Genomic DNA, 144,179 nt, shown 5'->3' on the forward strand with positions numbered 1-144,179 from the left:
CACTTACACAGGCGACGTACAATTAGAGGGGGGGGGGTAACAGGGGGAGGGAGGGATGGGAGGACGGGGTGGAGTTGATGGAGACGGAGGCACTTTGAACATATGAAATTGTCAAGGTTTTTCGATCCAATTAGAAATGTTCAATTCCACGGTAAATTTACCCTCATACAAATTCAAATTGGTTAAGAACCCCCCCCACCACACACACACACACACACACACACACACACACACACACACGCACACGCACACGCACACGCACACGCACACGCACACACACACACACACACACACACACACACACAGTCATGTCCTGTCATGTTACACAACTCCCAACATTTATTCACAGGGCATCCCTAGAGAGCCAGTTTAGTCTTCATAACCAGCAAAGGAAAGATGACAGCCCATCCCACCAGGGATCTGGGTAAGATGTACACTTCTCAGAGATGACACGCTCCGTAGAGGAGATTAAGGCCTTCGATCTCGTTGACCACTACCTCCTTTTAGATAAATTATATTCTGTTGGTTTGTCAAGGAATTCTTTATTATGGTTTAATTCCTATCTTCATAATAGAAAGCAATGTGTAGCAATTCAAGGTAGAAAATCTGATTTATTAGTTCAACAAAGAGGTGTGCCGCAGGGCTCAACTCTTGGTCCACTTCTTTTTTCTATTTTTATAAACGACCTCCCTTCAATTATTTCTGAATGTTTTATTCTATGCTGATGACACAGTAATTTACACCTCCAAATCCACTCTATCACACATTGAATTAGCTCTGCAATCTGATTTTAATTCCTTGCAACATTGGCTAGCTGCTAACTAATTAATACTTAACAAAAGCAAATCATATACAATGATCTATGGTACTCACCAGTGCATCAAATCTAAAGCCAAATCTTGTTTATGTGCTATTTATAGTTTAGATGGTACACCTTTGCAAAGAGTCGAACACACAAAATACTTGGGTGTTTGGCTTGACTCTGAACTATCATTTAAGTGTCACATTGATCATATTGTAAGATCCTGATCAAACTGGCCAGTATCACGTCTTCGTCTGTTTGGCTCTCCATCCAATTCCTCTGCGTTGTGTACTTTTAATGGTCCTGACGTCTCCGATACCGGTTGATAAGATCCTTATCTCCCCCGTTAGTGCAATCCATAAACCATCCTAATTCTCCACCTCCGTAAGAATTCGACACTTCGACACCGTGAGATACCTTATGAGGAAAAGCGTTGTTTTATTGCTATAAACAGAACCTCATAATCAGATGTTATCAGATGTTATCAAATTGTATCGTCCTTGAAGAGTCTATTCTAATGATCTTTCGGTGTGTTCGTCTATCGTCCTTTTGTGATTCAGTCCAATAGTGGTCAGGCCGGTTCGTTAGCCAAGACCATCCTCGTGGTAGCCGAAGCTACTGGTGATGTGGCATTCTCCCCCCCCCCCCCTCTCTCTCAATGAGAGGAGAGAGTGTCTGTGTGATCTCAGTCCTACTCGCTCTTGGTCAGTTTCTAGTCTGCCTTACACCCGGAAACACCGTTCGACTCATAGATCTTCGTCGTAGGAAAAGATAGCCCCGCCCCTCTTCTGGTTGTCAGGGCGACGCGCTGTCATGACAACCGCGTTTAACCTTTACACACACTTCAAAACGTTTCTCTACTGTTGCATTAAAGAGGTCACCCCTCTCCCTCGCTCTGGGCCTACAGTACACTCGCTCTTATCTGTGTTCTTCCAAGGAATGCAAAACAAAACACCCTCGCTGGCAGTGTATTCAATCCATGAAAGACCCTCACCACCCCAATAACAGCCTGTTTCAGCTGCTGAGGTCAGGCAGACGCCTGCGAACCCCAGCTACTAGGACAGAGTGGCTTAGGCTCAGCTTCTTCCCCCAGGCCATCAGAGCCATGAACAATGAACATTGAGTGCTCAGAACATTGAACTGTCCACACACAAGCACACATGAACACACACACGACACGCACACTGTGCACGCTCACACACGAGCAGCCACTTAACACTTTAACATGAGCGGGCACACACTCATGTCGCACACACGCACACTTATGGCCAAAGGAAAGGACACTTTAAATTAGAATAACAGGAACAGTGTATTGCACTACCAAAGCTAACTAGCATGTCCCATATGCTCTGTAAATAACTATGTACAGATACCGAGATGTCACTCCATGTTACCTGCTACCTGTTACTGCACAATGTTGTTTCTTCTTTTGATTCTATTATATGTACCACTGTATTGCACATCGTTGCGGGCAAGACCACCCGCATTTCATTGTATACCTGTATGCCGTGACAATTAAAACTCTTGACTTGACTTGACTTGACCGTTCTATCACCGTCTTCCATGCACATTTCGATCACCGTTTTAGCTGTGATCCTCTCCCCCCAATCTATACATCACATACATTGAAAAAGCACCCCAAATCTCTCATTCCCCCCTTTGATTCTTAATCAACCTTCAGAATCATAAGACTACTTGGTTTTTTCAATTAATTATACACAAAAATAGACTCATAACAATTAGGGCCCCGCCGTCTGCTGTTTTCCTTTTGTTTTCCATTACCCGCATCACACCTAAACCAGGAAGGATAAACAACGGTCATGGAGGAGAGAGAGAGAGAGAGACAGAGAAAAACACAGATTGCAACTTTTCAAACGACACACCTAAACCCTTCGGCCCCCCTATTAGGTACCCCACGTCCAAATCAGAGCGCTCCCTTCCCTCTTACAGTACACCTCCCATCTTGGGCCGGTCCCGTCTTCTAGGGCAAGGGCCCCTTTCAGTGACGGCTCCTTTCCTGAGCTGGTCCCCCCTCCAGGGCGCGTTCCCCTAGGCAAAAATGTCCCCCCTGGTCTGCTACTGCTCAGTGTCTCTGGCTGTCCTCTCCACATCTGCTCCTCCACCGCCGCCATCTCCTCTCTCTCGGATGATCTGTGTACCAGGCTGCGGTGCCTGGCCCCTGCGGCTTCCTCCTCCTCCAGTCTGTCCTCCTGGTCATCTCCATCGCTGTCGGTGTCATTCCCCCCTTGAAAGCATAAACACAACACCGGCAGTCGTCTGTACATTCGACTTCCCTTGTTTTGCTATTAGTCTACCACCTTCTCCACACCTATTATCCATCTTACAGGGCGGTTCCCTGTTTGTTGTCTTCCGGCGTGACACTTGCAGTTTCCGATACCCACTCCGATACCCACTCCGCGCAAGGACAAGGAGGACTAGAAGGACTGGACAGGGAGGACTAGGAGGACTAGAAGTACTGGACAGGGAGGACAAGGAGGACTGGACAGGGACTGAACAGGGAGGACTAGGAGGACTAGAGTGGGGAAACAGGGACAGAGGCCCGCGTAGGCGGGCTGGGGACAGGGAGGACTAGGAGGACAGGACAGGGATAACTAGGAGGACTAGGAGGAACTGGACAGGGACAGAGAGAAACAGAGTCAAGGCCTTTGACAGGGCGAGGGCTGGAGCTGCTTACAGGGAGGAGTAGGAGGGCGCAGGCTCGGAGAGCGCATCTGCTTGGAGTACGCGCCGGTACGGAGGGCGCGTACTGGACAGGGATAACTAGGAGGACTAGGAGGAACTGGACAGGGACAGAGAGAAACAGAGTCAAGGCCTTTGACAGGGCGAGGGCTGGAGCTGCTTACAGGGAGGAGTAGGAGGGCGCAGGCTCGGAGAGCGCATCTGCTTGGAGTATGCGCCGGTACGGAGGGCGCATCTGGCGCGGAGGTCTGAGTGGTGCGCGTCTGCTTGGACCCCAGTTTGACCCCCAGCGCGCGCCAGTTCTTCTGGTGACGTGTCTTCTGAAGACCCTGCCTATCTATTAGGTGTGAGAAGGCCCCACTGGAATTCAAACTCCCTCTTTAATTCCATAATTAACCCATTCAAATAACTGCACCATCTTTCTGTGCAATTCTCATTTAATCCATTGTATAATTAAACTCTATATCTAATATTATTATTATAATAGATCCACTCTCTGTGCTCATTAGATTCACTATTGAATCACTCCCCCACTCCGCCACTAGATGGTAGTACAGACTTATATCTAAATATTCCCCTATGGGTAATGAAAACTCCCCAGCACTACCCCCCCTCCGCCACTAGGTGGCGACCTACTCCTCCTCGATGGTGTTTTAGTTGACGTGTCACTTCCTGGTTCTTTATCTGTTGTTATCTCCTCGTGGCTCCTTTTTGCGGCCATCTTGTCTCGCTCATAATGGCTACTCTCTCAAACAAACAAACGCTGCCCTTCCTTCCAAGGCCTAAAAACACTGCTGTTTTCCTCCATATCAGGGGACGCTTCTCCCGGACTAAACTCTTGCTTATCGGACATAATACACAGTTTAAGGTAAACACCCGATCGACTTTCCTCCCGCTACGACAAATTCCGGCCGTCTTGAGACCACAGCGACCAGTTTAAGGTGGGCCGTCTCAGGCGACAGTCTTGTCATAACAATCCCGCCATAACAGATTTCAGTCTGGTTCAAGCGTCCCGTCCCCCCTTTCTCCTCCTGCATTTACACTCCCAACACCAGAAACCGTGCAGCCTGCCCCGTTTGTTTTTCATTCTATCCTGTTGATAACACCCTCGATTTCCAAAACACCATGGCTCTCTGTTCATATTATTACAGCTGGCTTCTCTGTCGCTCCTTATTTACTGTTATGGTTTGTAACCGACCCCAATCGCACAACACAAGACAGGTATGAGAGTAAGCCAAGAACTGGGCATTTATTGTATACAACAGAAAACGGCACTGTCCCTTTAAGGGAGAACACAAATCACAGGAAAACATGAACTTGGGAAAATAGGCACAGTGCCTTTAAGAGGCGAGCTGGCTAAGGGGAAGGCTAAGGGAACAGGGCCAGGGCAAGGGACAGGGGCAGGAACAGGGAGGACTGGACAGGGAGGACTAGGAGGACTGGACAAGGAGGACTAGGAGGACTAGAAGGACTGGACAGGGAGGACTAGGAGGACTAGAGAGGGGAAACAGGGACAGAGGCCCGCGGAGGCGGGCTGGGGACAGGGAGGACAAGGAGGACTAGAAGGACTGGACAGGGAGGACTAGGAGGACTAGAAGGACTGGACAGGGAGGACAAGGAGGACTGGACAGGGACTGAACAGGGAGGACTAGGAGGACTAGAGTGGGGAAACAGGGACAGAGGCCCGCGGAGGCGGGCTGGGGACAGGGAGGACTAGGAGGACAGGACAGGGATGACTAGGAGGACTAGGAGGAACTGGACAGGGACAGAGAGAAACAGAGTCAAGGCCTTGGACAGGGCGAGGGCTGGAGCTGCTTACAGGGAGGAGTAGGAGGGCGCAGGCTCGGAGAGCGCATCTGGCGCGGAGGTCTGAGTGGTGCGCGTCTGCTTGGAGTACGCGCCGGTACGGAGGGCGCATCTGGCGCGGAGGTCTGAGTGGTGCGTGTCTGCTTGGAGTACGCGCCGGTACGGAGAGCGCATCTGGCGCGGAGTCTGGATGCGCGTCTGGAGTGCGTCTGGATGCGCGTCTGGGGTGAAGAGCGCGTCTGGCTCAGAGGTCTGGATGCGCGTCTGGAGTGCGTCTGGATGCGCGTCTGGATGCACGTCTGGATGCGCGTCTGGAGTGAAGAGCGCGTCTGGCTCGGAGGTCTGGAGTGGAACACTGGAATACCTCCCGTAGAGGTTTAGAGAGCGCAGTTCAGTGTCTCCCTCCAGGCAAACGGCGACAGGAGGCGAAGGCTTGAGCGCAACTCACGCCGGAGATAAAACAGCATAAAGACAGAAACTCCCGTAGGAGCCTACAGACAGAGAACCTCCCGAAGGAGTTTGGTGATAGCGATATGATACGGAACAACCCGACAAGGACAGAGGGGAAGAGCGAGGTACTTAAAGCCCAACAGGGGCGCTAATTAGAATACACATCAGGTGCGTGATGGTAATTGATACTCGAACTAGAAGTGTGTGTTCGGCACCAGACCAATCAAACACATAATGACAGGTAGTCCAAGGGTGTGGCTGCTGAAGAGCAAACGAGAGTAAACGAACGCGAGGGTGGGGGCTAGTGAGGTGAGGAGACAGGGAATTAAAGGTCAAGGGAAAGGCGAACCTCACAGTACTCCCCCCTCCACGGGAGCCACCGGGCGACCCAAAAACACAGACAGAGGGGCAGGGGACAAAACAAGGCAACAAACAAAAAGTACTGGGCCATGCTAGCAGGGGAAGCTACAACAAAAGTGGGGCTAGCAAAGGAACAGGGTAGCTGAGGGGTAACCAGGGTAGCTGAGGGGTAAGTAGGGTAGCTGAGGGGTAACTAGAGGAGCTGAGGGGTAACTAGAGGAGCTGAGGGGTAACCAGAGGAGCTGAGGGGTAACTAGGGTAGCCAAGGGGTAAGTAGGGTAGCTGAGGGGTAACTAGAGGAGCTAGGCTAGCAGACAGGGCTGGAACAGGGGCACCGGAGAGGGGAAAAGGGAAGGGGCTAGCAGAGGGAAGGGGTAGCTGCCAGGGCACTGATAGCTACAGGGCCTATGCTAGCTGAACTGCCACATTAACATAGAGGCTGCGCTAGCTGCCGGAGCTAGGCTGGCAGACAGGGCTGGACCAGCATGAGAGAACAAGCTAGCTGGAAGGACAGTCCTAGCTGTGGGGAAAACTGACCTTGCTAGCTGAAGGGGCAGTCCTAGCAGTGGGAGAAAACTGACCTTGCTAGCTGAAGGGGCAGTCCTAGCAGTGGGAGCAAACTGACCTTGCTAGCTGAAGGGCCAGTCCTAGCAGTGGGAGAAAACTGACCTTGCTAGCTGAAGGGGCAGTCCTAGCAGTGGGAGAAAACTGACCTTGCTAGCTGAAGGGGCAGTCCTAGCAGTGGGGCAAACTGACCTTGCTAGCTGAAGGGGCAGTCCTAGCAGTGGGAAAACTGACCTTGCTAGCTGAAAGGGCAGTCCTAGCAGTGGGAGAAAACTGACCCTGCTAGCTGAAGGGGCAGTCCTAGCAGTGGGGCAAACTGACCTTGCTAGCTGAAGGGGCAGTCCTAGCAGTGGGGGAAAACTGACCTTGCTAGCTGAAAGGGCAGTCCTAGCAGTGGGAAAACTACACAAAAAGTGGAGGCCATGCAGAGGGACTGGGTTAGCTGCCTGGGCATGGCTAGCTACAGGGCCTATGCCAGCAGCAAGGCTGCATTAACATAGAGGCTGTGCTAGCAGCCGGGGCTAAGCTAGCAGACTGGGGCCATGCTGGTAGTAGAGGCCTAACAAGCTGCAGGGGAGCTAACGAGGCTAACAGGAAAGCAAACAGGGGAGTCAACAGGCTAACAGGGGAGCTAACAGGGGAGACTAACAAGCTAACAGGGGAGCTAACAGGGGAATCAACAGGGGAACTAACAAGGCTAACAGGGAACAAAAAAAAAGGCAAACTCAACATACACCGTCTGTGCTGGCTTGGGTCGTCGACTGGTCGGGTCGTACTGTTATGGTTTGTAACCGACCCCAATCGCACAACACATGACAGGTATGAGAGTAAGCCAAGAACTGGGCATTTATTGTATACAACAGAAAACGGCACTGTCCCTTTAAGGGAGAACACAAATCACAGGAAAACATGAATTGGGAAAATAGGCACAGTGCCTTTAAGAGGCGAGCTGGCTAAGGGGAAGGCTAAGGGAACAGGGCCAGGGCAAGGGACAGGGGCAGGAACAGGGAGGACTAGGAGGACTGGACAGGGAGGACTAGGAGGACTGGACAAGGAGGACTAGGAGGACTAGAAGGACTGGACAGGGAGGACTAGGAGGACTAGAGAGGGGAAACAGGGACAGAGGCCCGCGGAGGCGGGCTGGGGACAGGGAGGACAAGGAGGACTAGAAGGACTGGACAGGGAGGACTAGGAGGACTAGAAGTACTGGACAGGGAGGACAAGGAGGACTGGACAGGGACTGAACAGGGAGGACTAGGAGGACTAGAGTGGGGAAACAGGGACAGAGGCCCGCGTAGGCGGGCTGGGGACAGGGAGGACTAGGAGGACAGGACAGGGATAACTAGGAGGACTAGGAGGAACTGGACAGGGACAGAGAGAAACAGAGTCAAGGCCTTTGACAGGGCGAGGGCTGGAGCTGCTTACAGGGAGGAGTAGGAGGGCGCAGGCTCGGAGAGCGCATCTGCTTGGAGTACGCGCCGGTACGGAGGGCGCATCTGGCGCGGAGGTCTGAGTGGTGCGCGTCTGCTTGGAGTACGCGCCGGTACGGAGAGCGCATCTGGCGCGGAGTCTGGATGCGCGTCTGGAGTGCGTCTGGATGCGCGTCTGGGGTGAAGAGCGCGTCTGGCTCGGAGGTCTGGATGCGCGTCTGGAGTGCGTCTGGATGCGCGTCTGGAGTGAAGAGCGCATCAGGCTCGGAGGTCTGGATGCGCGTCTGGAGTGCGTCTGGATGCGCATCTGGGGTGAAGAGCGCGTCTGGCTCGGAGGTCTGGATGCGCGTCTGGAGTGCGTCTGGATGCGCGTCTGGATGCGCGTCTGGAGTGAAGAGCGCATCAGGCTCGGAGGTCTGGATGCGCGTCTGGAGTGCGTCTGGATGCGCGTCTGGGGTGAAGAGCGCGTCTGGCTCGGAGGTCTGGATGCACGTCTGGATGCGCGTCTGGAGTGAAGAGCGCGTCTGGCTCGGAGGTCTGGAGTGGAACACTGGAATACCTCCCGTAGAGGTTTAGAGAGCGCAGTTCAGTGTCTCCCTCCAGGCAAACGGCGACAGGAGGCGAAGGCTTGAGTGCAACTCACGCCGGAGATAAAACAGCATAAAGACAGAAACTCCCGTAGGAGCCTACAGACAGAGAACCTCCCGAAGGAGTTTGGTGATAGCGATATGATACGGAACGACCCGACAAGGACAGAGGGGAAGAGCGAGGTACTTAAAGCCCAACAGGGGTGCTAATTAGAATACACATCAGGTGCGTGATGGTAATTGATACTCGAACTAGAAGTGTGTGTTCGGCACCAGACCAATCAAACACATAATGACAGGTAGTCCAAGGGTGTGGCTGCTGAAGAGCAAACGAGAGTAAACGAACGCGAGGGTGGGGGCTAGTGAGGTGAGGAGACAGGGAATTAAAGGTCAAGGGAAAGGCGAACCTCACATTTACGGATGCACTAATCTGTTCATTTTTATTTGGCTTAAAAGATCAAAACAACCATGTGTGCACAGTGAACTCACATCTTTCTCCGGAGCGCTGTTTCTCCTACAGCGCTGGTCCGCCTCATGACCGCTCGACTCGACGCTCTCTCCCAGGGCTGGCCGGCCTTGCTTCGATCATGATTCTCCCACACATTGATGACTGTTGTCCACTGTCGTCCCATTATTGAAAAAGTCTTTTTCCGTTGTTCTTATCTCTCGGCAACCAACTGCTCCCGTTGTTTTAATCTCTTGCAAATCCGGCTGTCATCGGCACCAACTGTAAGATCCTGATCAAACTGGCCAGTATCACGTCTTCGTCTGTTTGGCTCTCCATCCAATTCCTCTGCGTTGTGTACTTTTAATGGTCCTGACATCTCCGATACCGGTTGATAAGATCCTTATCTCCCCCGTTAGTGCAATCCATAAACCATCCTAATTCTCCACCTCCGTAAGAATTCGACACTTCGACACCGTGAGATACCTTATGAGGAAAAGCGTTGTTTTATTGCTATAAACAGAACCTCATAATCAGATGTTATCAGATGTTATCAAATTGTATCGTCCTTGAAGAGTCTATTCTAATGATCTTTCGGTGTGTTCGTCTATCGTCCTTTTGTGATTCAGTCCAATAGTGGTCAGGCCGGTTCGTTAGCCAAGACCATCCTCGTGGTAGCCGAAGCTACTGGTGATGTGGCATTCTCCCCCCCCCCCCTCTCTCTCAATGAGAGGAGAGAGTGTCTGTGTGATCTCAGTCCTACTCGCTCTTGGTCAGTTTCTAGTCTGCCTTACACCCGGAAACACCGTTCGACTCATAGATCTTCGTCGTAGAAACGATAGCCCCGCCCCTCTTCTGGTTGTCAGGGCGACACGCTGTCATGACAACCGCGTTTAACCTTTACACACACTTCAAAACGTTTCTCTACTGTTGCTTTAAAGAGGTCACCCCTCTCCCTCGCTCTGGGCCTACAGTACACTCGCTCTTATCTGTGTTCTTCCATGGAATGCAAAACAAAACACCCTCGCTGGCAGTGTATTCAATCCACTGGTCACCGTTCTATCACCGTCTTCCATGCACATTTCGATCACCGTTTTAGCTGTGATCCTCTCCCCCCAATCTATACATCACATACATTGAAAAAGCACCCCAAATCTCTCAATATCGTAAGAAAAATGTATCTTAGTGTGGGTATTCTCTACCGCTCCAGAAACTGCTTAACTTTTTCTGTTAGAAAGAAGCTTGTAATTCAACTTATTTTGCCATTTATGGATTATGCAGATATTGTCTACCAGGTTGCATCCAAAACAAATCTAATTCCTCTCAATACATCTTACAATAAATTATGCAGATTTGCTCTTGGATGCCCTTTTACAACTCATCGCTGTCTAATGTATGAAACACTGAATTTGCCCTCTCCCACTGTAAGAAGACAGCGCCACTGGTTACAATTTATTTTCAAATGTATTCATCTTAATTATCCGCAATATCCAAAACAATACTTGACTCCATATTCTTCCAATTATTATTTAAGGCATTCTAGCCAACTCTATTTTTCCATACCTACACTTTCAACACTCTCAAAAGCAACAGCTAAGAAAGCCTTTTTGTTCAAAGCCCCTTCTGATTGGAATAACTTACCTGCAAATACTCGTTCCATCTCATCTTTTTATTTATTAAAAAATGCGCTGTCTTCTTACTTTCATAGTACATGTACATGTTTTTAGTTGATCATTTCTAGTTTCTCATTTATATACTGCATACTATCATGACTTTCACTACTTATCTCGTACGAAGTAACGATCCATTCCTATCCTTGCTTGATTTGTGTTTTGTTTTGTTTGTCCTGTTTATTTTGTGATCTTGTATGTTGGTTTACTTATTTTGTAATGTCATTTCCCATTTGATTTTGTTGTGTTTTGATGTCTAATGTTTTTTGTGTTTTTATTTTTTTTGTGAAAATGTACATACGCTGTATTGTGTTAGGAGCCCTCGAAAACGAGATGCTACATCTCAAGGGGTTATTCCGAATAAAGAATTTCAATATATTAAAAGAATCACAATTACAACCCTGGGTTTCAACTCACCTGGTTCTTTATATATCCGACGTAGGCAAATGATTTGAAACAGATCTTATAGGCAAAGGTCGTCGGATTTATGAATGGGATTAGCTCGCTAAATTCTTGATTTATCTATCTGGGGCTAAAACAATATTAGTTTTCTCACAACCCAAACTGATTTTACGGGCCATTGCGAAACATAATTTGCCCTATATTTAGTATTTTATTCAGCCTACTTGGGGATATCCATTTGACATAATTAGACATGATTTAGCATCATTATTTACTTGGAGACGCTAGTGGCAAACAAAGAGGCATCCGTGAAGGGGACAACAGATATTCTCTCTCTCTCTCTAGGGAGGGATAGGGAATGTATTTGAGTGTACTCACGATTTCAGACTTCCTGCTTCTGTTGATGTAGCCGATGTTCAGACCGTCTATGACCACGTCAAACGCAGGCCGTTTTTTTCACAAACACCATGAACCTCTCCAACTCCTAGATAAGAGGGAGAGAGAGACTGTAACTGAGGGGTACAATTCCCTGACTGTATTGAATAAGTATGGTATCATTAAACCACTACTGCGTTATGTACATTACTACTGGCCATACAGTACACAGGTATATGTGATGAACACCCCCACAATAACACGGCTTCACAAGAAATACTGTTTATAATAATATTTATTAGAAGAGCACCAAGATTATCTTACATTATTTATTAAGATTGAGAGTTGCGCTTGTAAGGCGAAGAATGTGCATGAATAGGTCAAGAGCGTAAGTCCATGAGCATATTACGCAGGGGATAATTAATACCACCCGTAGCATACGAATTATATATGGTACACTAGTAGGTCAGCTGGAGATACTAAGGGGGTTCCCTCCGGTTGTAAGCCAGCAGGGGGGAGGAATGTTTAAATGCAAAAGTCTGGATCAACGGGGAATCAATAAGCTCCAGCTACGGGAGGCGGTACATTACTCCCTTGATCGGCAGACGAAAGCAGCAGCTATAATCCAAGTATGCGCGACAGCATAGGTGAAAGCCAGCCAGCCTATCCTAGAGACGGGCTCGAGTGATGCTCCTCACGGGTAAATCCCACACAGCAGCGGGGTAGACGGTTCTCTGCTCCAGCAGCCACAGTACCAAAGCAATAATCCAGCCGGAAAAGGCTCTGCATTCACCGGTGTAGATTCTCCTGTGCACGGTACTTCACATTAACTAGGTCGAACTTGACGTTATTTCACTAAGCTCTGACACTTTTACTATCCTATTCGCACGCGGTTATAAGTGCTCTATTTAGACGCAAGGTTGCTCACTTCACTTGGTCGTTGACTCGTGATGAAGGCTTCAACTTGTTGGGTTAACTCGTTTGAGGGTAACTTGACTTTAGGCTAAGTTCTGCTGTATCCACCTGCGCCGTATTTATACGTACGGTGAATAATCTAGTACCAGCCTTATTTCTGTCTCGTATTACTGCGCAAAACCGGGCATGTTCAGGCATGTCTTAGCGGTGACTTTGAACTAGACATTGGGGGTATGGCCGTGGCGCCTAGGGGATCGCTTCCAATAGGAGAACGAATATTATGGTCTGTCCTGTACCAGGTAAAGGGATATTCCGTGTATATGTACAAAGAATATACAAGGGATATCAAACGATGTACAAATATTATACATGGGATCTCAGGCAATAAATATATATATTCGGTTTAATCTGACCCTTTGTAACAGAGACCATAACATGTTTTGACATGAGGGCGGCTGGGTGGCGCAGCGGAGATTGCGCTCGTCACCAATGCAAGAGACTCCAGTCTCGAATCCGGGTGTCAGCATTGCCTCCGGCTTGGGCCGGCCGTCATACTCAGGCACGTGCACACATAGAGCCCAAGGGGTGCTTGAGCACCTGCCTTTTTGAGCCTCATAAAAAAGTGCCATTAAAAAAATTAAAATCGTTATGCATATAGACTGCCCTTCCAACTGAAAATGTCAGGATAGAATAAAAATATTAGGTAAAGAGAGAGAGAGATGCCCCGTATTCCATTGCTGTTTGCACGGCCTCCTCAGCGTGCCTCTCCGCGGACCTATATATTTTATGCATAGCGTGGGTGGTGATGATGATGATGATGATGATAGAAACCGCTGTGGCGCATACAGTTGAATGCTGGTATTACACTCACTGAGGGACACGAAGAAGTCAAGTCCGATGGGATTTGGGAATCTCAAATACAAATCGGGATTGGAATAAAAAATGCATTTATATGAAACAATACAGAATATACAGCACTTCTTGGGGTCTGTAGGGTAAGCACTTATTCCCTCCCCCCTGAACATTTATGGAGATGTGTGGGCCTTTTAAGTCAGTGATAAAAGTATCTTTCAAGGATAAGTGAGCTCCTGCACTGATTATTATAGTTCAATATTCAACATTTGATCACCAAAACCCCCCAAAGAGCATAACAAGGGGGCCCCCCGCCCGAAAATGGCCCTTAAAAACCAGGCTTGTGCGCTACGCACGATCGGTTAAAACACACACAGGTATAGTGCCCTTTTCAGCCTTTGAGCACCTGCCCCTCTATGTGTGTGCGTTTGAAAAGATATGATGAAGTCAGACTACTATATTATATTGATAGTAAATGTACTGAGGGTGGACAGACAGATTATGTTGATATTTAAACATAAAAAATACAATACATAATAAATGTATCCATGATCATCATGCAACATAAAACAATTGCAGGAACGGTTTGGGAGAGGAAGGTGTTTTAGGTTGCGTGTTCCAAAAAATGTACTTAAAGTTTAAAGCTCAATATATCAAAACGTGGCACTTTATAGTGAACAGGCACTTTATAGTGAATCCAAATTATTTTTTGGATTACAGAAAATGATCCCTAAAGTGCTATCTGATGCAGCTGCACTGTTTTCCATGAAAATAACATATTTGGATAAGTTTGACCATTTCTAAAAATCTGAAAATCATTAAGTCACTCTGGATAAAAAAAGACTTTACAGACAACATTGAGACAAAGCTTCCTGACACATCTCCATCCAAACTCTTGGAAGAACTCATTGAAATCTCATCTGATACCACCTGGAGAGCTAGTTTCAGAGTGTGGTGCTGAGTACCAAGTATCTCATGATGCTGCAGTTCTGTATCGTTAGTGGCTTAGCTTGGCATCACTACTGCACTATCTCGCGTACGTGCACGCGTACTGAATAAACCACAAATGTACCTCTAATACCAGTATTAGTCTGACCACACCCCTCATCAGCTTACCTTCATAAGCAGGTGTGTGGTCACCTGCTCTCCTCCTTCTCGCTTTCACCACAAGGAAGAAGTGCCTCGGTAGATCCCCACACTTGACACCATGATGGAAGAAATTGGATTAGGAACAGCTTGGGAAACAAGGATACGTTGACATCATATCTTTATTTTCTCTCTCACTATTTTCGAGAAAATACGGCGATATTGTCTTCGTACTGGAGTGTCTAGAAGATGATGATCATTCTAAAAACCCTCCACCGGTTTTCGTATTGGGAGCACGCCGCTGCATGCTTCTCAACTGCAGTTCCTTGCTGTGTTTGTTGGGGTGAAACCTGTCAGGCCACAGCTGAACTGTCGGACATGCCGCTGTTGTGAGGAGCGGTGCGTTCCAGGTTGGGTGAGTAGTGTTTGCTGGCGGGCTCCACTTGTCTGTTAGTGCTATGGGGGCTACTTGACAAAGTTTATGGAAACCGGCCCCAGGCTAGGGTCCTTTGTTTAGCCGCCTAGGCGACAGGAGGCCTTGGTCTGGAGACCATTATAGTTTTAACTAGTGGGCCGCGACCATTGACACTGGTGATCCCTGTGTGTTCTGGACGAGTGGATTCTCTCTGTCACCGTGTTAAGGCCCCATCTTTCATATCCAAATGAGAGTATTCCTTCACGAGGGGATATGTGCATGTAATGTGCGATAGCGGCAGATTCATGTTCAAAGTCAGCTATACAGGCCAGTTGGTACTGTGCTGATTCCGCCGGACGTGGTAATGTCACCGTTGTGAAGCGGTGTTGACGTCTTGTTTTCTCTTTTCTCTTAAAAAGTGAGGAGAGGTTCAGAACGGCGGCCTGTCTGGGTGAGTGTTATGTCATTGTTTACATGTTCATAGCTTACGGTTAGCCGGTCAGTGGCCTGGCGCGGGGTAGCTTAGCTTCTCGCGCGCCGCCGGGAGCTCGCTTCTGATCGCGTGCGTCGTTAGATCGGCGTCTCGCGAGCGGAAGCAATAGCACCCGAACGGTTGGAGCAGCCGTTAGCTTGATGCTATTCTGTTGAACGTGCTTTGATTTTAACATGTTTTACACTCTTGACCACGACGTCATCCTTGACAGGGGATGTTCGTCGACCCTGCCCTGAGCATAGACGGGGATTGCGTCAACAAAGAGGACTGTAGCGACTGGTTGGAGCGGCGACGCTGCCCGGATCGAACAACACAGGACGGCTGTGTTCTACGGTGTCTTGTGACTGCACTTCGCTGATCTGCGTTCCGGGTAGGTACGGGGTTGGCCAGACCTCATAACACGTCTTCTGGTTTTACTTTGCTAAATGTATTGTGAATAACGGTGTTTTTTCCCAAAACGTGTGTTGTTGCAATGCATTTGGGATACGTTGCGGGTTATGTGTGAGCTGTTTTTGTCACTGGCAGTTAGCTTCTCCGTGCAGATCGTGATGTATTGATCTGGTTGTTGTGTGAGAAACATCATGGGGTTTATATGTACCGTGTACTCACTACTAAGGCAACTAACCTATGAAGCTATGCTTGGTGACAAGTGAGTAAAAGAATGTTCTTTCTCAGACTGTAATGACAATGAACAGTGAGTTCACACATTAACAGGTTTTCCTGTTTTAACTGGCCGTATTGAGGGTAAAATAGGAGGATTGTGTTTTTTTCCCCCCCCCGGTTCCCTGGGGACTTTATCACCTCCTATCAGACATGTTGTGCATTAATTGTGTCTTTTGTGTGGTAGGGATACGATGTAACTCTTAGCTTGATTGCTGAGGTTGTGCTAAATCTGCTGGAGAAACTTATTTCCTAAAGGGAAATTGGTTTGGTTGCTGTCATGTGTGCTTAGCAAGGCCTGTGGTCGATACTAATCAAGAATGATGTATTCTCTCATTGTGGAAAAAACGGCGTTCCTCTGTTGAGTGTTTTTGCCATTTTTTGTAGGTGATGATGGGTTGTGTGTGTCATGTGACCTACAACTGGGTTGTACTGGCCACAGAAGCACATGTGTATGTTGGACCGGGGTTCTTAGAGCCCTCTCTATTCTGTGTTTTTCCTTAGTAAAAATCAGATAGCAGGTTAGCTCATGCGCTGTGTGGAGCTGTGAAACGCTTCATAGAGCTGACTATGACTGTGTCATATTCTCTTTTTGTCGTTACGTCGTATCATGGGTGTGGGGTCGTAAAGGGGTGAACTGGTAACCTTTCCTCTCCCCATTGTTCTGTCGGTCAGGGGTACACCCCCTGTCCTTCAAGGTTCCCGTCACGTGGCGGTTCGGCACGTTACGGGGGGGGGGGGGGGGGGGGGGAGGGAGTTCCTGGTCCCACGGCCTGGTATATTGGGCGTGTGCACCGCAGGAATTCCCCCGCCATAGAGTACGTCACCGTGCGCGTCTCTGTTGGTAGGACTTCCGTGTGCTGTTCAGGTCCATGTGATGGATCTGTTTTCAGGGGGGGTGGTCAGGGCTCCTCCTCACCAAGCGCCTATTCAGGCCTTCTGTGAGTTCGGACTCCTTCTTCCATGTGAGGAAGCCTCCATCAGAGTACAGAGCCTTCCTCCTCAGATTGTCAAAGTGAGTGGACCCTCTAGAAGGGTCCTTTTCTATTGTATGTATATTCGATTCAATTCGTTTATTGAGTGTGTATGGGTTCGGTGCCTCTTCCCCGGAGGCCCTAAAACCAGTTTTTTACATGGCTCAAGGTGCAATATATTCTTTTCAATCTGTACAGCTCGCGTGGGAAGTCTCTCTGGGGATCCCCGTCTCTTTCCTATGGGAGGGTGGTGGGATGTAAAAATGTGAACATTTTTTACCCCGGCTGTGTAGACTGGGATACATACTGTTGATGCTTCCTTCTTTCTATTCCAGAAGTGTTGGAGTTAGGGAGTGTCACACCCCTCTTGTCGTTCCCCTGGGCGCCTTGGGGATTCAATGACAGGTCTAAATAGCCTGTTCATTGATGGGGGTGTGTCCCGACGCACGTATAGTGCTAGCTCGCTGTAAACAGGCGATTGACTGGCACGCCTTGGTTGCTTGTGGTTGAAACAGCGTTTTTATAAAGCAACTGAGATGGGGGTTTTTCCTCTTCCGACGACCACATCCCATGACCTGGGTGGGTTGTCGACGGATTCTCGTTCATGTCTGGGGGATGATGACGGGATGGATCTGAACATATGTAGTGGGGTCTCACGCCCTTGGGGTGGGCCACCAGGCGCGGTTCGTCCGAACGTCTGGGTGGCGCCTTCTTTTCATGTTAAGATCAACACGCATATCTGCCCTTCTCCTGGAGTAGGCATGTCGGCGTGGTTAGGGCACGGGACTGGTTCTGGTCACGCTGGTCCATATCAGTTGAACCCGTTGTCCGCCGGGGATGCAGATCTGCTGTTCTGGTACCCTGAGGGACTTGGGCTTTTTTCAGGGGGAAAAATGCCAGGTCGGTCTGGGTGTCACAGGGTTAAGCGCTATGGAGACCCTGGTTGGGTATGTTTTTACTCAGCACTGTTGTCATGGCTTACAGCCATGCCATTCTGTATGCGCTCGATCTTGTCGGATCTCGGCCGCTACACAGGTTGGTCCTGGTTAGTACTTGGTTGGGAGACCGCCGGGGAATACCAGGTACGGTGTGCTTAGGGGCTGGTTCTCCATTATTTTTCGCTCCTCTCTCACGCATGGCGAAGAGGGGCCTGTGGGGGTGGTTTTTTGACCTCCTCTGGTGACCCTGTGCTTCCCGTACCGCCAGGCCCGGTCCGAAGTGATGTTTGCGACCCGTAGGCCTGGGTTAACCCTTTTTGGAGACTGAAACACTTGTACTGCGGTATAGCCGGTGTATACCCGCAGGTGTGTTTTGGAGTTTTTTCTTGAGGGGTTATAGGAACAACCACCGCATTGGGTAACACCGAGGTGGTTGATTCCCTGGTGTGTTGGAGCAGTGTCAACTCCCGGGTTCACCGTTTGAGGGTGCCCCTGCACGTTCATGACGTCTGCCAATCGTGTCAGCCTTCTCTGCCTCGACCCCTCTGGGTGGGGGTTGTTAAATGGAGGCTTGGTCATGCAACACCGCCAGCTTACGCTCCTTCCGCCGGGGCGGCTGTGTTCAGCTGTCCCCTCTGGCGCCTGTCTCGTCCGCAGTCTCCAGGCTAGGGTTAACAGCCTGTTGCCTGGTTTTTCCCCGGTGCGCTGCCTGCTTCCGTTGGTTAACCTTTTTTGTGTGCTTACGGCCATGCTGACTGCCTGTTCTGCAGGGTCAGTGTGCCAGGCGGTGTACTATTGGGGGGACGGGGCCCGCTCGGCTTACGGCCATACCGACCTGAACACGCCCGATCTCGTCCGATCTCGGAAGCTGGGCAGGTTCTGGCCTGGTTGGTTCCGCCTGGGAATACCAGGTGCAGTAACTGAGGGGCGTTTGTCCGAATACGCTGGCGATGTGGGGGGCGGGGCACTACGTGCCCACCTGGTGGGGTCTTGATGCTGGCATCATGGACTTCTCCGGGCCCCCATTCTAGGGAGTCCAGTCCTTTTGGTGGGTCTGGGTCTTCCTTCGTGCTCCGCTGCTACGGCCTTGCCACGGGGTTGGGTTTGCCCTTGACCCCGTGATTCTGGGGGCAGTAACGAGGTTGTTCCTCCGTTCGTTCCCGGGTGGCATGCGGGTTGTGCGTGTGTGTAGTCGTGGGGTCAAGCCACGGTCTGCTCACCCTGTGCGTTGAGTTGCTTGAGTGCCTCTTCGCACGGTCGGGTCCGTCGCCCTCCCGTGACGTCCCTAATAGGGGGGCTACCCTCCATTAGGGGGGGTCGGGGGGGCTCGGCCCTCCCTGTTCTGATGGTTTTGGGGGGCTGTCAGCGGGGTGTATTTGTCAGCCAAGTGGCTCCGCTTGGCCTCCCTTGTGCAGTAGTGATGCCAAGCTAAGCCACTAACGATACAGAACGTTAGGTTATGACTATAACCAAGTTCTGTTAGTTAGGGGCGATGCTTGGCATCAGACGGCCGCTGCAGCCCTTGTCCTCACCTTGTGGTGAAAGCTTGGGAAGGAGGAGAGCAGGTGACCACACACCTGCTTATGAAGGTAAGCTGATGAGGGGTGTGGTCAGACTAATACTGGTATTAGAGGTACATTTGTGGTTTATTCAGTACGCGTGCACGTACGCGAGATAGTGCAGTAGTGATGCCAAGCATCGCCCCTAACTAACAGAACTTGGTTATAGTCATAACCTAACGTTAAGGTGTTGATACCATTCAGCCCCACATATCTGTGTGAAGCTGGCTTTTCATCCATGACAGCTCTGAAAACAAAATATAGGGCCAAGTTGAGCCTTGATGATGACATGCGTGTTGCCTTGTCAAAGATCTCCCCACGTATTGACTGTATTATTAGCCAGCAGCAGCGGACCTCGCATTGAGCTAGAAATGTCCACTGAGTGAACGAGTGCTTATTTTCTGTATTTATTTATATTTTTTGAGAAATGGTAACTTGGTGATCCTTTTCTGTATTTAAAAAAAATACATGATTTTCTGTTTTTGAGAAATTGTCAAACTTATCCAAATATGCTATTTTTATGGAGAACAGTGCAGCTGCAACAGATAGCACTTTAGTGATCCTTTTCTGTATTAAAAAAAAATACATGATTTTCAGTTTTTTCTTAAATAAACATTATTTTGAAAGCAAGCACTTTTGTCATCAGATTCAGACAACTTTATTGATCCCGCGTGGGGCAATTCATATTTGCAGATTCACCAACAAGCAACAAAGACAAACAAACAACAAAACATCTCAACGACAGCACGGCAAATAAAGAATCATTGTATCATCATTGTAGCAAAAAAGACAGGACCGAAAAAGTCTTTATCGTATGTAGGGGTGCCCTGGAATATTTTATTGAACACAGGGGTGCCTTGGCAGCAGAAAGGTTGAGAACCCCTGTATTATAGGACACGAGTGTCAGCTTCCTCATGGTTGCATTGATCCATTAGTGGACTGTTTCCAACATGGTGGACTTGATCACCTGCAGTGATGTAGACATCCTTGTCATCTGGGAACTGTCCATCTGTTAACAACTTATTTGACAGGAATGAGAAAATGTCTTGTTACACCTGGCGCAACTAACTCCTCGTCAACATAAATATCTCTACTTGACGTGTATTGTGTCTAGCACAATAAAAGCTTTCCCATAGAGCTCTGCATGATGTTTGAAGTGCTGCATTCTCAGCTTATTTGCTGTCTTCTTCTGTGTTTTCTTCTCATGGAACAACAGTATGTAATTTCGCTTGATCTGTGCTGTCAGAAGTCTGTCATTTGATTCAAGCACTCTTCCTGAAATTGTTGTACTGCTCTTGTCCCGTAGACTCGAGTTGATGGACAGATACGGCAGCAGCCGCAGACTCACACACCTTATGATCTAATGTAACCAGGTCTTTACTGCCCTCCTCAAAGGGATTCCCATTGCTCAGCAATACCTCCATCAGGTCTTTGGCATGGCGTTGACATTGGTGCTGAGATGCAGATCCTTTCTTGTGATGAGGACGTTCTTCACAATCATCGTTTGTTCTTCACAATCAACTGTTGTTTACAGTTCTCATATCTAACTCTAGTTCTCCACATATTTATTGTCTCATTGTGTGAAATATCATATAAGATATGCTCCAATCATGTTTATTTTATTTTTATTCAATTACTCATTCATGAAAACCTAGGTACAGGCACCAACATCACCATTCTAGGTTCAATAGAATAAAAGTCATGAAGCGTAATTCGAAATAAATACATCAATTGCAGCCATCTTTGATTTTTGCCATACCAGAATATTCAAAACATTAATATTTGAACTCCAGTTGATTCCTCACACAGTATTAACTTAAAATAGCAATACTACATTTTATTACACAGCAATTGTGTGAACATTAAGACGTTTTTAAAGAATTCATGATTTCGATTGTGGCCATTTTGGATAAATTTTTATTAAATTCAACTGGTTTCTTGATACTCAAGAGTGTCCAGGCACCCCAGTGACCCAACTATCAGAAAAGTGTGTGGTTTTCTGGTCAGCAGGAGATGTGCATCTCTGGCAGCTTATGGTCAGTGGCATTGTTCGTCAAATAGTGTTGAACTTGAGTGTTACTGTTATGGTTTGACACCGACCCCAAATGCTAACGACACAAAGAGAGTTGTTTCAGAGTTGCCAAAAACTAGGGCTTGTTTTATTTCACAAAATAGCAGCAATAACTTGGTTGAGAACAAACAAAGACTGGGATAAAAGCATAGACGAATGTTGCTGCTCTGCAGCTTCTCCCGGGATGGTTCGTCCGAGGATTAGACTGTGACGTCAGAGCCGCTCTGCAGATTCCTCTCGGCAGCTCCCCGAGGTGGTGACAGAGAGGGAGAGAGAGAGCGGGTTAGCTCAGAGTACAGTTGGGAACAGAGCAGGTGACAGGAGAAGTGACTTGTCCCAAAACAGATAATCCAGTGACAGAATCTTCGGTGTAAATACACACTGTGAGCAACGTCCCAACAACAATCCACGTGATAGAATCTTCGGTGCTAATACACACAGTGAGCGAAGTCCCAATAATAATCCAAGTGATAATATCTTCGGTGTGAATACACACAGTGAGCGAAGTCCCAATAATAATCCAAGTGATAATATCTTCGGTGTGAATACACACAGTGAGCGATGTTCAAGCAAATATTATCCAAAATGAACCATCCAAAATACAGGCACAGGGTGAGTGACAGTCTGACAAAAAGCAGGATCTCTTCAGTGTTTAACACACACGAAAAACGATAGGGTCAAAAACAGTCTTGCAAAACTCACCCAGGCGCTGTGCGTAAAGAGAGCAGGATCAAACAGGGCGAGTGCGTCGCCACGGGGAACGGGTTGTCCAAGCGGAATACTTCTTGAATATCCTGGGAGGCAAAGCACAGGGAAAAACAGCAGGCAAGGAAGGAACAGCAAATGCTGATAATATATCAAAACGATCCAACAACACTTGATGGGGAATCGGGGTATATATAATCAGAGGAATGCTTAATGACAAGCTGTGACAGCTGCGGGATGAGATTGACAAGCGTGTGGTTGGGGAAGCACCAATCAAACGGCGTCTACGGGAAGAAGCGTGTGAATAGGAGAATGCAATTGATTAACAGAAAACTAAAGGAACAGAGCGAGTAGGCTTAAAGGAACAGAGCGAGTAGGTGAGCAGCGGACAAAACCTCACAGTACCCCCCCCTCCACGGGAGCCACCCGGCGACCAGGCCGACCCGGCTCGTCAGGATGGGCACGATGGAAGTCAGTGATCAAGCCGGGATCCACGATGAGCTGTCGGGAGACCCAGCTCCGCTCTTCCGGGCCGTAACCCTCCCAGTCCACCAGGTACTGGAACCCCCGACCCCGCCGTCGAACGCCCATCAACCGGCGGACCTGCCACTGGGGGTGACCATCCACCATCTCGGGAGGCGGAGGATCAGGAGCTGGAGGCATCAGGGGACTGAGGGAGACGGGCTTAACCCGGGAGACATGGAAAACGGGGTGAATGTGCATGGACGCAGGAAGTTTAAGACGCAGGGCCGCCGGACTGAGTACCTTCAGAACCTCGAAAGGTCCGACGAAACGGGGGTTAAGCTTCTTGGCCGAGGACCGAAGCGGGAGGTCCTTCGCGGAAAGCCACACCCTCTGCCCAGGGTGGTAAGTCGGCGCGGGAACCCGGCGCCGGTCGGCCCCACGACAGGCACGCTCAGATGTCCGGAGCAGCGCGGTCCTGGTGATCTCCCAGACCCGTCGGCAGCGGTCGAGGTGGACCTGCACGGAGGGAACTGCCACCTCCGTCTCCTGTGCGGGGAAAAGAGGCGGTTGGTAGCCCAGGGAAACCTCAAATGGTGAGAGGCCGGTGGCGGAACTGACCATGGAATTGATGGAGTACTCGACCCAGGGAAGGAAACGGCTCCAGGAAGCTGGTCTCTCGGCTGCCACACACCGAAGAGCAGACTCCACGCTCTGGTTCATCCTCTCCGTTTGTCCGTTAGTCTGGGGATGATAACCAGAGGAAAGACTGACCGTCGCCCCCAATCCCTTGCAAAAAGCCCGCCATACCTGGGAGGTGAACTGGGGCCCCCGGTCAGAAACGATGTCCTGGGGAATACCATGAAGGCGGAACACGTGGTGAGTCAGGAGGTCCGCCGTCTCGGCCGCCGAGGGGAGCTTGGAAAGGGCCACGAGGTGAACCCCCTTGCTGAATCGATCCACCACGGTCAGAAGGCAAGTGTTCCCCTGGGAGGAGGGAAGACCTGTGACGAAGTCTAGCGCCACATGTGACCAAGGACGGCTCGGAACGGGAAGTGGCTGTAAAAGCCCGGAGGGTGCCTGGTGCGAGGCCTTGCTGCGGGCACAGACCGCGCAGGCCAATACGAACTCCTTGACGTCGTTCCGCATGGTGGGCCACCAGAAACGACGAGCCAGGAAGGAGAACGTGCGATGAACGCCCGGGTGGCAGGCGAACCGGCTGGTATGGCCCCATAGCAGCACCCGGGACCGGACAGAGTCGGGGACGAAGAGACGATGAATCGGAACGTTGCTTGGAGCACGCTGGAAGCGTAGGGCACGTCTAACCACCCCCTCGATGCCCAAGGTGATGGCTCCAACCACCCTGGCCTCCGGGAGGATGGGAGTCGGATCCTCAGAGGGTGGAGCAAGATCGGGGCGGAAGTGAACTTCTTCTTGAGGGAGCGGAACGCAGCACATGCCGCTGGGGACCAGTCGAACGGCAGAGCGGGAGAGGTCAGTCTGGTAAGTGGCTCCGCCACTTGACTGTAGTTCCGGATGAACCTTCGGTAGAAGTTGGCGAACCCGAGGAAACTCTGTAACTCCTTCCGAGTGGTGGGTTCAGGCCATTCCTCCACAGCTTGGATCTTGCGAGGATCCGCTCGGGTCAAGCCCTTCTCAACGATGAAGCCCAGGTAGTCGACGGAGTCGGAGTGGAAACGGCACTTCTCCGCCTTGACGAAGAGCCGATTGTGGAGGAGGCGCTCTAGCACACGGCGGACATGCTGGATGTGCTCCTCGAGGGTCCTGGAGAAGATGAGGGTGTCGTCCAGGTACACCACCACAAACACCTCCAGCATGTCACGAAGGACGTCGTTCATGAGTGCCTGGAATACCGCCGGGGCGTTGGTGAGGCCGAACGGCATCACCAGGTACTCGTAGTGGCCCCTGGGGGTCTTGAAGGCGGTCTTCCATTCATCGCCCTCACGGATACGGACAAGATGGTAGGCACTCCGGAGGTCCAGCTTGGTAAAGACGGTGGCCTGGGTGAGAGGCTCGAAGGTGGAGTTCATGAGAGGAAGAGGGTACTTGTTCTTGATGGTGATCTCGTTGAGCTGGCGATAGTCGATGCAGGGTCGAAGGTCCCCGTCCTTCTTCCCAACAAAGAAGAAACCGGCCGCCACCGGGGAGGAGGAAGGCCGAATGAGTCCTGCTTCCAAGGACTCAGAGATGTACTGATCCATCGCCTTCTTCTCCGGAACGGTCAGACTGTAGAGGCGGCTGCCGGGAAGGGGAGCCCCTTGGCGGAGGTCGATGGCGCAGTCGTAAGGGCGGTGGGGTGGAAGGGCCTGAGCCCTGGACTTACTGAAAACCTCCAAGAGGTCGTGGTACTCGGGAGGTATGGATGAAGAGTCCGGAGGCGACTCACCAGCGGGCCTCCGGGGCGGGGGACAGGACGCCGCCTGTAGACACTGGGCGTGACAGGAGGAGCTCCAGCCCTTGATGGTACCGGAGGACCAGGCGATGTGGGGCTCGTGCAGCGCGAGCCAGGGCCTACCCAGGACCACCGGGACGAGAGGGGATCGGGTGATAAGGAACTGGATTCTCTCAACGTGGTTCCCAGCGATGGTCAGCACGACTGGGCAGGTGCGTTGAGAGATGTCGGCCAGGCGGTGTTGGTCCAATGCAAAGATCTCCAAAGGCCTCACAAGGTCCTCAAGTGGAATGTTGGCCCGGGTAGCAAACTCGAAGTCGAGGAAACTCTCGTCTGCCCCAGAGTCGATGAGTGCCTCCACCGTGGCCCGTTGGTCCGCCCAGGCCAGGGTGACGCTCATCAGATGGCCAGGTGGTGCGCGGCTCTGGGAATGGGAAAAACGGCTCACCAGGATTTCCCGGGGTCTCGGCGAGCCTAATCTTTTGGCCGGGTGGGGCAGTTGGCGATTCGGTGTCCCTCCCGACCGCAGTAGAGGCAGAGACCGGAACTGAACCTCGCCTCACGTTCAGCCTGGCTCAGATGAGAGCGTCCCAGCTGCATGGGTTCCTCCTCGCGAACCGAACGGGAGGGTACGCTACCACCAGTCGTGTTGAGGGCAGGGCGACCAGTAGAAACGTCATGAGTACGGGGGGTCCGGGGTCCCTCAGGAGGTACCAGTCGGGTCCTCTCACGCCTTCTCTCCTGGAGGCGTCCGTCGATGCGGATGGCGAGGCTGAACAGGTCCTCGAGGGAGTCAGGCTCCTCCCGGGTCGCGAGCTGGTCCCTGACTGCGTCACTGAGCCCCCTCATGAAGGTTAGGCGAAGTGCTGGGTCGTTCCAACCACTCTCCACCGCCGCCAGTCGAAACTCCAGGACGTAGTCTGTTACCCCGCCGCTCCCCTGTCGGAAGGTACCCAACCGGGCTCCAGGATCCAGACCACGGGCTGGGTGGTGGAACACCCTGCGGAGCTCAGCCACGAAGTCTGGATAGGAGAAACAAAAATCTGCATCCATTGCCCAGGAGGAAGTGACCCACTGGGCAGCCCGGCCTGAGAGCAAGTTTGTCATATAGGCCACTTGGGCTCCTCTAGAAGTGAATCGACTGGGTTGATGACGGAAAACCAACTCACATTGCATGATGAATGTGGCACACTCCTCGGGATTGCCGTCGAACAGCCGTGGGACGGAGAGACGGGGTTCCCGAGGTGCGGGATCGGGAAGCGTGGGCCCTGCTGGGGCTGCGGGGGATGCTCCTGAAGGAAGTGGGGGTACAATTAAAGTGTTAACGGTGTCGCTCAGCGTGTGAAGATGAAGGAGTATACTTGACTGTTGTTCTGCCAGAGCGGCCAGGGACCCATGAATAGGCTGGACCTGTTCCCTGAGATCATGCACCGCAGCCGCAGCCCTCTCTAGTTGGTGACTGTGATCCTTGGTCAACTCGATCTGATTAGCTAGTGCTGTTCTGACTCTCTCTGTGTCGGCTGGGGTCGTCATTTTGGTTGGATCGTAATGTTATGGTTTGACACCGACCCCAAATGCTAACGACACAAAGAGAGTTGTTTCAGAGTTGCCAAAAACTAGGGCTTGTTTTATTTCACAAAATAGCAGCAATAACTTGGTTGAGAACAAACAAAGACTGGGATAAAAGCATAGACGAATGTTGCTGCTCTGCAGCTTCTCCCGGGATGGTTCGTCCGAGGATTAGACTGTGACGTCAGAGCCGCTCTGCAGATTCCTCTCGGCAGCTCCCCGAGGTGGTGACAGAGAGGGAGAGAGAGAGCGGGTTAGCTCAGAGTACAGTTGGGAACAGAGCAGGTGACAGGAGAAGTGACTTGTCCCAAAACAGATAATCCAGTGACAGAATCTTCGGTGTAAATACACACTGTGAGCAACGTCCCAACAACAATCCACGTGATAGAATCTTCGGTGCTAATACACACAGTGAGCGAAGTCCCAATAATAATCCAAGTGATAATATCTTCGGTGTGAATACACACAGTGAGCGAAGTCCCAATAATAATCCAAGTGATAATATCTTCGGTGTGAATACACACAGTGAGCGATGTTCAAGCAAATATTATCCAAAATGAACCATCCAAAATACAGGCACAGGGTGAGTGACAGTCTGACAAAAAGCAGGATCTCTTCAGTGTTTAACACACACGAAAAACGATAGGGTCAAAAACAGTCTTGCAAAACTCACCCAGGCGCTGTGCGTAAAGAGAGCAGGATCAAACAGGGCGAGTGCGTCGCCACGGGGAACGGGTTGTCCAAGCGGAATACTTCTTGAATATCCTGGGAGGCAAAGCACAGGGAAAAACAGCAGGCAAGGAAGGAACAGCAAATGCTGATAATATATCAAAACGATCCAACAACACTTGATGGGGAATCGGGGTATATATAATCAGAGGAATGCTTAATGACAAGCTGTGACAGCTGCGGGATGAGATTGACAAGCGTGTGGTTGGGGAAGCACCAATCAAACGGCGTCTACGGGAAGAAGCGTGTGAATAGGAGAATGCAATTGATTAACAGAAAACTAAAGGAACAGAGCGAGTAGGCTTAAAGGAACAGAGCGAGTAGGTGAGCAGCGGACAAAACCTCACAGTTACACCCTGAGTGCATAGTATAATAGACATATTAGCATGGTAGGTAGTAGTATACGGATAGTAACATAGTACATAGTAGTAAGGTACTAGTCAAAGACAGTTATTTATATATATATTATATTGTAGAAATTATCGGAATAGAGAAACGCACAATTTGAGTACAGTTACATTAGATTACATTGAAATGTATTGTCATCATACACAGACCAGGCTGCAGAAACAAATTAGTGGGGGGGCATACAATGTTCTCAGGGGGGCACAATGGTTTTTCAACACAGGTTCCCTTTTATACGTTTCAGCTGGGACAGCGGCACTGTGGCTTGCTTGGCGCTGCTCACGGTGCTGAACTAAACAGCAGAGAGGCAATTGAAAAATCTAATTTCTCTCTATCTTAAGAACTTTCACTTATACAAAAACAGACTGAACGGATATATATAACAGACCTGCTGGGGCAGCGGACTGAGAGCAGGGGACACAAACAGGCTGGATAAGATGGTCAGGAAGGCCAGTAGCGTGGTTGGGGTGGAGCTGGACTCTAGCGAGGGTGGCGGAGAGGAGGAACCTTGCTAAGCTCCAGGCCATCAGGGAAAACCCCTCCCACAGGCTGACAGGAGGAGCATGTTATAGGCTCACACTACCCAAATGCAGCACTGAACGGCACAGCAAGTCCTTCATTCCGACAGCCATCAGACTATACAATGCATCACTGTGCCTCACTGCATCACTGAGCACAGAGTGACAATTACCATCTTCCTGGACTCTTACTTTTTAAACAGCACTGTGCATTATTACACCTACTGTAGACTTCAGTATATTTTTACTGTATCTTGTATTCTATTTTTATTCTATTTCATTTTATTCTATTCTTAGGCCAATTGTTTTGTTATTCTTATTTGTGACTTGTTCTGTCTAAATGTTTAATGTTGAGTGATTTGCAGTGTCAAATTTCCCTCAGGATAATACATTTCTATTCTATTCTATTCTATATCTTTGAAAAATCTCCATTTATGCAACACTTCTGAATTCACTGACAAACTGAACTGAACTGACAAAAATAAGGTGCATAAAAATGCAAACAAAATTCCTCCACAGGCTACTCACCATCATAAGTAGAGAGGCAAGCGGTGTTTGGGGACAGAGTGAAATATTCTTAAAACACTGCCACAGTTGCGTCGATGAAGCATACTAAGGCGATGTTCTGTAAAGACGTTCTTGAGGGTAGAAAAAGAATTCTCACAGAGTGCCGTGCTAGCTTCAGTAGTGTTGTTGTTGACATCAGTGCCCACTAGGGCTGTCCCCGACTAAGGATTTGGATAGTTGACTTTGATTGACAAAAAAAAAAACGTTTTTTTCTTTTTTTTTACCAGGGTGGGCACAGCTGACTCAGTGGGCGGCCCGGCCCCCTAATACCCGGCCATGGCGCCGGGACTGATCATACAGCATAAGTACATTACAATGAAAATAAGTGGGGCATCCAACCCGAGTGCAAATGTAACAGTAAAGTGCAATAGTAATATTAATATAGTGATTAAGCTGGGTATAAGATATATACATTTGTTCTACTGAGTATAATGCTAATCACATGTATGTACAGAGTTGTAATATATTTAAATGTTTCAAAAATGTTCTTATGTACCCCAGTTGCTATTGCATGCACATATTTGTGTTTTATTACACGTATATGTACATACATACCAACTATTCGCCTGTTTTATTCTCCACCCATCCATAGCAACACTATTATCACCGACATCCAAGAAGGGGGATCCCCCTTTGAACGGCCCTTCTAAGGTTTCTCTCCTCCACATCGCCTGTGGTGCTTTTTTCCTATTGTTAGGTTTTTCCTTACCTTCGCTGGGGTATGTCTGGGAGTGTTGCATTTATCACTTTACATTTATTTTGGATTTCATGGTGGTTTTTTTTTTCTTGATTTATTGGGGTGTTTCTTCTTGAATAGTTTAAAGAAGACTTGTCCGGCCCATGGGGACATTAACTTGTGAATTCGGGCTTTACAAATCAAATCAATTTGATTTGATTTAATATGCATTTAGATGTCCAGTGATACAGGTATAAAGACACTATGGTCAGGCACTCTACTACTGGCCCCTGAGCAGCTAACACTGGAGCGGTTAAATCTGAGGTGCCTTGCTCAAGGGCACAGCGAGCAGGCACGTGCACACATAGAGCCCAACGGGTGCACAAGCACCTGCCCTTGTGTGCCTCATAAAAAAGTGCCCTTTTTATGCCAATTATTTTGACCATATTATCTTTTTTACCTCCATATAGAGAGAGTGATCTGCAATCTGCTTGGGTTGGGGGTGCAATTCCTAACAGGCTCAAGTTTCAAGTTTCAAGTTTCTTTAATAGTTGTCATACAGAAGTACAGAATACTTTCATACAAAATGCTTCTTACTGTTACGCTCCAGAGACTGTGCTAGACAAGATAGTATCAAATAACATTGTATAGCATGTAATTTAGAAGTAGAAAATGAGGTCACAGTGTTCAGTATAGACATATGTACAATGTTCGATGCAGAATAGACGTAACTGAGTTACCATATAATATACAATACTATGCAGTGTACTAATGTACAGTAGAAGCCCTCGAGAATCACGTCCCCACTGCCACTCATCTACCACTCCAATGTCACTTTAGAACTCACTCAGGTGTTAATTTTCGGGGGCTGGTACTTAATTTAAGTGCTTCCCCAGGGAGGGGGTCGGGGGCTACTGCCCTCAGACCCCCAAGATAATTTTTATATGGGCAGTCTGACTTGGCGTACTGACCATATATTAGTGTTGCAATGCATGATAAATAAACAGTGAAAAAATCTAAGAAATCGGATGGGGCTGGGACATTTGGGACAAATAAAAATGTAAGATGAAAATCTCCCCAGCCATGGAGGTGTGAAATCTGGCCCGGTCGAGAACAATAGGAGTCACAAAATCAGAGTGGTGAAGTAGTGGCAGAGTAGCAGTAAATGCCTGACTTCTAAGGGCTTCTACTGTACAGTACTATATAGTGCAAAGCAGAAATGGGATGAGGTACAATTTAGGTACAATTTACAGTAAGGTGTACGAGTTGTAGTGCAATCCTTCATCAATAAATATAAAGTGTGGGGAGTGGGTGCTACAGTGTGTTTGTTTAAAGTGGTGTGTGCTATAAAGTGTGTGGAGTGGGTGCTACAGTGTGTTTGTTTAAAGTGAGTGTGTGCGTGTGGATGTGTGTGCTATGTGCGTTTGATGGTTGTTGTTGTGTAGTGTTCATTGTTCGTTTAGCAGCCTGATGGCCTGGGGATAGAAGCTTCTTCTGAGTCTTTCTGTGCTCGCCTTGAGACTCCGGTATCGCTTGCCTGACCGCAGCAGTTCAAAGAGGCAGTTGTTCGGGTGACTGGAGTCTTTAATGATTCTCTTAGCCTTGCCCCTGCAACGCTTGTTGTAAATGTTCTGGAGGGTGGGGAGCCCCCCTCCAATTGTGCGTTCGGCTGAACGTGTCACTCTTTGTAGTCTGCTTCGGTCTTGTGCAGTGCTATTCCCAAACCAGGTGATGTTGCCAGTCAAGATGCTCTCTATTGTACATGAGTAGAAGTTCTTAAGGATCTTCTGACTGACTTGGAACTTCCTTAGGCGCCTGAGGAAGTAGAGGCGTTGTCGTGCCTTCTTCACAACACTGTCAATGTGTGTGGTCCATGTCAAGTCCTCGGATATGTAGGCCCCGAGGTACTTAAAGCTGTTGACTCTCTCAACCGGTGCCCCGTCGATGCTGAGGGGGCTGTAGTCCTTGACCCCCGACCTCCTGAAGTCCACAATCATCTCCTTTGTTTTGCTGACGTTCAGGGAGAGGCTGTTTTCCTGGCACCATCCCGCCAGGACCTTGACCTCTTCCAGGTAGGCCCTCTCGTCGTTGGCAGAGATCAGGCCCACCACCACTGTGTCGTCAGCAAATTTGATGATTGTATTGCTACTCCGCTGAGCCACACAGTCGTGTGTGTACAGGGAGTAGAGGAGGGGACTCAGAACACAGCCCTGGGGGGCCCCTATGTTGAGGGTGATGGATGAGGAGGTGCAGTTGCCTGCTCTCACCACCTGGGGTCTGCCCGTCAGGAAGTCCAAGACCCACTGGCAGAGGTCATAGTTCAAGCCCAGGTCCCTGAGCTTGGCTATGAGTATGGAGGGGACTATGGATATGGATAAAAGTAGGCTAGCCTGATGATGGCGCCGCCCCGATCGGCTGCCTCTCTGTTCGCTCCGTCGAGACTGTGTTTACTTTTGTTAATATTTATAGTTTTTAGAGTTTTGTGCGTACCAACTGTTGGTGCATTTAATGTATATGACCGTCAGTCACTCATAGACATTGGATTACGGGAAACTTACCAACTGGATTACTCGCTGGATCAGCTTTCCGAACCACACCAATGGCCTGAAGAAATTCTCCGGAGACTAGGACCAGACCCTTTGTTCCCAGAGCCCAGGAAAAGACGACGAGGAAAGAGGGCTGGGATCCGAAACAGGCTGAGATCCAGACGCCACCGTACACCACTTCCCAGTATATTGCTAGCCAATGTACAATCAATAGACAATAAACTGGATGACATCCGAGCAAGGATTCAATATCAAAGAGACGTTAGGGACTGCAATATCCTTTGCTTCACCGAAACATGGCTCACACCGGAGGTTCCAGATCACGCAATTCAACCAGCGGATCACTTCTTTATCCATAGAAAGGATCGGACAGCATCAGAGTCCGGTAAACAACGTGGAGGAGGTATTGCCTTCATGTTTAACAAAAATTGGAGTGATCCAACGAACGTGAAGGAATTATCCAACCACTGCTCCCCAGAACTGGAATATATAACCATCAAGTGTCGTCCTTTCTTCCTCCCGAGGGAGTTAACGGCGATCGTCCTGGTCGGAGTGTATATTCCACCGCAAGCCAGCAACAAGGTTGCGCTCTCCAGACTACACGACGAGGTAAATAGAATACAAGTGGCTAACGTTAACGCCGCCATTTTAGTACTGGGAGATTTCAATAGCGCCAATCTGAGAAAGGTATTGCCCGACTTCTATCAGCATGTGACTTGCAACACCAGAGGCGGTAACATCCTAGATCACTGTTACACGCAATTTAAAGGTGGCTACAAGGCTCATTCTGATAGTGGCTTTGGCAAGTCAGATCACGCATCCATTTTCCTTTCACCAAAGTATAGACAGAGAATTAAAAGTACTCCCGTAGTCTCGCGAGAGGTGCAGAAATGGGATCTGACGTCAGAAGAGACGATCCGGTCAGTGTTTCACCACACAGACTGGATTGTGTTCCGCGACACAGATAACATTAATGCCTACACGGAGACAGTGCTGGACTATGTCTGTACTAGGGTGAAAGAAACAATCCCCACTACCAAAATGAAAGTTTACCCAAATCAAAAACCCTGGGTAGACAAATCCGTCCGTGAAGCTCTGAGAGAGCGCACCAAAGCATACAATGACGGCCTAGTGGCAGGCAACATGAATGACCACAAGGTGGCGCGACACAACGTAAGGAGGACAGTGTCAGAGGCCAAACGGCGCTACAGGGATAAAATTGAACTCCAGTTTGAACAAGCTGACTCTAGAGCTATGTGGCAGGGGCTCAAAACGATGACAGACTACAAAGGCGCCTCCCTCAAACTGAACAGTGACATCTCCTTAGCAAACGACCTCAATACCTTCTATGCGAGGTTTGATGCTGGTAATAACAACACCAGCTCACAAGCCTCGGCAATGGGGGGGGGGGGGTCGGCTGCTGATGGAGGCGCAGTGTTCAGGGTAACAGAGCATGAGGTGAGGCGGACCTTTAAAAAAGTGAATATCAGGAAGGCAGCAGGTCCGGACGGCATCCCCGGCCGCGTCCTAAAAGTCTGTGCCGACCAACTGGCCCCAGTATTCACTGACATATTTAACCTGTCCTTAGAACAGGCTGTCATCCCCACCTGCCTGAAGAAGTCCACTATTATCCCTGTACCCAAAAAATCCAAGCCTGCTTGCCTCAACGACTACCGCCCTGTAGCTCTCACCTCCATAGCCATGAAGTGCTTTGAGAAGCTAGTAAAGGGCTACATCTGCTCCTCCCTCCCCATCAACATGGACCCCCTGCAATTTGCATACCGCCCCAACAGGTCCACGGAGGACGCCATATCCCATGTGCTGCACACAGCAGCATCACACCTGGACAAGAGGCAGGGGAACTATGTGAGAATGCTATTCATCGACTACAGCTCGGCATTCAATACCATAGTCCCCTCCATACTCATAGCCAAGCTCAGGGACCTGGGCTTGGGCTATGACCTCTGCCAGTGGGTCTTGGACTTCCTGACTGGCAGACCCCAGGTGGTGAGAGCAGGCAACTGCACCTCCTCATCCATCACCCTCAACATAGGGGCCCCCCAGGGCTGTGTTCTGAGTCCCCTCCTCTACTCCCTGTACACACACGACTGTGTGGCTCAGCGGAGTAGCAATACAATCGTCAAATTTGCTGACGACACAGTGGTGGTGGGCCTGATCTCTGCCAACGACGAGAGGGCCTACCTGGAAGAGGTCAAGGTCCTGGCGGGATGGTGCCAGGAAAACAGCCTCTCCCTGAACGTCAGCAAAACAAAGGAGATGATTGTGGACTTCAGGAGGTCGGGGGTCAAGGACTACAGCCCCCTCAGCATCGATGGGGCACCGGTTGAGAGAGTCAACAGCTTCAAGTACCTCGGAGCCTACATATCCGAGGACTTGACATGGACCACACACATTAACAGTGTGGTGAAGAAGGCACGACAACGCCTCTACTTCCTCAGGCGCCTAAGGAAGTTCCAAGTCAGCCAGAAGATCCTTAAGAACTTCTACTCATGTACAATAGAGAGCATCTTGACCGGCAACATCACCTCCTGGTTTGGGAATAGCACTGCAAAAGACCAAAGCAGACTACAAAGAGTGACACGTTCAGCCGAACGCACAATTGGAGGGGGGCTCCCCACCCTCCAGAACATTTACTACAAGCGTTGCAAGGGCAAGGCTAAGAGAATCATTAAAGACTCCAGTCACCCGAACAACTGCCTCTTCGAACTGCTGCGGTCAGGCAAGCGATACAGGAGTCTCAAGGCGAGCACAGAAAGACTCAGAAGTAGCTTCTATCCCCAGGCCATCAGGCTGCTAAACGAACAATGAATGAACACTACACAACAACAACCACCAAACGCACATAGCACACACATCCACACGCACACACCCACTTTAAACAAACACACTGTAGCACCCACTCCACACACTTTATAGCACACACCCACTTTAAACAAACACACTGTAGCACCCACTCCCCACACTTTATATTTATGGATGAAGGATTGCACTACAACTCGTACACCTTACTGTAAATTGTACCTAAAATTGTACCTCATCCCATTTCTGCTTTGCACTAGATAGTACTGTACATTAGTACACTGCATAGTATTGTGTATTGTATATTATATGGTAACTCAGAACATTGTACATATGTCTATACCGAACACTGTGACCTCATTTTCTTCTTCTAAATTCATGCTATATTATGTTATTATGTTATTTGATACTATCTTGTCTAGCACAGTCTCTGGAGCGTAACAGTAAGAAGCATTTTGTATGAAAGTATTCTGTACTTCTGTATGACAACTATTAAAGAACTTGAACTTGAACTTGAACTAGCCATCAACACTGAAGAAGGAACATTACAGTTCCGAAACATGTTTGTTTCAGGCTGCGATTAAATCTACCAAAATCTGAGAGTGCTGGTCCAAGCGTATTGCTTTCTTTTTCTATTATACTCGACGGGATTTCAGCACCCAGTGTTATAATTTGTGAGCGCAGTCTATCTTGACTTTTATGGATAAAAGTTCCCATAGTATGTGCATTACACAAACTAAAAACAGATATTACATTACATTACACAAACTAACAACAGATATTACATTACATTACACAAACTAAAAACAGATATTACATTACACAAACTAAAAACAGATATTACATCAGGCACGTTGGAACAGGGGTGCGGCGGGTGCGGCAGCACCCCCTAGTGGCAGCTTCAGTTACTGCACAAAAGTAAAACGGTATTTTTATATACTGTAACAATATAAGTTATAAGTTGATCCTGCTCAAAGCACTTGACTTAACCATTACACTGACACACTTGTAAATACGTTAATTCTTGTTAGATTGCCCGACTGTATTATTTTCCTCGCTGTGTGAAATACAGTTGCGTCTGAGGGGAGTGGCCACTGGCTGACAGTGCTTCCTGCTGTCTCGGGTGTCGGAGAGGAGACGCACAGATGAGAGAGGAGATGAGAATGAATGAATGAAAACTTTATTTAACAGATTGCAGAATGGGTACAATACAGTACGGCTCAATACATACAATTAAGGGGATGCAGACCAGAGAAAGACGTTTGTCTTGTTTACATCAGGGTCCCCCATTTTCAATTCATAGTGTGTTCATAGACGCACCAAAATCCAATGCAGGGTGAAAATTTGCCGCAAAACATTAATATCTTTGGAACCGTTTGTGCACCACCTTTGGCTGATAGTAATTTATTAATTTCATAATAATAATAATAATAATAATAGATCAAATTTATATAGCGCCTTTCATAGAACACAAGGTCGCTTCACAATCAGGACAAAAAATAGGGCAAGGAAAATAGGGGGGGGGAAAAAGGGGGGATGAGGGAAGGTAAGGGATAATGGACCTAATCTAATCTAAGGATTTCTTTTGGCTCCTCCTCCTCCTCCTCCTCCACGGGGAGCAGCGTACTGGCTCATGTTAAATGGCAGGCCATGCATTATGCAGCAGCTTAGGTCAAAGCACTGGGTCTTCATGTCCTCGGCTACAGTCCACCTGTCGCTGCTCTGGTCGTAGCACTCCACCTTTTTGGAGATGGAGGTGAAGGAGCCATTGTAGCCTCTGACCACGAAGAGCAGGTCGTCCAGCACCGCAATGCCAAAGTAGCAGCGGGGGGTGAGCATGGCGGGCAGGGCGCTCCAGGAGTCAGTCAAGGGGCTGTAGGCCTCTGCGCTATGCAGGGCGTTTCCACCATCCCGCCCTCCCACCTGAGGACAGGACACATGAGAGGAATGTTTTAGTGTGTGGCTCAGGCAGGCAAAGAAGGAGGTAGGGACCGCACTCGGAATATCGTTGTTTTTATTTTTATGCACAAGTTGTTATAGCGCACAAAACGTTTTCAGCCATCCGGCCTTCATCAGCCGGATGGCTGAAAACGTTCTGTGCGCTATAACAACTTGTGCATAAAAATAAAAACAACGATATTCCGAGTGCGGTCCCTACCTCCTTTTTTGCAACTTAATTAATGTTGGACTACGCACCTGTCTGAGCGCAGTGGTTACCCCCTTTTTCTACTAAAATGGCTCAGGCAGGCAGGCAGGCAGACACTGTATTAATCCACTTAGGGAAATGAGGGCATCACAGAAGCATTGCAAGTCAAATGATACATATCTATAGAAATATCTAGTATAAAGCATTTGTCTCTGTGTGCACCTACCGCATAGACTTGTCCTCCGTACGCAGCGACTCCCACTCCGCAACGTCTGCTGCTCATGGGGGCGATCAGAGTCCACTGGTTAGTGTCTGGGCTGTAGCACTCAGCTGTGAGCAGACACCCCAGCGTGTTGATGCCACCACAGATGTAAACCTGTAATAAGAAAGAATATTCTAATTTAGTTTATATATTCCATTTGATTTCATTCTACTTTAATTGTCTGTTAATGTTGATGCACCAAAGGACCCAGACACATCTTTTGTATGTGCAAGCTTACTTGGCAATAAAGACATTTATGATTTCTGATCTAACGTTCCTTGTGTTCATCTAGCACCCTGTGTCCCTCAGTTCCACCCACCTTGCCCTGGAGGGCTGCTGCCCCTGCGGCGCTCCTGGGCTCCAGCATGGGTGAGATCAGTGTCCACTGGTTGGTTTCAGGCTCATAGCGCTCTGCGGTGTTCAGGTCCACGTGGTCGTCCCACCCTCCCATGGCGTAGATACAGCCGTCCAACGCGACCACACTGAGGTGACTGCGGCGTGAGTGCATGGGAGCCGCCTGCAGCCAGCTGCGAGTGACGGGGTTGAACCTGCGCACACTGTTCAAATACTCTACGGCGGTTCTGCCACCGACGCAGTATACCAGACCGTGGAGATAAGCGGTGCCATGCCAGGCCCGGGGACTCTCCCCCTCAACGCTCACGTCCATCCATCCACCGGCTCGGATATTGTAAGCCTCCATGCGACCCCGGCCTCCGATGGCCAATAGGACTTCCTGGGGCCGGCGTGGGCGGGTCAGGAGGTTTGGGAGCCTGTCGGAGCCAGGGGGGTTCAGGACGCTGAGGATGAGGGGCCTGCAGTCCTGGCTGTCCATCACCACAGGGTTGTTCTGGACGTTGCTCCTGAAGTAGTCAGGCCTCATCAAGCCCATGCGAACCTGGGAAGAGACAAGCAGACAGCGGGTACAACTTAGACATCGGTTGTAGACGGTTACTGTTGCTAGGGAACAGTTTGGACCCAAATGTTTGAGAACCAATGTACTGGGGAACCTAGTGTTGTTTTAATGTAATGCACAGTAATACAATTATTATTATTTTTTTTTATACATGTTTTTCTTTTCTTTTCTTTTCATACATAAAACAGAACATAACAGTACAATAATAATAAGAATAACAATGACAACAGCGACGACAACATAACATTAATCATAATGACCTTGACAAGAGACAGACAAACAAGAAAAAGTAAAATAATACAAATAAAATTAAAAATAAATGTGGCTCAGGCACTAGCAACCATGTTTGTGTATACGTAATACAATTAGTTACCTTGGGCAGCAGCAAAGGGATGTGTGTTTTACGCTCCTCACGGGAGTGGTCGATCCAACGGAGGACGGCCTCGAACACCGTCTCCTCGCTCTTCACGTTCAGATCATCCCTCTCGATGATGTCCACCAGTTGCTGCAGGGACAGCTCCACAAACTCCTGTGAGACGTGCAACATCTCCTCAAAGTGGCACACGATGCAGAGATGGGCCTTGCGCCTCAGGTCGTGGCAGGAGTAGATGTCCGCAAACCTCGAGATGCCGATACAGTTTTCCAGAGACAGCTGGCCTTCTAGGAAGTCAGAGCACGCTCCTACTATGCCAGTGACGCGAAGTTGGTCTGCAGCCACCAGAAGCTCTTTCACGTTCTCTGCTGTCACCAGCACAAAGCGCGTGTAGGCGTACTCTATGATGAGCTGCATCATACCCGGGGACACCCCAGGGATAGTGTAGACGAGTTGCACTGAGTCGCTCCAGCGAGTGAAGAGGGCTCTGTGGGACGCAGAGTATAGAGATATCTGATGAGTAAGCAGTAAGCAACATTCTGTCCCGTGTAGTAATTAGGGCTGACCCCTATTAGTCGAATAGTCGACTAATCGGTCGAAAGGAGCCGTAGTCGACTGCCAACCTCTTAGAAGCGTGGCTAACGCTAATGGCACGCATACCAGAGGCCAACTGCCTAAGAAAACAGGCACAGAGGCACTGAAAGAGGATTTCACCCATCTAATGAACACACTAGACTAGACAAATATCAAGATGAATCCATCAGTGGACCAATTGCATGCTTTTGCAGAGGACAAGAAGCCTTCAGTCGACTCCTTCAGACATTAAGCACCCCACACAGCCCAAATGGAATGATACAAAAAATTATTTTTTTATATAGTCGACTAATAGTCGACTAACGGCAAATTTTGGCCAATCATAGTAGACTATCCAAATCCTTAGTCGGGGACAGCCCTAATAGTAATATATTTTCACTGTAGAAGTATAAGGTCTTAGCACAGTAGAAGTGCAGTATAGTATATTTTTACAGTAGAAGTACAGTATAGTATCTGTTTACAGTATATGTACAGTGTAGTATATGTTTACAGTAGAAGTACAGTATATTATATGTTTACAGTCGAAGTACAGTATATTATCTGTTTACAGTATAAATACAGTATAGTATCTTTTTACAGTATAAGTACAGTATAGTATATTTGTACAGTAGAAGTACAGTATAGTATATGTTTACAGTAGAAGTACAGTATAGTGTATTTTTACATTACATTTACATTTTACATTTAGTCATTTAGCTGACGCTTTTATCCAAAGCGACTTACATGTTCTGTACGACAAGCCATCAGGAAGGGCACAACTCTATCAGCTGAGCAACAATGTTCATCAAAGTGTTGAGTGCTACAGTGTAGGTTCGTTTATTAGGACAAGTGCATGACAGTAAGGTTAGTTTTTTTTTTTTTTTTTTTTTTTTTTTTTTTTAGATAATTGTTGAAGAAGTGCGTCTTTAGTCGACGGCGAAAGATTGGACGTGTTTCGGCTGTCCTAACTGGGGTGGGTAGTTCATTCCACCATTGTGGGGCAAGGACTGAGAATAGGCGACTTCTCTTTGATGACCCTCCCGGAGCTTGGATAGGAGTAGGTCTGAGGCGGCCAGAAGATGCAGAGCGTAGGGGTCTTGAGGGTGTGTAGTTAGAGACCATTGACCGGAGGTAGGCGGGAGCGGTTCGAGGGCCTTGAAGCGGATTCGTGCAGCAATGGGGAGCCAGTGCAGGTCCCTAAGAAGTGGGGTGACATGGGCCGACTTCGGTAGGTTTGAGATCAGGCGGGCCGCTGCGTTCTGAATGAGTTGAAGAGGCTTAGTGGCAGTGGCCGGGAGGCCAGCGAGCAGTGCGTTGCAGTAGTCGAGGCGGGAGATGACTGTTGATTGGACGAGGAGTTGGGTGGCTTCTTTTGTCAGGAAGGGGCGGATCCTTCTGACGTTGCTCAGGAGGAATCGGCAGGTTCTGGTTGTCGCTGCGATGTGAGCAGAGAAGTTCAACTGGTCGTCGAGGACAACACCAAGGTTCTTGGCGGTCGGGGACGCGGTCACAGCTGCATTCTCGACTGTGATGGAAAGGTCGGTCAGGGCGGAGGATTTGGCCGGCAGGTGGAGCAATTCTGTTTTGCTTAGGTTCAGTTTGAGGTGGTTGGTCGTCATCCAGGCGGAGATGTCGGACAGACAGGCCGAGATCCGCTCAGAGACGTGGATATCTGAGGGAGGGAAGGAGAGGAAGAGTTGAGTATCGTCGGCATAACAATGGTAGGAGAAGCCATGAGATGTGATAATGTTACCCAGTGATTTAGTGTAGAGAGAGAAGAGAAGGGGTCCTAAAACCGAGCCCTGGGGGACACCCGTCCGCAGGGGGCGGGTGGCTGACAGGGTCCCTCTCCATGACACTTGGTAGGAGCGGTCATTGAGGTATGATGACAGCCATGTGAGCGCAGAGCCAGCCACTCCCATTCCTGCGAGGGCCGCGAGGAGGATCTGGTGGTTGACTGTGTCGAAGGCTGCAGATAGATCTAGGAGAATCAGGACAGAGGAGAGGCCTTTCGCTTTTGCTAAGTGAAGTGCCTCTGTGACCGCAATGAGGGCTGTCTCTGTGGAGTGACCAGTCCTGAAGCCTGACTGATTAGGGTCTAGGAGGTCATTCTGTAAGAGATAAGCAGTAAGTTGGCTGGATACAGCACGTTCAAGTGTTTTAGAAAGGAAGGAGAGAAAAGAGACAGGACGGTAGTTGCCTATGACGGTAGGGTTCAGGGATGGTTTTTTTATGAGGGGCGTGACTCTGGCTTGTTTTAGGGAGGAGGGGACCACCCCCGAGTTGAGTGAGGAGTTGATGGTTGCAGTTAGGAATGGGAGGATGTCTGGTGCTATGGTCTGGAGGAGTGGGGAGGGTAGCCGGTCCAGCTGTCATGTAGTCGGACGATTCGACGTTACCAGTGTCAGGGTCTCGGCTTCTGTAATGGGAGAGAAAGATGACAGAGTGAAGGATGAGGTTCTCGATTCAGCATTTGTAATGGGTGGGGGTTGGGAGAAGGAGCTGCGGATGTTCTCCACTTTTTCCTCAAAGAAGATCGCAAAGTCTTCGGCAGAGAAAGATGAGGGAGGGGGGGTGGGGGGGAGTGAGGAGGGAGGACATGGTAGCATGCAGTTTGCGTATATTCTTGGCAGAGGCCTCGATCCTATGGTGAAAGAAAGAAGCTTTGGCATTAGTAATGGTTTTGGAGAATGTTAACAAGAGGTTGTGATATGTGTCGATGTCAGCAGTGAGGCGTGACTTTCTAAACTTCCTTTCAGCCGCTCTCAGGACCTGTCTTTGTTCTCTCATTGGATCCGTCAGCCATGGACTGGGTGGGGAACGGCGGGCAGGTTTCTCAACGAGGGGACAGAGCTTGTCGAAGGAGGTTGTAAGGGCTGAGAGGAGGGTGGAGGTTGCCATCTCTGCGGAGAGAGCAGAGAAGGTGTCACTCAAAGGTAGAGCGGATAGTATGTCAGAGGAGAGGGTGGAGGGGGATAGGGAGGCCAGGTTGCGTCTGAGTGAGACGGTTTGAGTTGGGGTGAAGACCTTTCGGTTAAGCATGAGAGTTAGTGAGAAGGATATGAAGGAATGGTCAGATACATGTAGGGGAGTTACCGTGGTGTTAATGATGCTGGAGTTACGGGAAAATATGAGATCCAAGGAGTTGCCTGCTTTGTGGGTGGGAGGCATGGCAGTGGGAGTCAGGTCAAACGATTGTAGGAGGGAGACTACTATGACTGACTGAGATGAGTCAGGCAGGTTGAAGTCGCCCAATAGAAGGGGAGGGGTACCATCTTCCGGTAAGGAGCTTAGAAGCATGTCCAGCTCATCTGTGAAGTGATCGAGCGGACCTGGAGGGCGGTAGAGTGTAACAATGGTGAGATTGAAAGGATTAGAGACAGATACTGCATGATATTCGAAAGAGGAGAGTGACAGTTCTGGGAGTGGTGTTAAGTTTGTAGCCCATGAAGGAGATGTCATGAGGCCAGTGCCTCCACCCCGTCTGGAAGGTCGAGGTGTGTGAGTGAAGTTATAGTTTGTAGATAATGCTGCAGGTGTTGATGAGTTATTGGGGGTTATCCAGGTCTCAGTTAGAGCCAGGAGCTGCAGATTTTGACTATGGGCGTAGGCAGTAATGAAGTCAGCTTTCTTGACTGCTGATTGACAGTTCCATAAGCCTCCCCGTACTGTGACAGGTGTATTAGTGGCTGTAGGAGGGTAGGAGAGATTAGCCGGGTTGCTAGCATTATTGCACATTATAAGTACAGTATATTATCTGTTTACAGTAGAAGTACAGTATAGTATCTGTTTACAGTATAAGTACAGTATATTATCTGTTTATGGTAGAAGTACAGTATAGTATATTTTTACAGTAGAAGTACAGTATAGTATATTTTTACAGTATACATACAGTATAATATATGTTTACAGTGGACGTACATCATATTATCTGTTTACAGTAGAAGTACAGTATATTATTGGTTTACAGTAGAAGTACAGTATATGTTTACAGTAGAAGTACAGCATAGTATATTTTACATTAGAAGTACAGTATATTATATTGTGGGGCGGCTATGGCTCAGGGGTAGAGCAGGGCGTCCAATGATCGAAGGGTTGGTGGTTCGAATCCCGCTCAACCCATGTCCATCCCATTGCCGTTGTGTCCTTGGGCAAGACACTTAACCTACTTGCCTCGTATGAATGTGTATGCATGTGAATGAATGTTGGCGGTGGTCGGAGGGGCCGTAGGTGTTGATTATTCACCACGCTTCCGTGAGTCTGCCTCAGGGCAGCTCTGGCTGCAATTGTAGCTTACCACCACCGGTATGACTGTGTATGAACGAATAATGGACTCTGTGAAGCGCTCTGAGTCAGAGAAGAGCGCTATATAAATCCAATCCATTATTATTATTATTATTATTATTATCTGTTTACAGTAGAAGTACAGTATAGTATATGTTTACAGTAGAAGTACAGTATGGTATCTTTTTACAGTAGAAGTACAGTATAGTATCTTTTTTACAGTAGATGTACAGTATATTATCTGTTTACAGTCAAAGTACAATATGGTATCTGTTTACTAACCAAGCTAACCTGAACCAAGCTAAACTTACCTGAAATAGTCGCTGCAGTCACACAGGAGGGCCTTGTGGGCATTCAACTCAGTGCTGTTGACTTTAATAACCACATCACAGAACCTTCCCTCCAGACGCAGGTCATTACGGATTGTACAGGACTGAATGAATGAAATTAATGAATGAATGAATGAAATGAATGAATGAATGAATGACATTGTTTCCTTTTCCATGTGGGGATTTTAAATTGTATCTACAGAATATATTCAAGCTTACAGACAAGTAGCCGGAACCAACAATTGATATCTTCACTTGGTCTTCTGAGATCTGAGATCTTCTGAGAGAATTGTTGAATATATACACAAATGTTCTAGAATGTTCTATTATGACATCATACTGTGACATCACAAATGTTCTAGAATGTTTCTGACATCATACTGTGACATCACAAATGTTCTAGAATGTTCTATTATGACATCATACTGTGACATCACAAATGTACTAGAATGTACTATTATGACATGATACTGTGACATCACAAATGTTCTAGAATGTTTGATTATACATAATCAAATCAAATCAAATCAAATTTATTTATAGGGCCCGACAACACACGTTAATGTCCCCATGGGCCGTACAGGTCTTCTTTAAACAAGTCAAGAAGACAACATAACAATAAGTCAAGAACAGAACAAGAACACCATAGGGTCCAAAAATTTTTTAGATGAATGCAAATAAATGAAAGAATGCAAGCACTCCCAGACATACCCCACGCGAAGGTAAGGAAAAACTCACTAAAACCTAACAATAGGGAAAAAAGCTCCACAGGCAATGTGGAGGAGAGAAACCTTAGAAGGGCCGTTCAAGGGGGGATCTCCCTTCTTAGATGTCGGTGATAGTAGTGTTGCAGACGGACAGTTGGTAAGCATGCACTCATGTGTGTAGTGAAACACAGATGAGTGCATGCAATAGCAACTGTACATTTTGAAAAATTAAAGATAGAGTTGATAGCGGATCTATTTGAAGCACAGGGGCGGCGCAAGAGGGTCACGTCCTCCCCGTCTTAGTCACGGGACATTCAGCACTCCGGTCGTTGCTCAGGGACAGCCGGAGACAGGGGGAAGGGGGGGTGGCACAGAGAGGGTCGCGAACTCCCCGACATCATCGCGGGACATCCGGCACTCCGGTCACCACTACGAAACCTCCGAAGACAGGGGGGCACGCAGAGGGGGTCGCAATCTCCCGGCCTTCGTCACGGGACGTCCAACACTCCGGTCAACACTCCAGGACAGCAAGTCATAGGAAGACAGGGAGACGGGACAGGCGTTAGACAGCTCATGAGATTGTAGTAGGCGGACATAGCAATAGATACAAGTGGTAGGCATATATGTGAATGGAGTAGATATATGAAGTAAGCGTATTATGTGAATAGAATAGAAGTACTTAACCCAGCAATGAAACCGCGTTGACTGTTAATCTGTTAACAGTCTGTTAATCAGTTGACAGGACCACGGACAGACGGCGGTGAATAACTGATCCAATGCCTCGGAGGTGCATGTAGAGCAGTCACTACAAGCTTGGCCAAGACCCCGAGGCATCCATCACCTTGGTCAGCGCCAGGAGACGGGTACTCAGAGAGAAGGGGAGGGAGAGGGGGGGGGGGGAGAGGGGGGGGGGGGGGAAGAGTTAGAGAGTTCCCATGTTTGTGGTGCTGCAAAGGAGCAGACATGTAGTACCCTGTAGTGCCATGTAGTACCCCGTAGTGCCATGTAGTACCCTATAGTACCCCATAGTGCCATGTAGTACCCCGTAGTATCCTGTAGTACCCTGTAGTGCCATGTAGTACCCTGTGGTGCCATGTAGTACCCTGTAGTGCCATGTAGAGCTGTGTAAGCCATGTAGTACCCTGTAATGCCATGCAGTACCAAGTAGTACTCTGTGGTACCATGTAGTACCCTGTACCCTAACTAAACTACCCTATAGTAAACTACCCAGTGGTACCATGTAGTACCCTGTACCATAACTAAACTACACAGATTAATCTAAAGGTCAGTCCCCGACCAGGTGAGATCAAGGTAGGTTGAAGGAGAGAGAGAAAAGATGAGTCTTAAGCAGGGATTTAAAAGCTTCGACAGAGCAGGCGCCCCTGATGACGGCAGGTAATTTGTTCCACAGGTAGGGAGCGCGGTAGACAAAGGCTCTGTGGCCGGCGGATTTCTTTTTAACCCTAGGGGTCGATAGAAGCCCCGCATTTTGTGAGCGCAGAGCACGAGCGGGCGAGTATCGGGAGATGAGATCAGATAGATAGAGCGGTGCAAGCCCATTTAAAATTTTGTAGGTGAGGAGTAGCACTTTAAAGTCAGAGCGGGCTTGGATAGGAAGCCAATGTAGGGCGGACAAAACTGGTGTGATGTGATCAAATTTTCTAGTTCTAGTTAGTATCCGTGCAGCCGCATTTTGCACGAGTTGAAGATTTTTGATGCTTGAATTAGGTAAGCCTGAAAAAAGTGCATTACAGTAGTCCAGACGTGATGAGACAAAAGCATGAATCAGGGTTTCAGCATCAGCCAGAGTTAAAATGGGGCGTATTTTTGCGATATTACGAAGATGGAAGAATGCAATTTTGGTGACGTTTTTTATATGTGCATTAAATGAGAGGGAGGAATCAAAAATGACTCAGAGGTTTTTTATGGTGGAGCTCTGGGATACATGACAGGTATCAAAGTTGAGGGAGATGTCCTGAAACAGGCCTCTGTGGTTTGGGGGGCCAACAATTAACATCTCAGTTTTATCTGCATTAAGGAGTAGAAAGTTTTGCGACATCCATTTTTTGACGGCAAGCAAGCAGGCCTCAAGGTTTTGTAGTTGGGAGGAATCATTTGGCTTAATAGGTATATATAATTGGGTGTCATCAGCGTAAAAATGAAAGTTTATGCCAAATTTGCGTATGATATCGCCGAGGGGTAGCATGTAAATCGAAAATAGCAAAGGGCCCAGGACAGAGCCTTGTGGGACACCACATTGCACTGGGAGGGTCTCAGATGTTAAATCATTATAGACCACGCAGTGTGTTCTATCAGTTAAATAGGATTTAAACCAAGCTAGTGCGAGACCCCGAATGCCAACATGGTTCTCAAGCCGACCTAGAAGAATCGAGTGATCGATAGTGTCAAAGGCTGCACTGAGATCAAGTAATAAGAGCACAGAGGTGAGGTTTGAGTCAAGAGAGAGCAGTAAGTCATTTGTGACTTTGGTAACCGCCGTTTCGGTGGAGTGTAAGGCTCTAAAGCCAGATTGAAATGATTCATTAAGATTATTGTTTGATAAATGGTCAGTAAGTTGCGTTGCGACGATCCGTTCTAACACTTTGGATAGGAATGGGAGATTGGAGATAGGTCTGTAATTTTTCAAGATTAGAGGGTCGAGGTTCGGTTTTTTAAGTAATGGTTTAATGACGGCTGATTTAAAGGCCAGGGGCACCACACCAGTAGACAAAGAGGTGTTGAAGATATTGAGTAGGGCAGGGCCTAGAGTTGGGAAGAGTTTTTTGATGAGAGTTGCTGGGAGAGGGTCAAACAGACAGGTTGAAGGTTTAGCCGCGCCAACCAGTTTAGAGAGGGCACTAAGTGAGACGTTTTCAAGGCAGCATAGCGTATGACTGGAATCAAAGTCAGGGGGAATGCCCGTCAAAGGTTGGGAGGGACTCTGATTGTTGAGTAAAGCAACAATTTCATCTCTAATGAGGTCAATTTTCTTGGTAAAAAATGTCATGAATTCGTTAGCCGAGAACGCATGGTTTAGGGCACTTGGTTGTTTCTGCGTAAGTTTTGCAACTGTGTCAAACAGAAACTTTGAGTTGTTTTTGTTTTCATTTATGAGCCTGGAAAAATAAGAGGTTTTGGCAAGTGAGAGTGCCTTTTTGTAGTTACGTAAACTATCATTCCAGGCGAGGCGGAATACTTCGAGTTTGGTCGAACGCCATTTATGTTCAAGTTTGCGACAAGCCTTTTTAAAGGAGCGCGTTTCCTCCGTAAACCAGGGAGTTAGTTTTTGCGGAGCACGTTTAATTTTAGGTTTAAGGGGAGCGACAATGTCGAGGGTGCTACGAAGGGCGGCATTAAGTTTGTCTGTAAAGAGATCAAGGGGGCCAGAGTAAGAGAGGAAGGGAGAGAGGGTGTCTGGTAGGCAGTTAACTAGAATTGGGACAGTTGAGGCGTTAATACGACGGCTCATGTAGGATTCTACACTGTCTGGGCGAGAAACCGTCAGATCAATTTGAAATTTGATGAGGTAGTGGTCTGAGAGAGCAGGAACATAGGGGGAGACGGTCAAATTTGACACAGTGAGACCGCGGGCTAGGACTAGGTCAAGGGTGTTCCCACCACTGTGAGTGGGTTGGTCAACGATTTGAATGAGACCGACAGAGTCAATGATGTCGGTAAAAGCCTTATTTAGGGGATCTAGAGTTTTATTGGAATGAATGTTAAAATCACCAACAATTAAAATGTTATCTGAGCGCATAACAAGCTCAGAGATGAAAGTTGAAAATTCATCTAGGAAGAGGGTGTAAGGGCCTGGGGGGCGGTATAGGACAGCCATTACAAAGGATGCAGTGGAGGTAGGAATCAGACCGCCACACTTTCTGTTGGGTGGAGAGGGATGCAACAGGAGCACCTCAAACGAGGAAAACTTACAGTTTGCGTCGGATGTAAAGTTGTGCTTAGAGTCATAAATTAGAGCAACTCCGCCTCCTTTCTTGGAGGTGCGTGCGATGTGGGAGCTACTAAAATTAGGGGGTGAGGCCTCGTTTAAGGGCAGAAAATCATTAGGTTTAAGCCATGTCTCAGTGAGGCCAAATAGGTCGAGACTATGGTCTGTTATCAGTTCATTTACCAAAAGAGCTTTGGTTGGCAGAGAGCGGATGTTGATAAGGCCAACCTTCACACTCTCTGTATACTTAGCAGCGCGGTTTTCAGCCATGCGGGTAGGTTTAATCGCAATTAAGTTGGCATGGTTTATCGCACAAGGACGAGCTGGGTAAAGCGGAGCGTAACGGGATATTCTAGTTTTGATTGGGTATACAGGTTTAGGGGTAGAGATAGAAAGAGAGGAGTGGGGAGCCTGGTGGAGGAGGGACCGAGCAAGAAAGGTATAAGGATTGGCAGGGTCCATCAGTTTAGCATGACTAGCAGGCTCGCTAAGAGCCTGCACCCTGGCATGCTTGTGGGGTGGCTGTCAGCCCGAAGCTATAATCTTGTCTATATTGCGAGATAAGAGAGAGGCGCCTTGCATGTTAGGATGCACGCCGTCCTTTCTCAGCAAGCCAGGGTGCCCCCAGAAAGAGGACCAATTATCCACGAACCCTAAGCCCTGTTCTTTACAGTATTTTTCCAGCCATCGGTGTAGAGAAGCTGTCCTACTCACGAACTCATCATCATGCCGGTTTACAGGCAGGGGGCCAGAGAAGATTACTCGATGCCGACTCATCTTTCTGGCGAGGTCAGAAAGCCTAACTATGTTGATCTTTGTGACCTCAGAGACTTTCATCCTACAGTCATTATTTCCGACGTGTATAACAATATGGTCTAGAATGTTTGATTATGACATCATACTGTGACATCACAAATGTTCTAGAACATAAAAACAATGATACAAATTATAATAAAATATTTAAGTAAAATGTATAGAAATAAAGAAAAATAAGACAATGAAATAAAGATAATAATTAATTTAAAAGCTATTTTAAAAAGGTATGTTTTGAGCAGTGCCAACCGAGTCTGCTGTCCTAACAGACTTGGGGTCTGTAGGGTAAGCACTTATTCCCTCCGCCCTGAACATTTATGGAGATGTATGGGCCTTTTAAGTCAGTGATAAAAGTGTCTTTCAAGGATAAGTGAGCTCCTGCACTGATTATTATAGTTCAATGTTCAATATTTGATCACCAAAACCCAAAAAGCATAAAAAGGCCCCTCCCCGAAAGGGCCCCCAAAAATAGCACAGGCCCAGTGCCCTTTTCAGCCTTTGAGCACCTGCCCCTCTAAAGTCCTGTGCACGTCCCTGCTTTACACTGTGGGCTTGGAAGAACTTTACATTTATTTTTTTATAAAGTTAGCGTTATCCAGTTTTAAACCTTCAGCTACTACAACCACATTCTCCAAAGTAATTTATGGACACATTGTAAAACACCTCATTTTTGGGTCCCAAGCCGGTAGACTAGGAAACACAACTGCTCTAGTTTCAAGGCCATGGGCCAGATATTGGTGTGTGCAGGTGCCTGTATATTTGTGTGTGTGTGTGTGTGTGCGTGCGTGCGTGCGTGCGTGCGTGCGTGCGTGCGTGCGTGCGTGCGTGCGTGCGTGCGTGCGTGCGTGCGTGTGTGCATGCATGTACAGTACACGCTCACGGGACCTGAACGGTTGGTCCATCAGTGACTGGTTCGATGAATCACCCGCACCAACCCCTGCGAGAGAAAAACACCGGAGGGCAGTGAAATATGGGCCAAAAACCGGAGAGCGAGCGGCAGGAGGGAGAACCACAAAGTGTGCCTCAACACCGCTGTTGCCATGGCACCCAGAAACTCTCAACTCAACAACACGCCTTCATTAGGAGCTATCGGTGGAAAGCGCATTTGATTTATTCTGGACTTGAATATTGAATTACGGCGGCGCATGAATATCTTGGTATGCGCGTGCCGCTGCGGCGTGCCTCGCCTCGGCTGAGATATAAAATATGCTCCGTGTATCGAGCGCTGCAGGGGAATCAGCGGTCGGTTGTGAATGGAGATTAAATAATAATAATAAATAAAATAAAAGCCCGGTGGTGGGCAGGCGCAGATAGAGAGGCTACTGTACATGATTGAGGTAACTGTACACATTGGATTATCGACGAAACCTTACTTGGTCCCAAGAAGAAGGTCTTGTGTATTATTGGGTTAGGACAATTTACTGTACGTTGGAGGGGGTTGGGTTAGGACATTTACTGTACGTTGGAGGGGGGTTGGGTTAGGACATTTTCAGGGGCCAGTTTCGAATTGCAGTCTCCCGTAGGTGCTCTTTGAGAGAGACATGATACAGATGCAGAAGAGGCAGAGATATCTGGGGGGGGGGGGGGGGGGGTCTGACAAGGAACATCACACTGCTGCTGTTCGTAGAGGCGGTAGACATCTGTCCAGGGCGCTGCTGCTCTTACTGTACATGAGTCCCATCATTCGACACTCCGCTAGACCCCCCCCCCCCCCCCCCCCCCGCTGACGGGGAAGGTACTGAGTAATTGGACATGTCAAAAACTGTAGCGTCTCAAGGCATCTCATAACTACAGCGTGTGGAAATTGAGGAGAGTGAGAGAGAGAAATAATAGGACAGACAGACAGACAGACAGACAGACAGACAGACGGACAGACGGACAGACAGACAGACAGACAGACAGACAGACAGACAGACAGACAGACAGACAGACAGACAGACAGACAGACAGACAGACAGACAGACAGACAGACAGACAGACAGACAGACAGACGGACGGACGGACGGACGGACGGACGGACGGACGGACGGACGGACGGACGGACGGACGGACGGACGGACGGACGGACGGACGGACGGACGGACAGACGGACAGACGGACAGACAGACAGACAGACAGACAGACAGACAGACAGACAGACAGACAGACAGACAGACAGACAGACAGACAGACAGACAGACAGACAGACAGACAGACAGACAGACAGACAGACAGACAGACAGACAGACAGACAGACAGACAGACAGACAGACAGACAGACAGACAGACAGAGATATTCCAATAGGGAGAAGTTCAAGGGAAAGAGAAGTAAAGGAGAGGAGAAGCAGTGAGAGAGAGAGAGAGAGAGAGAGAGAGAGAGAGAGAGAGAGAGAGAGAGAGAGAGAGAGAGAGAGAGAGAGAGAGAGAGAGAGAGAGAGAGAGAGGGAGAGAGAGAGAGAGAGAGAGAGACGTCTCAAAGAACCTGACGCTTTGCGAGCCATGTGTTTCCCTCCTGCTCAGCCGCGGCTCAGGGGCAGGGCAGCGCGGGGGGGATTATACCCTGATCCCTGTCTCTGTTTCAGGCAGGCCGCTGTCTCAGCCCCTCCATAAGCTAAGAATGATTAGCAACTGCTTTATTTCTTCATGTTCTATCGCTATACCACCACTGGAGTAGACTCTCTGAGCTGACCCACTTTCTCTGGCTGTGTCCTCTGAAGAACGCCCTGAGAAAGTGATGTACAGCATATAGAATATAGCGAGGGTGAGTAGTTATTGTACACTGTAAAATATTATACGTTTTCTCAACTTGTATTTTCAAGTAGCCCTAACCTTTTTTTTATTATTTTGTCCTCACTGAATCACGAATAGGTGTGACGTAAACGTCATATTATATATTCATTCCATCCTATTTAGTTGATTCAACAACAACAAAAAGGCAATTGTCTCCGTCTTTCTTTCTCTCTTTGACTCTCACGTCTCTCTCTCTCTGTCTTCTCTCTATTTCACTATCTCTCACATCTCTCTGTCTTCTTTCTGTCTTCTCTCTCTCTGTCTTTCTTTCGCTGTCTTTCACTCACACATCTCTCTCTCTCTTTCACTATCTCTCACATCTCTCCATCTTCTTTCTGTCTTCTCTGTATTCTGTATTTCTGTATGACAAATAATAAAGAAACTTGAACTTGAACTTGAACTTGAACTCTCTGTCTTTCATTCTCTTCGTCTTTCTCTATTTCTGTGTACTCTCTCACATGTAGTGTTTTTGTATTGTATAGTAGGGCTGTCCCCGACTAAGGATTTGGATAGTCGACTTTGATTGGCCGAAATTAGCCGATAGTCGACTATTAGTCGACTATGAAAAAAAAATTGAAAAGAAAAAGAAGCCATTTGGGCTGTGGGGGGTGCTTAATGTCTGAAGGAGTCGACTGAAGACTTCTTGTCCTCTGCAAAAGCATGCAATTGGTCCACTGATGGATACATCTTGATATTTGTCTAGTCTAGTGTGTTCATTAGATGGGTGAAATCCTCTTTCAGTGCCTCTGTGCCTGTTTTCTTAGGCAGTTAGCCTCTGGTATGCGTGCCATTAGCGTTAGCCACGCTTCTAGGCCTCTTTTCTTTTGGAAATAAGGATACATTTTTTTTAATATTTTATTTTGTTTATTGCATTCGACTAATAGGTTGGCAGTCGACTATGGCTCCTTTCGCTCGATTAGTCGACTATTCGACTAATAGGGGTCAGTCCTACTGTATACTGTAGTATGCTCTTTGATTGCAATGTTCCTGCCATATCATTTTTATTTAATTGAATTAGAGTTCTGTGGTGTGTCTGCAGTTCTGTATCCGGACAGCTGAGTCAATGCTCAGAACAGATGGTCCGGATGTGTGGTTGTAAGGAGGTAGAGCGGTTGTCTGGTAATCAGAAGGTTCCCGGTTAGATTCTGGCTCCTCCCAGCAATGTGCCAAAGTGTCCTTGAGCAAGACACTTAACCCCTAACTGCTCCCGATGAGTAGGTTGGCACCTTGCACGGTCGCCTCCGCCGTCTGTGTGTGAGCGAACGGGGGAATGTGATGCATAAATTGTAAAGCGCTTTGGACAGTGGCGGCCGGTGGGTATTCGCCACTAGGGGCGCTATACCAAATATTTTGTACAGTACAGTACAGTACCACGCAACACTCACGGCAAGACGTGAGCGATTCGACTCACGCTCACGGCAATGAATCGGCTCTTATGAACGAGTCGCTCAGCTGTTACTACAACAACACACAACCAGTCAAATAAAGTATAGTCTAGACTCTAATTCACAACTTGAAACACAATATATAAATAGAAAAGTTAGAAACAAAACTCGCCCGTCTACAAACACAGGCAGATCTCTCCCTCTCTCCTTCTCTCTCTCACACACAGTGCGACGTGGAATCGATTCGTTACACAATCAGACCTATTATATACCAAGAATAACTTCAGTATGAGTACAGGGCTGTACACATATTTTGCATATTGTTAAACGAGCCAAGGCTAGCTATTAAACTATCGATATGAATCGAAAATCTGGGACCCTGATGTAAACAAGACAAACGTCTTTCTCTGGTCTGCATCCCCTTAACAATTGTGTGTATTGAGCCGTACTGTATTGTACCCATTCTGCAATCTGTTAATAAAGTTCTCATTCATTCAAACATAGACAATCTCTCTGTCTCTCGGATCAATCAAATCAAATAATTAACACATGTATGTTGTCATTTTAAACAACTCACCATTCATTCATTATGCATCAGCAGCATCAGAGAGCATTTTAGTAGTTACATTTTCAACAAGATTGCTGCTATTTAAACACTTCATGGAAACGGGGTAACGTTAACCTTATGTCGACTGTAGTATTGTATGACCTCGACATAACGTTTAAACGTTAACGTTACTCCGTTCCATGCACTAAGTGGCCAGCTAAGCTAACGGAGCTAACAGCTAGCAGTAGCTAACGTTAGCTGAAAGCTGTAACGTTACAACGAATCAGCTGTTGATATTATGCGGCATCAGTAGACAACGTATCATGTATTAAACTAGAGTTAAGATCGCTAATCTACCTTGTTGTTGGCTTGTTGATAAAGTATATCCACTCCATGGCATTGTCCATCCAGCCTGTGTTGATGTCCATCCATTGTCCATGCATGTCCCTCCACAGTACTGCCTCCATAATATAGCTTGTTACTAGCCAACAAGTACTGAGTGCCTTTGTCCATGTCCGCCTCGAACAGCCTGCAAACTACCTGGCGTTCTATCGCCATGCTCTAAGACAAACTCTAACCTTAACCAACTTTGAAAGAGTGCCTAAGCTCAGTGTAGTAACAGTTGCTGTTGTTGTGACGAGTCGACTGAGTTGCATTCTCTCTCTAACCAACCCGAGAAATGCGGCAATGGAAAAAAACTGGCATCGCGTCGGCCAATCAGAGAGCGTCTCCGCGAAATGCGGCTATGGAAATTCTTCACGGAAGTTCACACGCTGCTGGCTAGACCGCTTCAAATCGCGCTCGGATTCCAACATAATAGTCATATTTCAACGCACAACGCCGTATGCACTGATTGGCTGTGACGGAGACAGCGATCAAACTGTGACGCGCACGCAGAGCGCTATCGCTTCTTGCCCGGGCGAGAAATACGAAAAAAATAAAAAAAAACGTCACTTCCTGCCCATGAAAACTATGTTTTTTTAATTTAGATAATAACGTTATATTGTGCATTGGAAATACAAACATACTTAAAATGAGTAAATATTATTAATTTTAAACATGTTTATATTATTTATAGGGCTATAAAACACAAAAACGAAAAAGTTTTATTGTCTTGTTCTCTGATTTAACAGCAGCTGGCCAGCAGGTGGGTCGGCGCCCTAGCGCCCCTAGTGGTAGAGCCGCCACTGGCTTTGGATCAAATCTGCTATCTAAACGCAGCCCATTTACCAAAACACACCTTTCTTTCCTATATGGTCTATTTATTTTTCTACAAATCTTATTTCAAAATGAATTGCTGACAAATGATCCTAATTATATGGCCACTTCATTAGGTACACCCCACACGGTTTAATGTGCACCACGTCATTAGGTTTTGTACGCGGTCGTAACCTCGTCAAACATAACAGCTAATCCATAACTTCTAACGGTAGCTGTCATGTCTCACCCACGGTGTCCTTTTAATTTCCTTGACATCTAAATTGCTCCACATAAAATGCGCGGCGCGTAACCGACGGGTTCCCCGGCTACTGACAGGTACTTCGCTCTCGGCACCCGTCCTCCAGCCAGCCTTGAACCCTCCTCCGCTCACCAGCGTCACGTGACCGCGGTGCTTTAATACCGGGATCATGTCCGGTTCAGCCGTCAGAAAATAATCCAATTCAGGGGGCAAAGTCGGGTAATTTTCAATGTAGGTGTGAGTTTACGCCGGGGGGCTTTTACTATATGAGAGTTCAACCTTGTTACACACGTACTCAGTCACAAGCACACACATTCAGGCACATGCAAAGACATGCACACACACACACACATATATGCCCTTATACATGCCCTCTTATTCTCAGTCCTTTCTCCACAATGGTGGAACGAACTTCCCACCACAGTTAGATTGATTGATTGATTGAAAAGTTTATTAACAGATTGCAGAATGGGTACAGTACAGTACAGCTCAATACACACAATTGTTAAGGGGATGAAGACCAGAGAAAGACTTTCATCTTGTTTACATCAGGGTCCCCCATTTTCAATTCATCATAGGACAGCCGAAACCCGACCAATCTTTCGCCGTAGACTAAAAACACACTTCTTCAATCAATATTATCTGAAATGAAAAAACGAAACGAAAAAAAACAAACCTTCTTACTGTCTTCTATCATGCACTCTTCCTACTATACTAATATGTCTTTACCACTCAACACTGCAGCACTAAAGTTTCAACACTGATTGATGAACATTGTTACTCAGCTGTCAGAGTTGTGTCCTTCCTTCCTGCTGACTTGTCGTACAGAACTTGTAAGTCGCTTCGGATAAAAGCATCAGCTAAATGACAAAGTGAAAAATATATATATAAATATATGCCTGCATGAGAGCGTACACATATACACACCGGCGAGAACTATTCACACTCACACAAATACACACACAAGCTAGCACACAAACAGACGCGCGCAGGACATAGGATATAGCTTTTTAATACATCGCAAAAAAAAGGCGGCTCTCTCTTTTATGCGTGACAGCCAAGGACTGAAAACACACCTGTTAGCTCCGTCATCCAGTCTAAATGTGTATTGATCAGAAGCGGGGCGGTCTGTTCTGCACCACACACACAAATAGAAAGGGAGGCGATTGATTTTATGCCTCTTCCCTGACGGAGCGGCGTACATTAGAGAGATAGCCGAGACGAGGGGAAGCCGGCGCTTGAACTGGAGGAGACGTCTAATAGGAAGCGGGGGGGGATAACATCTGACATATTCAATACGACGAAAGAGAAACAATGGGAACGTCGGGTGAACCTGGTAAATACATATTCAGCCGTGGAGTTCCGCCTCGGTGGGTTCGGGTGCTCGTTATGCAAGTTGTACTTGGGTTTTTTTTTTTTTTCGCAGGCTGTTGCGTCGTTTCCTCTTTCCCCTCTGTGTATAGTATGTTCTGTGATTGCAGTGTTCCTGCCATATCATTTGAATTGAATTTAACTAGAGTTCTGTGGTGTGTCTGCAGTCCTGTATTCAGACAGCTGACTAGTGAATGCTCCGTCGCTCGTTCATTCAGAAGAGATGGCTCGATCGACCGATGCTATCAATGGCTCAAAATTAGGGATGCTCGATATTGGCTTTTTTACCGATACTGTTACATCCCAATGTATATATTCCCCAGTGTGTGTCTCCATGTGTGTGTGTTCTCCATTTTGTTTCCTCCCTCCAGCCATTGTTCCCTTTACCATTGGTCCCTGCCAGGCCAATCCTTCCATTATTGCAACACAGCAGTGATTGGTGGATGGCTTTCCAGACTCCAACACTCAATCCACACCACCCAATCATGGATCACCCCACACCTGTTAAAACATGGCTTCTCACTTCAGTCTCTCTCTCTCTCTGGCATGAGGCTAGGCTTGTTGTGATTTTGGTAAACCTGTAAACTTTGACAGCATTGCATTTCGTTTATTGGCCTTTGGTGCTTAGTAGTAATTTCCTTGTGTGTGTATGGCCACAGAGAGAGCATTGTTAGTTATAGTTTGTTTTTGTATATATTCTGCTTTTGTTTCTGTATAATTCATGTGTTTTTCTCTCTTTCTCAGGAAGCACAGATGGGGTGAGCTGCCATTTCCTTTGGACATTGTTTTCTCCTGTTTTGGTTAGGTAAGAGTAGTTTAGGTAATGTAATCTCTTTTACCATAGATTAGATTGTGTTTATTTGGAGTATAGTGGTGTTTGTTTGTTGTTTTGGCCTGGGCTCACCCCTGAGCTACATGTGCTTCCTTTGCCTCTATTCAATAAATATCATTGTTGTTTACAAACCTGGTCCATCTTTTCTGTCAACCAACTGTTATGTTACAGCCCTTTACCCTTAGACTCACAGGGGTCGTAACAGATACCGATATACCGATATTGTCCAACTCTTAATTTCCGATACCGATATCAACCGATATCACATTTTAATGCCGATATCGGCCGATAATATCGGTAGGCCGATAATATCGGACTTCGTTTCTATAGAAATGTAAATAAAAATATTGAAAACCGATACCGATATTTTCCGATATCACATTTTAATGCCGATATCGGCCAATAATATATCGGTAGGCCGATAATATCGGACATCCCTACTCAAAATATACAGCAAACGAACTGGTCAAAACACACCTTTTTTTCAAGCACATTGTATGACATGGTCTATCTATTTATTTGACCTCCTTGACCCCACCCTCTCATTTGACCCCCACGTCCGCTCCATCGTCAAAACATCCTACTTTCACCTCCGCAACATCGCAAAGATCCGTCACTGCCTCTCCCCCCCCGCTGCTGAATCCCTCATTCACGCCTTCATCTCCTCCCGCCTGGACTACTGCAACTCCCTCCTCACTGGTATCACCTCCCGCTCCCTCCATAAACTGCAAATGGTCCAAAATTCAGCCGCCCGCCTCCTCACCAACACCCGGTCCCGCGAACACATCACTCCTGTCCTCCACTCCCTCCACTGGCTCCCGATCAAACACCGCATTAACTTTAAAACACTACTCCTCACCTTCAAAGCCCTCCACAGCCTGGCCCCCCCCTACCTGACTGATCTCCTTCTCCCCTACCGCCCAACCCGTTCCCTCCGGTCCTCCTCCACTGCCTCCCTCACTGTCCCGACATCCAAGCTCAAAAACTTCGGAGATCGGGCCTTCTCTCGCACTGCACCCCGACTCTGGAACTCCCTCCCCCAGTCCATCAGAGACTCCCCTACACTCTCCACCTTCAAAGCTCGCCTCAAAACCCACCTGTTCTCCCTTGCCCTCAACCCCCCCCACCCCTAAACCCCCCCCTCCCCTCCAACCTGATCGATATGTCTCTAGTCTTTTTTTTGTGCCACCCCGTTCCCCCCATGGTCTCATGTTCCTTTGTTTTTGTTTCTTTGTTGTTTTGTTTTGTTTCTTTGCTTTCGCCTCTTTGTTTGTACCCCTGCTCCCGACTACTGTCAGCGACTTCGGGTTATTGAGAAGCGCTATATAAATTAAATGAATTATTATTATTATTATTTATTTGAAAGTTAATTTCGGACAAATTATACAAATCATGTGTATTCATTTATAATATATAATGACATTTTCCTATAGTTTTTCCTAACGACTCCCTTTGAATTGACCTATCTAAAGCGCCGCCCTCTTTTTTCTCGATCCTCTCGTCGCAACCGTTGCTCCGACGAGGGACTCAATCGGTGGACCGAGCTCAATCCGTTTCAAAAGGGGGGCAAAATGCCACACGACTCAGGAATAAATGTCAAGACGCCACATGTTCGAAATGATACAGCCGAGCAATTTGTTTCCGTTAGCCACCATTTTGAGAAAAAGATACACCGACTAAATACTGTGTGTGACAACATTTCGGAATAAATGCGTTTAAGCGTTTCATTAGTTAATACATAATACATTAAAATGACTGTTACCCACTATTACAAATAAATCCCTTTCCTGCTCTATGTCCTGAAATATATCAGTTTGATGACCTTCTCTGTTGAAGCCCTGAGTCAATATTCTAAAATGCTAAATTAGTAGTGTGACAAACTACCGTTGGCTTCTCTTTGGCCATTTTATAGATGGAGCCACAAATTTAGTTGACACCGCTGTCTGCGACGTAATGATTTGCGCCACCAAGTCATCCAGAATAAGATAAACGAGACAACAAAAAAGAACGGAGGAAAAAAAAGAGCTTTGAACACAATACGTGTGAACAAAATGATCGATTCCCCCCTGAAACGAAAACATAAATCTGTCACCAGCATTTCCATCAGCAGTTTTGTATAACAGATTAGAGGCCCTGGAAGCCTTGACGCGCTCCACAACCTGCAGATAGAGTTGCTGCCCGGAGCGAGATACTGATACAAATGTGTTTGACATTTTGTCAGATATCGATTGCGGATGCCGAGAGCACAAGCAGGAAATGGACTCTTGGTGAGGGGTCTGGTGTGGGGGCGTGGGGGGGGGGGGCGTGTGGGGGGGGGGGGGTCTCCTTCCACTTGGGGGGGCGTATGATGTCAGAGCCTGTCAGAGCCTGTCAGTCACCGCAGACATTGTGGGCTACTCTGTGTCAGAATCCATGTGGCCCGGGAGCAAAACCCGTCACAGATCATGTGGGAAGAGAGAGAGAGAGAGAGAGAGAGAGAGAGAGAGAGAGAGAGAGAGAGAGAGAGAGAGAGAGAGAGAGAGAGAGAGAGAGAGAGAGAGGGAGAGAGAGAGAGAGAGAAAGTCACAGAAATAGAGAAAGACAGAGAGAATGAAAGAGAGAGAGATGTAATGGATAGAGTGAAAGACACATACATATAGAAAGACTGAGAGAGTGAGAGTGTGAGAGTGAGAGTGAGAGAGTTTCAAGTTTCAAGTTTCAAGTTTCTTTAATAGTTGTCATACAGAAGTACAGAATACTTTCATACAAAATGCTTCTTACTGTTACGCTCCAGAGACTGTGCTATAGACAAGATAGTATCAAATAACATAGTAGTTAAAGAGAGAGATGTGAGAGAGAGAAAGTCACAGAAATAGAGAAAGACAGAGATAATGAAAGAGAGAGAGATGTAAGGGATAGAGTGAAAGACACATACATATAGAAAGACTGAGCGTGAGAGAGAGAGAGAGAGAGAGAGAGAGGACAGAGAGATATGAGATAGTGAAATAGACAGAGTAAAAGACAGAGAGAGAAATACGGAGAGCGAGAAAGTGTGAGAAAGTGAAAAACTGAAGAAATGAAAGAGAGAGAGAGAGACGTGAGAGAGAAACAGAGTGAAAAACAGAGATAATGAAAGACAGAGCGAGAGATGTGAGAGTGAAAGACACAGAGAGAAGATGTGAAAGTGGCAAAGACAGAGATGGAAATGTGATAAATAGAGTGAAATACACAGACATAGAGAAAGACAGAGAGTGAAGACAGAGACAGAGACAGAGAGAGAGAGAGAAAGTCACAGAAATAGAGAAAGACAGAGAGAATGATAGAGAGAGATGTAAGGGATAGAGTGAAAGACACATACATATAGAAAGACTGAGAGAGTGAGAGTGTGAGAGTGAGAGAGAGAGAGTTAAAGAGAGAGATGTGAGAGAGTGAAAGTCACAGAAATAGAGAAAGACAGAGATAATGAAAGAGAGAAAGATGTAAGAGAGAGTGAAATACATAGAAAGACTGAGAGTGAGAGTGAGAGAGAGAGAGCGAGAGAGAGGACAGAGAGATATGAGATAGTGAAATAGACAGAGTAAAAGACAGAGAGAGAAATACGGAGAGCGAGAAAGTGTGAGGAAGTGAAAAACTGAAGAAATGAAAGAGAGAGATGTGATGTGAGAGAAACAGAGTGAAAAACGAGATAATGAAAGACAGAGAGCGAGAGATGTGAGAGTGAAAGACACAGAGAGAAGATGTGAAAGAGACAAAGACGGAGATAGAAATGTGATAAATAGAGTGAAATACACAGACATAGAGAAAGACAGAGAGAGTGAAGACAGAGAGAGAAATGGGAGAGATACAGTGGAAAACACAGAGAGTGAAAGAGAGAGAGAGAGAGAGAGAAAGAGAGAGAGAGAGAGAGAGAGAGAGAGAGAGAGAGGAACCATCAATGACAACCAGTCATATCCTGCTTAATGTTTACTATAGTACAGTAGACAGCGACACAACGTCACTGTCCAAACACAATGACAGTCTGAAAACTTCAAACAAGTACCTCGTAGAAAGTTATTTGTAATGGTTCTTCTGAGTGTCACAATTTAGAGAGAGAGTGCATGCGCGCGCACGCACACACACACAATAATCCAATGTACAGTGTTGTTTGTACAGTTGTACAGTGTCCCCCACCCACCCCTCCTACCCCCCCCCCCCCCACCCAACCACCTCCAATGTACAGTCCAATGTACAGTCCCATAATCCAATGTACAGTGTTGTTTGTACAGTTGTACAGTGTCCCCCACCCACCCCTCCTACCCAACCCCCCCCCCCCCCCACTCCTACCCAACACCCCCCCCCCCCCACTCCTACCCCCCCCCCCCCCCCCCCCCCCAACCACCTCCAATGTACAGTCCCACCCCCACCTACCCAATCCAATGTACAGTTTCTACGCCTAATGTATATACTCTTTTCTTTCTGGACTCTTTTTGTATCACAAATACAGTACTGTAATTGCAAATCTGGTATGTCATAAATGTATAGATGTAGCAGTACTGTCTATCTGTATGTCATGTATGTCATATATGTTACGATGAATTGGAAATGGGGGACCCTGGTGGAAACAAGACGAAAGTCTTTCTCTGGTCTGCATCCCCTTAACAATTGTATGTATTGAGCTGTACTGCACTGTACCCATTCTGCAATCTGTTAATAAAGTTTTCATTCATTCATTCATTCATTCACACACACACACACACACACACACACACACACACACACACACACACACACACACACACACACACACACACACACACACACACACACACACACACACACACACACACACACACACACACACACACACACACACACACACACACACACACACACACACACACACACACACACACACACACACACACACACACACACACACACACACACACACACACACACACTTGATGGCTTAAACAAATTCAAACAGCCACTCCATCGTGGGGCTTCTCGACCCTCTAACCAGAAGCGTCTCTTACTCAGCCTTATCTGCTCCGCCGCAGTCGGTCCCTGGCTCTTCCATCCATGCTGTATCTCAATCTTCGATTTGTTATTCTTATCTCGCTCCATTTGTACTGGGGAATCTTTCTCAGGTTGCACAGTAGACTAATTGAGTCTTGAATCGACATGTTAGCAGATAGTTACCATCTTTATCGTCCTTGTTTGACAAGGGGATAGGGACCGTTTCAACCCCACTGTGGTTGAAACGGTTACGCCAGGAGGGGGTATTTTACAGAAACGAGACGCTGTCTTTGAGCTTTAATTCACACAAATTGTGATTTATATGCTTTTGGGCCTTTGCTTGGATGGATGTGTTTTAGAGGGCAAGAGCTCATACGGTGTATGTGTAAATAAACCCAGTGGGATGCTATCAGCATGAGATGCCGCTTAGCATTAAACTACAGTTGCAGTGATACATCTTTTTTGGGGGGAAAACAGGGAATAAACAGGATGTTGACGCTGTTTGTTCACCAACTATACGACTTTAGCGCAAAACAGAAATAGTCATTACCTCTGAGTTTTTAGGTCATTCATAAGCGTAATATTAAATGTCAATGCAGGGAAACGGGGAAATCTCCTGTAGCTGAATGAGGAAGCACCATAGAGAAGACTTAAATGGGAACTATTTTACTATTTCTTTCACTATTTGGGCACTTTTACACAATTCCTGTGAGTCTATGGAACACCTCTGTATTATAAATTTTTTTTAATTCATTGTTTTGTATTTCTAATCAAGTACTCAAAAACAGCATTTTTCTACCTCAAGATCTCAAGCCGTTTTGAGGCTGGGCTCCTAAACCACTGTGTGGCCTGGTGGCATCTGCCACATTATTATCCAGCTGAGACATCTCTGACATCACAGATCAGCACATCTTCAGATGACTCAGTTCAGTGAGGGTGAATATTGTGAGAGGAGAATTGGAAAAATGCGCCAATATGAGAATTAGAGACATAGATCCTATTAATATAAGTCCATATAGCTAGGAAACAATGCTAAACACTGAAAAAGGCCATTTATAAGATAGTTCCCCTTTAAGGTGGTGCATGTGTAACGGAGGTACCGCATGTCTCTATCCACAGTCACGATGGACAGTGTAGTGAGGCGACTGTGGACGTTAAGCGGTACTGCAAGTAAAACTCACTCCCCAGAGGCATCCAGACCCATTACCAAGAAGAAGTGAGTTCACCTCTTGGTACAGTGGTCTGTGATGCCGCCCGCGGCGCGGGAGACCGGGGTTCAACTCCCACTCAGGGCGATCCCTTAACAGGGGTCGAATCGAAAATACACAACGCAGAGCAATACGACTGTATTCATTTTTTTTTTGGTCCACTTTTTCTCCCATTTTCTATATTTTCTCCCATCCCAATTTCGTATCATCCAATTCAACCCTCCCCTGTCACGGACGCTGTTTCTTGCCTCCCACAAGCCGGCTGCAATGTGGACTAAGTCATACATAGCACAAGTCCCCTCCGGTACTTGAGGTAACAGCAGTCGCATCTTTTCACCTGCGCAGCTCGATCTCTCAGTGGCGAGGAGTAACGCGTGGGAGGCTCACGCTGCCCCCGACACTTCCTGATTCTACTGCGCAGGCGCACCAACTGACCTGTAGGAGTCGCTGTCCACAACGCCCGATCCCCACCCATCAGTTTCCCTCCCCGTAATACGGCCAATGTGTATTAGTACAGACGACCAGCTAAAATGAAAGCAAATGTGGAGCGCTGGGCTCGAACTGACGAGCCCAGCGTCTCCAGCATTTCGTGGCGAGTGCCTTGCCCACTACGCCATGTAGCCGCCCCAATACGACTGTATTCATATAGCACTTTTATCCGAAGCACTTTACAACTTATGCCTCACATACACCCATTCAATCACACATTCACACACATCACAGCGGAGGGACCATGCCAAGGTGCCAACCTGCTGATCGGGAGCAGTCAGGGGGTTAAGTGGCTATATAGTACCTTATTATAGGTGAGACAATTGAAATAAAACAAAACTTGAACTTGAAAGTTACACATCTTCAAATATATTTTCTACATAAGTACAGTGTTAGAGATCCATGACAAAGTAGTACCAACGGGCATCACATCTCTACAAATTATAATGATTCTGTACTGGTTTTACTGTGGAAAAACTAAAAATGACTGAGAGACATGGCAAGGCTATGACTCGTACATGTATGTTCATGTATTTACATAATGGTAAAAGGTGTATTTACAGTATATAGCGCTTTTAATCAAAGCGCTTTACAATTTCTTTTTTCTCACATTTTTTTGTGAGCTGGATTCGAACACGGTGTTGGTGACGAACGCAATCTCCGCTACGCCACCTGACCGCCCCTTTATGTAGCGCTTTTAACCAAAGCGCTTTACAATTTTTTTCCCTCACATTTTACCCATTCACTCACACATTCACAGACCGACGGCGGAGGCGACCATGCAAGGTGCCAACCTGCTCATCATCAGGAGCAATTACAGGGTTAAGTGTCTCGCTCAAGGACATTTCGACACGCTGCCTGGGAGGAGCGGGAATGGAACCAGGAACCTTTCGACTACCAGATGGCCGCTCTGCCCCCTGGGCCCCTATTTACATCCACTCATATCTATACTTGGAACCAAGCCACCTAATGATTCACATTTCCAGAAAGCTTGCATTATTTTAGCATGTTTTGCTCATATAAATAAAGTGGAGGGATGGTTCCCTGTGAGGAGACACAGAATAATAACACATCTATTTTGGCAAACTGCTGGTTAATGTTTTTTCTTAAAAAGGTGTGATGTCTTATTTATATATATATTATTTTTTTCATTTCTTATCTTATTTCCATGAAACATCCAATTTCAAACTGCTTGTTGCAATGTGACAAAACATAAACACTGCTATGTGAAAAACGGTCTCCTCACCAAGTAATGACTTGCTTCAAAAGAACATTCCCCTCAACTATATGCATTGACGATAAATAAATTGGTATACAGATGACCTTGTCCAATTATATCGTGGACGTGGTGTACATCTGTAGTAGTTCAGTCTCCCATGAGGTACACGGCGCTTTCTAAAACGCTTTCCACTGTTATATATGTTAAAGGTTATACTATACACAAAACAATGCTTGGTTACGGTTTGTTTATGGCTTTATGTGGCCTGTTAATTCTGCTGAAATTCCTCGGAACATGACGTTCATCTGATTAATAACACATCTATAAAAAACATCTTTGCCGTAAATCACCGCTCGACGTTCCCTCTCGGCGGACGGCCCACGGTAACACAGTTTAGATATTTGAGATAATTTCACATAGACATGTAGACACTTTCAAAGGTAAGCAATGATATCAAATATGCAAATAAGCGGCCCTAAAAAAAGCACCTTAATCTACTCTCATCATCCCCCTCTGAGTCATGTCATGCATAACCATTAAGAAGCTCTCAGACGGTGCCAGCTGCCTTCACCGCCAGCAGCCAGAGATCCAAAACATATTTAAAGAGTTATTTATAGACATATTTATAAGAGTCATATCCTGGTAAGAGTCTGTGCTGCTGTGCAAGTGTAACATTATATAGTTCAACCTTTGACTTTCACTATCAAAGTGAACGCCTTCATTTTACCAATTAAAAATAAATATATATATTTTAATATATGAAAATGTTCTCTATGTGATACTGCTGACCCTTTTTACCTTTTGGCTATGAAAGAAAAGTCACCTTCACCAGGACCAATACAAAAAACCTTCCCGCCTCCATGGCATACAGCCCGAATCATCATCTCTGCTGCGAGCTACACATCGCTGCTGGCGGGACAAAACCTCATAACTCCAAAAGCCCAACTTTTCAGCAGATGAAAAAAACGAACACAGATTTGAGGGCGAATCGAGTTACGAGGTTCAGACGGATGATTGGTTTAATGCTTTCCCATTGTGTAGACTTTGTAAAACCACACACACATGGAGGATGATCTACTGAGTTGAAAAAAAAATATATGGAGTTAGGAGGATTCGTCCCGCCAGCAGCGACATGTAAAATCAGAGCAAGTCATACTCAGAAAATCACGCTCCCCTATCAGCGATGTACTATGCAACCAGTGGCTGAAATGCTCTGCACCACTGTCACGTAATACAAAGTCAATGGAGAGCAATGGAACGTTTCCCCCTCCGGCCTGGACCTATTTGCCTCTGTCTCTATGTGTTCATTGAAAAATAAATGCTTTCCTTTTTTGGACTGGCAGCTGATGCCCTCTAGATGGATGGCACCCTTGGCGACCCGACCTATGTGGTCTATTACTACTAAAGTGGTGAAGACTGCTCGAGGAGCCATTTGGGGCAGTCTGTGAGGAACAAACTACTGCTCTAAGTTTTTGGAAACTATCGCTGGAAAGTTTATAAACTATAAAGAGGTACTTGTGTTTCTCTGTCAGATAGATAGAAACGCAGGCGGTATTTCACTGGCTGAGGTTTTGGATCCGTCTGTTTGAGTGGCGTATGTGTTTGCAATGATCTAAAATATATCCGACGTATCGAATGGAGTTATCCCGTCATATTTCCTCTGCACCTATTTTCCACGGCAATTCTACCCGACCACTAAATCACAATTGTTTGGATATGATATGATTTCCAAGGATGAGCCTCACCGAAGGATCATTCCTATTGATTTCAGGTCATGGCTTGTCAGTTTGAACAGCACGTCATGAAGGCAAACTAATATTTTTCGGAAGGAATTAAGTCAACCTGATTATCCGCTTCGACTGTGCTGACATTGCAGAAAGACTTATTATATGATTATGAGACCCAGCTAGGAGGCGTCTGGTATAGAATAGAAGTGAGGGTGAATTAGTGATAGACTAGATTATGGACTGGATTTACTGTAGACTATTGGGTTGTCATGCAATTACAAAACCATTGTAAAATACACTAGTTTTATTAGTTAAAATATTTTTTTATTATATTTATATTATTTATATTTGTATGTCCAAGACCATGTTGATTTTCACCAGCTATGTGAAAGCACATTGACTCCTGTGAGCAGAAAAAAGTCTCCCATAAACAGAAAGATGAATCAGGCTATTTGGTAATATTACACAATTGAATACAATCATGATTGGTTTTTCTTTCGTTTTGTGGACAAAAATTATGTCGGAGAAGGAAGGCATGGACATGTGCTCTTCTCGGACTGCATTTATATAGCACTTTTATCCATAACGCCTTACAATTTATGCCACACTTTCATTCACACATTCACACACAGATGGCAGAGGCGACCACGCAAGGTGCCAACCTGCTCATCGGGAGCAGTTAGGGACACGCTGCCTGCCGGGAGGAGGAGCCAGAATCGAACCGGGAAGCTTCTGATTACCAGACGACTGCTCTACCTCCTGAGCCACTCTCACTCTGCTTCTATTCTGGAGTCGAGCCAATGAATAATGTGAATAAAGGCCAATGAAAAAAAGCACAATACAGTCCCTTGACGTAATGGTGAATAATATTCCACTCAATTGCATTTATTAAGTCCACGCTTTCTCCCTTTAATAGCATGCCTATACCAGTCAGACATGAAGTGACACCAAATAGCCCTATTTTGGTTCTTCACAGAGAAAGAACGTCTATGGAACGTTAACTTTCTGTTGTGTGCGCCTCTCACAATCTTAACAGGCAAAACAGCCAACAAAAATATTGTACCTTTTCAGACCATTTCCCAAATTGATCATAACAATGAACTGAACTGAACAATGGCCTTGTCAAATTAGTTGTCACAGCAACTCTCTTACTTACAATACATGACTTGTATGAGCAGTCTCTCTGAGTTCTTGTTCCTGTCCTGTTCTTGTTACTGTCATGCACTTGTCCTAATAAACTAACCTACACTGTAACACGCAACACTTTGATGAACATTGTTACTCAGCTGATAGAGTTATACCCTTCTTGCTGTCTTGTCATACAGAACTTGTAAGTCGCTTTGGATAAAAGCGTCAGCTAAATGACTAAATGTAAATGTAAATGTTCCTTCCTTTTGTAGACATACTGTATGTATCACTGCAAAAGAGGAGACAAGGGGTGTCATGATTCATCAAGTCTATTGTTTATGCTGACTGTTTGTTGTAGCTGCAATCTTTTCTTTGTGGTAGGTTTATCCATATTTGCACTTGCCAAACTGACCCAACAACAACACCAGACGTTGGTGTAATTACTTACCACTGATGATGCTCACGAGGGGGGCCTGTGATTGGATGACAGGCGATCTCACTCACCTGTGGCGTGATCAGCATAATGCAACACACATGTTGCGCCACATCTGGGATCTGTACGAGTGCCCTCTAGTTATTACAGAATAGAGTATAGTAGCAGTCAAGATATGGGACAATTTAGCCCAATATACGGGATCATGTCCCAGCTAATAGGGGATAGCTGGCAACCCTAGTCTGAGCAGTGCTAGAGAAGAAGGCATTACACAGTAACATTACAACACCAACACATAAGAGTCTGGTCATCATAATAATAATAACTTTATTTATTATATCATAATATCATAATCCATGCGTCTGTGTGACGGCCACATCTCTCCATCCGTTCTCCGACACAGAGAGTTGGACGACGTTCAACTTGCCTTCCAATGTCAAACATCTCCGTCCAAAGAGGACGTCAATTAACCAGTGCTAACTATACTCGTATTATTTCCCCCTTAACATATTGAATAAATAATATTTTTATATTATTGTTTCCTTGTTTGGTACAGATGTATTCTCTCTCTCTCTGTTGTTTAAGCAGGCTGTGACATACAGGTGTATAGAGACAGCTCTGCGTAGGAGGGTGACCTCCACATCCAGATGCACATTATGAATGTTATTTGGTCTATCACAGTGGTCACCAACCTTTTTAAGCCCAAGATCACTTTTTTTTGGTGAAGGCAAGATCTACCTATTGAAGCGTTGAGAGAAAAAGACAGCCAAGATTGTACTTTAAACTAAATTACTTTTATCTGCCTGTATTCTAATTACATGCAATACTTTGGTCCAACATTAAAACGTCAAAGTAGAACTGTAATGTGTACTTTCTCAGTCAGTGCTAAGTGCAGTCCTCTTATGCAGCATCACTTTTCACATCAAAACAAAAGTAGAACTGTAATGTGGACTCTCAGGGAAAGATAAAATATATATATATATTTTTTTAACTTTTTTTTTCAGGGAAATATCTACAGGGATTTGATTTTGATTTTATTACGGATCCCCATTAGCTGGTGCCATGGCAACCAGTTAGTCTTCCTGGGGTCCACACAAAAAAGCATACAAAAACAATTATTGCAAAACAGAATTATTAAAAGCCAGTACTCAACATACAATACACAATGAAACTAACAATTACGATGGCTAAAATTACATGCAAGCAAAGAAACAGAAAACAACAAAACAAAACATAATACAAAATACAGTGTTAAATACAATTTAAGATTGTTTTTAAAATTGAATATTTTTAAGAATTGCTTTTAGAATGCTCATCAATGTTACTAAAACATCAATTTCACCATACCTTTAAAAAGAAAAGAAAAACACACAAAGTAATCAGAAGAAGTTTTGGATAACATTCATAACACAGGAGAGTCTCAAAGATCGACTGGTTGGTGACCACATGGTCTGTCAGTATTTGGGAACATGACCTGCTCTCTCCCAACGCCAGAAACCGGAGAAACTCATCGAGTGTAAAGTCTGGAGCTGCTCGGTTGACAATGAATGGGAGACTGAGTTTGTGGACCCATGAGGAATCTTTAATCTATAGCAGTGGTCTGAGTTCTGAAAACATAAAATGTACCGTCCTATGAACTCAGAACATTTGCCTGGGTTCCTCTCAGTGTCATCTATAAAAAAAACTTCCCAATTCATTGTCTATGGAGTAGCATCAGACTTTATACTTGATGACGTCACAAGTTTGAGTTGTATAGCACTCAAGTTTCTGGATTTTGGAGTTGAGAGTTGCTCTGTTTCACTAATATTTTTGGACACGTGTATGAATTCTGAAATTGGGTGTAGTAGTTCCCCTTTAAGCGGGTAAAACAAGCACTACACTTCCCGACCCTTCCCCAAAACACACATGCTAATTTCTCATTGTTATTGTTTTTGTAGATTAACAACCAAAATGCACAAACCAAATAATTACTAATTAAAAAAAGCGATTGTTTTACATACCATCCTTGCATCCCTTATTGGGCCTGAGAGGGCGGGACAGTTGTTGTGTTAAAAAAAAAAGTTGTTGTGTTGAAAAAAAAACGTTCTAAGATATCTTTGAGCTGCGGTGACGGTCACTTGTATTCTGCGGCTCTTCTTTGCCTACGACCCCAGAACAGTTCATCACCATGGCTACAAATGCCAAAAGAAGTGTCTTTTGTCGCATCCAGATCACAGTCCTCCTGTTGTTCCCTTCCCTTTACCGGACAAGGCGCACTGCCCTCCCCCCCCCCCCCCCCCCCCTCAGCATAATGACACGCCATCAATCACCCTGACTTTGTTTTTCCCCAATTTCCTGGACTTTCTTTGGGCATTGAAGAGACCTTGCCTCATAAGCACCTCCACAATTCACACACGTAACCAGTGTCGTCATTGCAGTAAAAGGCAAGGTATGGCGCAAAGGGGGGGGGGATGTGAAGGGGGTGTTTTTTTTTGTCAAATCAGTTGTGCAATAGTCACTTTTGTTGAGTTGTTTCTATACAATTCAGTTATATGACATTTAGGTATGACACAGGACTACACAAGCATTTTTAGTATAGAAATGTGTCAACAGACTAAAGCAGGGAACCACAATATTTTGCATACGAATTATGCAGAATGTAATATCATAACTGTCTATTACTTTTCTTGCAATTGAGCCAATTTTCCTTAGGTACGGTTTTGAGGTGTGTGTTCAACAGAATGTAGTATCAAAAACACATTCACAAAAAGTATGGGTTACTGAATGCTGAACTGCACTGTTATAATCACTAAGCCAGACCGTACCTGTGTCCCTGTATCACTTGTCTCTGCTGCCCTTTGATTAAAAACGTTAGTCACAGTAAAAGTCACCTAGTAAAAGTGAGATAATTGACAATATCAAAACATGCTAGGGCTCTACCGAATAGTTCGAAGCTTCGTTCATAATGTTGACATTCGAATTCTAAATCAACATAAAAAATTGTAATACAATTTTTTTTTCTTTTTTTTTTTACATTTTTATTTGCCAAGGTATGGCGAGTGCCATACCTTGCCATACCAAAATGACGCCCCTGCACGTAACCCTGTAAGGCCCTCAGTGGTAAGATTACACTTTGCTATTTAGAAAAAGTCTGTAATGTTTATTTTTCTATTGTCTTCTAAACACATTTACATAGTCAATGAGTTGTCCTGTTGTTCAGCCTCACAATGCGATTGGATGGTAAATGTGTGTCTAGGTCCCACCGTCTGGCCTCTGCAGTCCCACAGCCTCCAAGTCTTCCTTCAAGCAACATCTCTTTGTTTTTTATTGGACTGGATTTGTCAGATTCTAGTAAGTAAAATGCCTTAAATATTTATATACATATAATATATTATAATATAAACAAATATAATATATTAGAATGTCTAGAACGTGTACATATTAAGTTATTGTGGAATACATTCATCACATTTTATTTTGAGCTTGTTATGTCTTTGTTGCAATTCTACATATCTGGTGGCGGTGCATGTATTCCTTTTAGTACGATAACAAGTAGTGTAAAGAGGTGTAAATGTGTAAATAGGATTTGGATGCTTGTTGCATTGGGACACATGGTTATTCACACAGCTCTGAATGACATGCCATCATAAGGTCAAAAGTGTGTGTGTGTAAAAAGTGTATATTGTATAGTAAGGTACCTAGTGCCTTAATTCGTAGCTAACATTGTATCGCATTTATCTCAGGACTTTAACATGTCTACTTTATGTCTATTTTATTATCTTCTACTTATTTGATTTACTATTGTATTCTTGCACAATCGATGCAGGCATGACCACCCGCATTTCACTGTATGCCCTGGTATGTATGTGACAAATAAACCTCTCGATTCTTGATTATTAACTCTCTCTCCTCAACTCGTGCCCACACTTCAGTTGACAATGCTGATCCCCTTCAAAACTCTGCGAGACCAACGAGCTCTGCTCTCTCTGTCCACCGCTGTAGCGTGTCAGACGCCTCGCCTCACAAACTCCTCCAGAGTCCTTGAATCTCTCGACAACCCACTCGATTGGCAACGAACAAACGGCGCCTCTCAGTGGAGCGCGCCCTTTTTCTCAAGGCCAAAACACTGAACCTGATGCTTATGGCGATTTCAATTTCAACGCCACACTTCTTTGATCCTCGTCGTCAACATTCTCCAGCTTCTTTTCGTTTGAGTTCTGTCCTTCTAATCGGGGGTGGACTTTGCAAAACAGACGGTCCACATTTGATTTGATTTGATTTGATTTGATTAGGGATCCCCATTAGCTGGTGCGATAGCAACCAGCTAGTCTTCCTGGGGTCCACACACAAAAAAACACACAAAAACAATCACTATTGCAAAAATTTTTTTTATTAAAAGTCAGTACACACAATGCATAATGAACCTACTGTAACAATTAAGATAGCTAAAATTACATTAGTGTAAAAAAAAAACAAAAAAATTACTTTACAGTGTTAAAAACAATTTAATAACTATTTAAGATTCTTTTTAAAAGTGAATCTACTGTAAATGCAGCAGAGGTTCCAAGGCAGGCCATTCCACAGAGTTAATGCTCTAAAAATAAAAGATCTCCCCAGAGCGCTGGTTCTAGGACCTGGCAATTCAAGCTGCCCACTACTGGAACCTCTAGTGTAATGCTCGTGCACAGTATTACTAAAAACAATCTGATTATGTATAAAAACAGGAGTTTTACTGCTCATGACCAACTTGAACAGCACAAGTATATTAAAAGACAATCTATTCACATGCAGGGCTCCTTTTCCTTCCTGGTGTCGGTCGGTCTGCCTTTATTCTGGGCTTTGTTGCACCGATATGTATTAATTGGTCATTACTTGGGCAATTTGGTCGAAGATCTGGGTTTATTGTGGAATATACTTCATCCAGCTTTTCATTTGTCATTGCTTGGTGAATTCGGACAATGGGCTTGTTGCCGTCGGAATATCCTCCACTTTGCCATCTTTCCTCTGACGCTCCGGGGCAAAAGGACAGAATTGGCCAAACTAAACCACCCTGAGAGCTGCAGGGGAGTTGAATGGTAAATGGTAAAATGGCTGCATTTATATAGCGGCATTTATCCAAAGTGCTTTACGACGGCGGAGGCGACCATGCAAGGTGCTGTGGGAGAATTGTTCCCGGAGTAATCAAATGTAGACAGTCAGGTAGAGGTAGGCTTGAACAGACATGGGTTTAATACACCAAGGCAGGTTCAGGAGAATCAAAGAGTTACAGCAGGATGACTCAGAGAGCACACTGGCCGAGTGTCCCCCCCCAACTGAACTCTCGATCACCCTTTAATTGTGGCCACATTATATACAGTCTATACAGGGGGGGCACAAGGTGTGTCCATTGTCAGTGGTCGAACTGGAAAGGTGGGTGATTGGTTTGTTCCATGGGGGGGATTTCGGGTCCATGGAGGCGGGGGGGGGTGATGTGTTTCGGGGTGGTTTGTCTGGAATGGTGAGTGGTGTGGTTTGTTCTGTCTCGGGGGGGGGGGGGGGGGGGCTAGAGGTGGTGACGGGGTGGCTGGACAGGACAGGTGAGTGGCGGGGGGGGGGGGGTCTTTGGACACAAAGGAGGGGTGGGAGATGATGAGTTTCAGTCTCTCACAGTGCCAACCTGCTCATCGGAAGCAGTTAGGGGTTAAGTGTCTCGCTCAAGGACACTTCGCGACACCCTGCCCGGGAGGAGCAGGAATCAAACTTGGAACCTCCAGGATTACCAGACGACTGCTCTACTTTCCGAGCCACTGTTGTTGCCCCCATTGAAAGAGATGCTTGAGTAAAAAAAAACGATTAAAAAAACACAGCTTGAGGCTCAACCTGAACTAGTTCCCACAGCGAACAACATATGGAGGTGAAACAGAATGTAGGAGGTAAATCTTTATTTGGGAAATGTATTACAATAGTGTAAAAAAAACAGGGGTTGAGGGTAGGGAATCTCCTTTATTCGACCGCTTGTTAGTGGTCTGGACCTAGAGCGCGGATCGGTGATGATCGAGGCACCTCACCTGGCTGCAGCCATAGATATATGTAACTAGATCAGACCTGGGCATTGTACGGCCCGCGGGCGGATGATTCTGACCGGCCCACGAAAGATTACATGATAATAAAAAAAAATGAAAAATAAAATTAAAAAAAACTTTTTTTTTTAATATTTTTTTTTTTTTACTTTTTTTTTCTTCATGTCAACGTTCACACGCACAGTATACGCTTAGGAGACATGCTCAGAAGATGTTGGTTCTCTTTGGATCCACCTACATATGTGAACAGACATTCTCAGTCATGACGTTTACCAAGTCCAGGTACAGATCCTCTCTCACTGATGAACATCTGGCAGCTGTGCTTCGCATCTCCACCTCAGACATGCAACCTGACTTTGATGGACTTGTTAAAGCTCAACAGAGACTGGATTTCTCACACTGAATGAAAAAAAAAGAACTGAAGAACACTAAAATGTGGAAATATAACAAGTGAAATGGGACACTTGATCTTTTTTTTCTTTTTTTTGCACAGTTCTGAAAACATTAAATGTTTAATATAGGCATGTAAAGTAAAACAGGCTACAAAACTGGGACACTTTTCTTTACACAGTTCAGTGACATGTCTTGTTTATTTTTGCTATAAGATGATGTGATGTCTTTAGAAAGCTAAGAAAATCCTTGTTTCAATAGTATATGAAACTCAAAATGCCCTTTGTTATTAATGTTTCACATTTTGTTTATCATTTTGGAAATAAATTCTATTTGAATAAATTATATTTTTGTATTTTATTTTTTTATTCTTTTTTAAACAAACATATAAACAAACATGACAACACACGATAAGATATACAAGCATTAATTGTCAGGGCACATCCAATGAGATCACCTTTTGGTTAGTTGTTTTATATAAGATATACCCATAATACCTGTTATCTAAAAAAAAAAAACCTACACACATATGCTCAGCTCGAACCCCCCCCTCCCGGACCCCACCTTGAGAAGTACCTCCACTATCCCTCGCACCTAACCAGACACTACCATTATAAGCTAGCTTTTATTCTCTCCACCACTTCTAACCACATTGACATTTTGGATTCCTTGAGACCCAGAATTCTTGCTGTAGATATTTCATGGTAAATTACATCGAGATATGTAAGAAACCAAACTTTACGGCAAATTTTTTCCGGTTGAAACCAGCGTGATGCAATCAGCTTTTTGGCTACTGTGATACCCGATAAAACCAATCTCTTTAGCTGTGGATTCACTGCAAACTCAAAAACATCATTCAACAGCAATACCGAGGGGTGTACAGGTATATTCCAAGATACGAGTTTTGATATTTGTTGGGTCACATCTTTCCAGAATGCCTTAACTGGTGAGCAGTCCCAATACATGTGCATAAATGTCCCTTCGTCCCCATATAAATTATATTTTTGAAAGCTAACCTCACCTTTTAATTGCCAAATAATAACATACACTCTTACCAGGGGTCAAAACAATGCCATTTACTGCTTTTTATATAGAAATAAAATGTATATTATGCATAATTGAGTTTGGAATTTTGGCCCGGCCCCCCAACATATTTTCAGTTGCTCATTCGGCCCCCCTGGAGAAAAATAATTGCCCACCCCTGAACTAGATGGTGCAAGGTGGAGTCTCGAGCGTAGTTCACGGTGGCCATCTTGTCACTGGCAGCACGCCCACTCATAACATGAATGTCTATATCAGTGGTTCCCAAAGTCAGGGTTGCGACCCAAAGCTACTTATTTCAACGAACATTTCAAACTAAATAACAGATTATGCACATAAAACGCTGAAAACAACCGAAGCAACAATAGTATTTTAATGAGGCTATTATTATTATCATTATTATTTTGCAACAAGTTAGCCCTCTCATAAATAGCACATATAAATGAATAACTAACTTGAACTAACTTAATAGGATTGAAGTGATATTTGTCTTAAAAAATCGGTCGCCTGACAAAAAAAAAAAAAAAAAATGCCTGACGATGTGCATTGGGCCGCGGCTCTCTGACGCCTTATTTTCTGGGTCCCGGCCTGAAAAGTTTGGGAACCCCTGGTCTAGATGGTCCATGTACTATTGAAATAACCATAGCTTGCACAATCTTCAACCGATTTACAAACGGTTTGGTTTATTACAAATGTTATTAACGTGGCTATGATTCAGGATGCTTGTACATGTTGACATGTTTTCATATGAAAGTCCATTATAAGTCCTATGCAGTATGATTATAACAAACCAAACCGTTTGAAAATCGGTTGGAAATTGTGCAAGCTATGGTTATTTCAATAGTACATGCACCATAGACATTCATGTTATGAGTGGGGGCGTGCTGCCTGTGGCAAGATGGCCGCCACGTGGCAAACGTGGGTCTCCATTGGCCAGCAGCGCGGGTGAGTCATCTAGCCTTTAAATATAATTATGGCTGCAGCAGCCTATAGTCGGACAGGCCGGGCGGTACCTGGACCGTCCAGAACTGAGCGAGAGAAATAGGGGCACCACATGGTGAGGGGCCTTCAGACCAGCTGGTGGTGAGGGAGGGGCCTTCAGACGGCCCACATCTCCAAGAGAAAAGGCTAAACAGGGAGGGAGGGAGGGAGGGAGAGAGAGAGGTGGGGATAGGGGAGGAGAGAGAGGGGGGAGCGAGAGAGAGGGGGAGAGAGAGGGAGGGAGGGAGGGAGGGAGGGAGGGAGGGAGGGAGGGAGGGAGGGGGGGAGAGGGGAGGAGAGAGGGAGGGAGGGAGAGAGGGAGGGTGAGAGGGAGGGAGGGAGGGAGGGAGGGAGGTGGGAGGGAGGGAGGGAGGGAGGGAGGGAGGGAGGGAGGGAGGGAGGGAGGGAGGGAGGGAGGGAGGGAGGGAGGGAGGGAGGGAGGGGGAAATGGAAATGGAGAAATGGCCAATGTATACATGCCAACTAGCCACTGTGACTCCTTGGTCTTTGGGCATTCTATTTTTCAAATTCCTATGGACTCACAGCAGCCACCTGTTGAACATAAGATAATATAAGATATTCCTTTATTGATCCCCTTGGGGAAATCAATATGAAGCGGAGACAAGAGGTCGGTGCTCTGAACGGAGACTCTCAACGCTCAGCAGAAATTCTTGACCATCTTTAAAAGTCCGCTCTTTTAAACCTATAACTGTGTCCTTGTTTAGTCTGTTTGGTCTGTTGCCATTTTCTGAAAAAGCCATACCTGTTGTTACTAGGGATGTCCGATATTATCGGCCTACCTATCGGCATTGAAATGTGATATCGGAAAATATCGGTATCGGGTTTTTTTTTCTTCTTCTTTTTTTTTTTACATTTCTATAACCTTTATTTACCCATGCAAGCAAGTAAGAACAAATTCTGATTTTATTTATTGTCAAAAGTATGCATAATGTTGTGTTAATTCCACAACAAGAGATATGTAATGTTAATTACCTGAAATTATTCCATTTTTTGTGGGGGGGAAACCCTGCATATATCGGTATCGGTTGATATCGGTATCGGAAAAATTAAGAGTTGGACAATATCGGTATATCGGTAAAAAAGCCAATATCGAGCATCCCTAATGAAAACACGACTCACCATACCTGCCCTGGGCTTGTTCAGTCCTCCAAAATCCCTGCTAATGTTTGAAACATGTCAAATATCCACTCGCCGCCCTCCAATTCCAGATTGGCGTTGAATGCAGCTACTTTATCTGCCAACTTGAACACAGTTGTCATCATTGCCTCGTTGTTGTTGTTGTTGTTGTTGTTGTTGTTGTTGTTGTTGTTGTTGTTGTTGTCGCCACATATTATGCAGAGAGGACGTCGGCACGCAAGAAACACAGACCTGTTGCGATAAACCCGTATTTTAAGTATGACTCCTGTTTATTAAAACAAGCGTTATGTGTCTTGGAGGTCGTAGGCTCCTCTTCTGGCTCATCAGTTGGTATTTCCCTGTTGCAAAGAAGCTATCCAAAGACGTTTGTTTTGTTTTTTTTAACACATTTTGTTACTCGCTCGCATCTCGAACGCGGAAGTGAAAGTGCATTAGGGAAATATACACGCGGCCCGGTGGGACTATTCCATTGGTTCTCTCAGTCCACGTGACCATTTCTAGCATTTCAATTGGCTATAGTGACAGACATGCTTTTGATGACTACCGGTAGATAGATACAGCTTCACAAAGACACTCTGGCGTCCCGAGTGAATATTTCCTGCGCGTAAAATAAATATCATATTCTCAAAATAATCTGACGGGCCAGAAATGATTGCTGACGGGCCAATGTTGGCCCGCGGGCCGCCTATTGCCGACCCTTGACATAGACCAATGAAAGAGGACATCCCTACTGAGTACAATGTCACAACCCGCAAGTCTCTATGACAAACGGTTCAAAAGATACAAAAAGGGGGCGGTACCTAATTATAAGGGGGAGGGGCCGAACCATGGGGGCATGGTCAACATAGACCAATGAAAGAGGATATCCCTACTGAGTACAATGACACAACCCGCAAGTCTCTACGACAAACGGTTCAAAAGATACACAAAGTGGGAGAAGCCAAACTATGGGCATGGTCAACATAGAGCATAGAACAATGAAAGAGGACATCACTACTGAGTACAATGCCACTACCCGCAAGTCTCTACGACAAACGGTTCAAAAGATTAAAAGGGGGCGGGCCTAATGATAATGGGGAGGGGCCGACCAATGGGGGCGTGGTCAACATAGACCGATGAAAGAGGATATCCCTACTGAGTACAATGACACAACCCGCAAGTCTCTACGACAAACGGTTCAAAAGATACACAAAGGGGGAGGAACCAAACTATGGGCATGGTCAACATAGAGCATAGACCAATGAAAGAGGACATGCCTACTGAGTACAATGCCACAACCCGCAAGTCTCAACGACAAACGGTTCAAAAGATACAAAAAGGGGGAAGGGCCTAATGATAAGGGGGAGTGGCCGAACCAAGGGGGCGTGGTCAACATAGACCAATGAAAGAGGATATCCCTACTGAGTACAATGACACAACCCGCAAGTCTCTACGACAAATGGTTCAAGAGATACACAAAGGGGGTGTGGCCTAAATGGGTGTGGTCTAAGGATCGGGGGAGTGGTCAACATAGACCAATGAAGGAGGATATCCCTACTGAGTACAATGACACAACCCGCAAGTCTCTACGACAAACGGTTCAAGAGATACACAAAGGTGGTGTGGCCTAAAGGGGTGTGGTCTAAGGGGGTGCGGTCAGTACAAGAGCACGTCGCAAAGGGGTCGCTCTTGCACGCCGAGGTGACAATGTGGATCCTCTTGTTCGTCAGAGCGTGCAGCTTGCGGATCAGCTTGTACAGGTGAGGAACCTCCTTGGGGCCAACGTCCAGGAACTCCAAGCGCTCCAGGTGTGGCAACGACTGAAGACCGAGAAAGTCGTTCTCCAGGACACCCTGGTGGCGGATCGTGAGGCTCCTGAGTTGAGGGACCAACTGGAGGATCTGCCTGATCTGATCTGCATACCGAAAGCCCAGATACGGATAGTCCAAGTGAAGGTGGAGGAGGCCCGGGACGCGCTTCGCCACGACCGCAAAGTTCTCCATCGGGTGTTCCATACCCACCAGGGTCAGACGGGTCACCGTGGCCGGGATGGAGTCTGCATACCAATCAAGTGCGGGGCCGTCGACAATGACAAGGGTCGACAGACGACTGAGGTCGCTCAGCCATGTTTTCAGGTGACACAGGCGCCCGTACCAGTACACATAATGCTCCTTGAAGAACAGAGTGAGACTCTGAAGGCCGGGCAGGCTCCTCATAAATGTGTCTTTTGACAGTGAATAGTCATCGTAGAGAATAAGCTCCAAGCTGGATAAGGCCAGACCGTCGAGCTGGAAGCCATTCTCTCCTCCCTGGCTCACAGCCGAATGCGCGGGGTGCATTAACCAGGAAAGGTGCTTCAGCTTGGGGAGGCGGGCGATCGTGGAGTGAAACGTCTCAACCGGGATGTAGTTTTTTGCATCCGGATGATACACAAGAGATGTCAGATTAGTCAACTGCGAGATGGCGCTGATCACGTTTGTCTCATCGAGGAAGCAACCGCCACACAAACTCAAGTGAGTCAGTTGTTGAGGTAGAGACATCCTGGAATCAAAGTTCATCTTGACAGACGACGAGCGCCTCCCTGTGACAGCCAAGCGCTTTAAGTTAGGGAATTTCTTTAAGAAGATGAAGAGGCCCTTGTTGGAGACGTTATCCAGGAACAGTGTGGTGAGAGTTGGAAGCCACAGGGCGAGCTGCTCCCAGGCTTTCTCTCTGACACACTGCTGCACGACAATACGAACACTTTGGATTCTCCTGCGGCGAAGAATGGCCCAGAACTGGGGATTGTAAGTGTTTCCATTTCTGAAATGCAGCACCACTGTATAGTCTTTCCAAAGAGATCCGTGGTCAACGAGCTGATTGAAATACTTGCAGCAGGTACGGATGTTTAACTTGTCTGCCATTGACAGATATCCAAAGACGTGGACCCAGAGCTCCTGGGGGAGTCTAGATGACAGCAGTGCCATTTGCAAAGTTGAGGCTGAAGTTCACTGATACGTTAGTATCACTGATTATGAGGGCCGACGTTCCACTCCACTGGTTAAAGTTGCTTACTCGTGAGTAGTACGTTCATTGATAAAGAAAAATAATGTCCACAGCCGCTCCAGTGTAAAACAAAGATATCCAAATGGTTTATTTCTCTTTCACAGCGAAGTCAAGATGCACAATGAATGTTCTGAGAGAATTGTTGAGAATATAGATACACAAATGTTCTAGAATGTTTGGTTATGACATCATACGGTGACATCACAAATGTTCTAGAATACTGTGACATCACAAATGTTCTAGAATGTTCTATTATGACATCATACTGTGACATCAGAAATGGTCTATTATGACATCATACTGTGACATCACAAATGTTCTAGAATGTTCTGCCATTCATTCCTTATGGACCAAAATGTCCTGTTTAAAGTCGATTTGTAGCCAAACGGTGTGGTGAAACTTTCCAAAAAGTAATAGCAACTCGAGTTGGACCAAGCCGGTTGTTTTGATACCTTACACTTGTGTGTGTTATGAAAGCTCTGGCAGGAGTTACTGGACAAAAATCGGCGGAATAAATAATAACTAGACAATTCAGCGCGGGGGAAATTGTGAAAGTGTGGGTGACGCCTGTGCACCGCCGGCCAGCAGGGTCTCTCGCGAGTCTATGACAAATGGGTCAAAAGATATAAAAAGGGGGCACGGCCTAAGGATCAGGGGAGTGGTCAACATAGACCAATGAAAGAGGATATCCCTACTGAGTACAATGGCACAACCCTCAAGTCTCTACGACAAACGGTTCAAAAGATACAAAAAGGGGGCGCGGCCTATTGACATGGTCAATATAGACCAATGAAAGAGGATATCCCTACTGAGTACAATGGTACAACCAGCAAGTCGCTACGACAAACGGTTCAAAAGATACAAAAAGGGGGCACGGCCTAAGGATCAGGGGAGTGGTCAACATAGACCAATAAAAGAGGATATCCCTACTGAGTACAATGGCACAACCCGCAAGTCTCTACGACAAACGGTTCTAAAGATAAATAAAGGGGGTGTGGCCTAATGATCAGGAGAGCGGTCAACATAGTCCAATGTAAGAGGATATCCCTACTGAGTACAATGACACAACCCGCAAGTCTCTACGACAAACGGTTCAAAAGATAGACAAAGGGGGAGGAGCCAAACTATGGGCGTGGTCAACATTGACCAATGAAAGAGGACATCCCTACTGAGTACAATGGCACAAACCGCAAGTGTCTACGACAAACGGTTAAAAATATACAAAAAGGGGGCGGGCCTAATGATAACGGGGAGGGGCCGAACCATGGGGGCGTTGTCAACATAGACCAGGGGTCAGCAATTAGGTCTGGCCACGGGCCAGATTTTCCCCAAGCCTTTGATTGGCGGGCCAGGACCAAAAACAATGGCTAATTTAATATACTGATAGTGGAAAATGCAGCACTGCGGCGCGTGCATACACTTAATAATAATAATAATAATAATAATAATAATAATAATAATAATAATAATAATAATAATAATAATAATAATAATAATAATAATAATAATAATAATAATAATAATAATAATAATAATAATAATAATAATATTAATAATAATAATAATAATAATAATAATAATAATAATAATAATAACTTTATTTGTAAGCACCTCCACAATTCACACACGTAACCAGTGTCGTCATTGCAGTAAAAGGCAAGGTATGGCGCGGAGGGGGGGGGAGGGGGGGGGGGGTGGTGGGGGGGTTGAAGGGGGTGTTTTTTTTTGTCAAATCAGTTGTGCAATAGTCACTTTTGTTGAGTTGTTTCTATACAATTCAGTTATATGACATTTAGGTATGACACAGGACTACACAAGCATTTTTAGTATAGAAATGTGTCAACAGACTAAAGCAGGGAACCACAATATTTTGCATACGAATTATGCAGAATGTAATATCATAACTGTCTATTACTTTTCTTGCAATTGAGCCAATTTTCCTTAGGTACGGTTTTGAGGTGTGTGTTCAACAGAATGTAGTATCAAAAACACATTCACAAAAAGTATGGGTTACTGAATGCTGAACTGCACTGTTATAATCACTAAGCCAGACCGTACCTGTGTCCCTGTATCACTTGTCTCTGCTGCCCTTTGATTAAAAACGTTAGTCACAGTAAAAGTCACCTAGTAAAAGTGAGATAATTGACAATATCAAAACATGCTAAGGCTCTACCGAATAGTTCGAAGCTTCGTTCATAATGTTGACATTCGAATTCTAAATCAACATAAAAAATTGTAATACAATTTTTTTTTTTTTTTTTTACATTTTTATTTGCCAAGGTATGGCGAGTGCCATACCTTGCCATACCAAAATGACGCCCCTGCACGTAACCCTGTAAGGCCCTCAGTGGTAAGATTACACTTTGCTATTTAGAAAAAGTCTGTAATGTTTATTTTTCTATTGTCTTCTAAACACATTTACATAGTCAATGAGTTGTCCTGTTGTTCAGCCTCACAATGCTATTGGATGGTAAATGTGTGTCTAGGTCCCACCGTCTGGCCTCTGCAGTCCCACAGCCTCCAAGTCTTCCTTCAAGCAACATCTCTTTGTTTTATTGGACTGGATTTGTCCGATTCTAGTAAGTAAAATGCCTTAAATATTTATACATATAATATATTATAATATAAACAAATATAATATATTAGAATGTCTAGAACGTGTACATATTAAGTTATTGTGGAATACATTCATCACATTTTATTTTGAGCTTCTTATGTCTTTGTTGCAATTCTACATATGTGGGAACGTGTGGTCGTCAACATAGCACGTGCACCTTACTTTGAATAGGTGGCGGTGCATGTATTCCTTTTAGTACGATAACAAGTAGTGTAAAGAGGTGTAAATGTGTAAATAGGATTTGGATGCTTGTTGCATTGGGACACATGGTTATTCACACAGCTCTGAATGACATGCCATCATAAGGGAAAAAGTGTGTGTGTAAAAAGTGTATATTGTATAGTAAGGTACCTAGTGCCTTAATTCGTAGCTAACATTGTATTGCATTTATCTCAGGACTTTAACATGTCTACTTTGTGTCTATTTTATTATCTTCTACCTATTTGATTTACTATTGTATTCTTGCACAATCGATGCAGGCATGACCACCCGCATTTCACTGTATGCCCTGGTATGTATGTGACAAATAAACCTCTCGATTCTTGATTATTAACTCTCTCTCCTCAACTCGTGCCCACACTTCAGTTGACAATGCTGATCCCCTTCAAAACTCTGCGAGACCAACGAGCTCTGCTCTCTCTGTCCACCGCTGTAGCGTGTCAGACGCCTCGCCTCACAAACTCCTCCAGAGTCCTTGAATCTCTCGACAACCCACTCGATTGGCAACGAACAAACGGCGCCTCTCAGTGGAGCGCGCCCTTTTTCTCAAGGCCAAAACACTGAACCTGATGCTTATGGCGATTTCAATTTCAACGCCACACTTCTTTGATCCTCGTCAACATTCTCCAGCTTCTTTTCGTTTGAGTTCTGTCCTTCTAATCGGGGGCGGACTTTGCAAAACAGATGGTCCACATTCAGGGCTCCTTTTCCTTCCCGGTGTCGGTCTGCCTTTATTGTGGGCTTTGTAGCACCGATATTTATTAATTTGTCATTACTTGGGCAATTTGGTCGAAGATCTGGGTTTATTGTGGAATATACTTCATCCAGCTTTCATTTGTCATTGCTTGGTGAATTCGGACAATGGGGCTTGTTGCGGTCGGAATATCCACTTTGCCATCTTTCCTCTGACGCTTCGGGGTGGTTTGTCTGGAATGGTGAGTGGTGTGGTTTGTTCAGTCTCGGGGGGGGGGGGGGGGGGGCTAGAGGTGGTGACGGGGTGGCTGGACAGGACAGGTGAGTGGCGGGGGGGGGGGGGTCTTTGGACACAAAGGAGGGTGGGAGATGATGAGTTTCAGTCTCTCACAGTGCCAACCTGCTCATCGGAAGCAGTTAGGGGTTAAGTGTCTCGCTCAAGGACACTTCGCGACACCCTGCCCGGGAGGAGCAGGAGTCAAACTTGGAACCTCCAGGATTACCAGACGACTGCTCTACTTTCCGAGCCACTGTTGTTGCCCCCATTGAAAGAGATGCTTGAGTAAAAAAAAACGATTAAAAAAACACAGCTTGAGGCTCAACCTGAACTAGTTCCCACAGCGAACAACATATGGAGGTGAAACAGAATGTAGGAGGTAAATCTTTATTTGGGAAATGTATTACAATAGTGTAAAAAAAACAGGGGTTGAGGTATAGGGAATCTCCTTTTTTCGACCGCTTGTTAGTGGTCTGGACCTAGAGCGCGGATCGGTGATGATCGAGGCACCTCAGTCACCTGGCTGCAGCCATAGATATATGTAACTAGATGGTGCAAGGTGGAGTCTCGAGCGTAGTTCACGGTGGCCATCTTGTCACAGGCAGCACGCCCACTCATAACATGAATGTCTAGATCAGTGGTTCCCAAAGTCAGGGTCGCGACCCAAAGGTGGGCCGCGAGCAGCCACGGGAGGGCCGCGAGATGATTTAAAAAAAAATATATATATTTGTCAGGCCACTGAACTTAGAAGCAGGCCAGGACAGTGTTTCTAGTTGTATTCTAAAATTCTATTCTATTGTATTCTAAAATGTGACTATGTGGTTTTATATTAACTTAATAAATAAACAAAAACGAAAAATCTACTTATTTCAACGAACATTTCAAACTAAATAACAGATTATGCACATAAAACGCTGAAAACAACCGAAGCAATAATAGTATTTTAATGAGGCTATTATTATTATCATTATTATTTTGCAACAAGTTAGCCCTCTCATAAATAGCACATATAAATGAATAACTAACTTGAACTAACTTAATAGGATTGAAGTGATATTTGGCTTAAAAAATCGGTCGCCTGGCAAAAAAAACAAACAAAAAAAAAGCCTGACGATGTGCATCGGGCCGCGGCTCTCTGACGCCTTATTTTCTGGGTCCCGGCCTGAAAAGTTTGGGAACCCCTGGTCTAGATGGTCCATGTACTATTGAAATAACCATAGCTTGCACAATCTTCAACCGATTTACAAACGGTTTGGTTTATTACAAATGTTATTATTAACGTGGCTATGATTCAGGATGCTTGTACATGTTGAAATTATTTTCATATGAAAGTCCATTATAAGTCCTATGCAGTATGATTATAACAAACCAAACCGTTTGAAAATCGGTTGGAAATTGTGCAAGCTATGGTTATTTCAATAGTACACGCACCATAGACATTCATGTTATGAGTGGGGGCGTGCTGCCTGTGGCAAGATGGCCGCCACGTGGCAAACGTGGGTCTCCATTGGCCAGCAGCGCGGGTGAGTCATCTAGCCTTTAAATATAATTATGGCTGCAGCAGCCTGTAGTCGGACAGGCCGGGCGGTACCTGGACCGTCCAGAACTGAGCGAGAGAAATAGGGGCACCACATGGTGAGGGGCCTTCAGACCAGCTGGTGGTGAGGGAGGGGCCTTTAGACGGCCCACATCTCCAAGAGAAAAGGCTAAACAGGGAGGGAGGGAGGGAGGGAGAGAGAGAGGTGGGGAGAGGGGAGGAGAGAGAGGGGGGAGAGAGAGAGAGGGAGGGAGGGAGGGAGGGAGGGAGGGAGGGAGGGAGGGAGGGAGGGAGGGAGGGAGGGAGGGAGGGAGGGAGGGAGGGAGGGAGGGACGGAGGGAGAGGGAGGGAGGGGGGAGAGGGAGGGAGGGAGAGAGGGAGGGTGAGAGGGAGGGAGGGAGAGAGGGAGGGAGAGAGAGGGGGGGAGAGGGGAGGAGAGAGGGAGGGAGGGAGGAAGGGAGAGAGGGAGGGAGGGAGGGAGGGAGGGAGGGAGGGAGGGAGGGAGGGAGGGAGGGAGGGAGGGAGGGAGGGAGGGAGGGAGGGAGGGAGGGAGGGAGGGTGAAATGGAAATGGAGAAATGGCCAATGTACATGCCAACTAGCCACTGTGACTCCTTGGTCTTTGGGCATTCTATTTTTCAAATTCCTATGGACTCACAGCAGCCACCTGTTGAACATAAGATAATATAAGATATTCCTTTATTGATCCCCTTGGGGAAATCAATATGAAGCGGAGACAAGAGGTCGGTGCTCTGAACGGAGACTCTCAACGCTCAGCAGAAATTCTTGACCATCTTTAAAAGTCCGCTCTTTTAAACCTATAACTGTGTCCTTGTTTAGTCTGTTTGGTCTGTTGCCATTTTCTGAAAAACCCATACCTGTTGTTACTAGGGATGTCCGATATTATCGGCCTACCTATCGGCATTGAAATGTGATATCGGAAAATATCGGTATCGGGTTTTTTTTTCTTCTTCTTTTTTTTTTTTACATTTCTATAACCTTTATTTACCCATGCAAGCAAGTAAGAACAAATTCTGATTTTATTTATTGTCAAAAGTATGCATAATGTTGTGTTAATTCCACAACAAGAGATATGTAATGTTAATTACCTGAAATTATTCCATTTTTTGTGGGGGGGAAACCATGCATATATCGGTATCGGTTGATATCGGTATCGGAAAAATTAAGAGTTGGACAATATCGGTATATCGGTAAAAAAGCCAATATCGAGCATCCCTAATGAAAACATGACTCACCATACCTGCCCTGGGCTTGTTCAGTCCTCCAAAATCCCTGCTAATGTTTGAAACATGTCAAATATCCACTCGCCGCCCTCCAATTCCAGATTGGCGTTGAATGCAGCTACTTTATCTGCCAACTTGAACACAGTTGTCATCATTGCCTCGTTGTTGTTGTTGTTGTTGTTGTTGTTGTTGTTGTTGTTGTTGTCGCCACATATTATGCAGAGAGGACGTCGGCACGCAAGAAACACCGACCTGTTGCGATAAACCCGTATTTTAAGTATGACTCCTGTTTATTAAAAGAAGCGTTATGTGTCTTGGAGGTCGTAGGCTCCTCTTCTGGCTCATCAGTTGGTATTTCCATGTTGCAAAGAAGCTATCCAAAGACGTTTGTTTTGTTTTTTTTAACACATTTTGTTACTCGCTCGCATCTCTAACGCGGAAGTGAAAGTGCATTAGGGAAATATACACGCGGCCCGGTGGGACTATTCCATTGGTTCTCTCAGTCCACGTGACCATTTCTAGCATTTCAATTGGCTATAGTGACAGACATGCTTTTGATGACTACCGGTAGATAGATACAGCTTCACAAAGACACTCTGGCGTCCCGAGTGAATATTTCCTGCGCGTAAAATAAATATCATATTCTCAAAATAATCTGACGGGCCAGAAATGATTGCTGACGGGCCAATGTTGGCCCGCGGGCCGCCTATTGCCGACCCTTGACATAGACCAATGAAAGAGGACATCCCTACTGAGTACAATGTCACAACCCGCAAGTCTCTATGACAAACGGTTCAAAAGATACAAAAAGGGGGCGGTACCTAATTATAAGGGGGAGGGGCCGAACCATGGGGGCATGGTCAACATAGACCAATGAAAGAGGATATCCCTACTGAGTACAATGACACAACCCGCAAGTCTCTACGACAAACGGTTCAAAAGATACACAAAGTGGGAGAAGCCAAACTATGGGCATGGTCAACATAGAGCATAGAACAATGAAAGAGGACATCACTACTGAGTACAATGCCACTACCCGCAAGTCTCTACGACAAACGGTTCAAAAGATTAAAAGGGGGCGGGCCTAATGATAATGGGGAGGGGCCGACCAATGGGGGCGTGGTCAACATAGACCGATGAAAGAGGATATCCCTACTGAGTACAATGACACAACCCGCAAGTCTCTACGACAAACGGTTCAAAAGATACACAAAGGGGGAGGAACCAAACTATGGGCATGGTCAACATAGAGCATAGACCAATGAAAGAGGACATGCCTACTGAGTACAATGCCACAACCCGCAAGTCTCAACGACAAACGGTTCAAAAGATACAAAAAGGGGGAAGGGCCTAATGATAAGGGGGAGTGGCCGAACCAAGGGGGCGTGGTCAACATAGACCAATGAAAGAGGATATCCCTACTGAGTACAATGACACAACCCGCAAGTCTCTACGACAAATGGTTCAAGAGATACACAAAGGGGGTGTGGCCTAAATGGGTGTGGTCTAAGGATCGGGGGAGTGGTCAACATAGACCAATGAAGGAGGATATCCCTACTGAGTACAATGACACAACCCGCAAGTCTCTACGACAAACGGTTCAAGAGATACACAAAGGTGGTGTGGCCTAAAGGGGTGTGGTCTAAGGGGGTGCGGTCAGTACAAGAGCACGTCGCAAAGGGGTCGCTCTTGCACGCCGAGGTGACAATGTGGATCCTCTTGTTCGTCAGAGCGTGCAGCTTGCGGATCAGCTTGTACAGGTGAGGAACCTCCTTGGGGCCAACGTCCAGGAACTCCAAGCGCTCCAGGTGTGGCAACGACTGAAGACCGAGAAAGTCGTTCTCCAGGACGCCCTGGTGGCGGATCGTGAGGCTCCTGAGTTGAGGGACCAACTGGAGGATCTGCCTGATCTGATCTGCATACCGAAAGCCCAGATACGGATAGTCCAAGTGAAGGTGGAGGAGGCCCGGGACGCGCTTCGCCACGACCGCAAAGTTCTCCATCGGGTGTTCCATACCCACCAGGGTCAGACGGGTCACCGTGGCCGGGATGGAGTCTGCATACCAATCAAGTGCGGGGCCGTCGACAATGACAAGGGTCGACAGACGACTGAGGTCGCTCAGCCATGTTTTCAGGTGACACAGGCGCCCGTACCAGTACACATAATGCTCCTTGAAGAACAGAGTGAGACTCTGAAGGCCGGGCAGGCTCCTCATAAATGTGTCTTTTGACAGTGAATAGTCATCGTAGAGAATAAGCTCCAAGCTGGATAAGGCCAGACCGTCGAGCTGGAAGCCATTCTCTCCTCCCTGGCTCACAGCCGAATGCGCGGGGTGCATTAACCAGGAAAGGTGCTTCAGCTTGGGGAGGCGGGCGATCGTGGAGTGAAACGTCTCAACCGGGATGTAGTTTTTTGCATCCGGATGATACACAAGAGATGTCAGATTAGTCAACTGCGAGATGGCGCTGATCACGTTTGTCTCATCGAGGAAGCAACCGCCACACAAACTCAAGTGAGTCAGTTGTTGAGGTAGAGACATCCTGGAATCAAAGTTCATCTTGACAGACGACGAGCGCCTCCCTGTGACAGCCAAGCGCTTTAAGTTAGGGAATTTCTTTAAGAAGATGAAGAGGCCCTTGTTGGAGACGTTATCCAGGAACAGTGTGGTGAGAGTTGGAAGCCACAGGGCGAGCTGCTCCCAGGCTTTCTCTCTGACACACTGCTGCACGACAATACGAACACTTTGGATTCTCCTGCGGCGAAGAATGGCCCAGAACTGGGGATTGTAAGTGTTTCCATTTCTGAAATGCAGCACCACTGTATAGTCTTTCCAAAGAGATCCGTGGTCAACGAGCTGATTGAAATACTTGCAGCAGGTACGGATGTTTAACTTGTCTGCCATTGACAGATATCCAAAGACGTGGACCCAGAGCTCCTGGGGGAGTCTAGATGACAGCAGTGCCATTTGCAAAGTTGAGGCTGAAGTTCACTGATACGTTAGTATCACTGATTATGAGGGCCGACGTTCCACTCCACTGGTTAAAGTTGCTTACTCGTGAGTAGTACGTTCATTGATAAAGAAAAATAATGTCCACAGCCGCTCCAGTGTAAAACAAAGATATCCAAATGGTTTATTTCTCTTTCACAGCGAAGTCAAGATGCACAATGAATGTTCTGAGAGAATTGTTGAGAATATAGATACACAAATGTTCTAGAATGTTTGGTTATGACATCATACGGTGACATCACAAATGTTCTAGAATACTGTGACATCACAAATGTTCTAGAATGTTCTATTATGACATCATACTGTGACATCAGAAATGGTCTATTATGACATCATACTGTGACATCACAAATGTTCTAGAATGTTCTGCCATTCATTCCTTATGGACCAAAATGTCCTGTTTAAAGTCGATTTGTAGCCAAACGGTGTGGTGAAACTTTCCAAAAAGTAATAGCAACTCGAGTTGGACCAAGCCGGTTGTTTTGATACCTTACACTTGTGTGTGTTATGAAAGCTCTGGCAGGAGTTACTGGACAAAAATCGGCGGAATAAATAATAACTAGACAATTCAGCGCGGGGGAAATTGTGAAAGTGTGGGTGACGCCTGTGCACCGCCGGCCAGCAGGGTCTCTCGCGAGTCTATGACAAATGGGTCAAAAGATATAAAAAGGGGGCACGGCCTAAGGATCAGGGGAGTGGTCAACATAGACCAATGAAAGAGGATATCCCTACTGAGTACAATGGCACAACCCTCAAGTCTCTACGACAAACGGTTCAAAAGATACAAAAAGGGGGCGCGGCCTATTGACATGGTCAATATAGACCAATGAAAGAGGATATCCCTACTGAGTACAATGGTACAACCAGCAAGTCGCTACGACAAACGGTTCAAAAGATACAAAAAGGGGGCACGGCCTAAGGATCAGGGGAGTGGTCAACATAGACCAATAAAAGAGGATATCCCTACTGAGTACAATGGCACAACCCGCAAGTCTCTACGACAAACGGTTCTAAAGATAAATAAAGGGGGTGTGGCCTAATGATCAGGAGAGCGGTCAACATAGTCCAATGTAAGAGGATATCCCTACTGAGTACAATGACACAACCCGCAAGTCTCTACGACAAACGGTTCAAAAGATAGACAAAGGGGGAGGAGCCAAACTATGGGCGTGGTCAACATTGACCAATGAAAGAGGACATCCCTACTGAGTACAATGGCACAAACCGCAAGTGTCTACGACAAACGGTTAAAAATATACAAAAAGGGGGCGGGCCTAATGATAACGGGGAGGGGCCGAACCATGGGGGCGTTGTCAACATAGACCAGGGGTCAGCAATTAGGTCTGGCCACGGGCCAGATTTTCCCCAAGCCTTTGATTGGCGGGCCAGGACCAAAAACAATGGCTAATTTAATATACTGATAGTGGAAAATGCAGCACTGCGGCGCGTGCATACACTTAATAATAATAATAATAATAATAATAATAATAATAATAATAATAATAATAATAATAATAATAATAATAATAATAATAATAATAATAATAATAATAATATTAATAATAATAATAATAATAATAATAATAATAATAATAATAATAATAACTTTATTTGTAAGCACCTCCACAATTCACACACGTAACCAGTGTCGTCATTGCAGTAAAAGGCAAGGTATGGCGCGGAGGGGGGGGGAGGGGGGGGGGGTGGTGGGGGGGTTGAAGGGGGTGTTTTTTTTTGTCAAATCAGTTGTGCAATAGTCACTTTTGTTGAGTTGTTTCTATACAATTCAGTTATATGACATTTAGGTATGACACAGGACTACACAAGCATTTTTAGTATAGAAATGTGTCAACAGACTAAAGCAGGGAACCACAATATTTTGCATACGAATTATGCAGAATGTAATATCATAACTGTCTATTACTTTTCTTGCAATTGAGCCAATTTTCCTTAGGTACGGTTTTGAGGTGTGTGTTCAACAGAATGTAGTATCAAAAACACATTCACAAAAAGTATGGGTTACTGAATGCTGAACTGCACTGTTATAATCACTAAGCCAGACCGTACCTGTGTCCCTGTATCACTTGTCTCTGCTGCCCTTTGATTAAAAACGTTAGTCACAGTAAAAGTCACCTAGTAAAAGTGAGATAATTGACAATATCAAAACATGCTAAGGCTCTACCGAATAGTTCGAAGCTTCGTTCATAATGTTGACATTCGAATTCTAAATCAACATAAAAAATTGTAATACAATTTTTTTTTTTTTTTTTTACATTTTTATTTGCCAAGGTATGGCGAGTGCCATACCTTGCCATACCAAAATGACGCCCCTGCACGTAACCCTGTAAGGCCCTCAGTGGTAAGATTACACTTTGCTATTTAGAAAAAGTCTGTAATGTTTATTTTTCTATTGTCTTCTAAACACATTTACATAGTCAATGAGTTGTCCTGTTGTTCAGCCTCACAATGCTATTGGATGGTAAATGTGTGTCTAGGTCCCACCGTCTGGCCTCTGCAGTCCCACAGCCTCCAAGTCTTCCTTCAAGCAACATCTCTTTGTTTTATTGGACTGGATTTGTCCGATTCTAGTAAGTAAAATGCCTTAAATATTTATACATATAATATATTATAATATAAACAAATATAATATATTAGAATGTCTAGAACGTGTACATATTAAGTTATTGTGGAATACATTCATCACATTTTATTTTGAGCTTCTTATGTCTTTGTTGCAATTCTACATATGTGGGAACGTGTGGTCGTCAACATAGCACGTGCACCTTACTTTGAATAGGTGGCGGTGCATGTATTCCTTTTAGTACGATAACAAGTAGTGTAAAGAGGTGTAAATGTGTAAATAGGATTTGGATGCTTGTTGCATTGGGACACATGGTTATTCACACAGCTCTGAATGACATGCCATCATAAGGGAAAAAGTGTGTGTGTAAAAAGTGTATATTGTATAGTAAGGTACCTAGTGCCTTAATTCGTAGCTAACATTGTATTGCATTTATCTCAGGACTTTAACATGTCTACTTTGTGTCTATTTTATTATCTTCTACCTATTTGATTTACTATTGTATTCTTGCACAATCGATGCAGGCATGACCACCCGCATTTCACTGTATGCCCTGGTATGTATGTGACAAATAAACCTCTCGATTCTTGATTATTAACTCTCTCTCCTCAACTCGTGCCCACACTTCAGTTGACAATGCTGATCCCCTTCAAAACTCTGCGAGACCAACGAGCTCTGCTCTCTCTGTCCACCGCTGTAGCGTGTCAGACGCCTCGCCTCACAAACTCCTCCAGAGTCCTTGAATCTCTCGACAACCCACTCGATTGGCAACGAACAAACGGCGCCTCTCAGTGGAGCGCGCCCTTTTTCTCAAGGCCAAAACACTGAACCTGATGCTTATGGCGATTTCAATTTCAACGCCACACTTCTTTGATCCTCGTCAACATTCTCCAGCTTCTTTTCGTTTGAGTTCTGTCCTTCTAATCGGGGGCGGACTTTGCAAAACAGATGGTCCACATTCAGGGCTCCTTTTCCTTCCCGGTGTCGGTCTGCCTTTATTGTGGGCTTTGTAGCACCGATATTTATTAATTTGTCATTACTTGGGCAATTTGGTCGAAGATCTGGGTTTATTGTGGAATATACTTCATCCAGCTTTCATTTGTCATTGCTTGGTGAATTCGGACAATGGGGCTTGTTGCGGTCGGAATATCCACTTTGCCATCTTTCCTCTGACGCTTCGGGGTGGTTTGTCTGGAATGGTGAGTGGTGTGGTTTGTTCAGTCTCGGGGGGGGGGGGGGGGGGCTAGAGGTGGTGACGGGGTGGCTGGACAGGACAGGTGAGTGGCGGGGGGGGGGGGGTCTTTGGACACAAAGGAGGGTGGGAGATGATGAGTTTCAGTCTCTCACAGTGCCAACCTGCTCATCGGAAGCAGTTAGGGGTTAAGTGTCTCGCTCAAGGACACTTCGCGACACCCTGCCCGGGAGGAGCAGGAGTCAAACTTGGAACCTCCAGGATTACCAGACGACTGCTCTACTTTCCGAGCCACTGTTGTTGCCCCCATTGAAAGAGATGCTTGAGTAAAAAAAAACGATTAAAAAAACACAGCTTGAGGCTCAACCTGAACTAGTTCCCACAGCGAACAACATATGGAGGTGAAACAGAATGTAGGAGGTAAATCTTTATTTGGGAAATGTATTACAATAGTGTAAAAAAAACAGGGGTTGAGGTATAGGGAATCTCCTTTTTTCGACCGCTTGTTAGTGGTCTGGACCTAGAGCGCGGATCGGTGATGATCGAGGCACCTCAGTCACCTGGCTGCAGCCATAGATATATGTAACTAGATGGTGCAAGGTGGAGTCTCGAGCGTAGTTCACGGTGGCCATCTTGTCACAGGCAGCACGCCCACTCATAACATGAATGTCTAGATCAGTGGTTCCCAAAGTCAGGGTCGCGACCCAAAGGTGGGCCGCGAGCAGCCACGGGAGGGCCGCGAGATGATTTAAAAAAAAATATATATATTTGTCAGGCCACTGAACTTAGAAGCAGGCCAGGACAGTGTTTCTAGTTGTATTCTAAAATTCTATTCTATTGTATTCTAAAATGTGACTATGTGGTTTTATATTAACTTAATAAATAAACAAAAACGAAAAATCTACTTATTTCAACGAACATTTCAAACTAAATAACAGATTATGCACATAAAACGCTGAAAACAACCGAAGCAATAATAGTATTTTAATGAGGCTATTATTATTATCATTATTATTTTGCAACAAGTTAGCCCTCTCATAAATAGCACATATAAATGAATAACTAACTTGAACTAACTTAATAGGATTGAAGTGATATTTGGCTTAAAAAATCGGTCGCCTGGCAAAAAAAACAAACAAAAAAAAAGCCTGACGATGTGCATCGGGCCGCGGCTCTCTGACGCCTTATTTTCTGGGTCCCGGCCTGAAAAGTTTGGGAACCCCTGGTCTAGATGGTCCATGTACTATTGAAATAACCATAGCTTGCACAATCTTCAACCGATTTACAAACGGTTTGGTTTATTACAAATGTTATTATTAACGTGGCTATGATTCAGGATGCTTGTACATGTTGAAATTATTTTCATATGAAAGTCCATTATAAGTCCTATGCAGTATGATTATAACAAACCAAACCGTTTGAAAATCGGTTGGAAATTGTGCAAGCTATGGTTATTTCAATAGTACACGCACCATAGACATTCATGTTATGAGTGGGGGCGTGCTGCCTGTGGCAAGATGGCCGCCACGTGGCAAACGTGGGTCTCCATTGGCCAGCAGCGCGGGTGAGTCATCTAGCCTTTAAATATAATTATGGCTGCAGCAGCCTGTAGTCGGACAGGCCGGGCGGTACCTGGACCGTCCAGAACTGAGCGAGAGAAATAGGGGCACCACATGGTGAGGGGCCTTCAGACCAGCTGGTGGTGAGGGAGGGGCCTTTAGACGGCCCACATCTCCAAGAGAAAAGGCTAAACAGGGAGGGAGGGAGGGAGGGAGAGAGAGAGGTGGGGAGAGGGGAGGAGAGAGAGGGGGGAGAGAGAGAGAGGGAGGGAGGGAGGGAGGGAGGGAGGGAGGGAGGGAGGGAGGGAGGGAGGGAGGGAGGGAGGGAGGGAGGGAGGGAGGGACGGAGGGAGAGGGAGGGAGGGGGGAGAGGGAGGGAGGGAGAGAGGGAGGGTGAGAGGGAGGGAGGGAGAGAGGGAGGGAGAGAGAGGGGGGGAGAGGGGAGGAGAGAGGGAGGGAGGGAGGAAGGGAGAGAGGGAGGGAGGGAGGGAGGGAGGGAGGGAGGGAGGGAGGGAGGGAGGGAGGGTGAAATGGAAATGGAGAAATGGCCAATGTACATGCCAACTAGCCACTGTGACTCCTTGGTCTTTGGGCATTCTATTTTTCAAATTCCTATGGACTCACAGCAGCCACCTGTTGAACATAAGATAATATAAGATATTCCTTTATTGATCCCCTTGGGGAAATCAATATGAAGCGGAGACAAGAGGTCGGTGCTCTGAACGGAGACTCTCAACGCTCAGCAGAAATTCTTGACCATCTTTAAAAGTCCGCTCTTTTAAACCTATAACTGTGTCCTTGTTTAGTCTGTTTGGTCTGTTGCCATTTTCTGAAAAACCCATACCTGTTGTTACTAGGGATGTCCGATATTATCGGCCTACCTATCGGCATTGAAATGTGATATCGGAAAATATCGGTATCGGGTTTTTTTTTCTTCTTCTTTTTTTTTTTACATTTCTATAACCTTTATTTACCCATGCAAGCAAGTAAGAACAAATTCTGATTTTATTTATTGTCAAAAGTATGCATAATGTTGTGTTAATTCCACAACAAGAGATATGTAATGTTAATTACCTGAAATTATTCCATTTTTTGTGGGGGGGAAACCATGCATATATCGGTATCGGTTGATATCGGTATCGGAAAAATTAAGAGTTGGACAATATCGGTATATCGGTAAAAAAGCCAATATCGAGCATCCCTAATGAAAACATGACTCACCATACCTGCCCTGGGCTTGTTCAGTCCTCCAAAATCCCTGCTAATGTTTGAAACATGTCAAATATCCACTCGCCGCCCTCCAATTCCAGATTGGCGTTGAATGCAGCTACTTTATCTGCCAACTTGAACACAGTTGTCATCATTGCCTCGTTGTTGTTGTTGTTGTTGTTGTTGTTGTTGTTGTTGTTGTTGTCGCCACATATTATGCAGAGAGGACGTCGGCACGCAAGAAACACCGACCTGTTGCGATAAACCCGTATTTTAAGTATGACTCCTGTTTATTAAAAGAAGCGTTATGTGTCTTGGAGGTCGTAGGCTCCTCTTCTGGCTCATCAGTTGGTATTTCCATGTTGCAAAGAAGCTATCCAAAGACGTTTGTTTTGTTTTTTTTAACACATTTTGTTACTCGCTCGCATCTCTAACGCGGAAGTGAAAGTGCATTAGGGAAATATACACGCGGCCCGGTGGGACTATTCCATTGGTTCTCTCAGTCCACGTGACCATTTCTAGCATTTCAATTGGCTATAGTGACAGACATGCTTTTGATGACTACCGGTAGATAGATACAGCTTCACAAAGACACTCTGGCGTCCCGAGTGAATATTTCCTGCGCGTAAAATAAATATCATATTCTCAAAATAATCTGACGGGCCAGAAATGATTGCTGACGGGCCAATGTTGGCCCGCGGGCCGCCTATTGCCGACCCTTGACATAGACCAATGAAAGAGGACATCCCTACTGAGTACAATGTCACAACCCGCAAGTCTCTATGACAAACGGTTCAAAAGATACAAAAAGGGGGCGGTACCTAATTATAAGGGGGAGGGGCCGAACCATGGGGGCATGGTCAACATAGACCAATGAAAGAGGATATCCCTACTGAGTACAATGACACAACCCGCAAGTCTCTACGACAAACGGTTCAAAAGATACACAAAGTGGGGGAAGCCAAACTATGGGCATGGTCAACATAGAGCATAGAACAATGAAAGAGGACATCACTACTGAGTACAATGACACAACCCGCAAGTCTCTACGACAAACGGTTCAAGAGATACACAAAGATGGTGTGGCCTAAAGGGGTGTGGTCTAAGGGGGTGCGGTCAGTACAAGAGCACGTCGCAAAGGGGTCGCTCTTGCACGCCGAGGTGACAATGTGGATCCTCTTGTTCGTCAGAGCGTGCAGCTTGCGGATCAGCTTGTACAGGTGAGGAACCTCCTTGGGGCCAACGTCCAGGAACTCCAAGCGCTCCAGGTGTGGCAACGACTGAAGACCGAGAAAGTCGTTCTCCAGGAGGCCCTGGTGGCGGATCGTGAGGCTCCTGAGTTGAGGGACCAACTGGATGATCTGCCTGATCTGATCTGCATACCGAAAGCCCAGATACGGATAGTCCAAGTGAAGGTGGAGGAGGCCCGGGACGCGCTTCGCCACGACCGCAAAGTTCTCCATCGGGTGTTCCATACCCACCAGGGTCAGACGGGTCACCGTGGCCGGGATGGAGTCTGCATACCAATCAAGTGCGGGGCCGTCGACAATGACAAGGGTCGACAGACGACTGAGGTCGCTCAGCCATGTTTTCAGGTGACACAGGCGCCCGTAGCAGTACACATAATGCTCCTTGAAGAACAGAGTGAGACTCTGAAGGCCGGGCAGGCTCCTCATAAATGTGTCTTTTGACTGTGAATAGTCATCGTAGAGAATAAGCTCCAAGCTGGATAAGGCCAGACCGTCGAGCTGGAAGCCATTCTCTCCTCCCTGGCTCACAGCCGAATGCGCGGGGTGCATTAACCAGGAAAGGTGCTTCAGCTTGGGGAGGCGGGCGATCGTGGAGTGAAACGTCTCAACCGGGATGTAGTTTTTTGCATCCGGATGATACACAAGAGATGTCAGATTAGTCAACTGCGAGATGGCGCTGATCACGTTTGTCTCATCGAGGAAGCAACCGCCACACAAACTCAAGTGAGTCAGTTGTTGAGGTAGAGACATCCTGGAATCAAAGTTCATCTTGACAGACGACGAGCGCCTCCCTGTGACAGCCAAGCGCTTTAAGTTAGGGAATTTCTTTAAGAAGATGAAGAGGCCCTTGTTGGAGACGTTATCCAGGAACAGTGTGGTGAGAGTTGGAAGCCACAGGGCGAGCTGCTCCCAGGCTTTCTCTCTGACATACTGCTGCACGACAATACGAACACTTTGGATTCTCCTGCGACGAAGAATGGCCCAGAACTGGGGATTGTAAGTGTTTCCATTTCTGAAACGCAGCACCACTGTATAGTCTTTCCAAAGAGATCCGTGGTCAACGAGCTGATTGAAATACTTGCAGCAGGTACGGATGTTTAACTTGTCTGCCATTGACAGATATCCAAAGATGTGGACCCAGAGCTCCTGGGGGAGTCTAGATGACAGCAGTGCCATTTGCAAAGTTGAGGCTGACGTTCACTGATATGTTAGTATCACTGATTATGAGGGCCGACGTTCCACTCTACTGGTTAAAGTTGCTTACTTGTGAGTAGTACGTTCGTTGATAATGAAAAATAATGTCCACAGCCGCTCCAGTGTAAAACAAAGATATCCAAATGTTTTATTTCTCTTCCACAGCGAAGTCAAGATGCACAATGAATGTTCTGAGAGAATTGTTGAGAATATAGATACACAAATGTTCTAGAATGTTTGGTTATGACATCATACGGTGACATCAAAAATGTTCTAGAATACTGTGACATCACAAATGTTCTAGAATGTTCTATTATGACATCATACTGTGACATCAGAAATGGTCTATTATGACATCATACTGTGACATCACAAATGTTCTAGAATGTTCTGCCATTCATTCCTTATGGACCAAAATGTCCTGTTTAAAGTCGATTTGTAGCCAAACGGTGTGGTGAAACTTTCCAAAAGGTAATATCAACTCGAGTTGGACCAAGCCAGTTGTTTTGATACCTTACACTTGTGTGTGTTGGGAAAGCTCTGGCAGGAGTTACTCGACAAAAATCGGCGGAATAAATAATAACTAGACAATTCAGCGCGGGGGAAATTGTGAAAGTGTGGGTGTCGCCTGTGCACCACCGGCCAGCAGGGTCTCTCGCGAGTCTCTATGACAAACGGGTCAAAAGATATAAAAAGGGGGCACGGCCTAAGGATCAGGGGAGTGGTCTACATAGACCAATGAAAGAGGATATCCCTACTGAGTACAATGGCACAACCCGCAAGTCTCTACGACAAACGGTTCAAAAGATACAAAAAGGGGGCGCGGCCTATTGACATGGTCAATATAGACCAATGAAAGAGGATATCCCTACTGAGTACAATGGTACAACCAGCAAGTCTCTACGACAAACGGTTCAAAAGATACAAAAAGGGGGCACGGCCTCAGGGGAGTGGTCAACATAGACCAATAAAAGAGGATATCCCTACTGAGTACAATGGCACAACCCGCAAGTCTCTACGACAAACGGTTCTAAAGATAGACAAAGGGGGAGGAGCCAAACTATGGGCGTGGTCAACTTTGACCAATGAAAGAGGACATCCCTACTGAGTACAATGGCACAACCCGCAAGTGTCTACGACAAACGGTTAAAAATATACAAAAAGGGGGCGGGCCTAATGATAAGGGGGAGGGGCCGAACCATGGGGGCGTTGTCAACATAGACCAGGGGTCAGCAATTAGGTCTGGCCATGGGCCAGATTTTCCCCAAGCCTTTGATTGGCGGGCCAGGACCAAAAACAATGGCTAATTTAATATACTGATAGTGGAAAATGCAGCACTGCGGCGCGTGCATACACTTTTTCATACAGAGGTTGCAGTTCACAGTGCTTCACAACAGTAAAAAACACAGGCATAAGCGAGCACTCGCAAATGGGGGACCCTGATGTAAACAAGACAAACGTTTTTCTCTGGTCTGCATCATCGCCGTACTGTATTGTACCCATTCTGCAATCTGTTAAATAAAGTTTTCATTCATTCATTCATTCATTCATGAACAGCAGATCAGCTGTTGCAGATCACTGCGGCGGGTGCATAAGTAACACATGAACAGCAGGTCAGAATGCATGAAAACTAGGGATGTCCGATATTATCGGCCGATACCAGCATTCAAATGTGATATCGGAAAATATCGGTATCGGTTTTAAATTCTTTTTTTCTTTTTTTTTTACATTTCTATAACCTTTATTTACCCAGATAAGCAAGTAAGAACAAATTCTGATTTTATTTATTGTCAAAAGTATGCATAATGGTGTGTTAATTCCACAACAAGAGATATGTAATGTTAATTACCTGAAATTATTCCATGCATATATCGGTATCGGTTGATATCGGTTGATATCGGTATCGGAAATTAAGAGTTGGACAATATCGGTATATCGGTATCTGTTGTGAAGGGCCAGATTAAACCGAATATATATATTTATTTATATATATATATTTAATTGTATTTGTATATTCTCTAATATTCCCTGATATCCCTTGTATATTCCTTGTACAATATGCATTGAATATCCATTCTAGCCTACTGAACATCCCATAATAGTCTCCATTCTACTATTGGTCGAGACCTTGGTGCCAGGCTGCCATACCCCTCAGACCCAGTTCAAACGTACCGCTCGACATGTACGAACAAGTCCTAGTTCCGCGTAGGAATTTGGCTACCGCACCACTAATGGGACTATTTGTTCATAGTGCGTATATATACTGCGCTACTAAAGTAGGACTTTCTTTTCAGTCCAGTTTCTTACCCTCCAATAGAGTCACAGACGTAAAGCCTCCCCGCGATGCCACGTGTGGGAGTAAGGCCAAGTTCGGCCTACCATCGGTATTGAGACATTGTGTATATTAATATTTGAATAGTCATAATTGGCACTATATCGTCGAGTTGGACGTAGTCTATTAAGCTAATAATAGTCTGTTAATATATAGTGCTTCGTGCGGTGAGAATACTACCGTAGTCAGTACCCCATCGTTTCGGGCAGAGAACTGGCTGCTTACCCAGGGTGGTTGACCCTATGTGAAGCTGCACCCGAGGAGCCCCAGAGCCGACGAGCGAGTGGACCTGTATACCGGATTATTCTACCGACGACAGCCCGCCTTCCCAGGCACGGATTATGCTTTGGATACTTTGATTATTCTATGGATAAAGACCCCCGACACTACCGTGTGTTGGAACCCCCCCCCCTGGAGAGGACGCAAGGTGAGGAGACGCTCTGCAAGACGAGGTCTCTCCACATCTCTCCCCCGTGGACCGGAGAGAGCCGGCCCACAAAGAGTCCACCTGCTTTCATCTGTGGTCCAAGGATCGCCGGCGCATTGAACGGCACTACAGTGGGTTCACCTGGGATACCCTTGGCCGGACGAGGCAGCTGGATTCTACCCCCCCCCCCCCCCTCCTACTCCTGTCGGCTTACAAGCGACCGGATTAACCCCCTCTAGTGTATCCAGCCTATAATCATTAAAGTATCATTGCTGTTATTCCTTAACTATTCCAGGTCGTATATTTACCACCTGCGCCTTCAGAGATTGGACATTATCTATTGATATACCGACGAATACTCCTTGCCATAAAAGTGCATACTATTTCAATTCATAAATGTAATTAAGTGATTAAGTGTTTATTCTACACACCATCGCTGTGTAGGAAATAAAGACCTGTTTCTAATTCGTACATTTTTGTTGGATCCGTTTCATCTACGTGAGAGTGTTCATGATAATATATTTATGCCGTGTACTGGGTGGCCGAATATTAAGTACAAAGGTAGTGGTAGTAAGTATCATATCTAGTAATACAGTCAGGGAATTGTACCCCTCAGTTACAATTGGTCCTTCGAGCCGGAGGGTAATTAGTGTAATATTAATATAGTGTTATTAATATTGAAATGGCCTATGATGAACACTCCACGAAACGATCCTCCTAACCAACGCCCGCAGCGCGAACGACGGCTCCCTCAGTACTTAGAGGCTTACGCTGTCAGTCAACAACCTAGTCTTCTACTAACAGTAAACGCGGTAAAACTAGAAAGTAAAAGTATGTCTAACCCCAACGCCCAGACTACCCCGACCATAGAGGCCCCTACGGGCTCTAATGTAACTGACCAAGTTCACGGTGGGGACCAGTGGGAACCAGACATGACTTCACACCCCGCCAGTACTGAAGAAGTAGTCCCCGATGAATCCCGGGAGGAATACAACGCTACCGAGAGAGAACTCGGCACGGAAGAAGACGGGGAGAGCACCGTGGAGATAGAGCTCCAAGGCTCCGCAAGGAGTACCCCGAGGGAAGGCTCCCCTATACAACCGCCTTCTCCCAGCGAGGCAGAGAGGACCCTACAGCAGGCATTCCTCGTCAGCCTGAAAGCCTCTACTGAACGCGATAGACTCCAGGGTGAACGCGATCGATTGCAGATACAGCAACGGAGCGAAGAAGAGCACATACGCCTGGAAATAAGACGCATTCAGATGGAAGAGAATGTGGCCCGAGACCGAGCAGACAGCCAGCGAGCAGCTGCTGGTGCTCTACGGGACGCAGAGCGCGACAGACAGCAAGCGCAACTAATAGAACAGCTGATCAGACGGACAACACCCTCTCCCTCCGCCAGAGGCTCCAGGAACTCGTCTAGACACACCTCCAGGGCGGCATCCCCTAGCCGAGTAAACAACCCTGAACTTGACCAACAGACGAGGTCTATACCCCCCACAGACCACCTCCCCCCACCGGTCCAAGCGAGACCTAGCAACCGGGAAGGAGCAGCATATCCTGTGGAGAGGCTAAACCAGAGACTACAAGCACTGGATGACCTAACTGAAGACGAAGAGGAAGAGGAGGAGAACCGCGCCCGAAGACAGCACAGTACTCTACCGGACCAGGAGGTCCGGTACAGCCCAGGCTATACTCCCGCGGAGCTGCGCTACAGACCCCCGACTCTATACACGGGTGAGCACGACGCACGACCCGCACCGAGGAACAGCACCTGGACAAGCGGGCCATGGTACACTGCCGGTACCAGCCCATACCAAGGAGCGGGAGGAGACTCGCCTAGGAGGCCTCCCCCCCAACGCTCGCCGATGTATCCACAGTCAGCGTCATACATTGGCACGCCTATGGTACCCGACTTCACCCAAGAGAACCGGGCCCAGTATACAGAACTCCGCATGTGTCTGGAGACCATGTTGGTGGATGTACTGGATGAACGCCACAAATACGCCATCCTACTGCAGCACTTAAAGGTGCCCCGCGCACATAATATAGCGCTCGCCTACGCGACTTCCACCACCCCATACACAGCAGCGCTGGTAGCATTGGACCAGAGGTATGGGCGCATATGGGATTACGTGATCCAGGAGATCCGACACATCGACCGCTTACCCCCAGCAATAGACAATCGAGCACTGGACGACCTGTCCATCAGAGTGCAGTCCCTGGTAGGGATGTTGGGAGCGCAAAGAGAGAAGGGGAAGTATGAACTTTACGCCAACTCAAATGTGGAAAGGATCCTGGAGAAGCTGCCGCCCGCTCGTCAGGAGCGCTTTAGGCGGCAGAGGGACCACAGAGACCCGAATGGCCCCGAACCGAACCTCCTCGATCTAGCAGACTTCCTGGCGAGAGAAGTCAGCAGCCTACGGCTAGATACATTCGGACGGAGCGCCCCTGGCTCCAGAGAAGGAACCAGACGACTAAATGATGGAAGAAGATCGGTGACTGTGATGCACCAATCGGAGTCAGTACCGAGCAGCAGGAGCCACAGTACCCCCTCCAGAACGGAGAAGTGGAAGATAGTGTGCCCCTACTGTGAGAAAGAACACTGGCTAGCGCAATGTGACTCCTTCCCCAAGCTGAACGCGGAGAAAGCAGGTCAATGGATAAAATCCAACAAGCGCTGTTTTCGCTGTGCGCGCTCACACATGGCAGCCGAATGCCGCTTAAAGAAAAGGTGCACCAAGTGCGATGGAGCCCATCTGGACATACTTCACGACAGTAACAGACGGCGCCCTTCACCTGCACCATCCAGCCGCAAAGCGAGCGTCATGTACATCGATCCCGCCAGCAGCAGTGGAGCCCGAGTACTCCTAAAAGTAGTGCGTGTGACACTAAGCTACCAGAATAAAGTCCTGGACACTTACGCCGTCCTCGATGACGGGTCAGAGAAGACCCTGCTGCTCGCCTCCGCTGCGGCCCAGCTAGGGCTGCGGGGAAGCAAAACCCAAATGACAATTCGGACAATAAGACGAGATTTGAAGACGATAAAGGGCGAGAATGTCTCATTCTCTATCGCAGCAAGCGGCCAGCCTGAGCGACGGTACCAGATTGCAGACGCTTTCACCAGCCAAGAAATAGGACTGTCGCGGTACACATACCCCGTCGCCAAGCTGATGGAGAAATATGCACATCTGCGCAAGTTACCGATCCCGCTCATAGACAATGCTATGCCGACCCTGTTGATAGGCTCCGACCATGCAGACCTCATTGTCCCGATAGACCGGGTTCATACCGGACCCCGAGGCTGTCCTGCAGCAGTCGAGACCCGTTTGGGATGGACTCTCCAAGGCCCGCTCGCCAAATCTCTCAACCGAAGTACAGCCACTAGATGTCTCCACTCCCGAGTCACAGAGGGAGAAACCGCACTCCTGCAACACGTAGAGCGGCTATGGAGCTTGGAACAAATGCCCTTTAAGAATGGAAAGAAAGACATTCGCTCTAAAGATGACATTTACGCCATTCACCTCCTCGAGACAGGGACCAAGAGAGTCCCGGTCAACGGCGTGTTGAGATACGCCACGCCACTCCTGCGGCGAGAAGGAATGCCTACTTTCCACGCCAAGACCGACGCCATAGAACGGTACCTGCTGAACACGGAGCGGCGCTTAGCCAAGAACCCCGCCCAAGAGAGTGTATACCGCGCTGAGATTGAGAAGCTCATCACAGCGGGACACGTCACAAAGATGGACATTAAAGAGGCTGACCAGACCACTGAATCGTGGTACGTGCCCCACCACAAGGTCCATCACAACGGTAAAGACCGCATAGTATTTAACTGCAGCTACCAGATCGGATCCCAAAATCTGAATAAAGAGTTACTGCCCGGTCCCACACTCGGCCCCTCCCTACTCGGCGTTCTACTCCGCTTCCGCCAGGAAAAGGTGGCCATCAGCGGGGACATTAAAGGAATGTTCCTGCAGGTGAGATTAGTAGAGGCGGACAAGCCCCTGTTACGGTTCCTATGGAGAGAGAAGCCAGGAGATGAGCACCCAGCCATCTACCAATGGGAAGTCCTCCCCTTCGGAACGACGTGCAGCCCCTGCTGTGCGACATTTGCACTACAGAAACATGTAGCAGAGGACCCAGCAGCGGACGAAGGGGTCCGACACAGCGTAAAGAACAGCTTCTACGTAGACAACTGTCTACAAAGCCTTTCAACCCAGGAAGAAGCCGAGGCTCTCCTGATTAAACTCCGCGCCTCATTGATCAAAGGCGGCTTTGATCTCAGGCAGTGGGCCAGCAGCGATCCGCAAGTACTGCGCAGCCTCTCCTCCGAGGACAAGGCAGCCAGCAGCGAGACCTGGATGGCTACAATCCCGGGAGAAGCCCAGGAGATGACCCTGGGATTGGTGTGGCGATTCAAAACAGATTCGCTTCACTACAGACACAAGTCCCTGACTACGGAACAGGGAAGGCCGGCGGCGGCGCCGACCACCAGACGGAGTGTGTACACAACACTCGCCCGACAATATGACCCGCTAGGATGTATTCTACCGTACACCACCAGGGCAAAAATTATTGTACGAGCATTGTGGGACAAGGACCAGGGCTGGGACGACCCCATTCCCGCACACCTTGCATCCACCTGGAGAGAGTGGGAGATGGAGCTCCACTCACTCCCAGGCGTTAATATGCGCCGAAGCTACTTCCCACCCACGGTGAGGCCAGAGACATGTAAAATGGACTTACACGTCTTCAGTGACGCCTCAGAGGTCGCATACGGATCAGTAGCCTACTTGCGGGCCCAAGACCAGGGGGGAGAGATCTACACAGCATTTGTCCTCGCCCGCTCGAGAATAGCCCCACGCAAGCAACAATCTATCCCACGTCTAGAGCTCTGCGCAGCCCTAGCCGGAGCGCACCTAGCCACGCTCATCCAACGTGAGCTCACCATACCGGTGTCTAGAACAATCCTGTGGTCAGATTCCACGACGGTACTCGCCTGGATCAAATCGGACTCATGCAAGTACAAAGTCTTCGTGGGAGTCAGAGTCACCGAGATTCAAGACTTAACCGAAGAGTTAACCGGAGAAACAGAGTGGCGCTACGTTGATACAAAACAGAACCCAGCTGACGTCATCACCCGGGGGATGCCCCTGGATGACCTCACCCGTCGCAATGTCTACAGTGACGGCCCCGCATTCCTAAGACTCCCGGAAGGACAGTGGCCCATGCCTATCCCGAGGGAAGCAAGTCCAGAGGAGGTGGAAATTAAGAAGTCTGTGTTCTGTGGATTGAGCACCGTAGCCTCCACCGACCCTAACATAAACGATTGCACGTCCATAGAGAGTGCACAACAAAGAACATTCCTGCGGTACCACCCGGAGTGCAAGTCCCCCGCTGATATGTCAGCAGCTAACTACGAGGAAGCAGAATTGCTTCTACTGCAGCGAGCCCAGAGAGACTCGTTCCCCGATGAATTGGCCTGTCTACAGGGAGGAAAGCCCGTCCCATCCGACAGCAGATTAATTCACCTGGCCCCCGAGAGCGACGCTCACACCCTCATCAGAGTGGGTGGTCGCCTACGCAGAGCCCCCAATCTACCGGATGACATTAAATACCCGATCGTATTGAACAGCCGACACAAGGTCACAGAGCTGATTATAAAGAAATACCATGAGGATGTACATCACGCAGGAGCAGAAAGAGTCTTCGCGGAAATCAGACGTCGTTACTGGATCCTACAAGGAAGAGAGGCGGTACGACGCTTCCAACGAACATGTCTAGACTGCCGCAAGTGGCGCGCGCAGCCCAGCATACCAAGGATGGCTGACCTTCCTCCATGTCGCCTCCGAATCGGTGACAAGCCATTCCACTCAACGGGTATGGACTGCTTTGGCCCGCTGCACATAAAGAAAGGAAGAGGAACCGAGAAGCGGTGGGGTATTGTATTCAAATGCATGACCACCAGAGCGATACACATCGAGCTTCTCCCGACCATGAGCACAGACTCATTCCTTATGGCCTTCCGTAGATTCATATCACGGAAAGGAAGACCGTCTACCCTATTGTCCGATCATGGGACAAACTTTAAAGGCGGCGAAAGAGAGCTGAGAGAGAGCTTCCAAGCTATGGGCCCAGAACTTAAGACCCACCTCGCTCCAGCACAGGTTGATTTCCAATTCAACCCCCCAAACGCACCCCACTTCGGTGGCACTTGGGAACGAGAAGTGCGCTCCATAAAGACAGCCCTGTACGCAGTACTTGGGGCCCAGACTGTGGCGGAAGAAGTCCTAATGACAGTCCTCACGGAGATTGAGGGAGTACTTAACTCGAAGCCCCTCGGATATGTCTCCAGTGATGTGGCGGATATCGACCCAGTTACCCCCAACACACTCCTGATGGGGCGGCTAGATCCCACATTACCCCAGACAATGTACCGGCCTGAAGAAGCGAACGGCCGACGAATGTGGACGTACAGCCAAGTATTAGCCGACAAGTTTTGGAACAGTTTCCTACTGCACTACCTACCGTCTCTACAGACCCGCCAGAAGTGGGTAAAGGAGAAAGACAATTTGACAGAAGGAACAGTCGTCATGATTATTGATCAATCACTGCCCAGAGCTATGTGGCCGGCCGGCCGCGTAAGCAAAGTGATCACCGGTGCCGACGGCAAGGTCCGAGCAGCTGAAGTGCTCGTCCAGGGTCGCACTTACACCCGTCCCGTGGCAAGGCTCATAGAACTGCCTCGACTCCCAGACACAATCGATGATGACCATGACCCTACAACCCTATGACTTTGTGAAGTTGACTGACCCCTACAGCAAACCCTTATGTGTAAATAGACAACGCGATTAATCTGTCTCCGTTTAACTGATTAGGTCTGGGACCTATTCAGGGGGTGGCTGTTGTGAAGGGCCAGATTAAACCGAATATATATATTTATTTATATATATTTAATTGTATTTGTATATTCTCTAATATTCCCTGATATCCCTTGTATATTCCTTGTACAATATGCATTGAATATCCATTCTAGCCTACTGAACATCCCATAATAGTCTCCATTCTACTATTGGTCGAGACCTTGGTGCCAGGCTGCCATACCCCTCAGACCCAGTTCAAACGTACCGCTCGACATGTACGAACAAGTCCTAGTTCCGCGTAGGAATTTGGCTACCGCACCACTAATGGGACTATTTGTTCATAGTGCGTATATATACTGCGCTACTAAAGTAGGACTTTCTTTTCAGTCCAGTTTCTTACCCTCCAATAGAGTCACAGACGTAAAGCCTCCCCGCGATGCCACGTGTGGGAGTAAGGCCAAGTTCGGCCTACCATCGGTATTGAGACATCGTGTATATTAATATTTGAATAGTCATATTTGGCACTATATCGTCGAGTTGGACGTAGTCTATTAAGCTAATAATAGTCTGTTAATATATAGTGCTTCGTGCGGTGAGAATACTACCGTAGTCAGTACCCCATCGTTTCGGGCAGAGAACTGGCTGCTTACCCAGGGTGGTTGACCCTATGTGAAGCTGCACCCGAGGAGCCCCAGAGCCGACGAGCGAGTGGACCTGTATACCGGATTATTCTACCGACGACAGCCCGCCTTCCCAGGCACGGATTATGCTTTGGATACTTTGATTATTCTATGGATAAAGACCCCCGACACTACCGTGTGTTGGAACCCCCCCCCCTGGAGAGGACGCAAGGTGAGGAGACGCTCTGCAAGACGAGGTCTCTCCACATCTCTCCCCCGTGGACCGGAGAGAGCCGGCCCACAAAGAGTCCACCTGCTTTCATCTGTGGTCCAAGGATCGCCGGCGCATTGAACGGCACTACAGTGGGTTCACCTGGGATACCCTTGGCCGGACGAGGCAGCTGGATTCTACCCCCCCCCCCCTCCTACTCCTGTCGGCTTACAAGCGACCGGATTAACCCCCTCTAGTGTATCCAGCCTATAATCATTAAAGTATCATTGCTGTTATTCCTTAACTATTCCAGGTCGTATATTTTCTACCTGCGCCTTCAGAGATTGGACATTATCTATTGATATACCGACGAATACTCCTTGCCATAAAAGTGCATACTATTTCAATTCATAAATGTAATTAAGTGATTAAGTGTTTATTCTACACACCATCGCTGTGTAGGAAATAAAGACCTGTTTCTAATTCGTACATTTGTGTTGGATCCGTTTCATCTACGTGAGAGTGTTCATGATAATATATTTATGCCGTGTACTGGGTGGCCGAATATTAAGTACAAAGGTAGTGGTAGTAAGTATCATATCTAGTAATACAGTCAGGGAATTGTACCCCTCAGTTACAGTATCGGTAAAAAAGCCAATATTGAGCATCCCTAGTTGTTACCCATTGGCTTGGAATCCACTAGCGCTGACAGCATGCCTTTCTGTGACAGTATAAAAAAGCTGTGTATTTGATCTTGTTTGACACACAACTCCTCAGGCTGAGTAGATGGTGTCCACAGCTGTGTATTCTTTCATATTGTTTATTCACACTGGAATAAAACCCCTGAAAGACTAATTATCTTCCTCATCTTGTTAGGTCTCAATTAGGACAACACAGGTGGGTAAAAAGGCACCATCCACTAATCTGTACATGTATGTTTGTTCGAATAATTGGGTGTCTATGTCTTCAATTAATCTGTACATGTTTGTTTGTTTGAATAATTGGGTGTCTCCAAGTTGTATACATATATGTTTATTCAAGTAATTGTTGTCTTTAATTTGAGTGACTGTGTATGTTTGTAATTGAAAAACCCTACAAATAAAGGTGTAAATATTAAAAAAAAAAAAAAAAAAAAAAAAAAGGCACCATCCACAAAAGTGGATATGTCACTATACTTATATACTTACTCACACTCTTAACTACGAGCCACCCAGGTTTTTACAAATATAGTCACAGGGCTAAACAGGCACTCAATGAAAAATGCCTGTGGTTACATGCAACATAAAGCTCTGCCCAGTGACTGGTAACAAGTGGGTGCTCAGGGTTACGGCGGCTTTTCATTTGTCATTGCTTGGTGAATTCGGACAATGGGGCTTGTTGCCGTCGGAATATCCACTTTGCCATCTTTCCTCTGACGCTCCGGGGCAAAAGGACAGAATTGGCCAAACTAAAACACCCAGAGAAGAGCTTCAGGGGAGTTGAATGGTAAATGGTAAAAATGGCTGCATTTATATAGCAGCATTTATCCAAAGTGCTTTACGACGGCGGAGGCGACCATGCAAGGTGCTGTGGGAGAATTGTTCCCGGAGTAATCAAATGTAGACAGTCAGGTAGAGGCTTGAACAGACATGGGTTTAATACACCGAGGCAGGTTCAGGAGAATCAAAGAGTTACAGCAGGATGACTCAGAGAGCACACTGGCCGAGTGTCCCCCCCCCAACTGAGCTCTCCATCACCCTTTAATTTTGGCCACATTATATACAGTCTATACAGGAGGGGCACAAGGTGGGTCCATTGTCAGTGGTCGAACCGGAAAGGTGGGTGATTGGTTTGTTCCATGGGGGGGATTTCGGGGTCCATGGAGGCGGGGGGGGGGGGGGGGGGGGTGATGTGTTTCGGGGTGGTTTGTCTGGAATGGTGAGTGGTGTGGTTTGTTCTGTCTCGGGGGGGGGGGGGGGGGGCTAGAGGTGGTGACGGGGTGGCTGGACAGGACGCGTGTACCGGTTCCGCAACAGTAAGTGACTTCCGGGTAGGCCTGATTGGCCCCGACAGGCACGTGACGCGGCAAACTCAGGACGCGCAACGAGGCTGCTGAGAGCTGTCGCGCGGAAATAGGCTGTCTATTGCCATTCTCTAACACAAACTCTAACCTTAACCAGCTCCTTAACAGCGCCTAAACTTAACCGTTCTAACCTTAACCAACTCCGAAACAATGCCTAACCCTAACCTTAACCTTAACCATAGAAAGAATATTGCCATTCTCTAACACAAACTCTAACCTTAACCAGCTCCTTAACAGCGCCTAAACTTAACCGTTCTAACCTTAACCAACTCCGAAACAATGACTAACCTTAACCTTAACCATGCCTAACCTTAACCGGCGAAAGAATACACGTTAAAAAAAAATCACGTTAAAAAAAAAAATTCGATGGGATTCGAACTCGTCAACAACGGACCGCAGGATCGCAGGACCGCTGCTCTGCGAGGTGAGCTAAAGCGCTGAATGATAGTCATAGCGGATTTGGACGGTTACATCATCCCGCAAGCTCTGCCGCGCGGCAGAGAAAGTTGCGCGTCACGTGCCTGTCGGGGCCAATCAGGCCTACCCCGGAAGTCACTTACTGTTGCGGAACAGTTACACGCGGACAGGACAGGTGAGTGGCGGGCGGGGGGGGGGGGGTCTTTGGACACAAAGGAGGGTGGGAGATGATGAGTTTCATTCTCGCACAGTGCCAACCTGCTCATCGGAAGCAGTTAGGGGTTAAGTGTCTCGCTCAAGGACACTTCGCGACACCCTGCCCGGGGAGGAGCAGGAATCAAACTTGGAACCTCTGGATTACCAGACGACTGCTCTACTTTCCGAGCCACTGTTGTTGCCCCCATTGAAAGAGATGCTTGAGTAAAAAAAAACGATTAAAAAAACACAGCTTGAGGCTCAACCTGAACTAGTTCCCACAGCGAACAACATATGGAGGTGAAACAGAATGTAGGAGGTAAATCTTTATTTGGGAAATGTATTACAATAGTGTAAAAAAAACAGGGGTTGAGGTATAGGGAATCTCCTTTATTCGACCGCTTGTTAGTGGTCTGGACCTAGAGCGCGGATCGGTGATGATCGAGGCACCTCACCTGGCTGCAGCCATAGATATATGTAACTAGATGGTGCAAGGTGGAGTCTCGAGCGTAGTTCACGGTGGCCATCTTGTCACAGGCAGCACGCCCACTCATAACATGAATGTCTATATCAGTGGTTCCCAAAGTCAGGGTCGCGACCCAAAGGTGGGCCGCGAGCAGCCACGGGAGGGCCGCGAGATGATTTAAAAAAAAATATATATATTTGTCAGGCCACTGAACTTAGAAGCAGGCCAGGACAGTGTTTCTAGTTGTATTCTAAAATTCTATTCTATTGTATTCTAAAATGTGACTATGTGGTTTTATATTAACTTAATAAATAAACAAAAACGACAAATCTACTTATTTCAACGAACATTTCAAACTAAATAACAGATTATGCACATAAAACGCTGAAAACAACCGAAGCAACAATAGTATTTTAATGAGGCTATTATTATTATCATTATTATTTTGCAACAAGTTAGCCCTCTCATAAATAGCACATATAAATGAATAACTAACTTGAACTAACTTAATAGGATTGAAGTGATATTTGGCTTAAAAAATCGGTCGCCTGGCAAAAAAAAAAAAAAAAAAAAAGCCTGACGATGTGCATCGGGCCGCGGCTCTCTGACGCCTTATTTTCTGGGTCCCGGCCTGAAAAGTTTGGGAACCCCTGGTGTAGATGGTCCATGTACTATTGAAATAACCATAGCTTGCACAATCGTCAACCGATTTACAAACGGTTTGGTTTATTACAAATGTTATTAACGTGGCTATGATTCAGGATGCTTGTACATGTTGAAATTATTTTCATATGAAAGTCCATTATAAGTCCTATGCAGTATGATTATAACAAACCAAACCGTTTGAAAATCGGTTGGAAATTGTGCAAGCTATGGTTATTTCAATAGTACATGCACCATAGACATTCATGTTATGAGTGGGGGCGTGCTGCCTGTGGCAAGATGGCCGCCACGTGGCAAACGTGGGTCTCCATTGGCCAGCAGCGCGGGTGAGTCATCTAGCCTTTAAATATAATTATGGCTGCAGCAGCCTGTAGTCGGACAGGCCGGGCGGTACCTGGACCGTCCAGAACTGAGCGAGAGAAATAGGGGCACCACATGGTGAGGGGCCTTCAGACCAGCTGGTGGTGAGGGAGGGGCCTTCAGACGGCCCACATCTCCAAGAGAAAAGGCTAAACAGGGAGGGAGGGAGGGAGGGAGAGAGAGAGGTGGGGAGAGGGGAGGAGAGAGAGGGGGGAGCGAGAGAGAGGGGGAGAGAGAGAGAGGGGGGGAGGGAGGGAGGGAGGGAGGGAGGGAGGGAGGGAGGGAGGGAGGGAGGGAGGGAGGGAGGGAGGGAGGGAGGGAGGGGGGAGAGGGGAGGAGAGAGGGAGGGAGGGAGAGAGGGAGGGAGGGAGAGAGGGAGGGAGAGAGAGGGGGGAGAGGGGAGGAGAGAGGGAGGGAGGGAGGATGGGAGAGAGGGAGGGAGGGAGGGAGGGAGGGGAGGGAGGGAGGGAGGGAGGGAGGGAGGGAGGGAGGGAGGGAGGGAGGGAGGGAGGGAGGGAGGGAGGGAGGGAGGGAGGGAGGGGGAAATGGAAATGGAGAAATGGCCAATGTATACATGCCAACTAGCCACTGTGACTCCTTGGTCTTTGGGCATTCTATTTTTCAAATTCCTATGGACTCACAGCAGCCACCTGTTGAACATAAGATAATATAAGATATTCCTTTATTGATCCCCTTGGGCAAATCAATATGAAGCGGAGACAAGAGGTCGGTGCTCTGAACGGAGACTCTCAACGCTCAGCAGAAATTCTTGACCATCTTTAAAAGTCCGCTCTTTTAAACCTATAACTGTGTCCTTGTTTAGCCTGTTTGGTCTGTTGCCATTTTCTGAAAAAGCCATACCTGTTGTTACTAGGGATGTCCGATATTATCGGCCTACCTATCGGCATTGAAATGTGATATCGGAAAATATCGGTATCGGGTTTTTTTTTCTTCTTCTTTTTTTTTTTTACATTTCTATAACCTTTATTTACCCATGCAAGCAAGTAAGAACAAATTCTGATTTTATTTATTGTCAAAAGTATGCATAATGTTGTGTTAATTCCACAACAAGAGATATGTAATGTTAATTACCTGAAATTATTCCATTTTTTGTGGGGGGGAAACCCTGCATATATCGGTATCGGTTGATATCGGTATCGGAAAAATTAAGAGTTGGACAATATCGGTATATCGGTAAAAAAGCCAATATCGAGCATCCCTAATGAAAACACGACTCACCATACCTGCCCTGGGCTTGTTCAGTCCTCCAAAATCCCTGCTAATGTTTGAAACATGTCAAATATCCACTCGCCGCCCTCCAATTCCAGATTGGCGTTGAATGCAGCTACTTTATCTGCCAACTTGAACACAGTTGTCATCATTGCCTCGTTTTGTTGTTGTTGTTGTTGTTGTTGTTGTTGTTGTTGTTGTTGTCGCCACATATTATGCAGAGAGGACGTCGGCACGCAAGAAACACAGACCTGTTGCGATAAACCCGTATTTTAAGTATGACTCCTGTTTATTAAAACAAGCGTTATGTGTCTTGGAGGTCGTAGGCTCCTCTTCTGGCTCATCGGTTGGTATTTCCCCGTTGCAAAGAAGCTATCCAAAGACGTTTGTTTTGTTTTTTTTAACACATTTTGTTACTCGCTCGCATCTCGAACGCGGAAGTGAAAGTGCATTAGGGAACTATACACGCGGCCCGGTGGGACTATTCCATTGGTTCTCTCAGTCCACGTGACCATTTCTAGCATTTCAATTGGCTATAGTGACAGACATGCTTTTGATGACTACCGGTAGATAGATACAGCTTCACAAAGACACTCTGGCGTCCCGAGTGAATATTTCCTGCGCGTAAAATAAATATCATATTCTCAAAATAATCTGACGGGCCAGAAATGATTGCTGACGGGCCAATGTTGGCCCGCGGGCTGCCTATTGCCGACCCTTGACATAGACCAATGAAAGAGGACATCCCTACTGAGTACAATGTCACAACCCGCAAGTCTCTATGACAAACAGTTCAAAAGATACAAAAAGGGGGCGGTACCTAATTATAAGGGGGAGGGGCCGAACCATGGGGGCATGGTCAACATAGACCAATGAAAGAGGATATCCCTACTGAGTACAATGACACAACCCGCAAGTCTCTACGACAAACGGTTCAAAAGATACACAAAGTGGGAGAAGCCAAACTATGGGCATGGTCAACATAGAGCATAGAACAATGAAAGAGGACATCACTACTGAGTACAATGCCACTACCCGCAAGTCTCTACGACAAACGGTTCAAAAGATTAAAAGGGGGCGGGCCTAATGATAATGGGGAGGGGCCGACCAATGGGGGCGTGGTCAACATAGACCAATGAAAGAGAATATCCCTACTGAGTACAATGACACAACCCGCAAGTCTCTACGACAAATGGTTCAAGAGATACACAAAGGGGGTGTGGCCTAAATTGGTGTGGTCTAAGGATAGGGGGAGTGGTCAACATAGACCAATGAAGGAGGATATCCCTACTGAGTACAATGACACAACCCGCAAGTCTCTACGACAAACGGTTCAAGAGATACACAAAGATGGTGTGGCCTAAAGGGGTGTGGTCTAAGGGGGTGCGGTCAGTACAAGAGCACGTCGCAAAGGGGTCGCTCTTGCACGCCGAGGTGACAATGTGGATCCTCTTGTTCGTCAGAGCGTGCAGCTTGCGGATCAGCTTGTACAGGTGAGGAACCTCCTTGGGGCCAACGTCCAGGAACTCCAAGCGCTCCAGGTGTGGCAACGACTGAAGACCGAGAAAGTCGTTCTCCAGGAGGCCCTGGTGGCGGATCGTGAGGCTCCTGAGTTGAGGGACCAACTGGATGATCTGCCTGATCTGATCTGCATACCGAAAGCCCAGATACGGATAGTCCAAGTGAAGGTGGAGGAGGCCCGGGACGCGCTTCGCCACGACCGCAAAGTTCTCCATCGGGTGTTCCATACCCACCAGGGTCAGACGGGTCACCGTGGCCGGGATGGAGTCTGCATACCAATCAAGTGCGGGGCCGTCGACAATGACAAGGGTCGACAGACGACTGAGGTCGCTCAGCCATGTTTTCAGGTGACACAGGCGCCCGTAGCAGTACACAGAATGCTCCTTGAAGAACAGAGTGAGACTCTGAAGGCCGGGCAGGCTCCTCATAAATGTGTCTTTTGACAGTGAATAGTCATCGTAGAGAATAAGCTCCAAGCTGGATAAGGCCAGACCGTCGAGCTGGAAGCCATTCTCTCCTCCCTGGCTCACAGCCGAATGCGCGGGGTGCATTAACCAGGAAAGGTGCTTCAGCTTGGGGAGGCGGGCGATCGTGGAGTGAAACGTCTCAACCGGGATGTAGTTTTTTGCATCCGGATGATACACAAGAGATGTCAGATTAGTCAACTGCGAGATGGCGCTGATCACGTTTGTCTCATCGAGGAAGCAACCGCCACACAAACTAAAGTGAGTCAGTTGTTGAGGTAGAGACATCCTGGAATCAAAGTTCATCTTGACAGACGACGAGCGCCTCCCTGTGACAGCCAAGCGCTTTAAGTTAGGGAATTTCTTTAAGAAGATGAAGAGGCGCTTGTTGGAGACGTTATCCAGGAACAGTGTGGTGAGAGTTGGAAGCCACAGGGCGAGCTGCTCCCAGGCTTTCTTTCTGACATACTGCTGCACGACAATACGAACACTTTGGATTCTCCTGCGGCGAAGAATGGCCCAGAACTGGGGATTGTAAGTGTTTCCATTTCTGAAACGCAGCGCCACTGTATAGTCTTTCCAAAAAGGTCCGTGGTCAACGAGCTGATTGAAATACTTGCAGCAGGTACGGATGTTTAACTTGTCTGCCATTGACAGATATCCAAAGATGTGGACCCAGAGCTCCTGGGGGAGTCTAGATGACAGCAGTGCCATTTGCAAAGTTGAGGCTGACGTTCACTGATACGTTAGTATCACTGATTATGAGGGCCGACGTTCCACTCTACTGGTTAAAGTTGCTTACTCGTGAGTAGTACGTTCGTTGATAAAGAAAAATAATGTCCACAGCCGCTCCAGTGTAAAACAAAGATATCCAAATGGTTTATTTCTCTTTCACAGCGAAGTCAAGATGCATAATGAATGTTCTGAGAGAATTGTTGAGAATATAGATACACAAATGTTCTAGAATGTTTGGTTATGACATCATACGGTGACATCAAAAATGTTCTAGAATACTGTGACATCACAAATGTTCTAGAATGTTCTATTATGACATCATACTGTGACATCAGAAATGGTCTATTATGACATCATACTGTGACATCACAAATGTTCTAGAATGTTCTGCCATTCATTCCTTATGGACCAAAATGTCCTGTTTAAAGTCGATTTGTAGCCAAACGGTGCGGTGAAACTTTCCAAAAGGTAATAGCAACTCGAGTTGGACCAAGCCAGTTGTTTTGATACCTTACACTTGTGTGTGTTGGGAAAGCTCTGGCAGGAGTTACTCGACAAAAATCGGCGGAATAAATAATAACTAGGCAATTCAGCGCGGGGGAAATTGTGAAAGTGTGGGTGTCGCCTGTGCACCACCGGCCAGCAGGGTCTCTCGCGAGTCTCTATGACAAACGGGTCAAAAGATATAAAAAGGGGGCACGGCCTAAGGATCAGGGGAGTGGTCTACATAGACCAATGAAAGAGGATATCCCTACTGAGTACAATGGCACAACCCGCAAGTCTCTACGACAAACGGTTCAAAAGATACAAAAAGGGGGCGCGGCCTATTGACATGGTCAATATAGACCAATGAAAGAGGATATCCCTACTGAGTACAATGGCACAACCCGCAAGTCTCTACGACAAACGGTTCAAAAGATACAAAAAGGGGGCGCGGCCTATTGACATGGTCAATATAGACCAATGAAAGAGGATATCCCTACTGAGTACAATGGTACAACCAGCAAGTCTCTACGACAAACGGTTCAAAAGATACAAAAAGGGGGCACGGCCTCAGGGGAGTGGTCAACATAGACCAATAAAAGAGGATATCCCTACTGAGTACAATGGCACAACCCGCAAGTCTCTACGACAAACGGTTCTAAAGATAGACAAAGGGGGAGGAGCCAAACTATGGGCGTGGTCAACATTGACCAATGAAAGAGGACATCCCTACTGAGTACAATGGCACAACCTGCAAGTGTCTACGACAAACGGTTAAAAATATACAAAAAGGGGGCGGGCCTAATGATAAGGGGGAGGGGCCGAACCATGGGGGCGTTGTCAACATAGACCAGGGGTTAGCAATTAGGTCTGGCCACGGGCCAGATTTTCCCCAAGCCTTTGATTGGCGGGCCAGGACCAAAAACAATGGCTAATTTAATATACTGATAGTGGAAAATGCAGCACTGCGGCGCGTGCATACACTTTTTCATACAGAGGTTGCAGTTCACAGTGCTTCACAACAGTAAAAAACACAGGCATAAGCGAGCACTCGCAAATGGGGGACCCTGATGTAAACAAGACAAACGTTTTTCTCTGGTCTGCATCATCGCCGTACTGTATTGTACCCATTCTGCAATCTGTTAAATAAAGTTTTCATTCATTCATTCATTCATTCATGAACAGCAGATCAGCTGTTGCAGATCACTGCGGCGGGTGCATAAGTAACACATGAACAGCAGGTCAGAATGCATGAAAACTAGGGATGTCCGATATTATCGGCCGATACCAGCATTCAAATGTGATATCGGAAAAAATCTTTATCGGTTTTAAATTCTTTTTTTCTTTTTTTTTTTACATTTCTATAACCTTTATTTACCCAGATAAGCAAGTAAGAACAAATTCTGATTTTATTTATTGTCAAAAGTATGCATAATGGTGTGTTAATTCCACAACAAGAGATATGTAATGTTAATTACCTGAAATTATTCCATTTTTGGGGGGGGGGGGGGGGGGGGACCCTGCATATATCGGTATCGGTTGATATCGGTTGATATCGGTATCGGAAATTAAGAGTTGGACAATATCGGTATATCGGTATCGGTAAAAAAGCCAATATTGAGCATCCCTAGTTGTTACCCATTGGCTTGGAATCCACTAGCGCTGACAGCATGCCTTTCTGTGACAGTATAAAAAAGCTGTGTATTTGATCTTGTTTGACACACAACTCCTCAGGCTGAGTAGATTGTGTCCACAGCTGTGTATTCTTTCATATTGTTTATTCACACTGGAATAAAACCCCTGAAAGACTAATTATCTTCCTCATCTTTTTAGGTCTCAATTAGGACAACACAGGTGGGTAAAAAGGCACCATCCACTAATCTGTACATGTATGTTTGTTCGAATAATTGGGTGTCTATGTCTTCAATTAATCTGTACATGTATGTTTGTTTGAATAATTGGGTGTCTCCAAGTTGTATACATATATGTTTATTCAAGTAATTGTTGTCTTTAATTTGAGTGACTGTATATGTATGTTTGTAATTGAAAAACCCTACAAATAAAGGTGTAAATATAAAAAAAAAAAAAAAAAAAAAAAAAGGCACCATCCACAAAAGTGGATATGTCACTATACTTATATACTTACTCACACTCTTAACTACGAGCCACCCAGGTTTTTACAAATATAGTCACAGGGCTAAAACAGGCACTCAATGAAAAATGCCTGTGGTTACATGCAACATAAAGCTCTGCCCGCAGCGACTGGTAACAAGTGGGGCTCAGGGTTACGGCGGCTAGGACCCCCCCGAGAGAGGTCCCCCACCACCCTACGAGGGGGGAGGACGAGGGAAGATACACTATAGGAACTCGAAATAAACCACCTGGTGCCAAACGTATCTATGGTAAAAACATACAGTGGATGATGGGTGACAGGGGGAGACTAACACGGGGAGACATATAGGGAGAAAATATAAAAGATATATAAATATATATATATATATATAACTGCTGAATGCCGCTGCCCTGGGGACGTATAAAGCTCCAACAAAACACAAAGGCAGAAAGGCAGACAGTTGTGGACGGCATGCATTCATGAAAGATCTCAGTGTGCCAAAGAAGATGTCGGGAGCAATGTCCGATATTATCGGCCTACCGATATTATCGGCCGATATCGGCATGGTATCGGTTTTCAATTTTTTTTTTTTTTTTTTTTTTTTTACATTTCTATAACATTTATTTACCCAGGCAAGCAAGTAAGAACAAATTCTGATTTTATTTATTGTCAAAAGTATGCATAATGTTGTGTTAATTCCACAACAAGAGATATGTAATGTTAATTACCTGAAATTATTCCATTTTTTAGGGGGGGGGTAACCCTGCATATATCGGTATCGGTTGATATCGGTTGATATCGGTATCGGAAATTAAGAGTTGGACAATATCGGTATATCGGTATCGGTAAAAAAGCCAATATCGAGCATCCCTAGCCACGTCTGGTCATTCCACAGAGTCTCTATCAGTGGCTTGCTATTTTCAGTTTAACATCCAACTATACACAAGTGAGTTAACAAACGGCACTTAGCTGGGGGGGAAACAGTGCATTGAGGATCCCCCAGATGAGATCCCTCTGCGCCCGCAGTGGAGGACAATATTGGTGGATGGATGGAGGACAAAGTTGGCGAATGCAACTGAAGCCATTATTTGTATTTTATTTTTTTATTATTTTTTAAACAAACACATAAACCAACATGACAACACAAGATAAGATATACAAGCATTAATTAACAGTGCACATCCAATGAAATCACCATTTAGTTAAATGTCTTATACAGGATATACCCCTAATACCTGCTATCTAAAAACCTACATACATATGCTCCAGCTCGTACCCCCCCCCCTCCCGGACCCCCCATTGGATAATCCATCCATTATCACTCGCTCCTAACCAGACACTACCATTATATGCTAGCTTTTATTCTCTCCACCACTTCTAACCACATTGTCATTTTGGATTCATTGAGACCCAAAATTCTTGCTGTAGATATTTCTTGATAAATCACATCGAGATATGTACGAATCCAGACCTTCCGGCATTAATTTTCCGGTTGAAACCATCGTGATGCTATCAACTGAAGCCATTATTGTATGTATGTGCAACAACGTCGTTCTAAGTACTAAGTAACCATTACAACCCTGCCTGCGGGGTGCCAATCAAACATTCTGTATGTTTTCATTACATGCGAGAATAAATCTGTAATTGAAAAATGTGTTAAAAAGAGAGCTCTCCTCCTGGCCTTATAATCCAGTTGTATTGGAAAGCTAGTAATATTGAGTCAGAACAGTGATTGCTGTGAAGTATTTGTATGGGGTTCACTGCCCCTGTGAGAATCGTTCTGCCCCCCCCTGGATTGGTCTCCCGTCTTTACTGCGCGGTCCCATTATAAAGGCCAATTGTGTCTCTGTTACCTCATCGCGTACCCATGGGAGACTGAAAGAGAGCTGATGGAGGCGCCCTGGGAGGTTGGTTGTGCCTCTCCCGACAAGGTCAGTTGCTCACAGCTGTGTCCAATCACGTATCAATTAGTCAAAAATGTTCCGGGTGGTACTGCTGTGAAAGGAACACACCGACCGCAGCTACACCTAGTTCAAGTTGTATCTCAACCAATGCAGTTCTCCATAGCCATACATGCAACGTTATTTATAATAGTCAGTAGGCCTATATTCCAGGGGTAAATTCCAATGTTAATCTTATTTTGTTAACAATAAATAATAATAATAATAATAATAATACATTGTATTTGTAACACACTTTATATTTGTAACAATCTGAAAGTGCTAACACACCTATTTTCATTTGTATATATATCATTTAAAAAAAAAACATATTTTCTTCACCATAGCCTCTCTTGTCTCGCTCGTTCGATCCCTCACCTTCCGTACATCTCAATTCTCTTTCCTCTAAAACATGTATCTTACTACTACTGACAAGTGGTGGATGGGCCTCCTCTGTGACGGATACAAGTATAATGTATGCACAAGACAAGGCAATTGAAAGTGTCACACGTGATAAATCTAGCGTGTATCAGTGTTGATTTATAGGCACGTCCCCGCCTGCCGCAGGAGCCAGGTGGAGCCCGCAGACACCGTCCGTCGGCTTGTGTTGTTTTGCTGCAGAACTGAGAAGCAGCGGAGGATATGAAAGACAACATGTTCTCTTTTAGCTTCCCCACAGACCAGGGGTACCTCACAGTAAGCAGCAGCCAATGATCGGCTGTTTTGTTATTCGTGTTTTCCTTTGTGATCCACTGCCATCCAGGACTCATTCTGGTGTATTTATTTGGACTACAGCGAGTGGTATTAGAATGTTTTGAAGTCGATGTTTTCCCTCTGTAGTTTCTTTTCAAAGCGGATCCACTGTTGGCTCTGATTAGGTGCGCCAGCTATCGCTGTACCCCCTATGGGCGCCGATGCCGTGTGGAGAGAGATCAAGCGAAGGTAGTTTTGTATTGTAATTGAAAGTTGCATCTCAATGCCTCGTACTTTTTTTTACTAGAGGCCCCAAAACAACAAAGGATACATGGAAAAGGTACCCTAGCTATCTCCAACAAGAAATATGTGATCGTAAAATACTAGATGATACTGTTAGGTAGGTTGCTTTTTGTGATACTAGATGAGGAAGCCAGTTTAGACAGTTTGAAGGAAAACACGTGTGTGTATTGAAATATACAGGAGATGAACACAACACAATGCTGCACATATGCTTCATATCAAAGTCATTCTTTCAGAGATGAATCAACCAATGTTTTTTTTTCTCCATCATTATTTCCGGCATTCAATAATATATATATACTGTATATTTTTTGCATTCCCTCGTGTTGAAATTGACCAATTCCCCCCAAATCCTTCCCTCAATCCCCAACATTTTATTTTCTGCTCCAGGGGCTGTCATGTGTAGCAGCGTGCAGTATGAATTACAGCCACCTTGGTCGCAACCAGACCGGAGGAAAGGGGTCAATTAATGGTCAACTCCCCACATCCCTTCTGGGGCCATGGAGCTGGTGGTAAGAGGCCATCAGCGGAAGCGGCGGGCGGATCAGAGTCTGCGCGGGAAGAGGACTATATAGCAGCCGTCGCCAAAAAGAAACACATTTTTCGGTGTCAGCTGAAGAAGAATAAAGAGGACCATGCAGAAAGAGGCCAGGTACAGCGGTGCTTGTGTTACAGGTACCAGGCTATGGCACCTGGTAGTAGCAGATATATGTTACCTGGAACACCAGTTAAAGTTGTTTAGAAGAAAACGGAGACACGATGTTTGTTCAACGAGAGGGACTCGCCGCGGCTGCGCCCTAGGCGTGTCTATACTTTCCGTAGCCGCATTTCTGCAGGACGCTCTCTGATTGGCCAACGCCAGTTTCTACACTGGTTAGGCTTAGGCACTCTTTCGAAGTTGGTTAAGGTTAGAGTTTGTCTTAGAGCAGGGCGATAGAACGCCAGGTAGTTTGCAGGCTGTTCGACGCGGAAATGGGCAAAGACACAGCTCGTCACGCGATTGGGCAAACATGTCAGTGGCCAATCAGAGAGCGTCAGTCAGTGGTCAAACAGAGAGCGTCCTGCAGAAATGCGGCTACGGAAAGTATAGACGCGCCCTATAGACAGCCTGGAGTAAGGTCTCGAAAAAGGCGAAGTAGTTTAACACCAGTCTTATACTGCCACCTATTGACCAAAGTTATATTGTTGTTTTTAGATGACAACCGATATAATGGCGCTACTTGGTTTTAACAGGGAAAATACGATACAAGCACTCTCAAAAACGGTGCGACACATCACCAATCACACTAACGTGATAACACTTTAGCGGGCGTCACACTAGTGAAAACACTGTGTTGGTGAGCGGTGTCACTGTGTCAGCGGCTGATTGGAATGAATGGGACAGACCTGAGTGCTGCTGTGATGAGACCTGGAGGAGTGGCCTCGATACACTGACCTAGAGTTGTGCAGAAATATACTTTGGTGCAAATGATGAAAGCAGCTATTATTGGACCGCATTATTCCAACAATGTACTCAATCAATCAGATTTATTTATATAGCACATTTAACATGACACGTGTCAACCAAAGTGCTGTACAGAGGGTAGATACATATTGACAACAATCACAACTCCGTTGTATGGGAGGACACACAGGCAAGCACACAGGAAAACGGGGCATGAGTCAGTGAACGGGAAAGGCTAGTAGGTAGAAGTGGGTTTTGAGTCTAGATTTGAAGGCATCTGTCGAGGGGGCGAGGAGCCTAATGGAGGTGGGAATGCTGTTCCATAGTTCAGGGGCTGCGACAGCAAAGGCACGGCCCCCCCCCCCTGAGCTTGAGGTTAGACCTCCGGACTGTCAGGAGCCTCTGATCGGCTGACCTGAGGGACCTGGTGTTGGGATAGGGCGATAGGAGGTCTGAGATGTAGGAGGGGGGGTGACCATTAAGGGCTTTAAAAACAAATAGGAGAACCTTAAAATCTATCCTGTAGCGTACTGGAAGCCAATGAAGGGAGGCAAGGACAGGGGTGATGGGGTCTCTCTTGCGGGTTCCGGCCAACAGTCTGGCAGCTGCGTTTTGTACCAGTTGAGGTTAGACCTCCGGACTGTCAGGAGCAGGGGCGGACCTTCCTACAGGCGATATAGGCGGTCGCCTAGAGCGCCACCCAGAGGGGGGCGCCAAAAAAAAAAAAAAAAAAAATTATTATTTTTTTTTCTCTGTGCAGTTTTGGCGCCCCCCTCTATATCGGCAACCATTATTTTTACATAAAAAAAATTCTAACATAAGGGAAAATGAGCCAAAAATCTAAAACGGTCGGTCGGTCTGAGCCTCAGCTTTAGGTGTTCACAGTCAGAACATGCTAGAGCGCTGTGCATTGATGGGTATCGGTCAAGTGTTTATAGAATTGAGCGTTGAGGAAAGAAAGACTAACATTAGAGAACTATGAAGAGGCAAAAGCCAAATGTGCTAGGTCCGCCCCTGGTCAGGAGCCTCTGATCGGCTGACCTGACGGACCTGGTGGGGGATAGGAGGTCTGAGATGTACTTCATGCTTACTTCATATATCTATTCTATTCACATATATGCTTACCACTTGTATCTATTGCTATGTCCGCCCACTACAATCACGCGAGCTGTCTAACGCCTGTCCCGTATCCCTGTCTCCCTGTGAGTTGCTGTCCCGGAGTGTTGACCGGAGTGTCGGACGTCCCGTGATGAAGACCGGGAGGATGCGACCCTCTCTGCGTGCCCTCCTGTCTCCCTGTCTCCGGAGGTCTCGTAGTGGTGACCGGAGTGCTGGACGTCCCGCGATGATGTCGGGGAGGTTGCGACCCTCTCTGCGCCGCCCCCTATCTCCCTGTCTCCGGCTGTCTCGGAACGATGACCGGAGTGTTGAACGTCCCGTGATTAAGACGGGGAGGACGCAACCCTCTTTGCGCCGCACCTGTGCCTCAAATAGATTCGCTATCAGCTCTATCTTTAATCTTTCAAAATGTTCAGTTGCTATTGCATGCACTCATCTGTGTTTCACTACACACATGAGTGCATGCTTACCAACTGTCCGTCTGCAACACTACTATCACCGACATCTAAGAAGGGAGATCCCCCCTTGAACGGCCCTTCTAAGGTTTCTCTCCTCCACACTGCCTGTGGTGCATTTTTCCCTGTTGTTAGGTTTTAGTGAGTTTTTCCTTACCTTCGCGTGGGGTATGTCTGGGAGTGTTTGCATTCATTCATTTATTTGCATTTATTTTAAATTTGTTGGACCTTATGGTCTTCTTGTTTTGTTCTCGACTTGTTATGTTTCTTCTTGACTTGTTTAAAGAAGACGTGTCCGGCCTATGGGGACATTAACGTGTGTTGTCGGGCCTTACAAATAAATTTGATTTGATTTGATTTGATTTGTAAGCGGGACAGGGAAGACTGGTTAATGCCTATATAGAGGGAGTTGCAGTAGTCTAGATGAAATTAAAGCGAGGATGACTCTCTGAAGGTCTGCAGGGGAGAGAAGGGCTTTGAGTTTGGCAATGGTGCGTAGTTGGAAAAAACATGCCGTTTCCACTGAGTTCACTTCTCTGTCGAATTTAAATTGTGGATCAAAAATGACACCTAGGTTCTTGACATAAGGCTTGACCAGGGAGGACAGGTTGCCAAGACTGTTGGTAAGGGTGGTGACAGCGACTGGGGGACCGAAGAGGATTATTTCGCATTTGTTTTGATTTAGTACTACTATGATTACAATTACAAGTGATTACAACTATGTACTATTAGGGCTGTCCCCGACTAAGGATTTGGATGGTCGACTATGATTGGCCAAAATTTGCCGTTAGTCGACTATTGGTAAAAAAAAAAAAAAATATATATATATATATATATATATATATATATATATAATATAAAAAAAAAGTAATATATATATATTTATTTATCATTCCATTGTGGGGGGTGCTTAATGTCTGAAGGAGTCGACTGAAGGCTTCTTGTCTTCTGCAAAAGCATGCAATTGGTCCACTGATGGATACATCTTGATATTTGTCTAGTCTAGATTGATTGATTGATTGAAAACTTTATTAACAGATTGCAGAATGGGTACAGTACACTACAGCTCAATACATACAATTGTTAAGGGGATGCAGACCAAAGAAAGACTTTCGACTTGTTTACATCAGGGTCCCCCATTTTCAATTCATCATAACATATACGACATACACAACATACACATAGACAGTACTGCTACATCTATACATTTATGACATACCAGATTTGCAAATACAGTACTGTTTGTGATACAAAAAGTGTCCAGAAAAAGAGTGTATATACATTTGATGTAGAAACTGTACATTGGGTAGGTGGGGTGGGGTTGGGTGGGTGGGTGGGGGGGGGGGGGGGGCTGTCCATTGGAGGGGGGGGGGGGGGGGGGGGTGGGTAGGGGGTTTGGGTGGGGGACACTGTACATTGGAATACTGACAAAGCCATAATACTTGGTAATTTACTGTACAACTGGGTTAGGACATTTGTAGGGGCCAATTTCGAATTCCAGTCTCCTGTAGGTGTTCTTTGAGAGTGTTTTTGAAAGTGGGTAGTGATTCACAATGGGTATATATGCTCTATATGCTCATCTCACATATGCTAAGCACCCACCCCACCCCCCCCCCCTTCCCCCTCCTCAATGCAGGAGACAAGGGAACGGTGTGCCATCTGTGACTGAGGAGAGGAGAATGAGATGTCATCCAAATCTTCAATAACAGGATTTGCCAACATAAATCACAGTTACTTAGCAAAGCAAGTTCTAAGAAATGTCATTCTGCTCACTGTATTGAGCCTTTTGTATAGTTTGCTCAAATGAATACAATTCATACATAATCTATTTAACATTTTTACATTTGACAATGTGACATTTCTACATTTTGAAAATGTGACATTTTGACATTTGAGGGCAGCCTAGCGGGTGGCCAGGACCGGGTGGCCAGGAGAACAACGGTGGGAAATAGTGGAGGTTTGACCGTTTCATCTTTTGAAAGAGCAGATATCCCGGCCCAATTAGGATAGACATGACAGGACAAGGGAAATGGGGAGTATTTGAAGAGGAAAGCACATGAGAAGGCGGTGAATGGCGAGCAGCCAGCAGCAAAGAGGTCAGTGGCAGTATGATCGAACAAGTGGATTGGCCAGGTATAGACGCGTCGCGGCGGGTGGAGTTCTGCCGTGCAGGTGAGAGAGAGAGAGAGAAAAATACTATCGTGAAATGTCGTTATAGATACATTTTTAAGTAATTGTGTTATTATGGTAGATAGTTGAAACTGTGTGCAGTGAACTGGAAGTGTTGTGTTATTTCACGTTCCCTGAAAGGGTAGTCGCTATACTGAGAAAGAGAGTGCTGAGAGGAGAGGAGAGGCACAGAGAAAAATGTGTACCTAATTTACTACAAAGTGTCAGAGAAAGACAACACCACAGCAACTCAAGTGGAGCACAGATTTTGTGGGGAGGAAGTAACGGTTTGCCATGAATAACTTGTATACGTCAAATTTATTCGAACATCTACTGTAAAGACTCTGTCACCCCGACATGTCACCCTGGGACCGTAACCGCCTGGATTTGAGGTTGACGAGGAGGGTTCAGCTGCTGTATGAATAACAAAACATTTTGTGTGCCTGTAACAAACCCGTCAAACCCTTGCCAAGAAAGTGGCTTGGTAATCGAAACAAAACAAATCTTGTTAAGGCAACAATGGTTATGAGTGTAACTCTAGTTATATGAATGAATTAATGAATGCATTTATTTAAACAGATGTTAAAATTCCCACAGGATTTAAAACCCATGAAATTGGGCCACAACCATCACATGCATTGCATTGTTTCAGGAATTATCACACAATAAAGTCAGAGACTTATTTCCATTGGGGTCCTCGTCTGTCACAGCAATAGTCGGCACAGGTAGGTCTCAGCAATGTGCAGAAAACAGATTAAAACAAAATGTCTTCCGAATAAACACTTTGAGTGCCACGGACGCTTTATGTCGTTAGTTCATGCCGCCCGTTGAATGTCAGCAACGCTATATAGCGTTTGTTTGTCTTTTTTTTTTATTAGCAATTTGAATTCATATTTCATCAATCGGGCCTCACGCTAGTGCTCCAAATTCTCGCTGAGCTCCATTGGGAAAATAGCGCCCCCTATCGTCTCTCCCTGTGTAACTGCACCCCATTGGATTAGACTGGTGGGGGGGAGGGGGGGGGTCCAGTTTCCTGATTTTATTTTTCCGGCAAGCCATCTGAAGGATGGAAGTGATTGCAGAGCCGGAAAACAACGTGGAATACATATTTACAGTACCCAGCGCTGAATCAATAAATGCGATCGATATTTGGAATGGCGATCAGGAATTGGAATAATCTTTTTGGAGAACATCTGATCTGAGGTAAGGAATCTATTTTACCAGTCTTGGGGTAATCGGATCTGTTTTCACAAAGATATCAGCGTTTCCATGTGTGTGTGTGTGTGTTGGAGCCATATTGACCCAATTTGAGTTTAATGGGAAACATGTAACATAATATATATTTTGATTTATGGATTATATTAATAATTGATATGAAATTGTATTTACCTGTATGATTTAAATTAATCTTGAACTAGATATTACCTGGACGCTTATCTGTTGATGACTGTGGGGGCGTGGCATAGATTCACTCATAGATGCACCCCCCCCCCCCCTTTGGGAGTCTTCAAATCAGTGAATGAACTGTCTGACAGCTGAGTTAGACAGCGGCGTTTGGTGTGCAATCGTTTTTCGACCGCATCAAGCCAGAGTTAGTTTAGCAAAGTCAACCGGAGTTTATGTTTAATAAATGTCAATCTACTTACATCCTCTCTGAGTGCTTTATGATGAATGTGCGTCGGCCAAATCTGCAACTAACTCCAGTGGCTAAATGGAAATTTATGAAGGATTAGCCACTTCAGTGTGTGTGTGTGTGTGTGTGTGTGTGTGTGTGTGTGTGTGTGTGTGTGTGTGTGTGTGTGTGTGTGTGTGTGTGTGTGTGTGTGTGTGTGTGTGTGCGCGCTGATCAGGAAATGAGAGAATCGATTTTTCAGCTCGCTTCTCTAGCGTGCATAAGTACACATATACTATCGATAATCTAACGTTTATTTGAAAACGATTCATAAATAGGCCGAAAAATTACAATGTTTTTTGTGTATTCCCGAATATTCCAGTAAATGCCGTTTATCACGGAAAAGTTATATTTTCCTGAAACTTTCAAGAAAACGAGGGCTTTTCAAAATGCTATAAAACAGAAATGAACCGATTAGAAAACAATCCGTTTCGACAATGTTGACTGCAAACAAGTCATTGATAAACGACGGGCAGATTAGACACACAGCCATAATTTAAGACATAGATTATGCGTTCACAACGCTATCATTGAAGTGGGTGCTGGCATTCAACCATGTTTTACCATGTTAACCAGTGGCACTGATAGTGTTAATACTCTTCAAATGATTAATTCTGTCCTCAATTGACAACCAATTTAGTTCTATGAACTGGGAGCGGCCAACATGGGTACGGGAAGATACATTCAAAACAGTCCTAATAAATTAATTCTGGGATGTCTGTAGTTTTGTTTTGATGTACTTAGGGGTACTGGTTGTACCACGTTGTACTTGCATAGTCATAGTGGGGTTGAATTAGTGCCATAGCCAGCAATTTCAAGGTTTTAATATCAATATACAAATGTTGCCTTTATGGCCAGAATTTTTAAACAATTGGTTGACTTTGGCTATAACTTTTAACCCCATCTTCTCCCCCGTGAGAGACTGATCCATTACACACCCCACATATGAGTTAACCTGCCAAAAGGATGATGTTCTGGGGCTTCGGTTCTGCACAAGGGCAACATCTGCTAATGCCAATGTTGCCAAAGAATGCACTGAGGTAAAAGTTGGCAAAATGTTGAGCCTGGCAAAATGTTATCTTTGTACCACAGAATAGTTTCAAGTTTCTTTAATAGTTGTCATACAGAAGTACAGAATACTTTTATACAAAATGCTTCTTACTGTTACTGAATAAGAGGTTTCTCTGACATTGACACAAACTAGATCAGAACTTGGCCAATCAGCAGTAGCGTCGGCTCTTCCAGTAGAGGTGGCTCTTCCAGTAGAGGTGGCTCTTCCAGTAGAGGTGGCTCTTCCAGTAGAGGTGGTTCTTCCAGTAGAGGTGGCTCTTCCAGTAGAGGTGGTTCTTCCAGTAGAGGTGGTTCTTCCAGTAGAGGTGGCTCATCCAGTAGAGGTGGCTCTTCCAGTAGCAGTCACTCTTCCAGTAGAGGTGGCTCTTCCAGTAGAGGTGGCTCTTCCAGTAGAGGTGGCTCTTCCAGTAGAGGTGGTTCATCCAGTAGAGGTGGCTCATCCAGTAGAGGTGGCTCTTCCAGTAGAGGTGGTTCTTCCAGTAGAGGTGGCTCTTCCAGTAGAGGTGGTTCTTCCAGTAGAGGTGGCTCTTCCAGTAGAGGTGGCTCTTCCAGTAGAGGTGGTTCTTCCAGTAGAGGTGGCTCATCCAGTAGAGGTGGCTCTTCCAGTAGCAGTCACTCTTCCAGTAGAGGTGGTTCTTCCAGTAGAGGTGGCTCATCCAGTAGAGGTGGCTCATCCAGTAGAGGTGGCTCTTCCAGTAGCAGTCACTCTTCCAGTAGAGGTGGCTCTTCCAGTAGAGGTGGCTCTTCCAGTAGAGGTGGCTCTTCCAGTAGAGGTGGCTCTTCCAGTAGAGGTGGCTCTTCCAGTAGAGGTGGTTCTTCCAGTAGAGGTGGCTCTTCCAGTAGAGGTGGCTCTTCCAGTAGAGGTGGCTCATCCAGTAGAGGTGGTTCTTCCAGTAGAGGTGGCTCTTCCAGTAGAGGTGGCTCATCCAGTAGAGGTGGTTCTTCCAGTAGAGGTGGCTCTTCCAGTAGAGGTGGCTCATCCAGTAGAGGTGGCTCTTCCAGTAGATGTGGTTCTTCCAGTAGAGGTGGCTCTTCCAGTAGAGGTGGCTCATCCAGTAGAGGTGGCTCTTCCAGTAGATGTGGTTCTTCCAGTAGAGGTGGCTCTTCCAGTAGAGGTGGCTCTTCCAGTAGATGTGGTTCTTCCAGTAGAGGTGGCTCATCCAGTAGAGGTGGCTCTTCCAGTAGAGGTGGCTCTTCCAGTAGAGGTGGCTCATCCAGTAGAGGTGGCTCATCCAGTAGAGGTGGCTCTTCCAGTAGAGGTGGTTCTTCCAGTAGAGGTGGCTCTTCCAGTAGAGGTGGCTCTTCCAGTAGAGGTGGCTCTTCCAGTAGAGGTGGCTCTTCCAGTAGAGGTGGCTCTTCCAGTAGAGGTCACTCTTCCAGTAGAGGTGGCACTTCCAGTAGAGGTGGCTCTTCCAGTAGAGGTGGCTCTTCCAGTAGAGGTGGCTCTTCCAGTAGAGGTGGCTCTTCCAGTAGAGGTGGCTCTTCCAGTAGAGGTGGCTCATCCAGTAGAGGTGGTTCTTCCAGTAGAGGTGGCTCTTCCAGTAGAGGTGGTTCTTCCAGTAGAGGTGGTTCATCCAGTAGAGGTGGCTCTTCCAGTAGAGGTGGTTCTTCCAGTAGAGGTGGCTCTTCCAGTAGAGGTGGCTCTTCCAGTAGAGGTGGCTCTTCCAGTAGAGGTGGTTCATCCAGTAGAGGTGGCTCTTCCAGTAGAGGTGGTTCTTCCAGTAGAGGTGGCTCTTCCAGTAGAGGTGGCTCTTCCAGTAGAGGTGGCTCTTCCAGTAGAGGTGGCTCTTCCAGTAGAGGTGGTTCTTCCAGTAGAGGTGGCTCTTCCAGTAGAGGTGGCTCTTCCAGTAGAGGTGGCTCTTCCAGTAGAGGTGGCTCTTCCAGTAGAGGTGGCTCTTCCAGTAGAGGTGGCTCTTCCAGTAGAGGTGGCTCTTCCAGTAGAGGTGGTTCTTCCAGTAGAGGTGGCTCTTCCAGTAGAGGTGGCTCTTCCAGTAGAGGTGGCTCTTCCAGTAGAGGTGGTTCTTCCAGTAGAGGTGGCTCTTCCAGTAGAGGTGGCTCTTCCAGTAGAGGTGGTTCTTCCAGTAGAGGTGGCTCTTCCAGTAGAGGTGGTTCTTCCAGTAGAGGTGGTTCTTCCAGTAGAGGTGGTTCTTCCAGTAGAGGTGGTTCTTCCAGTAGAGGTGGCTCTTCCAGTAGAGGTGGTTCTTCCAGTAGAGGTGGTTCTTCCAGTAGAGGTGGTTCTTCCAGTAGAGGTGGCTCTTCCAGTAAGTAAGTAAGTAAGTAAGTAAGTATTTATAAAGCACCTTTCATACATGTCATGTAGCTCAAAGTGCTGTACACAATTATAGGCATATATAACGATAAAAGCAATAATAATAATAATAATAATAATAGTAACGTAAAAATGAAAATAACGTAAAAACAGTCATTTGCTTACCAGTTTGGGAGAACAGGTCCGCACAAACATTTCCGCTCAGTGGCAACCGGAAATGCACTAAACCAATGCACTTGTATGGTAGGTAGCAATGTTTAGGTCTTATAATGCTAGTGTAGTTACGTTTTTATCAGTGGTCATAGTTGGGTCCATAGTGCTTTACCAAGTCCCATGGATCCATCAGTGGCCGTGTATTTGTGTGCGTATGTACCCGTTCGCTCATGTGGTCAGTGGCCAGAGTTGGGTCCACAGGACTTATCCAAGTCCCATGGACCCATCAGTGGCCGCGTCTTGTGGTAGAAAGAAAGAAAAAGAAAAACGCATAAAGAAAACAGTCTAAAGTTTGAAAGTTTGGGAGGTCCGCAAAAACACGCCTTCAGCTCAGAAGCTGAGGCGTGTCAAAAACTTTTGAAAAACTGGAGGCGTGTCTCCTATTGTACCCATTCCTTCATCTAAAAAGTTTGATAAGCGTGAAAGAAGCGACAAGGCATGCCAGTGCCCTGCTTACATACTAGCAGGGGGGGGGGCGTGGCCCTGGTCAGTGATATTAGGTGTTATTCACAGAGAGGAACTCACAGAGTAGTGAATTCACAGAGTAGTCCGAAGCCAGCATGAAATAATATCCCTTTATCTGCAGTGTTACCTTTCCCGGGTTTTGTTTTATCTGCTAGTCTCCACCTTGAGCGGTGAAAAAAAAGAAACAAATATCTTTTCATCTCTGCATAATGGTCCATTGCGTAATCTTCAAGGCATGAAAGACAGGGACATGGGCAAGAGACAGGCCAGGGAGAGTGGGTATGAGCAGGGGGTGATGAAGTCTTCCTTAAGTGATTAAAACAGAACATCTCCAGGGAGTACACACACTCCCTCAAACGGTGCCAAGAGTCAAGGAGTGACCCCTCTCTTACAGCTGAGAAGAAGCATAATTGGTATAATTTTTCGGTGACATTTTTAATTATTACAAAACACTGTTTCCGCCCCCAAAAGAGATAATATCAGGCTTTTAAAAACAAGAGTGAAATCCAATTTCCCCCCCCCCCCCCAGGTCCACAGGGAGAGAAGAGGGATAAGGAACGGCACAGACTTTGTTATTAAAAGTAGAGCTGGCCTCATTTCACCGGAGGCTGAACTCTGGGATGGCGGAGACGGGGGACTATTGTGGCCTTGTTGTCATTCGTCACACCCTGTGTTCTCTTGGGGAAATTGGGTTGAGGGTTGGGTTGAGACCAATGTTTTATTGCCATGGGGTGGAACAATCGCTGAGGGACCTCGATGTGTGTGGATCTCGTGGTTCTCCGTGAACAAACAATAATACCATACTCACGCTCGTGGTGTCCATCACAGTCACCTACTGACAATTCATTTATTTTCCCATTTGCCTTTAACCACAGACACGTCGACATGGTTCAGCAGCGATACGTATGTTCCTGTCAAGTCCAGTGATTACTTTCTATCTTCAGCTGGCATAGGTTTCTCTGTTAGTGTGGTTTTCTGTCCCAAAAAAAAATCAAAATACATTTGTTTTGCCGTGAGATGGTACAGTACGTGATGAAGACATTACATTCGGTACAATGTGACTGGACACATAGTGGCTCGGGAGGCAGAGCAGTCGTCTGGCAATCCGGAGGTTCCCCGGTTCGATTCCCGCTTCTCCCGGGCCAGTCGAAGTATCCTTGAGCAAGACACTTAACCCCCTAGTTGCTCCCGAGGAGCAGGGTGGCACCTCGCATGGTTGCCTCCGCCATCGGTGTGTGAATGTGTGAGTGAATGGGTAAAATGTGAGGAACAGATTGTAAAGCGCTTTGGATGAAAGCTGCTATATAAATGCACCATTTACCATTTAGTGTGCGGTGGCCATGCTATTTTCTTAATTTTTTATTAAATTACTTTTTAATTGCCATTCTTAATGAATGCCAGGCGATCAAAATGTGTAACAACAAATAGTTCAACACCTTGAATAAATGGATTAGATGCCTTTGTCCATCTGCCATCACTGTAGGATTGGATACAGCCACGATGTGCATACTCCAGCAGTTAAATGTTTTCGAGGCTTATAATAATAATAATAATAATTAATTGCGCTTTTCTAGACACTCAAAATGCTTTACAATGTAGGGTGGACATTGCCTCCTTCACCACCACTGGCAGGGGTGTAAAAAGTACCCAGAAATTAGACTTAAGTGAAAGTGTGGTATATTACCAATATCTAAGGTAATTTGCAGTGCATACAGGTTGCTAACTAGAGGGAAGAAGGACAGAGTGATAAAATGGTCTCCTCATCTGACTTCCAATATAGCCAGTGTCGTATATTTATCTAAATAAAACCTGTAAATTAAACAATATAAATTATGCACATATATGAAATAGCAAAGAACTAGGTTATTTTCTCTTAGAAAATTAGAGACTCACAGCCATGCCAAATCACCTGTTAGGTTAACCATACATTTGAGTCAACAAGAAGGCTGTTAACTGGCCTCAGTCGAAATTGATCAAAATGACCCATATAAGCATTACAGGAAGGATTAAAATCATCTAGCGGTTGATGGAAAAAGCCACAGGAGAACTCAGTCAAAAAGCTAACAGTGCACCCCTTCAGCCTTCACTTAGCAGTTATAGGAAAGGCCCAGAGTGCCATAAAGATAAAAAAAACAGACCAAATGGCAAACAGATGAAACCTCTTTCCCCACACAACAAAGTGGGATGGAGGGCCCAATACTTAACTTTAAGTCAGGCCTGAAGGCCAGCACTAGAGTTCTGTTTACTGTAGCTAAGCAGTCCAAACAGGCCATTATTTCAATCGGTATGAGGGTCGCATTCAGGGACACTTGGGTAGATCATTCTAAGAGAAGACTAGTTCCTGTCCCCTCTTTAAGGTCACCTTGTAACGCTGTTTCGCAAGACCCAAATGACTCACTTAGAGGGGAGACCTTCTAGCCAATAGAAAAGCAGGCTCTCTGGGGTGACGGCACTGGATGGGGCAAGGGTGGGGGGGATTCTCTCTTCTCTATAAAACCTACAGGTTGAATGATGGAGAAAAAACCAGAGACGCAGAGAGACAGAGACACGGAGACACCGACACGCAGAGAGAACGGAGAAGCAGAGATGGAGAATCCACCCCACCACAGTTCGAGAATAAGAGACGCCACTAAGAAGCCCTCCGGGAAAAGCTGATTAGAGATAGAAAATAATTGATGCTGTGAACCAGATAATTTAAGCTGTTGGATATTCCAATAAAACAACAGTCAGACTGTTTACACCTGCCGCGCTGTCTCCGCCTCCACGTGATTTCCAAAGGACCACATTTGAATGAACTGTTACTTAAACGGGAAATACAACGAGCAGAGTAAGCTATTCCACTATACATTAGAGAACGATCATATAGCTATAACATAGAATCATTGAGAAGATACATTAATCTGGCGCCGTGACTGCCGGTCTGTACATCCGAACGGAACCCAGGACAAGGACACAACAGAACTTCAAAAACTCTCAGAGCAGAGCAACGACGCCTGACTACACCATCCTCGAGCAACAACAACCAGCAGAGGCCAAACGGTGAGTTGAAGATGTGTCTGTGTTGTCGGGGTTTGTTTGGGCAGATTTCGAACAGGGGTAGGGAATGGTTGCATTGGCGCGATCGAGTTGAACGATTGAGCGCACAGCCGTATCGGCACTAATGAAATTAAGGGGATTGGCGCGATCGGGTTGGACAATAATATAGTTCAGGTCGCGCACTGCTGAGGGGCTAGAGGATTGCGCCAGGTTAGGCGACAGAGACTCTTGTTTAGAATCGTAGGTTCAAATGCAATGACAATAACTGGAGACGTCTGGTTTGTACGTTGCTAAAGACAAATCGACGTCGTACGAATCCGTTTAATTCTTACGGAACAAGAGATCTGGAGCGCGTAAGGTAGTCCTCTTAAACCTCGGAAAAATTAGCACTTGTGCACTGGGGGGTTATAAAGAACTGCGCTTATGTTCGAACTAAAACACTGCACTTAGAAGCGATGAGGCATTATATAAGGACTTTGGTATGTAACAATGTATATATGTTGTTTAGATGAAATAGGATGACACATGCATGGTATCATAGCTATGATCAAACGTACGTCATCATAACGCTAAACGTCGCGGATTACTATATTGTTGCAGTATACGGAATAGAGCCGTTTTATACCCGGGAAGCTACTGCTATACAAAGCAGGGCTAATACATGCTAAGCTACGTTGCAAGCTAACGGGGAATGCTGGGGGTTATTAATGTTTAGTACGACTGTTGTGTTGAGATGACGGAACTTATAGCTTCATCCATGGTGGCTGAAAAAGGCTACCAAATGATGCTACATGATGTGCAAGGTTGACCAGTGCTAAGAATGATTATGTTGCTGAATGGAAGTATGAGTGTAACTGTGCGGATGAGAGAGAATGTGTGTGAATGAGTCTGCTAGAGGTTATGACTTATGAAGTGGATGCCAGTATTTTTTGTATCATTATGATAACTCTAGGGACGGAAACCGGGGACACCATACCACTGTCCGCGAGAACGACGTGCATACCGTATGGACGCTGTGTTGCGATATCGAATGAATTGAGTGAATGGCGAGTGAGATGGTACCAAAGGGATGTGTGACGTTCTTTGAAATGTTTGTATCAGTGGTAATAAGGTCGTGGTTTAATGTGGTAAAGATCAAAGAAAGCAGGGTTCTTCTTCTGCTACAATGATTTAATGGCAGATCGCGGCCACCACTGATGACGTCACTAGGGTGCGTCTGCTTGGTGGGGGCCTAGAGGGGGTGCGTTAGATTTGAAATACGGGGCTGGATCGGGAGCGTTAGATTTAAAATACGGAGCCGGCCGGGGCTGGTACTGTAGGATTTATAAACGAATGCTTAATAAAGTTAAAATTATGTTATAAAATATGACTGGGTTGTGCAAAACGTCGCGATGTGTTGTGCCGCTCGAATCAACAGGATAATGGGCCGTGTAGGAAACGCTATTGTAAGGGGCTAGGCTAAGCTAACTAGCCGTGCTAGGCTGATCGAGCGATAGCAACATTGAGCTAAGCTAATGGGGCTAACAGTATTAAGCTAATCGTGTTAGCAGTGGACAGCTAACTATGCTAAAAATGCTAAGCTAACTATGCTAACATGCTAAAGCTACCTGTGCTAACAATGTTGCATGCTGGGAGTCTCGGGGAATATCGCGTGGTGCTGTTTTGGCTGACAGCGAGACCTCGTGAGTGTAAACGTGACGTAAGCCTGTGGCGACGTCTCGCGGGAAGCCATCCTTAATGGCGGACTACGATTCGGTACAGGGAATTCTGGGAATTGGGGTTCATGTTGTGTGAGCACGTCGGCTGACGTCATGGGAAAAGTGGCTGCGTGATGACGAGTACTGTGGGGCAATGAGGTTGATGTGCGAATAGAGACAGCAGGGGGCGGTGTTGTCTTTGAAATGGATACACCTCTGCTGTTGCTTGGCCCTCTCTCCCTAGGTTGCCCCCCTCCCTTCCTCCATCCCTCCCTCCCTCCCTCTCTCTCTCTCTCTCTCTCTCTCTCCCTCTCTCTCTCTCTCCCTCCCTCCCTCCCTCCCTCCCTCCCTCCCTCCCTCCCTCTCTCTCTCTCTCTCCTCCCTCCTTCTCCTCTCCTCTCCTCTCTCTCTCTCCCTCCCTCACCTCCTTTTCTTCCTCCATCCCTCCCTCCCTTTTCCACTCCCTCCCTCCTTTTTTCCCCTTTTATGGCTAAAATGGTACAGTATATGAGAGGATACTAGAAGTTTCATCAGGGCCCCCCCCTCCCCACTGTAGCCTTCCCTATAGGGTGTGCCCCCTCCTTATAATGGGTGCCATCCTGCACTATTATAATGGGTGCCATCCTGCATTATCATAGTGTGTGCCCCCTTCCCCTCCCCCCTTCCATCCATCCTGCACTATCATAGTGGGTCCATTCCATCCTTCCATTTATTATATGGTGTGAGCTCCCTATGGTACAGCTCCTTCCCTGGAATGCTTCCTTTCTCCCTTCATAGTTTCTATGGTGTGTGCCCCCCCCCCCCCCCCGCCCCACTGTAGAGATGAGATATCATCTCCCTCTATACCATAGTGTGTGCCCCCCCCATGCAGATATAGTACTCTTTTCCCTCCCTCCCTCCCTCCCTCCCTCCCTCCCTCCCTCCCTCCCTCCCTCCCTCCCTCCCTCCCTCCCTCCACTCCCTCCCTCCCTCCCTCCCTCCCTCCCTCCCTCCCTCCCTCCCTCCCTCCCTCCTCTCCTCTCTCTCCCTCCCTCCCTCCCTCCCTCCCTGCCACCCTCTCTCCCTCCCTCTCTCCCTCCCTCCCTCTCTCCCGTTCCTGTGTGCGTATGAGTCACGTGTCTGTTCTAATGTTTGCAAACAATGCACCTTTAGATGTAGTTGTGATGCGCTCTGCTCACGAGGACAAGTTTGTAACATGAGACGCACAGGAGGTCTTGTTTCGCATTTAATTTAACCAGATGTGTGGAGGCTTATTTCCTGATACGGGTTCGAAGATAACTTCACAGTTATTGGCGATTTGTTTCCTTATATCGCTTCCTCCAGGGTTCCAACTTGTGTTGGCGGACAACCCTGCTCAAATACGGAGCGTCAGCGCTCTCGCTGGGCTAGAAGGGTGCACTCAGTAGAGCACAGATGACCGCCAGGACGGCAGCCACACATGATAGTGATAATAATGGATTGGATTTGTGATGTGCTTTTTGTTCGATGGGATCCCAGAGTGCTACGCTACAGGTTTGAAACAGTTATAGGGAAGAAATAGAACATGGTTAATTAGAAACATAGAATAAACGGAGGATTTAGAAAAACGAGGGCGATGAAGTTGAAATGGGAGGCTGACAGTCGAAGGCCTTTTTGAACAGGTGGGGTTTCGGCCTGCCTTCTCCCTCCCCCGTCCCCCCCTCCTCCCTTCGTCTTGCCGTCTCTCTTTTTCTTTCCCTCTCTCCCCCTCTCCCTCCCTCCCTCCCTCTCGCCCTGCATCCCTCCCTCCCCCATTCCCTTCTCCCTCCCTCCGTCCCTTGGGGTATAGTGGTGGCTTTTAGGAACTCCATGCAAAGACCATTAGTTGTATTAAGCTGTGGGTTAACTGGACCAGGCTGTACGGTGAAGTCTGCTGGTTGATTCTGGGAATAGAAAGAAAATAAATAAATCTCCCTTCATAGCATCCCCCCCTCCTTCCCTCTCTGTGCCCCCCCCCCTCCCGTCATAGCTCCCCCCCTCCCTTCATCTGTCTGTGCCCCCCCTCCCTTCATCTGTCCTCCCTCTCTCCCTCCCTGTCTTCCTCCCGCTCTCTCTCCCTCCCTCCCTCCCGGTATCTCCCCTTCCCTCTGTCTATCCCTCTCTCCCAGATGGACTCTGTTGATTGATTGGTTGATTGAAAACTTTATCAGAATGGGTGCAATACAGTACGGCTCAATGCACACGATTGTTAAGGGGATGCAGACCAGAGAAAGACTTTCGTCTTGTTTACATCAGGGTCCCCCATTTTCGGTTCATCAGGACATACATGGCATGCAGTTAGTTAGAGTATTCGAGTTAGGTTGCCCTTATGGTGGGCTTGAGGCAGTGGTTGTATTTAAAATAGTGTTTACTTTACGGAAGGATAGGGTAATATTCATGGTCGTTTGGGAACTCCTCTTCCGTATGTATGTCTCTCCCCCCCTGTGTCTCTCCTTCTCTCCCTCCCTTCATTTCTCCACGTGCGCCCCCCCTCGATGCCTTGCCTTCAAATGGATTGTGGGTACGTTACGGACCGTTTCTAGTTGGGGTCCCTCCAACCCCCAGACTGGCCCTCTTGAGTGTGGCGTGTGTGTTTGGGCTGGGGGCAAGGAGTTGGAGCATTTGTTATAAGGGAGATGGGTTTTACATTAGGTTGGTTTTGGTTAGAGACGGTTGTGGCGTGTTTTTTGTTTTTCATTTTAGGGAAGGTGCCAGTCCCCTGGTTTCCCCCTTCGGTTGGGGTCCTTGGAGGCAGGGTTGGCTTTGCGTCTTGTTGTGTGTTATTGGTTGGGTGGTTGTTTTGAACTACGTAGCTGTTATGTATGTGAAATAGGTGCCGGTACAGGTGATGGTTGGACGAGTTGTGATATTCCTTGGAAGGGGGCTTGGGGTGTTTTCGTTCAGGTTCGAAACTGAGGGAAGATGCTTTGGGCTGTGGAATGACGGGTCCCTGTGGATTCAGGGATCATGGGAAATGTTGCGGTGGGTATAGTACTGGGGTTCATGAATTTAATAACGTGGACAACTGGGCTATGTAACGGTCAGGGGTTTAGTGACCTAAGTTGCTAAAGATGAATTTTTTCCCGTGATAGTGGTTGGAAGCAGTGACGCCACCAAAAGGTTTTTTTTGGTGGTGTGAGGGGGTATGTGTGGAAAAATAATGTAGAATGGTGTTGTATGAAGAATGTGATGAAGGCGTGAGATGTAAATGTGGTGAGAAATGTAGGAGGAAGTATAGTTTTTGATTTTCATAGTAGAAAGCAAGTAGGGAAGTTAATATTACATTTATACATAGTTAATACGCGGAGCAGTCATTTAAAGTATAAATTATGACAATTTAAACAAAGCAAAAAGAAATTGGAACAGATGGCTAACCAAGTTTACCATTTGTTAGAATTGATAGGTTGTGTGGAACTTAATGATTATGTTCCCCAGAGAACCAAAGGTGAAAGGAACACACAAAGGATTGGAACCTCCAGTTTCCGGTTGGACAAACGGACAAAAACAAGTAAAGCCGTATCGTTATATTCAAGTAGATCACACCGAATCTCTCTAGAAGAATTAGTATAGGAATGCCCGACATTTCCAATGCATAAATATTGAGGAAATGACAAGGGAAATGCCACTGTATTAAGTGTTATGTTTTTGCTTTCTTTTTGCACAGGCTCGGCGAGGACTGGGGCTCTGACGATTTCAATACCAATTGGGGAAATGGCTATATGAGCCTTGGTATAGTATGAATGATAAGAAAATTGTCAATCCCTGTCTGCACCGGTATAAATCTGATAGTGTGGGTGAATTTTAACTCAAGTAGCGAAAAATAGGTTTGGACACAGAGAAACTTGTTCTTCCAAACGGTGATTGCAGGTGTGTTTGGAAGTGGTGAGAATGTCGGGTACATAGGAAGTTCACCTTAGTGGAACATTGATAGGAACAACTGAAGGTTTAGAAGCAATAACAATAGCAAAAGTAGACAATCTGTCTATGTCAAAGACTGGAAATATCACAATAGAAGTGAAGAAGCCATGGCCAAAGAGATTCAGGCCTTTACAAAACCTTGTATTTAAGTATAAAAAAGGAGGCTGTTATAGATTGAGAAACAAAAATAAAAAACAGAAAAAGAGAGCACGAAGAGCGATGAAAAGAAGTAATGCCGACAATAGCAATAGGCTGACAACCTTTGCAGACACTCCCGTAGAAAGATTGATATCTGAAGTTAATCTGATTGAGTGGGATGTGATGGAATTTCCTCAGGTGACCAGTATAACAGAGGGACTGGAAATAATGACTTTGATTCCAATACAGGAGGTCTTACAGGAGAGAGAACCAGAGACAACGGTTTTACTCCAACCAGAACCGAGCCACACTGGGGTGTCCATTGCAGGCGACTGCAGTTTAACCAAGGG

This window comes from Notolepis coatsorum (genome assembly GCF_963971535.1).
Source record: "Notolepis coatsorum genome assembly, chromosome: 10".
Taxonomy (NCBI): Eukaryota; Metazoa; Chordata; class Actinopteri; order Aulopiformes; family Paralepididae; genus Notolepis; species Notolepis coatsorum.